Genomic DNA, 144,179 nt, shown 5'->3' on the forward strand with positions numbered 1-144,179 from the left:
TGTTTTTTGGGGGGTGGGTACCCCTTCTTATGTCCAAGATATTGAACTGTTTCTCAGACTCTACCTCTAGTGGGGAGCAAAGTTGTCCCCTAATATCTCAGCACAGAAAAATATATCAAAGAACACATGAAATCAATTCATTCTCCAATGTCATGGCAAAGAGGCATCACCAAAGGCAGAAATGAGTCTGTTGCTGAGGTCCAACTTGTACAATCAGGCAGAAATTCAGAACTAATGAAATTATATATAATTACAAGTTTTTAAATGCACACAGTGTCACAAAATAACAAGGCCTTGACAAATAGGCCAGTAAGACCTGATTGATTTATTTTAATTAGCTAAAAAAGCATCATTCATTCATTAAACAAATACCTAAGTGCCGCTTTGGGCTGTCTACTGTTTTGCTCTAGGATACAGCAGGAAAGAAATGGACAACATTATCTGATTTCATGAGATTTATATTGTAGTTAGGAGCCGTAGTGGCACTGTTGGGAACGCTGGGTTGCTAACTGCGAGGTTGGCAGTTCAAATCCACCAGCCGCTCCTTGGAAGGATGACACGGCTCACTTAGAGACTCTGTACTATGTTGCAGTAAGTCATCATCCACTCAGTGTTGGTGTTTTCTTTTAATTTATTGTTGTTATTCTAATTAATGGGAGCAGATTCGATGCATAATTTCAGGAGATAAGAAGTACTTTCAGGGGTGGGAATCTATTGTCTTTTTATATAACAGTGGCCTGGGGGTGGGGGAGAGCGTCTCACTCGGACACAGTGACATTTTTACCGGGAAGAGACAATTCTGGGCCAGAAGACCGGTCAGTGCAAAAGTCATTAGGTGGCGCCTACTTCCTGTGTTTAAGGAGGGGAAGGCTCACCGGGTTGGAGCAGATCGAGTGAGGTGGAGAGCAGCAGAAGTCAGACAGAGAAAGGAGGACCTGTCGGGCGGGAAAGAAGCTCTGGGGGGACAGCGGATTAAGCTTCGGGCTGCTAACTCCAAGGCCCAGCCATTCAAAGTCACCAACCATTCCGAGGAGGAAGATGAGCTTGTCTGTTCCAGGAAAGATGGATAGCCTCTGGAACGCTAAGGCGCAGTGCTACCCTGTCCTACAGGATTGCATGAGTTGGAATCAACTTAATGTTCGTGACACTTGGATCTGTGGGAACTCGAGGTTGTCGTGGGAACTTCAGCTTTTATTTCATGGGAGATGGGAAATGGTCAGAGGAGGCTGAGAAAAGGCGACCTGGGAGCCGCTTTAGCTTTGAGCACATTGTCACCTACCTCCATGTGTGTAAAACGTGCTTATTGATGATACAGAATCTGTCAGAGATGAAACAAAAATCCCATAGTCGCCACTAAATAGCTTTTGCATTTGTTTTCCATTGTTGCTGTAACACATTACCAGGAACTTGGTTGGCTGTAAACAACACGGATGCCCTAGCTCACATTTCTGTCATCAGAAACCGAACATAGGTCTCACTGCGCAGGGCTTTGTTCCCTTCTGGAGACGCTTAGGGTGAGCCAGCTTCCTTGTCTTTTCCAGTTTCTAGAGACCATCCTCTTTCCTTGGCTTGATGTCTCCTTCCCCCATCGTCACAGCCTGCAACACTACATCTTTCTGATCATTTTTTCACACCAGGTTGTCTGCTTCCACCTCTCCCTTCCACTTTAATGATCCTTGTGAAGGAACTCACCTGGCTAATCCAGGATAATCTTCCTATTTCAAGTTGCTGAATTTAGTCACATTTGCAACATCTCTTTTGCCACAGTGAGATATGTAAGGTAATTACTATCTGTCATTCACTGAAGACTGCTCCATAAAGCATAAATTCTCTGATTTTTAATGTTTTAAAAATTTTGCCTTCTGGCAAAAAGGAGCAGTGCTGGCCTAGGGAAGTTGGATCTCTGTTTACTGAAATGTTGGCATTGAAGGGCTATGGGAGGGATTCTGCTAGAATCTGCCTCTACTCCCTTTTTTGGGTGCACCACCACGTGTCTTATTAACTGACAGGGACTGAGAGTAGGGTGAGGCGAAGCAATTACAAAGCCCTGTTCACCACTATCTGTGTTTTATGTCCTACACACACTCTGCTAGCCTATCTTCTCACTCCCTGTCATGGAGTCAGTTCTGACTTACAGTGACCTATAGGACAGGATAGAACTTCCCCTGTAATTCTTTGCATAAGTAGGAAACCATGTCTTTCTACCTGACCTATCTTAGCACTGAACACACAAATGCTAGAATAACTCAATCCAACCAGAGTCTTCATTTGAAAATAGAGAGGGACTAGGACTAGACCTTAGGGCATCACCTTTACCCATTCTTGTCTCCGAAGCAGTCTAGCCCTAGTCCACCTTAGCTAAGATCCCTACCATAACGAAAGGCTCCAGCTGAAATTAATGGGAGCAAGAAAAAATAAAGGAGAGGAAATGAAGGAACAAGAATAATAGAATAAAAGTAGGCCAACTCAGTAGGGTGTATAATGACTTTTTGTCTCTGAATGCATTGTGACTTTGAGCACTGAGTAATTTCCTGATGCTGCAGGGTTACATAGAAGTTATACAGAAATATGGCATTGAGAGAACTATTTTTACTCACATGTCATGCGTCATGTCTAATAAGACTTGAAATGAATTGTTGTAAACATAAATTCTACATTTCCTATATGAGTAAATGGCAAATATTTATTAAAATAATGGCCAATAATCCAACTAAACTCTCTCTTAAAAACAGTGAACTATTTTCTCTGTCTGGTTCAGCCACAGGGGCTTCAAGTCAAGCAATAGTTGATTTCCAGCTTACTGTCCAAGTGCTCTGTCATATGTTCACTGGGGGGCAGCACTGGATCTGAGTCAAGGTCTGCTGACTCAAAAGTCATTCGTGATATGGGTCTTCTTCTTCCTCAGGGTTATTGATACCTATTGGCTGAAGGCTTTCACTTTCCCCAATTCCCATAGAAACTTCATCGTGAATCATGACATTGACTCAACTACGCTGGAATATGGAATTTACATCTGAAAGTTTGGGGTTCAAATCCAGCCTGTACTGCACGCAATTTAGGACCACTAGGCTTTTTTGTTCCTTAGACTTCCTGTGTGCAAAGCGGAAGTCCTAACATGCTGCCCCTCCCCTGGGAGTTGTGAGGATTAAATGAGAAAATCCACATACAATAAACGCCCTGTATGTGATAATGAATCTTACTTATTATTCACTCAAAAACACACATTTAGGTACTTTTATTTTGGTGATAAAAGGAAACACATTTAAAAAAATTGTTTTATTAGAGGCTCATACAACTCTTATCACAATCCATACATACACCAATTGTGTAAAGCACATTTGTACATTCATTGGCCTCATCATTCTCAAAACATGTGCTCTCTGCCTAAGCCCCTGGCATCAGCTCCTCATTTTCCCCCTCCCTCCCTGCTCCCCCCTCCCTCATGAACACTTGATAATTTATAAATTATTATTTTGTCATATCTTACACTGTTCGATGTCTCCCTTCACCCACTCTTCTGTTGTAGGTCCCCCAGGGAGGAGGTCACATGTGGATCCTTGTAATCGGTTCCCCGTTTCCACCCCACCCTCCCTCCACCCTCCTGGTATTGCCACTCACACCACTGGTCCTGAAGGGATCATCCACCCTGGATTTCCTGTGATTCCAGTTCCTATCTGTACCAATGTACATCCTCTGGTCTAGCCAGATTTGTAAAGTAGAATTGGGATTATGATAGTGGGGGAGGAGGAAGCATTTAGGAACTAGAGGAAAGTTGTATGTTTCATTGTTGCTACATCACACTCTGACTGGCTCGTCTCCTCCCCAAGACCCTTCTGTAAGGGGATGTCCATTGGCCTACAAATGGGCTTTGAGTCTCCACTCCACACTCCCTCCCTCATTCACTATAAGATTTTTTGTTCTGATGATGTCTGGTACCTGATCCCTTCAACACCTTGTGATCGCACAGGCTGGTGGGCTTTGTTGCTTCTGAGCTAGGTGGCCGCTTGTTTACCTTCAAGTCTTTAAGATCCCAGACACTATATCTTTTGATAGCTGGGCACCATCAGCTTTCTTCGCCACATTTGCTTATGCACCCATTTGTCTTCAGCGATCGTGTCAGGGAGGTGAGCACACAGTGATATGATTTTTTGTTCTTTGATGCTTGATAACTGATCCCTTTGGCACCTCATGATCATGCAGGCTGGTATGCTTCTTCCATGTGGGCTTTGTTGCTTCTGAGCTAGATGGCTGCTTGTTTACCTTCAAGCCTTTAAGATCCCAGGCACCATCAGCTTTCTTCACCACATTTGTTTATTCATCCACTTTGTCTTCAGAGGTTGTGTCGGGAAGGTGAGTGTCACAGAATGCCAATTTAATAGAAGAAAATATTCTTGCATTGAGGGAGTACTTGTGTGGAGGCCCAATGTCCTTTGCTACCTTAATATTAAACCTATAAATATATGCACATAGATTTATTTCCCCATCCTCACATATAAATATATTTCTATATGTACATGACTTTATTTGGACCTCTATAAATACCCTTTGCCTCCTAGCTCTTTCCTCTATTTACTTTGACTTTCCTCTTGTTCCACTATCATGCTCAATCTTCATTTGGGTTTCAGTAATTCCTCTTGGTTACATTACCCTTGGTCACTCCCTACCAGGCCTCCCACACCCTCCTCACCACTGATTGGGTCACTTGTTGTTCCCTTGTCCCTGGGCTTGTTACCACCACTATCTTTACCCCCATCTCCTCCTTTCCCATGTGCCCCTGGAGCTGTCGGTCCCGTTGTTTTCTCCTCCAGATTGTTCATCCAGCCTATCTTATTTAGACAGACCTGCAGAGATAATAACATGTACAAAAACAAGATAGAGCAACAATATACAACAATATACAACAAAACATCATCAACAACAAGCCAATGACAAAAAAACAAAACATAAGAAAGAAAAACTTGTCATTAGTTCCAGGACTCTTTGTTGGCCTTTAAGAGTGAAGAAACATATTTCTTATAGTTATGGTTTATGGTTTCCTGGGGAGTCACAAAAGTACAAGGCAATTATAATGCAACATTGAGAATCTACCCAACATGTGCAGGTCAAGGAAGATTTTCTGGAGGAAAAAATGTTCAAGGGAAGGCTAGGTAGGTTTTTGGAAAACAAAAAGTGCTTTAGAAATAATAAGTGCATATAGTTGTCCAGAGGTGGACTGCAGATATGGGGAAGTTCAGGATAATTGGAACAGAAAGTATAAAGAGAATTGCAGAGAGATGTGATCATTGGGCAGGGGTCAGATTCAGCAGGACCAGACAGCATTTCCTTCAGTGTTTTCCATCAGTGTTAATCAGAGCTAGTGGCCTGAATTCCATGACAGCACTTCTCTCCTAATGTGAATGGCCATCAAAAAGTTATTTTTAAAAATTATTTTATTGGGGATTCAGACAATTCTTATCGCAATCCCTGCATACATCCATTGTGTCAAGCACAGATGTACATTTGTTGCCATCATCATTCTCAAAACATTTGCCTTCAACTTGAGCCCTTAATATTGGCTACTCATTTTTCCCTCTCCCTCCCCACTCCCTCTCCCTCCCCACTCCCTCTCCCTCATGAACCTTTCATAATTCATCAATTATTATTATTTTGTCACATGTTACACTCTCTGATATTTCTCCCCGTCCTCTTCTCTGCTGTCCATCCCCCAGGGAGAAGGCTATACATAGATTCTTGTAGTCGGTTCCCCCTTTCTACCCCACGTTCCCTACACCCTCCAGGCATCACCACTCTCACCAAAGGTCCAGAAGAGGTCATCTGTCCTGGATTCCCTGTGTTTCTGGTTGCTATCTGTACCAGTGTACATCCTCTGGTCTAGCCAGATTTGTAAGGTAGAATTGGGATCATGATAGTGGCAGTGGGGAGGAAGCATTTAAGAACGAGAGGAAAGTTATATGTTTCATTGTTGCTACCCTGCACCCTGACTGGTTCATCTCCTCTACACAACCCTTCAGTAAGGGGGTGTCCAGTTGACTACCGATGGGCTTTGAATCTCCACTCTGCACTCACCCACATTTACAATGATATGATTTTTTATTTTTTATGCTTGATACCCTATCCCTTCGACAGCTTGTGGTCACACAGGCTGGTGTCATCTTCCCTGTGGGCTTTGTTACTTCTGAGCTAGATGGCCGCTTGTTTATCTTCAAGCCTTTAAGGCCCCAGATGCTATATCTTTTGATAGCAAGACACCATCAGTTTTCTTCACCACATTTGTTTATGCACATCTTTGTCTTCAATGATTCTATAAAGAAGGTAGGCACTCACTGAAATGATTTTTAGTTCTTTGATGTCTGATAACTGATCCTTTCTACACCTCGTGATCAGACAGGCTGGTGTGCTTCTTCTATGTGGGCCTTGATGGTTCTCAGCTAGATGGCCACTTATTTATCTTCAAGCCTTTAAGACCGCAGATGCTATATCTTTTGATAGCCGGACACCATCAGCTTTCTTCACCATATTTGCTTTTGCACACATTTTTCTTCAGCAATCGTGTCAGGAAGGTGTGCATCCTGGAATGCCAATTTAATAGAACAACATGTTCTTGCATTGAGTAACTGCTTGATTGGAAGCCCAATATTCATCTGCTGCCTTAATACTAAACTTATGAATATATGCACAAAGATCTGTTTCCTCACACTCTTATATAAATATATTTACATTTGTACATTTCCTGTCTTTAGACTTCTATAAATACCCTTTGTCACCTAGTTCTTTCCTCTATTTCCTTTTACTTTCCTCTTGTCCCACTATCATGCTCAGCCTTAATTTGGGTTTCAGTAATTTCTCTTGGTTACATTGCCCTTGCTGAATTCCTACCAGGCCTTTCACACCCTCCTTGCCACTGATTTTGGATCACTTGTTGCTCCCCTGTTCCTGGGTTGGTCAACACCACCTCCTTACCCTCACCTTCCTGTCTCCCATGTCCCCCGGAACCATTGGTCCCGTTGCTTTTCTCCTCCAAACTATTTGTCCAGTTTATCTTATCTAGATAGATCTGCAGGGAAAATAATATGCACCAAAATACAAGCCATAGCAAGATAGGCAATGAATGAGAACACGGTGATGAATGAGAACACAGTGATGACAACAAAAAAGAAAACCAATTACCCATAGAAGAATACATTAATTAAAAGAAAAAAATTTTTTAAGAAAGAAAAACCTGTAAATAGATCAAGGTCTGATTTTTTATCTCTAGGCGTGTCCTTTAGTCAGGTCCGATGGGGCACCAATGCTCTGGCCCCAGAGTCTGTCCTTTATACTCCCTCAGGGGCTCCCTGCTCTGCTCCCACAGTTGCTCTGCCGCATGCCCTTAGTGGTTTGCTTGGTGTCACAGGGTCAGTCTGGGCCACCTGACACTGAGTCTCCAGTGTTGTCCCCCTTAGGGCCCTGGGCCATCAAGGGATGGCATGTCTTGTAATGGAATCAGCCATATTGTCCACTCTGGGCATTGGCCGTTCAGAGCAGGGACATCGTCCTCCAGGTCTGGTGGGCCAGGATGTGCTCCACTCTCTTTTCCTCCCATTTATTTGTTCCTGTGTGCTCTGATCAGACATGCGCCTCACTGCTAGCTGCAACTTCAGGGCTGTCCTCTCAAGTAAATTATTCTGGGGGGATGGGAAGTTGTCCATGTAGCTGGTATGGGGGTCGAGCCCTCAGGCCCTTCCACTGGCTCCCCGAAAAGTTCTTAATGTTTGTTGTACATTGTAAAAAATGGTGATATCACATTGGTTTGAATTTTCCTAGAAGCCAGTCTCAAGAGAAGGGTTCACGGGCAGGTATTTTGTTTCCAGCACATACCAGCAGGGATAAGGAAGGGAGATAATGAATAAAAGGCAGATAATTAAAGATGTGCTATTAAGCATGTGTGAAAGAGTCCCAGTCACCCAGTGGGGTAAGTATTGGGCTGCTAACTACTAGGTCAGTAGTTCAAAACACCCACCACTGCATAGGAGCAAGATGAAGCTGTCTGTTCCCAAAAAGCTTTTTTGGGAAACCCATTTAAGCTCATTATGAGTAAGATTAACTGTCTGGATCATAACAAACTATGGATAGCCTTGAGGAGAATTTGAATTCCAGAATACTTAATTGTGCTCATGCCGAACCTATGCGAGGGTCAAGAAGCAGTTGTATGAGTAGAACAAGGGAATACTGCTTGGTCCAAAATCAGGAAAGGTATGCATTAGGATTGTCTTCTCTTTCCATCTTATTCAATCTGCATGCTGAGCAAATAATCATAGAAGCTGTGTTACATGAAAAATAATATGACATCAGGGCCAGAGGAAGGCTTATTTACGACTTGCTATATGCAGATGACCCAACCTTACTTGCTGAAAGTAAGACGAAGCCCTTGCTGGTAAAGATCTAGAATGTCAGTCTTCAGAATGGAATACAGTTTAATGCAAAGGAAACCAAAATCCTCACAACTGGACCAATAAGTAACATAATGATCAAAGGAAGAAAGGTTGAAGTTGTCAAGGATTTAGTCTTGCTTGGATCCACAATCAGTGCTCACAGAAGCAAGTAGTTAAGAGATCAAATGACACATTGCATTCTGCAAATCGCTACACAACACCTCTTTAGTATTGTAAAGCAAGGGTGTTTCTTAACAACTGCTAAGACGTGCCTTAGCACCCAAACCATGGTGTTTTCAATGACCTCATATGCGTGTGAAAGTTGGACATTGAACAAGGAAAACTGAAGAAGAAGGGTTACATTTGAGATATATATTGAGATACATTTGAGAACACTTAAAGCACCATGGACTCCCTCCCCCAGGCCCCAGGTATGTCTTGGAAGAAGTAGAGGCAAAGATGGTGAGACTTCATCTCATGTACTTTTTGGCCATCTTATCAGGAAAGACCAGTCCCTGGAGGAGGACATGATGCTTGGTAAAGCCAGGGTCAGTGAAAAGAGGAAGGCCCTGACAAGCTGACCTGACGCAGTGGTCACAACAATGGGCTCCAACATAAGAACAATTGTGATGATGGTGCAAGGGTGGACGGTGCTTGCTCTGTTACACTTAATCACAGCAGTGAGTGGGAAATGGCTGATGGCGTCACGCCTTTGTCTTATTTTGTATCGAGCATGTGAGAACTGGGGGCCACCACAGCCCAAACCCACTGGGGAACTCAGGGTTCAATGTTGGTGGACTTCAGAATTACATACCCTGAAGTGTGCGCAATGGAGCCTGTCTGATTGCAGTCTGTCTGGTGGTCATTGGTTAAGGACTGACTGCTTCCAAGGACATTGACACTCTGGCATGCTCAACCCTCCTGTGAGCAGGCCAAGATGCTCCGCAGGTCGGCCCTGGATGTTCTCAGTAAGCAGTGGGGCTTGGACAGGATGCACATGGATCATTTGATACACATATCTAAGGAAGCTTGTAAGAAACAGGAAAGTTTCGAAACCCACCCTTGTTGGCACTCTATGAGTGTCTTATGTTTCTCTACATCATGTGAGCAGAGACACTGGCTGCCTTTGTGCAGGACTATTTTTTTCACAGCTGTCTAGATAGTAATAGAGATAATGTCTCCACCTGGAACAAATGATGGGTTGTTTACCATCTAATATAATAAATCAAGATAATTTCTCCCTCTAAGACAACGGTGATCTAAATTCAGAATTCCATCAATGTGCTGCAAACCCATTGCATACAGATTACCCATCACAGGCTCTCTGTGTTGCCTTAAGATCTTGAAGAGCTAATGGAATTGATGAGAACCTGAAGTTAATGCTGCTTGCTATGGCCTGGGTACCAAAGTTCATCTCTCTGACCATGGAGCCTCGTGCCTTCTGCTAATACCCAGAACATTAGGGCAGGCTAACCTGTTAACTTGCAAGTAGGATAAAGGCTGCGACCTTTCACAGTTTTTAATGATTCTACCTATCCAACTCTGTCTTTTTTGCTGTTGTTGTTAAACACAGTCTTATTGACTCTTCATCCACATGTCATACAATTCAATGGTTCGATCATATCAAGAAGAGTTGTTCAATCATTACCACATCAATTTTAGAATTTTTCTTCATTGAATTCATTGCTGTTAGTGTAATTATTGTTTTATAAATTATGGCAAAAATATACACAACATTCTTCAATTCAACAATGTCTACGTGTATAATTCAGTGCCATTGATTATACTCTTCATGGTGTATAACCATTATTGATATCTTTTTCCAAATTATTCCACCACTGTTAACATAAACTCAATGCCATCTAAACAAAAACTCTTTCTCTGTCACCCATGGTTACGACAGGTCAAATTTGGTTTCTTTTATTTTAGTAGTTTTCTTGATATAAAATTCACATATCCTATGCCTCTCTAGTTAAGTTGCTTTTAAAAAGAGTTGTATACATATCATCACCGTTAGTTCTAGTGCTCCCTCTCCCCTCCCGTATTCATTATTTGCTCACCAATTCCCCTCACCCTCCCCACTCAGATGGTAAGTCTTTTCATCAGAAAAAAAAGGTGCTATAAGTGTTTATTGTATTTTTGTTTTGTAGCTTTAAAATGTGATAGAGGTTGGGAAGCCTTATGGAAATTCTTATGGAAAAATAAAACTTGTTGTTTTCCCCCAGATGTTGCAGCAGTTTTCCATTTCAACATTCAGAATGCCAGCCCTCTTCTGGAAAACGCGTCTGACCATACACAGGTGGCCATAATCACTGCATCTTTCTCACATCACGCTTCTCTGGTTGGAGATCCTGTTATCATTAATGCAAATCCTACAGTCCATCCATTTGTGCTATCTCCTAAAGCCACAAACCGGTGGGAAGTAAGTATACAGGCAAAGGATATCTTAACTTGGTATCACAAAACCAAACCAACCAACCAAATAGACCAAACTCAATGCCATTGAGTAATTTCTGACTCATGGCAACACTATAAGGCAGGGTAGAATTTCCACTGCAGTTTTCTGGGATTATAACTCTTTTTGGGAGTAGAAAGCCTCCTATTTCTCCCGAGGAGTGGCTGGTAGTTTCAAACTGTTGACCTTGAACTTAGCAGCCCAACACATAACAACTGCGTAGCTTGGGCTCCTTGGTACCACGAGGATTCTAAAATTAGACAATTGTCCTCTCCTTTCCTACCTTCTTCTGAATGTTATTAATTCACTGGGACACCACTAAGTGCTAACTGTTTGAAAAATCACTGGAGACAGCAATATTCATGTATCGTGCAGAAATCTATGAGGTCCTAAGAGCTCTGCAGTGCAGTGGTTGAGCGCACCAACTAACAGGCCAGAGGTCCAACCCGTTCAGCCACTCCGTGGGACAAAGATGTGACAATCTGTGGCTTTAAAGGTTGACAGCCTTGGAAAGCCCATGGGATGGTGCGAATCTGTCTGATAGGTAGCTCTGACTTGGAATTTGACTCAACCAGGTTTTGGGTAAAGACATCATTAGACAGAGGGATATCATGGTAGAACATGGCTCTTGCCTTCCTGGCATCTCCTGATTCAGAGAGAGGCATGTTAATCAAGTGGAAACAACACGTATCAAATTATACGTGCAGCAAGATCTACGGAAGATCATTTATAGATGAGGATACTTAACGGCACAATTGACTTTGTCCATGACCATGGGCAACAGTGTGCAGACCAAGTGGGAATTAAGTAGAGGAAGAGGGAGGAACAGGTCAGGTAGAAAGAACACCAGTGCAAAGGGGAGGATGAGCAGGGGAGAAGGCCCTGAGAAGAGGTCAGTTTGGTAGGAGCTGAAAGGTAAGCATGGAGAGAGATTTCAGAAGAGAAACTCAAACTGGGAAAACTAGGAGAGGCTTTGCCAGGAGCTAAGACTCCTTTAAGAGAACTCAAGGAAAGGACATCAGATCAGAGGAGATGACATCAGCAAAATCCTAGGCCCGTTTCCATAGAGTTCATTTCAAATTGCGGTGACCCTGTTTGCAAAGCTCTACATACTGACAGAGGCACATCTTTCTCTCACGGGTTCAAAATGTCAACTTTGGGGTTACCAGGGGAGGGAAGGACCCTTGTGCCCCCAGAGCTCTAGCCAAGGCCTCGAAGCTTCTGAACAGGGCATCTCATGAAGACCAAGAGTCCGTGTGGCTAGAAGAGAGCGCTTGCAGGGCCTGCAAGCTATGTTAGGAAGTGCTATTTGCTCTCCCGTACCATGAAGTGAATTTCTCCTCTAGGGCACAGTTCAGGCAGGTTTGCTGCTCATAATCAAAGATTTTGGTTCTCTAACTTCAGGGTGCCTCCAATGAGACATGCTCATTGGCTTCACAGCATGTACCTGGGCCTTTCTCTGTCGCCTTCATGGGACTTGAGGAACAAGGAGCACCGCCTGAGCACGAGGTTTTTGCTGCTTGCTGGGACATGAGAAACACGGTCTAAGAGCAGCGCGTGCTTTCTGCCAAAAAGTCTTACACAGAGAAAACTGAGTTTGTTTCTAACTTTGATCCCGACAGAGTCGACAGATGTCTAATTAATTGATCATCATCATGGGTTCTGAAAGGGGCTATGGAATAGTGGCTAAGAACACAGAATCTAGAGCCAATGAGTTTGGGTTCAAATACTGGTTTGATGTGTATTCTTTTGGGAAGTTTATTTCAGCTCTATGGTTTGATATTTGTTATCCATAAATGATAATAGCAATATGAGCTGCCTCATATGGTTGTTGTCTCAGTATTCAGTAAGTTAAAAGCTTAGGGCAGTGCCTAGTGTTCTCCCAGTACTATATTAGGGCGAATAGTGTTGTTTAATGATCGCTTGGCTATGTTAAAGGTCTTTGCAAAAAGCAGAGACAGCCAGAGGAGAAACCCAGACTGGGAACGTGCAGAAAGACTCTGCCCAGGAGGAGCTAAGACTCCTTAAAGGAGATGGAAGGAAAAGGGATTTAGATCCCAGGAAAGAGCTCAGCAAAAGTCAAGAGACTTAAAGACACAGTGTCTCAGGAATACTCAGTATGAATGCAACGGGAAGATGATGAGGGAGGAAGTGGGCAGAGGGGAGGATAAAACTCTATGGAGAAACGCAGAGATTAGTGGACAGATTTATTTATTGTGATTTAGGTGGTGGTTTTATATTTCAGACCACCAATTTTGTATTCACCCATATGAACTGCTTTCAACACCCCTATAGCTTACCCCACCCACCCTCCTTTCATGTCTCTTCTTCTTGTGGATGATACCCACTTTCGCCTTCACCCAAGTCACTGCCTGCCAATCCTGGAGCTTTCCCATCTTGCTGATCTCCAAAGTCTGCTGCCTTTGCTCTTCAAGCCTGTCTCTTTCCTGTTTTAACTTCAGTGCTCTCATGCAATATTTGTCATGAGTAGATTTCTGGCTCCAGTGTATCCACTCAGTAGTTATCACTGTCACTCCCTTTGATTTCCTATCTGCAAAACGAGAGAATTATATCAAATTCCTTGATGATTTTGTTGGGTTAATAAGAGGATCCAATTACATAAGATATTTTGTAAAGCATAACAGGATACTTTTCAAAACAAGTGGCAATAAGCTTATCCGTATTTATTACAGTTTATTCTTTAGTTTTAAAATCATTTTATTGGGAGCTCATACAACTCTTATCACAATCCACACATACATCAATTGCGTAAAGCACATTTGTACATTCGTTACCCTCATCATTCTCAAAATATTTGCTCTCCATTTAATCCCCTGGCATCAGCTCCTCATACGCCACCCCCCACTCTCCCCTTCCTCATGAACTCTTGATAATTAATAAATTATTTTTTGTCATATCTTACACTGTCCGATGTCTCCCTTCACCCACTTTTCTGTTGTCCATCCCCCAAGGAGGAGGTCACATGTAGGTCCTTGTACCTCTCTCCCTCAACCCTCCCGGTATCGCCACTCTCACCACTGGTCCTGAAAGGATCATCTGTCCTGGATCCCCTGTGTTTCCAGTTCCTATCTGTACCAGTGTACAGCCTCTGGTCTAGCCAGATTTGTAAGGTAGAATTGGGATGATGATAGTGGGTGGGGAGGAAGCATTTAGGAACTAGAGGAAAGTTGTATGTTTCATCGTTGCTACACTGCACCGACTGGCTCCTCTTTCCTCTCTCTCCCCGACCCTTCTGTAAGTGGATGTTCAGTTGCCTACAGATGGGCTTTATTTTTTTATGATCATTTTTGGGGCTCTTACAGTTCTAACAATCCATACATCAATTGTATCAAGCATATTTGCATATATGTTGTCATCATTATTTTCTAAACATTTACTTTCTATTTGAGCCCTTGGTATCAGCTCCTCTTGTTTCTCTCCCTCCTCACACCCCACCCTATAGTTTATTCATAGAAGTTTGAATTTCAATGCCCTAACCAATGTTTAATGTTGAAAGAAAAAAAGTTACAACAGTAGGAAGTTGCCGAGACTGAATGGATTAAAGACAGGAGAAATGACAGGAAAGGAATTCACATCAGGCTTTCTAAAACCCTTTGGGAAATAGCTAGGAATTTAGATGCATTCAAAGTAACCCAACCCAACTCACTGCCATCAAGCCAATTCTGACTCACAGTGAAGCAGAAAGCTTCACCTACCTCCGGAAGTACAGCTGGGGGGTTTGAACTGTTGACCTTGAAGTTAGCAACCCAACTCTTATCCCACTAGGGGTAGTATTGACCTTTAGCTGTAACAATGTATCTAACAAAACACTTCAAAGCTCAATGGCATACAGTAGTAAGCACGCATTTCTTGCTTGTGAATCTGTGGATTGGCTGGTGTCTGGCTGGTCTAGCTTGGTTTCACTCTAGGTTACAGGGTGGGTTCAGGGCTGTTTCTTGTGCCTCTCTCATCCTTTCCCACTGTTAGGAGAGGAAAGGTGACATCAACCCACAGACTCAGGTTTCATGCGTCACCTGCCTAGGCCAGGGGGTGGGGAAATATACCTCACTTTGTAGTGGAAAGAGCTCCAACGTCACATGACAAAGGACACAATCACAGGGAAGGGGACAGAATGTGGGCCATTAAATCCATCTCCCACATCGAGGAAACCGCTGGACAGTTTTACAGAAAATAGAAGCTGAGACGCTGACTTTTTCAGAGGACCACTCCAGCTGCTATGAGCCGAGCAGCTGCTCAGAGGCAAGGACGCAGACAGGGAGACTTGTCAGGTTGGGAGGTCCGAGTTACAACTGTCAGCTTCGGCTAGGTATACGATTGTACCTCAAGCTCGTTCTTGATGGGAGTTTTATTACTAGCCTAAGTAGCAGCAACATGACAGCAGAGACAGTTAAGCTCATTTGTGTTCCGTTCAGTGGCACGCTCCCTGTGCTTTGAAGAGGTCAGCGAGGCACAGTTGTTGTAAACACAGGCTTCGGGATCTGAGTCACAGCGCCTCTACTGAGCAGCAATGTGATCCCGGGTCAGTAACTTAACTTGCCGAGGCCTGGCTTCGCTCTTTTGCATGCTGGGATTAATAATAATAATAAATAATAATACCACCACTTCACTCAGGGATTAGTAAGCAGACCTAAGGAGATAATGCAAGGAAAGTGCCGTTTGGGCTTCACACAGAACCAGTAGCTAGCACATGGTAACCGCTCCCATAGTAAACACATACAAGACTTTACCTGTCAGCATATGGCAGCCAGGTTAAAGATTAAACAAACAAGCGTCTCTAAGAAAGATGGGCCAACTTGTCACCACTGTATCATGGACAAGCTCTGGATAGCCAGAGAAGCAGTTGAATCGGAAAGCAGTTTGCCAGTGTGGAGCACACCTGCAGACAAAGGCTAAATTAAACGAGTTCGTTTCGTCTCTACAGTATTACAGTGTAACAGGGCTTACACCGTTCTATTTGGGGTTCAGCATATCATTATCCCTGTTGAGCTCCCTCCCTTGCAAGATATGTGCTTGTTTGCTTAGCAAAAGACTGATTGAGCGAGAGGGGAGGGGGGTTCGTGCAGGCAAAACAACAACAACAAAACCCGGTTTCCTGGGGGGAACAATAGCAAAGCTTGAAGTGAGTTGATTATATAGATAACTCAGTGGAAATGAGACAAGGTATGCGCTCTGGTTATGTAACCCTCAAATTACTGCCTGTCATGGACAACATAAAGGAGGTTCCGTACCCAGGATGGGAGCATGAACCCAGTCACCCTTAGTGTGTGCACTTCCTGCTCCCTGCTGCATGGAATCCACCGGAATGGGGCTCAAAGCATCTGCCAATCGTCCTCTGCAAGTGTACAGAATAAGTATTTATGATTCTTTTGAAAATTCAATAAATGTATTTTTAAATGTTTATGGAGTGTGATGTTGTGCCAGGAGCAAGATGACACAGCTCGGTCCCCGTGGAGCTTCTGGGCCAGAGGGACCACAGAGGGCAAGGGCCAGCCTGGGCCCAGGGCCGCACTCGTAGGTTATGGAAGGTCCTTGAGGACAAGGCCGTGCTTCGTTGCGCTCGGTTGTTGGTGCGGATTGCGGCACAGCCCGTTCTGGCTCATAGCAGCCCATGCGACAGAGTCGAACTGCCCTGTAGGGTTTTTCTAGGCGGTACCATTTACAGAAACAGCCCCCATAGAATTGACAGGTAGGCTTGACCGGCCAGCCTTTCAGCCAGCTACAGAGCACTTTACCTGGATCCCCCAGGGCTCTCTGCACGTCTTTAAACCGGACTTAGGGCTCCATTAGGGATTCTAGATAATATCTGCATCAATTAAATGTATCTGGGAGCGTCAGAGCGTGAGGAAAAGGGCAGCCCGTTTTAGAATTAGGGACACGTTGCTTTGCCCCTCAGCTCTCCTTGACTAGCTGGGTTCACACAAAATCACTGACTTCTGAGCCTCAGTTTCCTCACTGGTACCAGGAGAATGATAGTAACAGTTATTTCATAGGATCGAATGAGACTCAGCAACAGTAATGTGTCCAGCACAAGAGAAGAGCTGCCACAGGTCAGGGAAGGCGAGAGAGCATGCAGCTAGCTGTGACTGTCAGAGGTGCAGGGAGTTTAGCACCCAGGATTGGGGTGGGGGGGTGGGGTCCTGAGGTCAGACTGCAGGGGTCAAGCCCGAGCTCTGCCTCTTCCTCCAGCAAGACCACCCTGGCTGGATTATATTGTCTGTAGGCGGCAATGTCCTCCTCTGTGCAGTGGGGGTAGTGACTGCACCTCCCGCCCAGGTTTGCTTTGATGAGGGAGCACAGAGAAAAGTGCCTCGCACATAGAACAAAGCCCCAATACTTACCTGGCAGGGGAGATACCATGATCACGAAGGTGGTTTTCCCAGGGCGAGGCTCACCCATTGCACTCCGGGTGTGCTGACCCCTGCGATTTCCCCAAATGTGGGAAACTCGACTGCATAATTTGTGGTAGTGGGGGACTGCATTCGCGCTATCCCCTAAGATAAAAAAAAAAAAAGAACAAAGCCCCAAACCCCACTCACTGCCACTGAGGCGATTTCGACGCAGAGTGACAGAGCAAAACGTCCCCTGTGGGTTTCTGAGGCTTTATGGGAGTGGAAAGCCTCATCTTTCTCCCGAAGAGTGGATGGTGTGTTCAAACAGCTGACCTTGCAGTTGGCAGCCCTATGTGTAAGCCCACGATGCTACCAGGGCTCCTAGCATGAGCGCTTGCCAGAATGAGGCAGACATGGTGAAATTATGATCTTTTCTGCTCAAAGTCAGCAGTGGTATGTCTGGGAAGGTATCCTGGGATGGTGTCCACTCACTTGTGCAGTGTAGCAGTGCTGCTGACCCTATGGATTTGGGTGTCCAGGCTTGGGGACACACATCTTGCCTCTGTTTCTTGCTGGATGCCCATACTAGGCCTCAGTGTCTTCATTTGTAAAATGGGGATAACCCTTCTTACCAATCAATTACATTACCCATTTTTTTCTTAGGGTTGTGATATAATTCCTATTGAGATTAAGACGTCATGATTTGACATAGACTGTCGAAAGAAAGATGCGATTATTTTTTCCCGTGGGTTTTGCTACTTGATAAAATCGGTTTTCTATTATTTTGATAGAAATAAGGCTTTAAAAACAGGCATCTTCTAACTACCCTGCCCCATGCTAGACTTGAGGATGCTAGCAACAGACCATTCAAAGCTTTGGCATAACAGAGGTAGAAATCCAGGCTGGACACCAAAGGGTCATGGCCAAAGGCACAGAGCACGAGGCTTGAGTCCAGCCCATCTGGTGCTCAGCTCCAGGTTCCCCTGAGCGCAGCAGTTCAAACATTAGAGTGCAAAGTACAAAGAAAACTTAGGAGATGTTGGGAGTTTCAATCTCAGATGTGGCTGTGTGATCAGAGAAGCGCTGATATGCCTTTTCAGGTGATAGGCTAAGTTCATGGAGGTCAGATTCACTGGATTGCTCTCCGTGAACTTGGACAAGTTGCTCAACTGTTGTAGTTGTATGTTGTAGTTGCTATTGAATAGATTGCAACTCAATGACCTGCCCCTTTCAATAGAGAGGAATGTCCTGTTGGGGTTTCCAGGCTGTGATACTACAAAAGCAGAACGTCAGGTTCTTTGTCCCACAAAGAGGCTGGTGGCTTAGAATGATCAACCTTGGGTTAATAACTGAACAGTTGGCAGGTGAGTCCTTAACCATTTGTACTACCAAGGACTCTTCTTAACCTTTACTTGTATATCTATCCTTGGACTGTCTCTGCCAAGTCGTGACCTGTTGGAGTGAATTGATGAGTTCTCGGCAATATGAACAGTTCCCATGAATTGAGCATTAAGGACTTACCAGCTGCAAGGGCTTTATATGAATTATATCTTTTAGCCCCCCAAACCAAGGCCTGCATCTGTAAAATGTACCCGAGACCCAGGTCAGGGGGCAGTTGCAAGGACAGAATGAGATGTTTGTAGTGTTCTCAAGCTAGTCTCTGACAATTGGGGTTGGAAAAGGAGCTCAATAAACTATTAGCTTGATTATTATGAAGACTACCCTGGAGATGTGAGGATGAGAAGAAAACGTCTTGTTACGACTTGAGGGAATGCTTTGTTCACTGAGGCCTTTGATAGATCGTTTGCTTCTACCTTTGTAAGTACAGGGTTTATATGTTCAGTTTTTTAAGGTGTTTCACATTGGATGTTATAGAGGTAAATTCGCCGACGTACCCCATTTAAAATAAGTCATTTGCTCCATTATCTTGTTTCTTTATTCTTTTTTTTCTTTAGTTATTCACCTCTGGGCTCCCCAAGCTGGATTTTGAGACTGTGGCCCTCTACTCCCTGGTGATCTATGCCAAAGACAACCAAGGTGCCACAGCCTCACAGACCATTGCAATCCAGATTGCAGATGTGAATGAGCCACCTGCCTTCACTGGCTCCCTCTCTCAGAGCGACCAAGGTACTGATCTCTCCTTTGGGAAAGGGGAGCCAATGGGAATGCATATGTAGACACTGTGCTCTGTGCTGTGATTAGACTAAGGATAAAGGGAATTATAAAACAGACCAAATCCCACTGCTGTCGAGTCAAGCCTTGTGGTATGAGTTGGGGGAGCATACCCCCCACCACTAATCATGGGTTGAGTAAGCACAAGCACAATTGTACGGTTGAGATATATAAGTATTATATTAAAGTCATTGAGAGCATGAGAGATAAAAGAGCTATTGCGATAATGGAGTCAGACACATTTCATGGTAGCATGCTCACCTCAGCCCCGCTTGATGGTCCATGTGGAGAGAGGGGGAAGGGAAGGAGGACAAAGGAACAAGGGAGTGAGGATGGGAGAGGAGAGGAGGAGCCAAGTGAGAGAGCGAGCTCTCTGTTGGGGGCATGCAAGCCCACTGATCCAGGTAAAGACATCCATCATAGGAAGGGGTTGCACTACAGGTTAGACAGCAATGAGAGTGATACACATGCAGTAGGAAGAGGAGGGATTGGGGGTATACATGTGACAAGATGGGCGGATCCTAGATTTAGGATGGCTGCTTAACTTTGACCTGTTTGCTGGATCTTCATAGGAACCATTATCAGTAGGGTGTAAACCCCACCTATAGGAACCATATAGATGACTGCAGGCCTGTCCATTGTCCTTAACAGCAGGGAGCAGGGCGACTGCAGTCTGGCAACCAATTGCCCTCAGGGAAGATGCCTGCCAGCGTCTGACCACCCCCCAGCCCCCACAAAGTCTGACTCATGGCTACCTTACAGTACAGGGTACATTGCTCCAATGAGTTTCTGAGGCTCTGAATCTTTTTGGAAGCAGATTGCCTCCCTTTCTCGTGCACACTGATTGGTGGGGTTGGACTACAGCTCAGTGTTTAGCAATCACCCTGATAGCATTGAACCTTGAAAGTGACTTGAATAGCAAATTTTCAATATGTGATCTCCACTGCTTTAAACATAGATGTACGTCTTAGGCTAGGTTCTGTAGAGAAGTAAACATATACATGTAAACAGTGACACACACACACACACAGGGATACACCCCCCAAAAACAGAATTTTTGTCAACCCTATGATTTAATTTTTTAAAAAACAAAACAACCTTCTCACCTTCAAAGCACTCTCCATTAGACAACACATTTGTCAAATCTGCAACTCCATTCTTGGAAACATTTTTCAAACTCAACTGTTTGCATGGCTGATAGCACCTCCCTCATTTTTTTTCTTAACCTGTTCTTACTTTTAAAAAATCATTTTATTGGGGGCTTGTACAACGCATAACAATCCATCCATCCATCCACTGTGTCAAGCACATCTGTACATTTGTTGCCATCATTTTCAAAACTTTTTTTCTATTTGAACCCTTGGTTTCAGCTCCCCCTTTTCCCCCTCCCTTCCTCCCTCCCTCCCTCATGAACCCTTGATAATTTATAATTCTTTTTCATGTCTTACACTGACTGATGTCTCCGTTCACCCACTTTTCTGTTGTCCATCTCCCTGGGAGGAGGTTATAGTAGATTGTTGTTCTCAGTTTCCCCTTTCTCTCCCACCTTTCCCTTATCCTCCTGGTATGGTTATTCTCAACATTGGTTCTGAGGGGTTTATCTGCCCTGGATTCCCTGTGTCTCCAGTTGCTATCTGTACCAGTGTATATTTTCTGGTCTAGCCAGATTTGTAAGGTAGAATTGGGGTCATGATAGTGGTTGCGGTAGGTGGGGTGGGGAAGATGGCACAGAAGCATTACAGAACTAGAGGAAAGTTGTATGTTTCATCGGTGCTATACTGCACCCTGGCTGGCTTGTCACAGATAGAATCTGGGTCTCCACTCTGAACTCACGCTCATTGACAATGATATGTTTTTTAGTTCTGGGTCTTCGATGCCTGATACCTGATCCTATGGACACCTCATGATCACACAGGCTGGTGTGCTTCTTCCATGTGGGCTCTGCTGCTTCTCAGCTAGATCGCTGCTTGTTTATCTTCAAGTTTTTAAGACCCCAAATTCTATAACTTTTTATTATTGGCACCATCAGCTTTCTTCACCACATTTGCTTATGCACCCGCTTTGTCTTCAGCAATCGTGTCGGGAAGGTGCACATCACAGAGTGCCAGATTAATAGAACAAAGTGTTCTTGTGTTGAGGGAGTACTTAAGTAGAGGCCCAATGTCCATCTGCTACCTTAATACTAAACCTATAAATATATGCACATAGATCTATTCCCCACCATCATATATAAATATATTTACATATGTACATGCCAGAATTTAGACCTCTATAAATGCCCTTTGCCTCCTAGTCCTTTCATCTATTTCCTTTTACTTTCCTCTTGGCCCAACTATCATTCTCAGCCTTCATTTGGGTTTCAGTAATTCCTCTTGGTTACATTGCCCTCAAACAAGCCCTATCAGGCCTCCTACATCCTCCTGGCCATCAATTTTAGATCACTTGTTGTTCTATTGTCCCCGGGTTTGTTAACACCCATGTCCTTTCCCTTGCCTCCCCCTCTTCCATGCCCTCCCCCAACTGTGGGTCTCATTGTTCCTCCAGATTGTTTATCCCACTTATCTAGACAGACATGCAAAGAGAATAATATGCACAAAAACAAGACAGAGCAAAACAAAGAAGCAAAAGGAAAGAAAAGAACAACAACAAAAACCAACGACCAAAAAAAAAAAAGCCTATAAATAGTTCAAGGTCTGTTTGTTGACCTTTAGGAGTGTTTTCAGGTCAAGTCTGATGGGGTGCCACGCCCTAGCCACAAAGTCTATTTTTGGTATTCCCTGGGGACTTCTTTGCTCTGCTCCCCTTGCTGTTCTGTTGTATGCCTTTCGTGTATCACCTCGGAGTGGGGGGTCAGATTGGGCAGAATGCCTACACTGTGTCTCCAGTGTTGTCCCTTGTAGTGCTATGGGTCAGTGAGGGATGTTCTGTCTCCGTCACCCACTTTGATGTTGTCGGAGCAGTCTTTCAAAGCATGGCATGTTTCCACTTTATGCTCTTTTTGTTGATCAGTCAGAACCAAAATTTGCAGTGATCCTGCTCATTCCCAAATCTTCCACTTAAATTCACTGAACCGAGCTCCGGGATAGTCCAGATAACTTCCCGGTCTCTTCACTGATCTGTCCTTGGTCTTTGAGCACAAGTGCACAGATTTTGTCAATATTCTTGTTAGTTTGGGAAGCTGACAGACATCCAGAACAAGATTTGTCATCAATTGACATTTCACCATTTTTGACATGAGAAAACCACTTAACGCTTGAGTTTTTTACATAGCGCTCTCCTTTTAACTGTATCTAGCATCATAACAGTTTCTGCAGTATTTTTCCCAAGCAGGAAGCAAAATTTCAGTCTCACACTGTTCTCTTAAACCAGCCATCACAAACGAGGTTCTTGTGAAATTGCTTGTATGAAAAAATTCACTGACCAGAGAGAATCTTCCCAGGTGACAGCCCTGGGTGCACTATTTCAGAGCGAATTGCTTGATGCTTGCCTTGTTGGGATCGGGTGGGATCGGGGGAGATGTGTACTATGAATGCTCTGCCCACTTTGTTGGTACCCCCTCATATGTATGTACGTGTACATATGTATATATGAGTGTATACACATGTGTGTATCAAGAATATGGCTTACACTGCTGTAGAAGTGGGCTAGTCTGAGTCCAGGCAGGAAGTTCATGGGTCAGATGTTAAGCTGATTGACTCACTTAACTTTGGGGGTTGATAAAACAAGGTCAGCAGGAAGAACCCAGGCTGGTGGCTACAGAGAAGGATGAATTTAGGGTCAATAGGTCAGGCTTGTGCCTAGAGAGGTTAATGAATACAAGGTCAGCAGGTCAAATGGAAGGTCATTGGCTTAAGTCTAAAGAATCAGAAGTTGATGAGCCAGATGTAGGATCCAGCAAGTTTTTCTACATTGTCGACTTATATGGGAAGTGGGACACACTCTCAAGGAAAGGTCTTCTCAATTGTATCAATGCTGTGTAAGCGAGTTGCATTCCACCCTAATCATCCTATAAACAATTGGCTACTTACAACAGTTTCCATAGTGAACTTGACTGCATTTTACTAGGTCCTCTCATGGGGGATTACCAGGTTTTAAGTGCCAAACCACTAAGAATCCTGGTCCGGCCACGTTGACACAAAATGTAACCATCACAGATAAGAAGATAGACATTAATAAAATAATCAGATAAAATTAGTAAATGAGTTGTAATTACCAATTACTCAATATTTTTAGACCTCAGTTTCCTCATCACTAAAATGAAAATGGTAATAAAGTTATCAAAGGTGTTATATACTTAGCAGTTAATGATCAATTTTATTCTTGTTTAAATTAATCGCTATCTTTGGTTTGTAATTAACAGAGGATAGATACCTGATAAATGGTATCTATCACGGTTATTATTATTGGCTTAATGGAGATTAATCTATGAAAATATTTGTGCCTAATAAACACACTATCACCAGTTTTCTCTAAAATCCAGTATTGGGTGAGGATTACCTCGGGTTGAGTGTGCTAACAGTCACTGAAGCACATCGATTGTCTATTTTCTGGCAGTTGCGGAGATTTATATCCTAGAAGACACTGCTCCGGGCACAGTCATTTACAGAGCAGCAGCCAAGGACCCAGAGGATGCTGTTTTGGAGGTAAGTTATGGTTTGGGGCAGAGAATAGCAATGCCTAGTGTTTTATGTGTGACTGTATCCACATAGAAAGCCACACGGACGATCGGGCCAATTATATGCGCAGTTCAGGTTCCAAACATACTTTCTGCCTCAATTATCAAGGCATTTCAGGTGCAGGAGAGGGAGAGCTGGGCTGTCTGGGTAACTGCGCCCCTTCTAGTGCATTCTCTCTTTGGCAGGCAGGCCCAGTCTAATTCTCAGGTAACTTTTGACAAAAGATGCCAAACCGTTTCATTTGTTCTTGGGGAATCTCAGTTGTACACACTGTAAAGGAACAAGGCAGCTAAGAGAATGAATTTGTATTTCAGGATTCGAGGCATTAGCCTCAGGTTTTATAATGTCCCAGGAATGTAATTATTTTCAGGATAGATCTCATCCACTTATAGACACCAGAGGGAAGGGAAGAAACTATGGAGGTGGGGCTGAGAGGTTAGGTTTACGTTTAAAGGTCAACACTGCATGTCACTTAACCATTCTGCTTTTTTGTTTTAATCTCAACATTGGGACGAGTATACTTTGTCTTCTCTCCTTTCAAACCCACAGTGTTTAAACCATAAAACATTCTACAATTGACAGTTTCATCGACGTTTTAATATTTGATACGTTACTGAGTGCTTGTGCCATGTTTTAGCTATCGTGGTGTTTTTGGCTAATGGATTGATGGACTAGATACCATGCCTATAATTTTTTATTTGTACTGCTTTTCTACACTGTCTAACAATCAGAGAAATGTGTATGTTGATGCTATACTCTCAAAATGTATAATTTACTGTGAATGCTATAGGGTCCTTGTCCAAAGCAACTTCAATTTGATCCAACTGATGTTCAACAACCACTGGTCACTAATATCTGAGGCAGTGTCCACACAGCTTTTCCAGGCATCGCATACACTCGAGTAATTACACCAATGAGCACCGCTGTTGTCAAGCTCCCTCCCACACAGTTGTCTTACCCTCCGCCCAGCAGTGCGGTCCCACATTAAGGATGGCACTCGAAAGGTCACAGCTTCCTCTACAATATGCAATTAAGCCCCCTAATCATGCATATTGCTCCAAACCAACAGGTTCGAGATTACAGTATTGAATCCAATCCTCAGCAATTCCTGCCACACAGGATTAAGCTGTCATATGGCAATTGTCTCCTTAGTGTTTTCCATGGCAGATCACCCACCATGGTGGCATTTCAGGGTGGAAAACACATCACAGTCCAATAGGGCCTAGCTGCAACTCTAAGATGCAATCAAAATGACTGGCCAATTATCACAAGTAATTTATTTGTAATGAAGGAGTCCTAAATGCTTGCTCATACACATTAAGTGCTTCTGGCCCTGGCCCTATACTTTGCTCAGAAGAGAATTGACTCTGTGGCCTGTGTGGAAGGCCCCTGCAATGTTTTCTGTGAATTTCACCAAACATGGACTGGCATTTCAGTAGTGACATAGACGATGGAAACTTGCATTTAGACGCCCACAAACATCCTTCTGACACAGTAGATCAGACCAGATGTGTTGTTTTAAGTTTTTAAGACTGAACAACCTTCTCCTCCTCCTCCTCCTCCTCCTCCTTCTCCTCCTCCTCCTCCTCCTCCTCCTCCTTATTCTTCTTCTTCTTTTCCCAATCTACAAGTCAAAGAAATATTGTCTCTCATAATAGGAAGATAGCTTCATTATTTGGGGGCCTGGCGGTAATAATACCATGAATCCATATTAATTATTTATTAGGTGACAGACAAATTGCTTATGGTACTCTCATGTTAGGCCCTGCATTGTTGCTGTTGCTGTCAGGCGTCCTTGAGCTGGTTGGGACTCACAGCGACCTTGTGCACAATAGAACGAAACGCCGTGTGTCCCCGTGTTATCCTCACAATTATTGACATGTTTGAGCCCATGTTGTGGCCATTGTGGCCATCTACTTTGTCTAGGGCCTTCCTCTTTTTGGGTCCCCCTCGACTGTACCAAGTATGATGTCCTTCTCCAGCAAATGATCTCTCCTGACAACATGTGCAAAGTACATGAGACGAAGTCTCACCATCCTGGCCTCTAAGGACATATCTGTTTGTTCTTTTGGCATTCCATGGTACTTCTAATATTCTTCGCCAACACTGCAGTTCAGATACATCGATTTTTCTTAGATCTTCCATATTCAATGTCCAACTTTCCCATGCATATGAAGTCACTGAAAACACCATGGCTTGGGTCTGGCATCCCATAGTTCTCAAAGTAATATCCTTGCATTTCAACACCTTAAAGAGGTCTCATGCAGCAGATTTGTCTAAAGCATTATGTCTTTTGATCTCTTGACTACTGCTTTCATGAGCATGATTATCATTCCAAGCAAGACAAAATCTTTGACAACGTCAAACTTTTCTCCATTAGGATTTGGTCTTACCTTGATCTTCACCAACAAGTGCTTTGAGTCCTTCTCACTTTGACCAAGCAAGTTTGTGTCATCTGCAAGTGGCTGAATAGTCCCTGAAATAGTCGTGCTGTTATTTACTGGACTGATAGACTTGAACTTTATCTTTTATTTTATTGCTTGATGAAGAAGATTAAGGTAATAGAAATAAAATAAGTTGCTTACGCAATAAGTAGTGGAGCTGGGATTTAGGCCTATGTCCATCTTGCTCTACAGTTTATGCCTTTTTAATAAAAACAACAATTCTCAAAATATACTCTACCTAGCACAAGTTCTATTAGCTGCCCCATTGGAAAAAAAAAGATGGCTTTTGGAAAGGTTTATGTATCTCCCCTGAATTCACAAAATGCAGCGTGCGATATGTTCCCAGGAGGGAGTTTTCTAGAAGCAGGCCTTCAAACTGGCTGCAACCAGTTCAGGTATGACAGACACGGTGAAATTGAAAAAGACCCAATATTGCAAAATACTGACCACAACAGATCGAAGCCCTGGAACGAAGACTTAAAAGAGGCATAATGAGTCTTTTCAGGAGCTTGGCGCAGGAGACGGAAAGATCGCAGGACTTTGGAGAGCGACACATATTCAAAGCAGCATGATCAGCTGCCATCGTGGAGGAGGAGCCATGCTAATCTTCTTTGTATCATTACAATTTCAGGAGATGTGCTGTGGAAGTAACCATGGCCACCATCTCTGAACCAGGCGCTATTGTTTCCAACTCAGTGTATCAAGAGATTTGGTTGCTGTAGGCATGCACACTGCTCTTGTTTTCTAAAGAGGAGATTAAATTTCTAGTAGGGCATCAACCTGTAATCTTTTCTGTTCCAGTTATTGTTCTGGCACATCAAGGAAATTCAGGCCCATCCCAGTTTTGCTTCATTAGCAATGACTCAACAGGAAGGAACTGATTTGGAGTCCTCTCTAGAAGAGTGGTATTTCTTTCATGTGCCTTGCTCTGCTTATTTGTCCATAGTCCTTGATGGGAGGGGGGCAGAAGGGGGGAGAAACACTTGCAATGTTTCAGGTAATTCAATGCCTACAGATGGGAAAGATTGCAAAGGACCATGTGGTAGGATTTATATGCAATGTCCTATTTTTAAGGTATATTATGAAAATGAAATTCTGGTTCAGAACTTAGCCCATGGTAATAGCAGAATAAACATAAATCTAACAGGAGTGGATTTCACCCTTGTCTACACCCACCTAGGTTCCAGGGTAGATAATTATGTATCACCTTTTCTTCTCCATATAGGAAGGAATCTCCATATTCCAGCTTAGGGGATGCTCTGAGCTGAGGAAACACGTGGGATCCTTACACAAAATAAGCTGAACAAATAAAAAGTCATGGACGATTAGACCCATTGGAGCTCTTCACAACTTGCAAGGTAAACCACAAGCTCCAAAGTTGCAGAGACAGGTGGATCCGTAGCTGAAATGGGTGGAGCCATAAGCTGATAGGAACAATTAAACAGTAATTTTCCAAAATGGTAGGATCTCTACAGCAGAAAGATAGATTGGCCTGAGCCTTCTGCCCTTTGGGAAAGGACAGTCCTCTCATTCTAATGGCCTGTATCGTTTTTGCCCCAAGAAAGGAAGAGAATGCTATACTATTGGAAAATTAAGGGTGGAGGTGACAACCCAGAGACAAGGGCTCAATTAAAGTCAGATTTCATCAGGCTACTATAGAATGCTTTTTCTCCCCTACACCTGACCACCCCACTACTAGGATTCCAGCAAAATAAGGATGGATTTTAACTGAAGTAGTGGCAAGACAAACTCCCTGAGAAGGACTAGTACGGGAAGTTCACAATTAAGAGGGGGAAACAAAATTAGGGATATTAGAGGACTTTGAAGCTCCTGCAGCCTATATTTACAGTCAACCATAAGCATAACTGACTTCCAGTCAGATTAATACAAATTCTCAATTCTTCTTATCTGATACAACATATTTGTTGTTTAACGAAAAATTATAAGGCACGAAAAAGGCAAGAAAACAATACAATCTGAAGAGACAAACCAAGCATCAGCACCAGATTCATAGAAGATTCAAAACCAGGTAGGGGATTTAAAATAACTGTAGTTTACATGCTAACAACTCTAATGCAAAAAAGTAGACAACATGCAAGAGCAGAGAAATTATTTTAAAAGCAGACAAATCATGTAATAGATGAAAGCTCTAGAAGCAATCAAAAGGAAATTCTAAAAATCAAAAACACTGCTACAGAAATGAAGACTCCCTGTGATGACTGGACATGGCCACGAAAAACCAGTGAGTGTGAAGATCGATCAATAGAAATGTGCCAACCTTAAATGCAAAGAGAGCAAAGAAAAGAGAAAGAGAAAAAACCCAGAACAGAACATCTAAGAAGTGTGGAATAATTAAGAAGACAGAGCATGTATGTAATTTGAGTACAAAAAGGAAAAGAAGGGCTAGAAGAAATAGTTGAAGTAATAACAGACCAGAAATGTCTAAAATTAACAGACTTTAGTTTTAAGAGGTGCAGAGAATACTAAGCAGGATAAATACTGAAGCAACCACACACACACACACACACACACACACACACACACACACACACACACACACACCCGTAAGCACATCTTAAAAAAATATTATATCGGGGCTCTTACAGCTCATCACAATCCATACATCCATCCATTGTGTCAAGCACATTTGTACATTTGTTGCCATCATCATTCTCAAAACATTTTCTTTCTGCTTGAGTCCTTGGTGTCAGCACCTCATTTTCCCTACCCTACCTCATGAATCCTTGACAATTTATAAGTTTTACCCCCTAACTCTTTCACCAACGCCTGTCTCCCTTCATCCAGTTTTCTGTTGTCCATCCCCCAAGGAAGGGGTTATATGTAGATCATTGTGATCGGTTCCCACTTTCTTCCCCCCACCCCCCTGGTATCCCTTACCGTCCTGGTATCACTACTCTCATTATTGGTCCTGAGGGGTTTATCTGTCCTGGAGTTCCTGTGTTTCCATCTCTCATCTGCAGCAGTTACATGCTGTGGTCTAGCCAGATTTGTAAGGTAGAATTGGGGTCATGATAGTAGCGGGGGAGGAAGCATTAAAGAACTAGAGGAAAGTTGTAAGTTTCATTGGTGCTATACTGAACCCTGACTGGCTCATCTCTTCCTTGTGACCCTTCTGCAAGGGGATGACCAATTGTGTAGAGATGGGCTTTGGGTCTCCACTCTGCACTCCTCCTCATTCACATTGATATGATTTTTTGTTCTGGGTCTTTGATGCCTGACACCTGATCCCATCAACACCTCATGATCACACAGGCTGGTGAAGCACAGCTTATTAAAACTTCAGAAAGCTAAAAACAAAGAGAAAGTTTTAAAAGAAAGCAGGTAACAACTTTACCTATAAGAAATAAGGACAAGATTTATATCAAAGTTCTCATTAGAAGTCATGCAAACCAGTAGATAGAAGAGTGAAATATTTAATGTGTTGAAAGGAAAAAAAAAACCTTTCACATGATCAAATTCTTTATCCAGTGAGACTATCTTTCCAAAATAAAGGAGAAATAAAGACAAACAAAAATAACATATATGAATATTGAAAGAACTCATCAGTAGCATACCTGTCCTGGAAAAACTGCTAAAAGAAGCCCATCAGGTGGAGGAAAATAATGTAGAACTATATAAAGAGAGGAAACACAGTAGAGAAGGAATAACTGAAGGTAAAAATAAATCTCATTTTTCTTATTTTTAGTTGATATAATAAAAATAACTTAATGATAATATATTTGATAATTATGGAATATGGATAAATAATCACCACTGTGGCATAAATAATGGATGAGAGGAATTGGGAATATTCTGCTCTAATGTATCTTCATTACTCATGAAGTTCACGTAGCACTATTTGAGAGTGGACTTAGATTGTTTAAGAATGTCTACTGGAAATTCTAAGACAATGATTGATAAACTAAGAAAGGACATAAATTGAAATCACATAAAATATTTAATTAAAACAGAGAAAGGTAAGAAAAGGAAAAAAGAAATATATAGAAAATATTTACATGACAGTTATGAATTCCAACTAATATAACTGTCTAAATGTATCAACTAAAGAAAGATTTTTATAGTGGATAAAGAAACACCAACAAGAAAATTTATAGTATGTTGTCTACCAAAAAACCCATTTTAAATGTGAGAGAGATTTCTATTAAATGGGCAGAGAAAGATTTACCATGCTCACATGAGTTAAAGGAAAGTTGGATTCGCTATATTCATTTCAGACTAAAAGAAATGTAGGTGGCAGCTAGAGAATGCCCCAAAACATAAAATGAGTGATGCTTTTCGTTCATCTGGCTGTTCTGTAAGATAATTTAACAATGGCTGGAAAGGGAAGAGCCGCCATCTGCCCTGAATCCGAGTATAAGGTCCTTGCGACCGGCAGGGGTGGTTTTGAGAATGACCCTGCTCCTCTTCAGAGAAGTCTTGCAAATACCTTTCTCCCCAACCAAACCACGCTCACTGCCACTCAGGCCATGTCTTCCGGGGTGCTCTCCCTTCTATACGTCAACCCTTGGAGCCTCTCCTCTTCAACCGTGGGCCTTTCTTAGCTTTTGAGGTTCAAGGGTCGTGGTGGTGGTGGTGGTGGTGGTAAGGGGGTAACACATGCATCATTTGGGGAAATCTAAATGCCTATTGCTCTGTTCAACTCTGCTTTAAAAGTCCTACTTCTTGAGGCAATATACATGCTGCTGACGGACTGAAAGGGAATAGGAGAGCATGAATTCGGTGAACATTTGTTTTGATTATTCCTTTCTAATTGTGAAGTATATCTTTCAAACTACTTGCTGTGCCTCAGTGTATCTGTCAAACCAGTCAATTAGAACCTTCTGAAAACTAACGTAGGTTTCCAGGACAAGCAGCATGATGGGGCAATTAGGGACAGTTTAGAGTGTGGTGGGAGCTATTTTCGTAATACTCTGAGGTAAAATATCTCCTTCAAGGAACTCCAAAATTAGTGAAAAGTCTTAGAATGTACATTGAATTCTACTGGTAATCTTTTATTTTCTTCTAGGAATTCTATAATAGACAATTGCTAAGTTGACATTCTAATAAATTGTTGGAGAGATTTAAAAATTTTCTAATACAGAGTAATTTCTGAAAGTTTTATGATAGCCATTGAAAAAGAAAAAGATGTACCATTTAATGACAAACAGAAAGTTCATTCCTTGGCTTCATGATTTTTCTCCCTTGTTAGCGTAACTGCAACGAATCAATCAATGTAGGCCGTGTAGGGCATGCAGATAGGAACAAGCAGTATTTTTCATGCAGTCAAGTGAATTGATTGAAGGCTGACAGTGATTAGATTTTTTATGGGAAAGTGATATTTGTTAATTCAAAGAGGGCATAATTAGTGATGGAGTTATCAAAGACTCAACAGTTACATGGCAGCAGAGCTTATAATTATGGGCCTGAGGCTTTTAATTACATACTCCTATTTTATAATTCAGCTAAAAAACAAACATTAAAGCGAGAAAACGAAGAGTCTATTGAGTTAGAAACCAGAAAATGTCAATTTTTTGCTTTACAATTTGGGGTGGTAATTTTCATTTGAATGGGATTGCTTTTAAGCATAATAATTTTAGGGAAAAGGCTTATGTTATAATTTGAGTAATGCCTACATTTTAATTTTTTACAAGTCTATGTGTAAGGAGAAAACACACCAAATAGGTAAAATGTATCTATCTGTTGTAAGATTTGGTCATGCCATTTCTGTATATATTTTTCAGGCAAAATTAATGAGAGATGATTTTTTTCCTTATTGTGAATGAGCCTGAACTACTCAGAGTATAAGAAGATTCCTGTGGTTTCATCTAAGAAAAGTTGATCCAAATGGAATTTTTGGTGCATCAATTGAAAAGTCTAGGGGGTGTAGATTGGGCGCAGGTAAATTCTGGTTTCACATGGTATAAACAGGATAAGGTTTAATCTTTAGACTTATGATCTTCAGCCTTCCCAATCTTCTATGGGCAGCAAGTTGATAGCAGGAATTGTGATTCTCTATGGTGACTGTGGTTAAGTAGTAGAATTCTCACCTTTCATGCAGGAGACCCATGTTCAATTTTTGGCTAATGCACTTCATACACAGCCATCTGTTAGTAGTGGTTTGCGTGTTGCTATGATGCTAAACAGGTTTCAGTGGAGTTTCTCCATTAAGAAGGATTAGGAAGAAAAGCCCAGTGATTTGTTTCTTAAAACAAAACAAAACAAAAAACAGTCAACAACCTTCCCAACACAACCGCCGAAGACAAAGCAGGTGCATAAGCAAATGTAGTGAAGAAAGCTGATGGTGCCTGGCTATAAAAAGATATAGCATCTGGGGTCTTAAAGGTTTGAAGGTATACAAGCAGCTATCTAGCTGAGAAGCAACAAAGCCCACATGGATGAAGCACACCAGCCTGTGTGATCACGAAGTGTTGAAGGGATGAGGTATCAGGCATCATCAGAACAACAAATCTTACCATATTGAATGAGTGGGGGAGTGTGGAGTGGAGACCCAAAGCCCATTTGTAGGCCACTGGATATTCCCTTGCAGAGGGGTCTCGGGGAGGAGGTGAGCCAGACAGGGTGCGATGTAGTAACAATGAAAAATACAACTTTCCTCTAGTTCCTAAATGCTTCCTCCCCCCCACTATCATGATCCCAATTCTACCTTGCCAGTCTGGCTAGACCAGAGGATGTACACTGGTACAGATAGGAATCAGAAACACAGGGAATCCAGGGAGGATGATCCCTTCTGGACCAGTGGTGTGAGTGGTGATACTGGGAACGTAGAGGGAGGGTGGATTGGAAAGCGGGACCTGATTATGAGGATCTACATGTGACCTCCTCCCTGGGGGATGGAGAAGAGAAAAATGGGTGGAGGGAGACATCGGACAGGGCAAGATATGACAAAATAATAATTTATAAATTATCAAGGGTTCATGAGGGAGGGGGCGGTGGGGAGGGAGGAGAAAAAATGAGGACCTGATGCCAGGGGCCTAAGTGGAGAGCAAATGTTTTGAAAATGATGAGGGAAATGAATGTACAAATGTGCTTTACACAATTGATGTGTGTGTGGATTGTGATAAGAGTTGTAAGAGCCCCTAATAAAATGAGAAAAAAAAACAGTCAACGAATCACAACAATAGATTTTCAACTAATCATGGGGATAAAGTCAGAGCAGGCAGAATATCGTTCTGTTGTATATAGGATCCCTGTGGGCCATGGGCTGACCCAGAGCAGCTGATAACAACGATAGGCTAAACAGTTTCAGGCCCATGAGAAGCTTTTTCCTCCAAACCTCAGTGTATTTCAATGGCTCTGATTTGTCCAAGGACTGTTTCTTAAGCAACAACTGAGTCACACTGGACTAGAATGCACTACTGATTGTTAAGGTTGGGTTACAAGACCTACCTCAGGAATGGTAGGTCTTAGAGAAGAGCACAAACACAGGCTTAGAGAATAAGGGGGGATTGGGTCATCGAGGAACGGCTGTAAGATGGAATCTCTATCATCCAGAGTCAAATGCTATTCACTAAGTGAAGCTGCTATATTTAATTAGCCTATCAAAACTTGTCAAATCTCATTAACTTTATTTTGTGTACACAGAATATGTTCATAATCTGAGATTTTAAAATGCTTTCTCATTTTGTCCATGTTCATCAGTGATAATATTATCTATATTTCTCTGAAAACATTTACAGAATAAGGAAAGTTTCAAGAAATTAACTTTTGTGAAAGTGTGCAGTAGTGTTTGGCATGAATTATGGTTGGCAAAGAATGCCAAATATACTATAAACTGCCAGAAGAATTTTGGAAGAAGTACATCCTGAATGCCTTTGAAAAAAAAAGATCATTTTCCCAGGGCTCATTCAGATCTTATCACAATCCATTAGTTCATCCATGTGTCAAGCACATTTGTATATCATCGTTTCCTGTTTTCATTTGAACTTGACCAAGTGATTTTATTTCCATGAACTTCATTTTCTCATCTATAAAATGAAGTTGAGACACTTTAGATAAAAACAAGGATAACAGTTTAAATACAGTCAGTTGTTAAGAGGGTTAAAGAAGTAGTGTCACTTCTTCCAAACTAAACTCACTGTCAAGTCAATTCTGACTCACAGCCACCCAATAAAGACAGGGTAGAACCACTCAAATGGGTTTCTGAGACTGTAGCTCCTTACAAGAGTAGAAAGCCTCATATTTCTCCTGTGGTTTTGAACTGCTTACTTTGTGGTTAGCAGCCCAATGTGTAGCCACCATGCCGCCAGGGCTCCTTATTAGCTACTTAGAGTGTCAGTCAATAACAATCTCCACCAGCCCTCTTTCACAAGCCCTGTTAGTGATGGCTTGCCTATTACTGTGATGCTGAAAGCTATGACACTGGTATTTCTTTTATTTAAAAAAAATCATTTATTGGGGGCTCATACAACTCATCACAATCCATCCATCCATTGCGTCAAGCACATGTATACATTTGTCACCATCATCATTTTCAGAACATTTTCTTTCTACTTGAGCTCTTGGTATCAGCTTTTCATTTTTCTCCCTCCCTCCTCTACCCTACCCCCCTCCCTCTCTCATGAACCCTTGATCATTTATAATTTTTTTTCCCATGTCTTACGCCGACGATTGTCTCCCTTTACCCACTTTTTGTTGTCCATCCCCCTAGGAAGGGGTAATATGTAGTTAATTGTGACCGGTTCCCTCTTTCTCCCCCGACCTTACCCTTACCCTCCTGGTATTGCTACTCTCATTATTGGTCCTGAGGGGTTTATCTGTCCTGAATTCCCTGTGTTTCAAACTCTTATCTGTAGCAGTGTACATGCTCTGGTCTAGCCAGACTTGTAAGGTAGAATTGGGGTTATGATAGTGCGGGGAGGAAGCATTAAAGAACTAGAGGAAAGTTGTTTGTTTCATTGGTGCTGTACTGCACCCTGACTGGTTCATCTCTTCCTTGTGATCCTCTGTATGAGGATGTCCAGCTGTGCACAGATGGGCTCTGGGTCTCTACTCCACACTCCTCCTCATTCACATTGATATGATTTTTTGTTTTGGGTCTTTGATGCCTAATACCTGATCCTATCAATACCTCGTGATCACAAGCATACCTCGTGGTATGCTTCTTCCATGTGGGCTTTGTTGCTTCTGAGCTAGATGGCTGCTTTTTTATCTTCAAGCCTTTAAGATCCCAGACACTATCTCTTTTGATAGCCGGGCACCATCAGCTTTCTTCACCACATATGCTTACCGTGAATACTCGTTAGAAGTGAGGATGGCAAGACTTCATCTCAAGTATTTTGGCATGTTATCAGGAGGATGGCACTCTCAGTAAAGTAGAGGATCAGCAAAGAAAAGGAAGACTCACAACTAGTTGGATGAACACACCAGTGCAACACTACACTCGGACACAGGAAAGATTGTCAGGATGGTGCATGTAAAGTCACTGTGAATTGGAACCAACTCGACGGTACTTTATCGTAATTTAAAAAATGCCCGACTCATGAAATTAAAGCTCCATAAAAGAGGGGACAAAGTCTGTCTTATTCACAAAGGTGTCTTGATATCTAAGAATCACCATGACTGAATCAATTCTGACTCATAGTGACTCTATAGGACAGGTAGACCTGCCCCTATGGGTTTCTGAGACTGTCACTCTCCCAGGAGTAGAAAGTCCCACCTTTCTTTCACGGAGGGGCTGGTGGTTTCAAACTGCTGATCTTGCTGTTGGCAGCCCAATGGGTACTCACTTTGCCACCAAGACTCCATTGATATCTATGAATTAATAAATAAGTGTTCAAACAAATGTGACATGTCCTAAAGTAAAATATATTTTTCCAGTGAAAGAGTGAAATATTTCCATTGACTAGAACTTGGAAATATTTTAAGGCATATTTACTGCAAAGCACAATTTAAAACCACCTGCCTGCATACCCCATTCTAAGAGCTTATTCAGTACAACGTTGAATAAGGGAGACATTAGCCTGCTCTCATGGAGTCGTTGATTGAGGAAAACATAACAATAGAAAATACAAATGGTACAGTGACTGAGTGTATGGAGAAGAAAAATAAAATGTGGCAAAGAGAAAGCATGTGATCAGGACGAGTGGCTATGGTATATGTTATTTTATATCGGTTGGCTAGTTAAATCCTGAGGAGGTGACCTTTGACTAGCGACCTGAATGAAGTGAAAGGAGACCACGCATACATCTTGGGGAAGAGCATTGCAGCTAGAGGCAATAGCAAGTGGAAAAAGTCCCTGTGGTTGAAACAGGCATATGATTTTCAAAGACATACTAACAATACAATGTGTGTGTGTGTGTGTGTGTGTGTATATATATAAAATCTAAGAAAGAATAGGAGAGCTATAAAAATTTAAATGATGTTGGAGATACAGCCAGCAACAATATCCCACTGCCATTGAGTTGATTCTGACTCCTAACAACCGTGTGGGACAGGGCAGAGCTGCTGCAGAGGGTCCCATGGGACCAACACGAGATTCTGTAATTAATATTTTGTTAAATCTGCTTTATTAAACAGCTTTCCATCTTTCTATCCATCCACCAATCCCTCCTGTTTTGATTATGCATATCCATATAACTTGTAGATTCCATTGCTTTTCACTCTGAAGCCCTTTGGTAACTTGCATGCATTTGGAAGGTAATATTGACAGATTTATAAACAAATTGAATATGGGGTATAAAGGAAAGAGAGGACTCAAAAGGCTTTTAGCTTGAGAAGGAGTAGGGTTGAGGAAAAAATTAAAGTGTTTTGTTTTGAACATGTTAAAATTGGAAAGCCAATTTGACAGTAGACAGGATTAAAAAGTCCGGAGCTCAACAAAGAGATGGGGGTGGGGCATCTGGAGTTATCAGCTTGTACTTGGTATTTAAAGTCTGGGGATAATAAGATTACTCATTACATGGAGTCATTTTTTGCATTCTTTATAAGGAATCCATGTGGACATGAGCGAAGAGCAAAGGTCCAAGGACGGAGCCTGGGGTGCCCCCACATTGGCAGGTTAGGTAAGAAAAGAGATTGAAAATGTGAAAACAGCCAGGTAAACACCAAAGCAGCAAAGGGATGGTCTACCTGAAGCAAAGAAATAACCCTTTAAGTAGGAGCATTTTCACAATTGTTCCGAGTTGCTGAGATAGAGTAGAGTCCTGGTGTCTGGCTGCTAACCCCAAGGAGTGCACCGCCCCTGGGAGAGAGTTGAGGCAGTCTGCTTCCATAAAGATTTACAATCTGGGAAACCCTGAGAAAATGCTCTCCTCTATCCTATAGGGTGGCTAGGAGTCAGAATGGCCTCAATGGCAGTTGGTTGTGTTGGTTTTTGGCAACTTGAGAGAGGTGAAGACAGATTGCTCATCGTGGAAAGTGGAAATAGGTTAATTACTAGAACTTGGAGGAAGAGCCTGGCACATAGTGACTGTTCAAAGGGTGAATGGGAAATTCCCAGTGGAGGGGTGAGAAGGAGGGTCTGATTGGAGAAGCTTCAAGTGAATGAGAGGTGAGGAAAGAAAGACACATTTCCCACAGGTTTCCTTAAAAGCAGGGCAGAGAAGCTGGCCGGCATTGGGAGGAGATGATGTGAGTTGTGAATAATCAGGAATATCACAGCATGTTTTATGCTGATGGGAATGATCAGTGGCGAGGAGAAAGATGATAACGCCGGAGGTAATGACAACCGCTGATTGAGTGATGACCTTGAGTGGGCAATGGATGCCTTCCAGGCCTTGAGTGGAGGATTTGCTCTTAGAAGCGCCATGTGCTCATCAGTAATGATAGGGAGGATGACAGGGAATAAAGGGACAGATGCAAATTGCTTAGTCGAGCTAGTGGTTGCATGGGCATTTTCTTACCCATTCAGCTATGAATTATGGAGCGCTTACAAGTGCCAAGCAATACACAAGGTGGCTGTGGTAGTAAAACAAAACAAGACAAAACAAAAGCCAGGCAAACATCTCTACCCTCATGAAGTCTATCCCTGTGCATGTGTGTGTACACAACATACAGCAAATACATCTCTTATTTTCCACAGTGGCTTTGGGTGGTGCAAATTAGCATCATGGTGCACTGCTAGTCAACATTTTTAAAGGACTGAACCCATTTAGAGGAGGCCTAAGAGAAAGACCATGTGATCGGTCAATGAAAACGCCATGGAGCACAGTTCTACTCTGACACACATGGGGTTTGCCGTGAGTTGAAACTGATTCCATAAACATGAGTTTTCTTTCGATGGACTTTTATATCATATATGTTGTTGATACATGGGAGGGTGAGGTAGCCACCTCTCTGACATTGTTTTCTGCCTTCTTTTGCTGGGTTAGTATCAATAGGGAGAAGGATAAGAGAGGGGAACTATAGCAGGGGCCAGCAGGCAGGAATCCAATTAGCAAAAGTAAAGAGTTGGCATTGTTAGCCAGTTTAGAGTTAAGAGTCATGCTAAAGGTCTAACAAGACAAAACAAAAATGCTCTGCTGTTCATTTTTGATAAATTAATGGGATATTAACGCTACTCGTCTTGGGTAGTGGCTACCTATATGTATTAATTTCTTAAAAAGAAAAAAGAAAACCTCATGTAGCTGTTAGGAAAACAGACTATTTTCTAATCAATGTCAACTAACATTTCAAGGGATTGATTTGCCTTTACCTAATTGGCTTGGCATTTTCAAACGTCTCATGCGCATGTGCTAGTTGGATGCTGAATAATGAAGACTGAAGAAAAATCAATGCATTTGAATTATGGTGCTGGCAAAGACTATTGAAAGTACCATGGACTGTCCAAAGAAAGAACAGATTTGTCTTGGGAGAAGTACAGCCAAAATGCTCCTTAGAGGCTCGGACGGTACCACTTTGTCTCACATACGCTGAACATTTTGTTAAGAGAGACCATTGATAAGGTCGAGGGACAGCAAGAAAAGAAGACCTTTGATAAGATGGACTGACACAGTGTCTGCAGCAATGGGCTCAAGCGGAGGAACAATTGTGAGGCTGGCGGATGACCGGGCAGTGTTTCCTTCTGTTGGACCTAGGCAGGCTATGCTTCGGAATAGACTTGAAGGCACCGTTCAATGGGTTTGGGATAATGTGAATAGATCAATGTTTTTAATAACATTATTATATCTGTGCACATGTCTTTCCTTTATATAAAGGAGGTGAATTTCATTCTTTTTGCTCCCTGCTACATCCTTAGTAAATATTTAGAGGATCTCTTGAGAAAATAATTGCTGAGTTGTCCCCAGTGACCTGGCCTTTCACCCTAACTGCATGTTGAAGTATCATTTCCTTATGGCTCCAAGGGAAAAGGGTGGGGTGTGCAGAAGAAGAATATGATATTCTTGGAAATTTCTGATGTGTGATGAAATATTATTCAATTGAGTCATATACCAGCCAAATGGATTTGAGAATTGAGGCAATTATCTGGGTTACCCAAGCTAAAAACCAATTTTGCTTGAAATAGCAATATAATTGTGGGGGAAATGATTTTAAGAAAACCTTTAATTATCTAGAAAAATGTTTAATAGTCCACATGAAAGACAGATGTTTGGGAAAAGCCACAATAAGATTTATAACACATATTTTGGGGGGGGTTATTTACTTCATAATCCACAAGATGGCATGCAAGTTTGCGACATATGTTAGTCAGTAGCCATGCCGTTGGTAAATCATCTTGCAAGAAGCAAGGAACCCAGGGAAACACACTATAATTATATACATGCACTTTTGCTTTTAACGTTTCCTAAAGTTAAGGCTATTGTCTCGCAAAGATATGTATATCCAAGTGTAGTTGCTAGAAGGCTGCCTGAAAAGAAATCAGTTCCCTAAGTCCGTTTCTACAGGGAAAAGTAATAATGATTGGGCTGCTCTGAGTCGAAGACAGGCACGTTTAAACGAGAGAAGACAAAACGAGAGAAGACAAAACGACCGTGGTTCTGCTGCCAATGTCTGCAGGGAAATTGTTACCATTCCGAGGAAGGCAGTATTATAAACAAACTATCTTTTAAGGTGTATTCATTTCTTGCCACAGGGGGGATATATCATGGCAACTCATGCTGAATAGTATAGTGGTTCTTTACATTGGTCATTTGGTTTTTAAAAAGTCAGCCGTTAGGACTCTGATTGAGCACCGACATTTTTACTTGATAGATATGACACACGAAGTTGCCACGAGTGGCCAAGTGGTTTGTTTCTGGTGTTTGGCTTCCCTGGTGACAGCAATAGGGTCTCTTATTAGATTGGTAGTGAAAACAGAGAGGCCAGGGTCTCCAAAGTTAAATCAGAACCACTGGCATGAGTGGCAGGAATCAATGTTTTTTAAAACCCCGCTAGGAGAAAAAAGCCCACTAGACATGCTAATGGATGCCAGAAGAAACTCTGAAACTTGTTGTTGAATGTAAAGCAGCTTCATGGGAAGTAAAAAATGGAGTAGACACTGAACAGAGACCTTCAGAGGAAAGCCTGAAAGACAACCTGAAGCTCTACTGTAAAGCGTTTTAAGACCTGGAGTTAGAAAACCCAAAGAGAAAACAAAGTCAGCATCTTCCCAGTTGACAAAACTGGGGAGATACTTCAAGTTGAATCCGTGGAGGATTCTATGGGCAAAATAGTCAACAAAACAGAAACCATCAAAAGAATATGGAATAAATACATGGAATCACTGTACCAAAAAGAATTGGTTGATGCTCAACCATTTCAAGAGGTAACACATGACTAGGAAGCAATGATGTTGAAGGAAGAAGTCCAAGCCGCACTGAAGGCATTGGTGAAAAACAGGACACCAGAAATGGACAAAATACCAATTGAAATGTTTCATAAACGTGTGCAGCTCTGAAGGTGCTTGCTAGTCTATGCCAAGAAAAATCTAAGATATATATATCGGGTCAACTGACTGGAAGAGATCCATATTCATATCCAGTTCAAAGAAAGTCAATCTAACAGAACACAAAACTTGTCAACAATATAATGAATATTACAAGCAAGTACAACTTTGCTTACAAAAAGTAAAATATGATTGCAGTAACGTATCAGCAGGGAGCTGCCAGTTCAGACCAGATTCAGAAGAGGATGCGTGAAACAAAGTAGATGTCAGAGGGATCTTGGCTGAAAGCAGCGAATACCAGAAAGACATTTACCTGTGTTTCATTGACTATGCAAAGGTATTCACTTGTGTGGATCATAACAAATTATGGATACCATGGCAAAGGATGAGAATTCCAGAACACTTAATAGATAATCAGAGAAATTGGATGAAAAGAAGAAGGTAGCTCATTGGAGGAAGACTCATTAGCAAACTGCAACATGTAGATAACTGTACTTTGCTGTAAGATAAGAGGACTTTCAGCACGTGCTGATGAACATCAAATACTACATATTATAGAAAGGATTGCAGTGTAATGTAAACAAAATAAAATTCTCACAACTGGATCCATAGACAGTGTCATGTTAAACGGAGAAACGATTGAAGTTTTCATTTTACTTGGCTCCACAATCAACGCTCCAGGAAGTAGCCATCAAGAATCAAACAATGTATTACATCAGGTGGATGTGCTGCACCCGATCTATTGAATGTGTTAAAGAACAAACATGTTACTTTGAGGTTTAAGATGTGCCTGACCCAAGCCATGGCATTTTCAATGGCTTCACATGCAGGTGAAAATGGACAATGAGTTGGAAAGACTGGAGAAGAGTTGATGCACGTGAATTATGGTGTCATTGAAGAATATTGAGAGTGCCAGGGACTGCCAGAAGACTGTCCCAATAATTGTGAGCATCCCAGAGGCCTCAGCAGTGATTCTATTCTGTTCTATAGAGAGTTGCTTTGAGTTATAGCTGACTTGATGGTACCTAACAACAACAACAACCCAGGATGTGGTCTGGACACTAGCATATTTAAAGCTTCCCATATTTAAGCTTCCCGGAACGAACCAACTTCAGATTATATATAAATCACGCCAGCCAGTCTGTTAAAAAGTCACATTCCTTGGCTCCCCCACCCCTCTAAGGATTTGGATGCAAGAATATCTGAATATTTAATAAATATTCATGAAAATGCTCATGTGTATGCAAAAGTAGAGTGAACAGGATAATCAATTCCCAGGGAATCGTTCCACTTCAACCATTATCAATTTGTGAATGAGAATGTTTTAATAAATAAGGTTGTCCGTGAGCCACAAGCTAAGAAATGTTGCATACACTCTTGTTAGGTGAGCTTTCTGGTGATGCTACTCAGGATTAACGCTATGCGATATCTTAAGCTAATTTATCTCTCAGTGTTATTGAGTTGATGTTGATTCATAGTTACCCTCAGGACCCCAACTTTCAGCTTAACCTGGTAATGTGTTCTTGGGTTATTTCCTTAATATTTAGAAGACTCAACTTTCACCCGTCAGTATTGGCAGAGGTTATGAATACCATAGCGTCAATTTAAGGGTTAAACGTGGGGAATTCAGAAAAACAAATATCGAGCACAAAATCTGGAGCAGACAAAGCTCTCATTATTCTCATTACCACCAATGCTACAGACACAGCAAAGTCCAGCCAGGGATTCTAGTCTAGCTGTTTTCAAAAGCGTGTGCGTTCAGGGAGAAGCATTCATTTTCCAGTCCTTACATTTGGTCTGGAGTTTGGGCTCTGCCATTTTCAGTCCCCAAGCCTCTCTAAAAGCAAATAGTCACGAGCCTGGCTTTCTGAGAAGCAACTAAACTGGGTTCTGAAGACAGGTCTATCCCCAAGGACCAGATTGTCACACCTTTCTCCTGTGCACTCTGTTCTCAAGTCCTGACATGCAGGCCTGGGCTGTGACTGTTCTTCTTAAGGAGGAGCGGTTTGTTTACAGTATTTCTTCATTACAGAGCATTGTGAAGTTGATTTCAATCATTAACAACCTCCTCACTATGCATCAGTACAGCGAAGGGTGGGGGTGGGTGGGAAGGGGTGGGGTGGGGAAGAAACAAAGCTGTTGCCTGGCACCCCAGAGGGTTAATTTCTTGTCCCTTGGCCTGCCTTTCCATTCAGTGGCTCCTGCATTTGGGTGGTATTCCTAGCAATGAACCTCGCTGCCTAGCAACCACCGTTTCCCAGCCTTCCTGGTACAGTGCAGGAGTTGTTCATATCAATGCTATCATTTGGTTTAAGAGTATCTAGTTTTATGAAATAGGCAATTTCATAAAAATATCATTTCCCAACTGACCTTGTTCTCAAACAATTGTTGACAAGTCTGTAGAGCTGAGCTGCAACCAGTGGAGTGGCTGAAACATAAAAGTGAGTGACTGGAGACATTGGTATATGTTTATCTATAACCAGACCGAGTGCCTGTGAGCACTCTCGCTCTCGGCTCATTTAGCCACCCATCTTCCTCCATCTTCTGGCATGAAGCAGGAATCCCTGCCTCTGCATCTCCCCAAAGTAAATGTGTGATGGATTGCCCTGTAGTCCCGGAATGCTAATCTTCTACAACACTGCTCTACAGGAAGGGAGAAAATCAATCCTGTCTTATTTATATGTGTAAAAATCAGTGCTGTGACTTAAAATTAATCAGAACATGATGATCCATCAGAACACTGATAAGTTAAAAGGTCACCCATTTTTCCAAGTGAATTTTAGGTTGCTCTGCAATCCTTTGGGGTTTAATCTTCTCTATTAAATTATCTCTGGGTCTACACAATTATTAAGCTACTAAACAGTTGGTATAATTAACTCTTGATATTAATTCTCTGATGGGTTTTTAGATCCTTTGTTTTCTAATCATTTTATACTCATCTTCTCCAGAAATCTTGACCCCATTGCCTTCTTCAGCCAATCTAAGCTTTAGCTTATCTTAAAGATTCAATGTGGTAGGTAGAGAAGCAGTCTGTAAAGTTTCTAAAAGCTCATTTCTCAGACTGAAAGAATACCGCTTGGATTTTTTAAGTCTCCACGTTCTTATCTATGAAATGGGAATTCTTTATACCTGTGATAAAGTCCCACCACTTGTCTGTCAGGGCAGTCATTTCAAAAGGTAGCAGGTGATCAAGAAAAGATGGGAATCGAAGAAGAGCAAGATGCCCTAAAGGCCTTAGCAAGAAAGGATCAAGAGTTGACAGAACATGAATGGAGATGCTTCAAAAATCTGAAGCGCATACTCATTATGCCAAGAAACGTGGAAGATACCTACCTGCTCACTGGAAGCGATTCCTATGTGTGCCCATTCCAAAGAAAGATGACCCAACAGAATGTGGAAATTATCAAACCATATCAAAGACATGTAAAATTATGCTAAGGTAATTAAAATATGATCACAGTAGCACCTCAACAGTGAGCTACTAGAAATTCAGAAGAGGACACTAGACAAGGGGAATTATTGCTGATAGCAACTGGCTCTTGGCTGAAAGAAGAGAACACTAGAGGTGTTTACTTGTGTTGTATTGACTATGAAAAGACAGTCAACTGTGTGGATCAGAAAGAATTGTGGATAACATCGCAAAGAGTAGGCATGCCAGAACACCTCATTGTGTTTATATGAAGAACTCGTTCATACACCAAGGTGGGGTACCAGTCTCCACAATTGAATGGGTCCAAGGGGTGGTTGTGTAATTGTGAGGTAAAAAGAAAGAGACATCAGACAAGATAAAGCATGCGAATGCTCACCTCCAGGACCATCATGACTTCAGGAGCCAGATCCGCACAGAGAGAGAGAATGTATTTCCAACCAAGGTTTATATATATATACTCTAGGGGCATGCCAGTCCCCTAATTACAGGTAGCCACATGCGTAACAGGAAGGGGGTGTGCAATAGGCATACACGTAATGATAGGCGAGCTCTAGAGTCCAGATGGCAGTCTAATGTTGGTCTCCTTGAGTTGGCTTGACCTTAGGTGTGTTTGGATGCTCCTTCAGGGGGACACCCATTATCCTTATCAGAAGGAAGTGGGCCCTCCTTAGAGGGGGACAGACAATAGGGTCTGACCTTCAGGCAGATAACCTGTAAGCAATTGACCTCCAAGTGTATAGTAAGCACCTCAGTTTGGCATATTTTATGGGGGACATCCTGGGGAATCGTTTTCCTGTTTCCCACACACTAAGAAATAACCACTGGAACAGAACAAAGGGACACTACTTAAAATCAGGAAAAGTGTACTTCAGGCCTGTAATCCTTTCACCACACTTATTCAATCTGTATGTTAGGCAAATAATTTGCGAGACTGGCTCTATGAAGAAGAGGGGGCATCAGATTGGAGGAAGGCTCATGAACAATCTATAATATGTAGATGCCACTATCTTGTTTGCTTAGGCAAAGAGGATTTGAGGCACTAGCTAATGAAGTTCAAAGGCTGTAGCCTTCATATGGATTAAAGCTCAATGTAAACAAGCTAATCCTTGCAACCGGACCAACAGACAACACAGGATAAATGGAGAAAGGCTCGAAGTTGCCAAGGACTTCATTCTACTTGGGTTCTCAATCCACACCCCTGGAAACAGCAGTCAACAAATTAAATGACACAACTGACTTTCTCAGCCAGAAAGCATTGTAAAGTCAATTGTGGTAGATGCAGATAGTTATGATGTAACACCTTATCATTTGATCTTCCTTTGACATTTGTTCCAGTTTTTAATATTTTCTGCTTTCTTTCTGACTGAGGTTCTTCTCTGTTTTATTTTGTCATTATCTTTGTTTCTCTCTTTCTTGATATTGTTTTTGTATTTTTCTATATATGAAATCCAGGATAGGCAAATTTATAGACAGAAAGCGGGTCAATAATTGCCTAGGGACATGGCAAGAGAGGTTGGGGGGAAATGTTAACAACCATAACTACAAGAAAGAAGAAAATGTTCTAAAATTGATTATAGTGATGATTGTACAACTATTCCTAATATGATTGAACTATTGAATTGCATTATATGTGAATGATATGCCAATAAAATAAAATGAATCCAATAATAGATGATGATCTTATTGCTGATATCAAATGGATCTTGGCTGAAAGCAGAGAATTTCAGAGAGATGGTTCCCTGTGTTTCACTGACTACACAAACACATCCAACTGGGTGGATCATAACACTACAGATAACATCTCAAAGAATGGGAGAGAATTCCAGAACCCTTAATTGTGCTCATAAAGAACATGTACATAGAGCAAGAGGCAGTCTGCGAGTGGAGCAAGGGAGCAGGGCATGATATCAAATCAGGAAACGTGCACACAAGGATGGTATCCTTTCTTTATGCTTGTTCACTCTGTATGCTGAGCATCTTCTCCAAGAATCTGGAACTCTATGAAAAAAATGAAGGTTTGCCATCCTCACAAGAAAGCAAGTGAACCTTTGTGTCATTCCAGTCAATTTGCTCCTGAATCTCCTACGAGCAAAAGTTTCCCTTGTGTATAGCTGAAGAGAGCCCTGGTGGTGGAAGGGTTACACATTGGGCTGCTGAAATGTTCGTGGCCACCTAACTCACCACCTAAGGTCAGCGTTAGACAAAGCTGCTGCAGGAGGCGTTTGTGGGTTAAAGAACAAAATGCCGCTTTGAGGTCTGACCCAAGCCGCAGTGCTTCCAATCACTTCATATGCTGCGAAAGCGGAAAACTGCCTAAGGAAGGTCAGAGGAAGATGGATGCCCTTGAACAATGGTGTTGGAAAAGAATATTGAATAATAACAATGTTGAGTCCCGGAGGAACTACCCCTCATTTCATTCCTTCTTCTGTATCTGGCCTGAATTTCTGGAAGTCCTAGTTGATGTGCTATATTTGTTTGTTTGCTTGTTATTTTAAACTTCTTATTGTGAACGAGTTGAAGGTTGCAGAGCAAAACATAGTTTTACATCCAACAGATCATACACATTCTGATTCAATGCATTCGTTGTGATCTCCACAATACACCATCACCATGCCACTTCCTCCCTGTTTCCTGTATCCACGCCTCCTCTTCCCTGACCCTCTGAACATTCCCTGCAGTAACTGCTGCCCTTTTGATGATCTTAAATGGTTGATTATTCTAAGGCAGAGATGAGTTCAGGTCCAGGCTTGAAGGGTAAGGGGGTCCCACTAGGTTCTATTTGACCAGTAAGCCTGTCCTCTTTTGTGATTTTGAGTTCGGTGCCACATATCTCTCCTACTCTAACCAGGATCTCCTAGTGGGATCCTTTTCAGAGTAGTTGGTAGCAGTAGCCAGGGACCTTCTAGTTCTCTGGGTTGTGGAGACAGATATTGCGGTAAATGTTTTTTAATCGTCTTTAGTAACATGTGACTTGTGTGTGACAGTAGTGCTACCGTTGCTAAATTTCTGTAGTCTCTTGGAACATCTTATTTTGGATTGGACATGAATGTAGATATTTTCCAGTTGGTTGACCAGGTAGATTGCTTACACATTTCTTGTCATAGGTGACCAAGCACCTGCATTTTTTTCTTTTTTTACATTTTATTAGGGACTCATACAACTCTTATCACAATCCATACATATTCATACATCAATTGTATAAAGCACATCCTTACATTCTTTGCCGTAATCATTCTCAAAGCATTTGCTCTCCACTTAAGCCCTTTGCATCAGGTCCTCTTTTTTTTCCCCCTCCCTCCCTGCTACCCCCTCCCTCATGTGCCCTTGGTAATTTTTTTTAATTAAAAAACATTTTATTAGGGGCTCATACAACTCTTATCACAATCCATACATATACATACATCAATTGTATAAAACACATCTGTACATTCTTTGCCCTAATCATTTTCTTTTTTTTAAATTTTTTAAAATTTTAACAATTTATTAGGGGCTCATACAATTCTTATGCCCTTGGTAATTTATACATCGTTATTTTGTCATATCTTGCCCTATCCGGAGTCTCCCTTCCCCCCCCTTCTCTGCCATCTCTCTGCACCTACATTTTTTTATCAGCATTTAACATCATCTTGCTGCAGTGTGTTTTTGAAACATTTCATTTAATATTCCATCAATATCTGGAGCCTTGATTTTTGTTACTGCCTCCAGTACAGCTTGGAGCTCTTTTTCAATACCATTGGCTCTTAGTCATATGCTACCTCTTGAAATGGTTGAATGTCCACCAATTATTTTTTTTAGCAGAATCACTCTTCCATCCTCATTAGAAACTTCCTGTATCATTCAGTATTTTAACCAAAGAATCTCTTGATATTGCAACACAAGGCTTGAATTTTGCCCTGGCTTGAGAAATGTCAAGTGTGTTAGAAAGGACCGAAGAGCCGACAATAGCACTAGACATGATGTCCCCTTGCTGGAGCATACCCCATCAGAGGACAATACTAGGGACACATGGCAGGGAGTGTGTGCAGTCTGACCACCCCCACAGTGGGGCGAACCAAGAAGGGAACATAACAGACCAGCAAAGGGAGCAAAGCAAAGCCACAAAACCCCCAAGGAGCTCCCAAATAGAATTCAGCCTAGGGGGAAGCAGTTCCTGGAACCCCCTCCCCACACCAGGACTGGTGGAGAGATAAAGGTCAGTGGATAGACCTGGAATTATGTATGCTTTTCCCTTTTTCCTAGTTTTTTTCCCCCCTCTTTTTATTCAGTCTCTTGTTTTCTTTTTGTTTTGTCTCAGTTATTGTTGGTTTTCCTACCAATATAAGATAGGCCTGGGAAGTAAGCCCGAGGAGAAAGCAACAGGACTGATCGTTCCAGAAGGGTGGATAAACAACGCCATAGACAGGGGAACAACTAGGGAATTACCATACATACTCTTGGTTAAGCTGAGTTTTTCAGCACATTTTAATGCTGTTTTTGTGGTAGAATGAGGTACCTTGGCTGATATTTGGTTGGCTTATACTCGAGTATATACAGTAAAAGCAACAACAAGGAGGACATATAGATCCTGGTGGTGTTGGAGCAACAGCAATTAGCTGAGAGGAATTACTAAGAGGCAGAAGAAGGGCAAGCGTGAGGGTGGGGCAGGAGGAAGGTAAAAGGATCTAGGAAGCAAAGGTACGGATACAGATATACACATAGGTGCACACTTATGTAAATGTATTAATCCATAAAAATAGAGGTGTTGGCATGGGTACCTATATTTATATGGCAATACATTGAGGAAGTGGATAGACTTGGCCTCTGTTCAAGCCCTCCCTCAAATCAAGAACACTTTGCTCTAACAGCCTGGCATTCTGTGATGCTCACAATCACTGAAGACATAATGGGTGCATAAGCAAATGTGGTGAAGAAAGCTGATGGTGCCCGACTATAAAAAGACATAGTGTCTGGGGTTTTAAAGTCTTGAAGTTAAACAAGCAGCCATCTAGTGGAGAAGCAACAAGCACACCAGCCTATGCAATCATGAGGTGTCCATGAAATCAGGTAACAGGCATCAGAAGACCCCAAACAAACAACAAAACATATTGTCGAGAATGAGACGGGGAGGGGTGGGGCGCAGAGAAGAGACCCAAAACCCATCTGTAGACAATAGGACATCCCTCAAAGAAGGGTCACAAGGAAGGAATGAGCCAACCAGGGTGCAGTATGGTTCCAATGAAACACACACTATTCCTCCGGTTCTCTGAGGCTTCCTCACCCCCCACTATCATGACCTCATCAGTGCTGCCTTTCAGTTCTGGCTAGGCCTGAGCATCTACACTGTTACATATAACAGCTCATGACACACAGAATCCAGGTCAGATAAACCCGTCAGGAACACAATTGGGAAGGGAGAAGGTAGTGGGAGGAGGGAAGAAAAGGGGAACCAATCACAGTGATCGACACATAATCTCCGCCCCCTTCCAAGTAGGGAGGAACAACAGAAATGTGGATGAAGGGAGACAGCAGTTGATGTGAGACATGGAAACAATAATAATTTATAATTTATCAAGGCATCACAAGGGTGGGAGGAGGGGAGGGAGGGGAAAAAGTGGAGCTGATACCAAGGGCTCAAGTAGAAAGTAAATGTTTAGAAAATGATGATGGCAACATATGTACAAATATGCTTGAAACAATTGATGTATGTTTTGTTATAAGAGCTGTAAGAGCCCCCAATACAATGATTAAAAAAGGAAGAAATATCAAGTGTGTTCTTTCCTTTTTAATATCCTAATTGATTTATTTGAATTTTTTTGAAGTTCCTCTCTGCTATTAAATTTTATTTTTTTAACAGTTTCAGATGTACAGAAAAAAGGAACAGAAAGCACACGTGCACACTCTGCCCCTAAATATAGCTTCTTCTTTTATTAACAACTTGCCCTAGTGTATGGTGCATTTGTTAAAAAATGATGAGCCAATATTGTTGCATTTCCCTTGAGGAGAGTCAGTAGTCTCCATTAGGAATCCCTGATTATGTTGCACCTGCCAATAGGTTTGGGTGACTGCATCATGCCACGCGTTCTCACTCCCTGTGGCTCCTGGGATCTTCTCACTTCCCTAGAAATTGCCTGCAGTCCACCTTGAGACGTTGCCTAACTTGTGCTAGGTGAGAAATGGTTAGGTAACTGTAAAGATTAAGAATATCCACTTTTAATATTTCATGTCTGGTGTGAAGTCATTCAAATGGAGTATAATTTCATCAGCATCTTTATGGGCCAACATTGAATGAACCCCAATTATGGGTGGGGCAGATGCCAGGTGGCAGGCACAGAGCACAAAGAGATGTCAAGCCTGGTTCTTGGAAGCTTGCATATCTGAGCAGGGAGCCAGCTGGAGGCTTTACAATACTTTGCTTTCTCTTTATTGTCCAATAAACAGTACTTCATTTCCCCGGAGGACTCTGGCTTCACAATCGACAGCATCGGAACCGTTTCTACAGCAGCAGTTTTTGATTTTGAAAGCACAGTGAAAAGGTAAATTCTGCCACTGGGTCTTCATTCACTTGAATGGAAGTTCCTATTTCCCTCTTCTGCAGCGTTTCTGCCATCTGGTCTTTGCATGCACACTCCACATGTAGATGTTTCTGGCATTACTGTAAAGAGTAAAATGGTCCCTTCTGCTACAAGTTCACAATTGCTGGTTTCGGTGCTGTACTTGACTATTTTGAGAGGGCTCAGCGCCACCCATTCCCCACCCCTCACCCCCAACCCCGCCACCCTCCTTCACCATGCATCAGCATGCGTTCAGTGGTTGGGTTGGTATCTTACCTGGGGCCACAGTGTTTCAGTGCTTGGCTCTCAACCAAAAAGTCCGTGGTCTGAATCCAGCACCTGGCATCTGCCTCCTCAAAGATCCAGCCTTGGAAACACCACGGGGCTATTCTACTCTGTCCTAGAGGGCCCAACTAGAGTGGACAGCAATGGGCTTTGACACTGCATGGAAAAATGATTATGCATATGATATTTATCAATCTTATGATCTTAACAAATGCTCATGTTAATGAGCATCTAAGAAGGTAACTTGAAAAAATAAAATAAGATTAAGGCTTTTCCTTTTCTCTTAATTTCTTTTTTGTCCGGAGGAGTCTGTTTGCATTGAACAAGTAGTTTCACACTGCATCCACACTGAAGTTCTATAGAGAGCACACCATTCCTCACTTTTTCTTAGCTCCAAGGAGCCTCGGTGCGGTGGCTACATGTTGGGCTGCTAACTGCAAGCTCAGCAGCTTGAAACCACCAGCCATTACGAGGGAGAAATAGGGGCTTTCTACTCCTGTGAACAGGTATAACCTTGGAAACTCACAAGGGCAGTTCTACCCTATCAACTGGCGTTGACTAAATGGTAGTGAGTTTGTTTTTTTTGTTGGGATAGTGTATCAGTAGCTGATGGCTGCTGTGGGTTACTCACTGAGGTGCTAACTGAAAGGTTCAATGATCAAAGCCGCCAGCTGCTCTGCAGGAGAAAGATGAGGTTTCCTGCACCTGTGGAGATTTCAGAGCTCAGAGACCCAAAGGGGCCGCTGCTCCTTGTTGGACCTGACTTGAGGGCAATGAGTTTGGTTTTGGAGAGTTTTAGAGTTACTGCGTAAGGAATCCTGAGAAGGCTGTGGGATGAGCATTAGACTGCTAGCTGCAAGGCCGGCAGTTCAAACCCACCACCTGCTCCCCGTGAGATGAGGCTGTCTGCTCTCCTAAAGTTTTACAGTCTTGTAAAGTCTACAGTGTGTCACTGAGTCAGAACCAACAGTTGTACATCTTTACTAGTGGGTGGGTAGGGTTATTGTGTAGACCTGTGAGATGAAAGGAACTTTCGGAATGCCTCATTGATTGTTAACAATTGCCTCCTTTCAAAGGGAATATGTCATAGAACAAAAAAAACCCCCAAACCTGAGTCAATTTCAACCTCAGTGACTAGAGAACAGCATAGCATGGCTCCCTCAAAGCCTATTACAAAGCTACAGTATTCAAACCAGCCTGGTACTGGTATTAATGATAGGTATATGGACCAAGGGAATAGATGAAATTATCACCTTCTACTGACAATGACAGCCCCCGGAAAACAAAACAAACAAAACAAAACCCAGAAAACAACAAATGCTAGAGAGGGTATGGAGAGATGAGAATTCTTATGCAGTATTGATAGGTCTGTAAATATGTACAATCACTGTGGAAAGTGATATGGAACTACCTCAAACAACAGGATAGAAATTCCACACAATACAGCTATATAATACAGCTGGCTATATGAGGGGGCACCCCTCCAAAACTGGAATTTAAGCGATGTATTTAAATTATTTTATATAACAACCTTATCACCTTCAAAGTTATCTCAATTACACTTAATACACTTGTCAAATCTGCGATTCCATTCTTGGAAACATTTTTCAAGCTCATATGTTTATATGGCTGTCAATACCTCTCTCGTTTTTTTCCCATCACCTCTTCCATGTTGTCAGATCACTGTCCTTTCATGCCCCTCTGCATTCTCAGAAACAAGTCACATGGAGCAACGTCAGGTGAGTAAGGTGTATATGCAAGAGAGGTGTGCTGTGTTTTCTGCCAAATACTGGGGCACTGAGATGGCTGCATAAGCGGGTGCATTGTTGTGGTGGCAAAACCAGTCCCTGTCTGCCATGAATCAGGTCTTTTGGTCACACACGGTTGTGCAATCTTTTCAGAACCTCTAAATGGAAAGCTTGATTAATAGTTTGACCTGGTGGAACAAACTCTAAGTGCACCACCAGTTGAAATGTTCATCTGTTAGGGAAGTTGACAGATGGTCCAGAATGAGGTTTGTCATCAATCGACATTTCACCTTTTTTGAAATGAGAAAACCACTTGGACACTTGAGTTTTTCCTACAGTGCTGTCCTAGTAAGGTGTGTTCAACATCACAACAGTTTCTGTGGCATTTTTCCTGGGCAGGAAACAAAATTTCACAGCTGCACACTGTTCTCTGATATTTGTCTCACAAAGGAGTGAAACTCCTTTTATGAAAAAATTCACTGTGACCAAATGAGAACATTCCCAGGTGACACCACTGGGTGCACTGACTCCGAGGGAGTTGCTCGATGTTCGCAGGAAAAATGCATGCTATGAAAGTTCTGCTTGACTCAGCACAATTCCAGTTTGGGGGGGAGTACCCCCTCATCTACCCTAAAAAAGTAAGAGCCATAACACATATTCACTCCCATGTTCATCACAACACTCTGTTCACAATAACAAGAAGTTGGAAATAACTCAAATTGTCCATCAGTAGAAGAAGAATAGAGAAACATTCATACTATCATTAGTGGAATACTATGCATCCCTGAAAAACTATAACGAAAATATGAAACACCTCATGACATGAATGGATTTTTAGGGAGCATTATGCTGAGTAAATTCAGTTAGTCACAAGAGGATACATATCATATGAGACCACTACTGTAAGGATAAAAACCAAGACAAAGATTTGCATGTAGAAGAGAACAGACATTGGGAATTCCCAAGGGAAGGAGACACAGGATTAGAATATCAAATTGTGTGAAAGGGAGAAATCAGTGGAGGGATAGACTATAGGAGGTGGGATGATGAGCGATTTGAACTGTTAATGGTCTGAAATGGAAACCACCCTCATCTAATTCACAATTAAAACTTCATTTAAAAAAATCTGGCCTCAAATCATAGTTCAACCACACACACACACACATGCACACACACAGACACACACACGCACACATACAGACGCACGCACACACGCACGCACACACGCACGCACACACGCACGCACACACGCACGCACATGCACACACACATAATAGAATGGCACCAAAAGGTTCCCAAGACTTAAAAACAATTTTAATTAATCAATTTATTGGGGTCTCTTACAGATAATTATAACTGTCTGTGGTTCAATTACTTCAAGCATAATTGTACAATTGTTATCACAATCAGTTTCCAAATGTTTTTTTCTTCTAGAACTCTTTGTTACCAGCTCCCCTTTATCCTCTTCCTCCCTACCTTACCCCCTCCAGGAGTCCTGATTATTTTAATTATATATTATTATTGTTTTGCTGTATCTTACCCCATCCAATATATCTATTCACCTTCAGTTCTGTTATTTGTCCTCTCGCGTAGGGCTATAGAGTCATCCTTGCTGTCAGCTCTACCTTCTCCCCTGTCCCCCCACTTCTCATTGCCTCAGGGAATCATTACTTCCGCTACTGTCTCTGAAGAGTTATCTATCTTGGTTTTATGCATCAAACAATCTTAATTATACAAACGAACATACAGAAGGCTAACAAGATTAATGAGGTAAACAAAGACCATAATATTAAGGGGAGGAAAAATTAAAGAACTAGATGATAGTTATGTGCTTCATCAGTGCTATACTGTACCCTGGATTTATCATCTCTTCCATGTGGCCCTTCTATGAGGGCCCAACCGAGACTGTCTTTATGGAAGCAGACTACCACTATCTTTCTCTTTCAAAGCAGCTGGTGGATTTGAACCACCAACCTTTGAGTTAGCAGCTGCGCACTGTCTTTGTGATGTCAGGGCTCCTTTCAACGGAGATTTAGGAATCTGTGAAATTGCTTTTTCAAACCCTATGAATGAATTAGAAAGGTGTCCCATTCACTGCTGTGGAATTGATTTGGACTTACAGGGACACAAGAGAACAGAATAGAACTGCTCCTGTGGGCTCCTAAGGCGGTTACTCTTCAGAGGAGTGGCAAGCCCATCTTTTTCTCTTGGCATGGTGGGTAGGCGAAACTACGGGTCTTGTGGTTACCAACCCAATATGCAATTCCTTTAATTACCAGCATACCTTAGAAAGGCTTACTGATGTAGTCAGCTAACACCAAATTATTGGCATGTATCTGAATCCAACTCATAGAGACCTTATATAGGTTTCCAAGAGTGCAAATCCTTAAGGGGGCAGAGAGTCTTGTCTTTCTTCTATGGAGCAACTGGTGGGTTTGAACCACTGACCTTGTAGTTAACAGTCTACACTTACCCAACAGCCTCACCAGAGCTCCTTGACCAAATTCAATTTGATATCATTAAGGCCTTTAGGTCTTGCCCAAACCCCATTTGTAGTAGCTAAGATTCCCCAGAGTTATTCATGTTTAAAAAGTGATTTTGACATGATTTAGCTCATAAAACATTTTCTTTTAGGAAAAAAATTATGAAATAAGAGTAAACTAGAGAAATGGTTTAAATTTTAGAGTACATGGACAGAAAACCATTACTTTTGTCCCAATTAACAGTGTATTGTAGATTTAAAAGATTGTTTTTTCCTGAAAGATAACAGGTGACCCACAGCCCAGGTTGGCCTCAGACTGAGCAGTGGCCCGAGAGGAGGCTATTGCAGGGGTAAAATCCAGGTGTGTGTTTAGTCGCTGTTGAATTCTGGTCATCTGTGTTCAAGAGGATGAAAGTTTGCCGGGGCCTGCACATTCATAAAGATCACTGGCATACACTATGTATTTTGAGTGCCTTCCAACCTAAGAGACTTATCTTTTAGCATTTTGTCAATGTCTTTTGTGATCCAAAGGATCTTAATTGGTTAATTTACTGAGGTAGATTACCAGGTCTTTCTTCCTCGTCTTTCTTAGACTTGAATCTCCACTGAAACCTATTCACCATGGGTATACCAGTGACATAGCTTCCAAAGTCACAGCAATATGCAAGCTAAAACGGTATAACAAACTGACAGACAGGTGGGGGAATACCATGACAGTTCTGGGCAAATCAATTAATACAAAGTTTGTCATTTTCTTTTTGTCAAGCACACTTGTAGTCTAAATCCATACACACCTCTGTTGAAATAAAAAGAAACATCACCAAACCAACAAACTAACAACCCCCCTGCCAGGTGCTTTTTATTTCAACTCATACTACTCTAATGGGCAGAGTAGAACTGCTTCATAGGGTCTCTAAGACTGTAGTCTTTTTTAAATTAATAAATCTTTTTATTGGGGCTCATACAACTCTCATCACAATCCATACATACATCAATTGAGCAAAGCACCCTTATACATTCGTTGCACTCGTCATTCTCAAAATTCACCTTCCATTTGGTTTCCTGGAATCAGCTTAGTTTCCCTTTTTTCCCCTTCCCCCTCTCTCCCCGCTCCCCCCTTCCCCCTGGTCCCTTAATAGTTTATAAATAATTATTATATCTTATCTTACACTCCCCGGCGTCTCCTCTCACCCACCTTCTCATTGCCCATCTCCCAGAGAGGAGGTTACACATAGATCTCCAGGATCGGTTCTCCCTTTCTACACCCCCTTCCCTCCTGGTGTCGCCACTCCTACCGCGGGTGTTGAGGGGTTCGTCCGTCCTAGATTCCCTGTGTTTCCAGAGTCTTTATGAAGCAGATTGCTACATCTTTCTCCTTCTGAGTGGCAGGTGAGTTCAAACTGCTGACATTACAGTTGGCAGCCAGCCACTTAACCACTGCTTCTACCAGTCTTCATGTGCTGAAGTACCCAGACTCTCCAAACTCACTGCCATTGAATTGATGCTGACCCTATAGGACAGAGTAGAACTGCCCCTGTGGGTTTCTGAGACTGCAACTCTTTATGGGAGTGGAAAACCTCGTCTTTCTTCCTCAGAGAAGTTGGTGGTTTCAAACTGCTGACCTGATGATTGGTAGCCCAGCGAGTAACCACTCTTCCATCAAGACACCTAAAACCTCCTTAATCAGCTAGCTATCCTAAAGTTTCCCACCATCTTTAATATTGACAAGTTAGAACTCATACTTACAAGCTTTGTTTGCTATATCATGTGAGGTAGTTAGTTTATTGTGCCAAGCTGGCCGATAAACACATGTGGGGTTAATTGAAGAGCAGAGGGATAAATGGCTTGGTGAGACTTGCCTTTCTAGTTCTCGGGTCTCTTGCTTTCTGATGGTCAGACCAGGGTGAGCTGCCTTAGCCAGTTCCCTGCTTCAGCTAGCAAGACTCACTTCCTGCAAGACATCCCTGAGGAGAAGCAACATGGACCTATCCGGATCCAGCCCTGGGTGCTGGAGCAGACGTGTGGAGACCCCTGCCAGTGCTGAGATGTTTACACATTCCCTGACTCGGCTTTCCTCCTGCAGTCGGCATCAACATGTGTGCTTTGCGAGATGGAGGAGGACTTTGTGGATTGGTGTTGGACATACGGGTTAATGGGTTAATATTGAACTTGTGGGCTTGGGCAGCACTGGGTTGGGATGTTTTCTTGATGCACACTTAGCCTTTATATAAAACTCTCTCTTATACATGAATTTCTACAGATTTGTTTCTCTAAAGTACCCAGACTGACACACCTCCTATTCCACTTGACGGGACACGGTTGAGGGTATTGACCATTCTTAGTTGAGTTCAGGCACACCTGTGTCATGATGTCATTGGTACCTAGTGTGTGCACCCAGGCTGACCTTCACCTGTGTCTAGGTGACATTGGTCTGTGTGTGCCCAGCTTTGGATCGTTCCCACAGGTGTCTAATGTGCGCCTGATTTCTTTCCAACCCCTTTATTGTGTCACGGCCATCTAATTTTTGTTTAGCGTAGGCATTTGGTGGAGACAACCCCCTTTATTCCTAATTTTCCTATCAGTTATGGGGATTAACAGATCTTTCTGTGTTCTTGCCTATGCTTTCAACTACTTGGATCAATGATGGCTAATTTGGCTCTTAAAGTGTCAGTCATTTCCCACTGTTAAAATAACCAGTTTGCCTGGCCTTTTAACTATGTAAATCAATTGTTTTGAGCCGACCAGTTAAATCCAAATCGATTCTACTTCTGAGAGAAACTGTTAGTTATTGGGAAATATTAGCTGTCTTTCCTGTGATTGTGCTTGCAGTTTTTCACTGGTCATGAAAGCGCTTGACCCTGGAGGACTTTTTGCTGTTGGAAATGTCAAGGTTTTCCTCATCAACGTCAACAGTAAGGACCCCATTCTCACCTGCAGGTAAGGACATAAAACATGAAGCATCCTGTGTTAACTTGACCTTGCAAATTCAATATGGAAATAATGTCTCTGACATTCATGAGCAAAATTTCCATTACAATGGATTTCCCCCTTCTTTTTCTGTGAAGCAGGGAAATAATAAGTAAAGTGTAAACAACTGCTGAAGATTCCAAATAAAAAAGTGTGCTTAAAAAAGTGAAAGAAAAATTATTTAAAAGTGTAAAATTTGTTGAAATCAGAATAAAATAAGGTGTTATACTATTGCTATATATATTATTCAATTTATTCTTAATATATGACATGTTTCATTGTCTCTCATTAACCTTAAAGAAAGTTGTGATTAAAATTATATACGTAAAAAACACCCCAAACAATATGGGATCTATATAAACTTTCTGAGGACCAGCAATTTTAAGGAGCTGGATTTTATAGGTAAGAACAAAGCTGTTAAGAATACAGTCTCTAGAGTCTGTTTAACTTGAGGTCAAATGATCTCTCAGCTGATTGTTACCTCTGCAACTTACTTAATTTTCTAAAACCTCAATTTCACAACTGTAAATGGGTACAAAATTGTGCCTATTCCTTACTCCCTAGTGATATGATGAGGAATACATGAGAGAGTACATAGAATGGTCTTAGTTTTGTGTTCAAACTGTGCTAAGTACTCAATAACTCACTGCCATGAGTTGATTCAGAATCACAGTGACCCTATAAGGAGAACTGCTCCTGTGGGTTTCTCAGGCTATAAATCTTGACGGTAGTGGAAAGCCTCCTTTTTCTCCTATGGTGTGGCTGTTGGATTTGAACTGCTGATCTTGAGGTCAGGAACCCAAAATGTAACCCACTACGTGAGTAGGGCTCCTCCATCACCAGGGAGGGCAGAAAAGACTATACATCTAACAAATGCCACTCTATCTTTTTTTATTTTAAACAAGTTTACTCAGTATGAACACTACTGCTTTGAGTTTTACCTTGGTAAGCTCAACTCTACACAATAAAGTTGACATTACCCTGGATGAAGAAATTCCAATTGGGAAAACAATCGGCCAATGCCAGGCAACGGATGAAGATAACTTGGGAGAACTAACCTTTGAATTAGATCCAGGAAGTGTTTATTTCACAGTTGATAAAGGTAGGTTGAGAATTGTTCTAAGCAAATTATATTTCTTAGCATACGCTATTGTCATCATCTGTTATTTGTATTTCCTTCGCAAGACTGAACTTCCTGAAGACGGTGCGTCTTCAGGCTAAAGCTATTGGGTAGCAAATGGTATCCTTGTATCTTTCCATCTGTCTCCCCTCAGATCTTATCATTTTAGTTTAGCTGGCAGGAATTCATTTCTTTGCTTGAGGATTTATTTGGCGTCTGATGCCTGCTCCATACTGTCTTCATTTCAATCATCTCTCCCTCAGAGCATGTTACAAATGTTGAAGAAATATTGCCTCCCAGAAACACCTATCCCCACTCAGGCTCCCAACTCTTGCCTGTAAGAAGTTGAATACTCTAGCTCTTTGCCCCTGGGACAATTTTGAAAGTGTGTTCTACTCTGGTTCTAGTGTTCCCCAGTGGGGTTCTTCTCCACTTTCCCACAGTGGCGATCTCCTTGATCTTAAACTTCTAATTGGCATCTTTTCCTTCCTTGCCTTACTTCTTGGGAGTCGCAGGAGCCGCATCCAGGACTTGCCCTGGTCACCACCCACACAGCCTACTTGCCCTGAGATCCTCATCAAACGTCTGCGTCTATGGCAGCTGGAAAGATCCCAGCTCAGAAAGGAAGCATTCTCTCCCATCTGCAGGATGGCACAGATCTCTCTACTGGGCATCTGCTCTCACACTTACCTTTCGCAGCTCCTGCACAGAACCGTTAGGTCACATTGGATCATAGCCCTTCCCTGGGTAGAACTCTCCAGTGATTTCCCTTTGCACTTGGAATGCAATCCAGACTTCTTACCTCACCCATGGATCTTGTTTTCTCTGGTCCTTGTCTCACTCCTTCCAATCGTATCCTGCCTTTATTAAACATCTAGGCCTCCTGCATCAGGATCTCTGCTTTTGCATTTTTCAGAGCGTAGCCATTGTATAGTACCAGTTATTTTTATCACCCAAATTAATTTTTGTTAATATCACATCTATTTGCAATTATTATTATTTATTTTAGTAAATCATTTATTTGGGGACTCTTATAGCTCTTATAACAATCCATACATCAATTGTATAAAGCACATTTGTACATATGTTGCCATCATCATTTTCAAAATACTTTCTTTCTACTTGAACCCTTGGTATCAGCTCCTCTTTTTTCCCTTCCTTCCCCCACCTTCCCACCCTTGTGAATCCTTGATAATTTACAAGTTTTTAAAATTTTCATATTTGACATCATCCACTGTCTCCCTTCACCCTTGTTTCTATTGTTGGTCTCCCCTGTGGGGAGGGTGTTGTACTTAAATCATTGTGATCTGTTCCCCCTTTCTTTTTCCTTCTCCCACCTTCCCCCACCCTCATGGTATCATTACTCTCATTATTGGTCCTGAGGGTTTATCTGTCCTGGATTCTGTGTGTTCAGAGCTCTTATCTGTACCAGTGTACATACTGTGATCTAGCCAGATTTGTAAGATAGAACTGGAGTCATGATAGTGGTGGGGTGGGGGGCAGGGAGGAAGCATTAAAGAACTAGAGGAATGTTGTGCGTTTCATTGGTGCTATACTGCACCCTGGTTGGCTCATCCCTGCCTTGTGACCCTTCTGTGAGCAGATATCCAATTGTTCTGAGCCCCCTTGTTCATATCAAAATGATTGTTTGTTTTGGGTCTTCTGATGCCTGATACCTGATCCCGTCTACACCTTGTGATCGCACGGGTGGTGTGCTTCTTTCATGTGGGCTTTATTACTTCCCTGCTAGATGGCTGCTTGTTTAACTTCAAGTCTTTATCTTTTTTTTTGGAAAAAAAATTCTGACCCTTTCTTAGTGTTTGTCTCTCAGCCCTTATTGTTGCATAGATAGAACTCAGCTCGTGACCCATGGCTGGCACTCAGAATGTATTTGTTGAATGAACGGGTAGGTAGATTGGTAAGGGGAAGCATAATGAGTCATAAGCTTATTGCGATTCTTTATAATGTTTTCCGTAATGGTAATCAACTCTTGTTCCGCATACTTCAATTTCTCTTGTCCCATTTGTCCTTCATGGCCTGAAATCAAGACTTCCTCTTCTGGAACATTTTATCTGTTCTCCTAACATAAATACATTTCAATTTTTGCTATCAGCTGATATAGCATAATGAATGATTATATTTTGGTTATATTTATATATTTATAAACAATCACCTATGCATAGCTATATTTTGAACCAGTTTATTAATTCTAATGCATGGGACATAATTTATATGTTATCTTTTCTATTGCCACCTGCATAAAAAGCCCACCTTGAAAATGCTTACCTGGACCCCAGTGCAGCGGACTGTGTTGTGTTGTTCCAGAGCATGGGACTGTGATCACCACTGCCCGCCTGGATGTGGAGAGAGCAGGCTTTGTGAGCATTCAGTCCTTTTCCATCAGGGCCTGTGACCAAGACCGGAGGTGTGCAGCCATTCCAGTGACTGCCTATATCCATGGTATCAATGACAATGCTCCATTCTGTGATCAATATCTGATCAGGTAAGCTGAGAAAAGGTGGGCAGAGGCAAGAATTCAGAGTGAGCAAGAGCAGAGGCATTGCTATACTTAGTGGATCATCAAAGTGACTCTCGTTTGTTCAGCCAGATGTCCTAGCTCTCCTTAGTGCAGGACTGCATTTTACTGGCCATTTTATGGTTGCATTTGAGATAGAGTTGGCAGATTCAGTAAGGGAAACTTTGACACCGCAGGGGAAAGTGCTGAGCTGTCTTGCTCAGAATGACCTGTTGGGCCTCTTTATGCCTGAAAGCTGGTCTTCTAGCTCTGACAGTAAGTGGTTCAGAAGTTGAGTTTTGGGGCCGCATATCTGGCTTAGAGTCCTGGTTCCATCATTTAGTAGCTTTGTGATCTTCACTAACCGACTTAAGTCCTTTGAGCTCAATTTCTTCATTCATAAAATGGTCTAACAATAGCACTTATCACAGTGTGGTTATGAGGAATAAGTGGGATACTTTATTTAATAGTCTGAGCACATGATCCAAACTTTGAAAATGTTAGTTATTACAGGTACATAACCCCTTATCTGAAATCCTTGGTACTTAATACTTTTCAGAGCAAAGACTATTTCGGTATTAGAAACACAGTATGGTTGTGTATGTGGGAGTCGCGGTGGTTCAGTGGTAGAATTCTGTTTCCATGTAGCAGTCTTGGGTTTGATTCCTAGCTAGTGCATCTTATATGTGGCTGCCATCCGTCTGGAAGTGGAGGCGTGTGTGTTGAACCGTCTTCCCTGGAGGCTGCAGACTGAAACAGACTAATGGGGTGGCACAAAGTATTAAATGTTTGACTATTAAAGGAACAGCTGGCAGTTCTGAAACCACCTCAGAAGATCTAGGGATGTGCTTTTGAAAAAACTCACAGCCTGGAAAACTGGTGACATTTCTCCTCTGTACACACAGGGCGACCAAAAGTGGGAATCAGATCAATAGCAACAGAGGAAAAAAAATACATGGGACTGTATTTTTGTTCATAACATATATTGTGTAATATTTCTAGTAGGGACTGGTAGTATTTCAATCATGGAAATTTTGAAGTAGGTCAAACCCATATGAATATTCACATTAAGAGGGACAAATGAAGATCTTATACTTTAGTTGAAGTTATGTTGCCCAAAACTTCAGTTTCAGACAGGATCTGATGTCAAAAAAGTTATGAGAAGAATTTGAGGTTCAGGAATTGGATACAGGATTGTGGGTTTTATTGTCTACATGGCTACATCTGAATCTAATATCTGAAGCTCAGTCTCCAACCCTATATTATGTCACTGTCTATGCCTTTTCTTACCCTGGTCTCTCAATTATAAACAGGAACTGCCCAGGGTCTCCCAAACTTTAGTCCCGGTTACAACAAATGAGATAAAGCAAAAATACATATGGATTGTTGAATGTAAAACTGATGATCTGCCCTATAAACATTCACCCCATTCACAATGAAAAGTGTTTGAAAAATCCATAAAACCTAGAGTCATTGCTACCAAGTCCTTTCTGACTCATAGCCTCACCATGGGATAGTGTAGAACTGCCCCACAGGGTTTCCATTTTTGTCATATTTATGGAAATAAACAGCCACATCTTTCTCTTGTAGAGAAGCTGGTGGGTTTGAACCTCCAAAGTTTTGGTTAGTGGCCAAGTGCTTAACCATTTCATCCCCAGAGCTCTTTCAAATGCTTAGAATTCGTTTAGTAAAGGGCCCTGTATGCATTCAGGGAGTGTTATCCATCACCACCATCATCATCAACATCCTCATCATCACCACCCCAAGTGTGTCATAGTTAACGAAATCCATATGCAGTAACCCTGTGCTATTTAGTCTGTGGAATATTTTATGTGCTCATTTTACTCTACGGAGATTGTATCTTGTTGAGGCAATAAGATGAATGCATATAAAACAGTAATAAAAGTGTAAAATGCAACTTTACCTTAAGTCCTATTTGCTGTGGTTTGTTTGTTGAGAGGAAGTACATCAGAAGTTGCAATAGTAAGATGAGCGTCCTGAGGAGCGAGTAGGAGTTAAATGTTGAGCAGGAAGAGGTATATAAATGGATTAATATAGAGAGGTATAAATAAGTCTCCCATGACTATTGGACAGAAGAACTGTCCATGTTGACCACCATACCTAGATACTCCATGTTGGAACAATTCCAGAAAAGTCTCTGTTCCCATTCAAGCCCTTCTTCAGTGAAATGATGCATCTGATAAATTTCTTCCTTTAAATAAATACCTAGCTGAATGCTCCCCATAAATGAGAAAAACCATTCCAATATCATAGCACCTTCCAGGAAATGGCTTCCCAGATGGTGCTACGAAGCGGATTTATCTGCCTCAGGAAAAATTAGGTTTCTATACACGTGTATTATCCCAGCTAGTGGATATTTATAGGGAAAGCATAGCATTCTAAAGGAATATTCTTCTAAAGTGCTTTTTCTTCTTAAAAATTAAAACAGATATAAAGGCAAAGAGGTGATTGCAAAAGATGTAGTAGTTGCAAGACTCTCGTGCCATGACGTCGATGAGCCTCCTGATATACTCCATTATGCTCCAAGCTCAGGGCCGATTGGGTCTGGACAACTTTTTGAGCAGGTGCCAAATGCTGCACATCTCATTCAGGTGAGCACCAGTTACTGTATTTTCTGGACTTTCCCCATTTTACGGCCACATTTGAGACAGTGTTGATGGATCTTGGAAGGGGAGCATTGACACAGCAGAGAAGAGTTTTGAGCTGTCTTGCTAGAAGGTATTTGAGCAAATCCTTCATTGCCTTATTGCCAACCTTCATTTCCTACTCTTTATAATGAGTGCATGATAATTTATTCCATATTTAGCGAGGGAAATAACTTAGTGGCTATAAAGCATTGTGAATTCCTTAGAGGAAAGTCTGCATGATGATAATACAGAAGAGGTTGATCAGCAACTCTTCTCTCCATCCTCTTTTAGAAATCCTGCCTGTTTACTAGTAGAGGATAGACACAATACATTTATTTATTTATTTCATCCCCACATGGGATTTTGCCTTGGAAGAAATCATCCTTCTAACTCCACATTTCAGTAGATCTTTGTTTAAAAACAATAATCTTCTGGCATGATTCTTCTTTTTTTTTTAATCAAAAACTTTTATTGGCAGCTCTTAGATCTCTTATCACAATCCATGCATTCATCCATTGTGTCAAGCACCTTTGTACATATGTTGCCACCATCATTTTCAAGGCATTTTCTTCTACTTGAGCCCTTGGTCTCAGCTCCTCATTCTTTCTCCCTCCCTCATGAACCCTTCATAAGTTATAGATTATTATTTTCATATCTCACATCATCCTCTGTCACCCGTCACCCACTTTTCTGTTGTTCATCCCTCTGGGAGGGGTTATATGTTGATCCTTGTGATCGAGTGCCCCTTTCTCTTCCACCTTACCCTTATCCTCCTGGTATCTCTTCTCATTGTTGGTCCTGGGGGGGTTATTTATCCTGGATTCCTGGTGTTAAGGGCTCTTATCTGTAGCAGTGTGCATGCTCTGGTCTAATCTGATTTGTAAGGTAGAATTGAGGTCATGATAGTGGGGGGGGGGAAGGTAGCATTAAAGTACTAGAGGAAAGTTGTATATTTCATTGGTTCTATACTGGGGGCTGACTGGCTCATCTCTTTCTTGAGACCCTTATGTGAAGAGATGTCCAATTGTCTACAGATGGGCTTTGGGTCTCCACTCCTCCCCCACCCCCATCCTCCATTCACATTGGTATGATTTTGTTCTAGGTCTTAGATGCCTGATCCCTGATCCCATTGACACCTCATGATCACACAGGCTGGTGTGCTTCTTTCATGTGAGCTTTACTGCTTCTCAGCTAAAAGGCCTCTTGTTTATCTTCAAGTCTTTAAGACTCCAGACACTCTATCTGGGCACCATCAACTTTCTTCACCACATTTTCTTGTGTACCCATTTTGGCTTCAACAATCATGTCGGGATCCACACAATGCTGAATTATTAGAACAAAGTGTTCTTCTTTTGAGGGAGTACTTGAGTTGAGGCCCAGTGACCATCTACTACCCTAATTCTTAACAAATAGATATGAGTACATAGATCTATTTCCCTCATGTTATATAAAAATATATTTACATATGTACATACCTGTATTTAGACATCTATAAATGTTTTTTTTACCTTCTGGTTCTTTCCTCTATTTCCTTTTACTTTCCTCTTATCCTACCATCATGCTCGGCCTTCATTTGGGTTTAGTAATTTCTCACTGTTAGATTGCCCTTGATTAAGCCCCTTGAGGCATTTTACGCCCTTCTCTCCATTGATTTTAGTTCACTTGTTATTCCCTTGTCCCTGGGTTGGTTCCCCACCACCTTCCTTTCTCCCACCCCCCCTTCTCCCATGTCCCCCTGGAACCCTCAGTTCCATTACTTTTGTCTCCAAATTGTTTATCCTGCCTATCATATCTAGATAGACATGCAGAAACATTAATAAGAACAAACACCAGGCAAAGCCAAACAAAATAACAAAGGAAGACAAAATCAACAAAACAACAAAAACAATAACAACAACAAAAAGAAAGCCTATGACAAAAAAAGGAAAACCTATAAACAGTTCCAGGTCTGTTTGTTGACCTTTAGGCGTGTTTTCTAGTCAAGTCTGCTGGGGTGCCATGCTCTATCTCCAAAGTCTACTTTTGGTATTCCCCAGGGACTTCATTGCTTTGCTCTCCTTGCTGCTCTGTTGCATACCCTTGGTGTACCCCAAGTGTGATGGGGTCAGATTGGGAACAATCTGTGGAGTGCCCCAGTGTGATGGGGTCAGATTGGGAACAATTCCCACACTGTGTCTCCAGTATTGTCCCCTGTAGTGCTATTGTTCAGTGAAGGACATTGTGTCTTGTGGAGTGGCCAGCCTTATGGTCCTCTCTGTGCATTGTCTGCTCTGAGCAGGACCTCTCTATTGGTTCCCTGCTCCAGGGCGGTATGTTGTATTCATGTCTTGGTGCAGTGGGTTGAAGCCTGATCTCTATCTCCCTCTCCTGTGGAGATATAAACAATACCCTCCCCTGGGATGGGTTAGTGCCCTGCTCCTCCCCACCACCCATATCTTTTTTTTTCCTCTTTCTTTCCCCCTCCTATTTAACTGGCTGCTGTTTGTATCCCTGGATTGGGTTTGGTCCCTGTCATGGTACCTGGATCTCATGCCAAGGATAAATGTATATAATAGCTTTTCCCCTATGCCCCATTTTTTAAGCTTACCTCAGTTGACTCATGTTGTACTTGTGCTTTTTTGCTTGGCTTACTTTGCTTAGTAACATTTCCTCCAGTTCTTTCCATGTGGCAATGTGCTTCACACATTCATTACTGCTTTTTAGGGATGTGTAGTACTCCATTGTATGTATGTGCCACAGTTTTTTGATCCATTCGTCCCTTGATGGAAATTTGGGTTATTTCTAACTCCTTGCAATTGTAAACTGTGCTGTGATGAACATTAGAGCACAGATTTCTGGCCATAGTTTGTTTCTTGCCTCTTCTGGGGATATGTCTAGGAGGCTGTAAGTAAGGTGACCAGATTTTAACATCGGTAAAGTGGGAAACCATTGATAAAACTCATATCCTGGCAAAATAGCCACATGGCAGCCGAAAACCGTATACCCTAGCTTGTCATGCATTCTTTCCAAAATCAGGACTCTTTAAAAATGCCGTGGGATGCAGGACACATTGTGAAAAATCGGGACTGTCCCGCCAAAAGCAGGATGTCTGGTCACCTAGACTATAGGTCATGTGGTAGCTTGATTTCCATGTGTTTTAGATATCGCCAAGTCAATTTCCATAATGGCTGTACATACCTACAAGTCCACCAACAGTGGATGACAGTTCCTATCTCACCACAGCCCCTCTAACACCTGTTGCTTTCTGATTTTTTGAATTGGGCTATCTTTGAGGGTGTTAGGTGATTTCTCATAGTTGTTTTAATTTGCATTTCTCTTATGGCTAATGATCGGGAACATTGTATTATATGTTTACTGGCCTCTGCCTTTTAATGACTGTAATGTTAGTACATCCATCTGTGTACTCTGTGATGTCATCTTGTACCTTTTGTTTTGTACCTATCTTATCAGGTTGTGTTGTTTGTGTGTATGTGGGTAATTCTTGCTTTCTTTCCACCATTGAGCTAATGCTACCTTGGGGTATGTTTCCTCTTTGTTGCCCTCTCGGTGGAGTCATTGTATGTGTTCGTCTCCTATTTGCGCTCAGTGAGTGTTGATCTTCTGCCCATATTGGGTTGGGAAGAATCTTTTGTAGGGTTGGGTTTCTTATAATGTATTCTTTGAGTTTTTCATTATCTGGGAAGACTCTTACTTCTCCATCTATCTTATTAGATAATTTGGCTGGATATAGTATTCTTGGGTTTGTGTTATTTTGCTTCAAATTTTGGAATATGTTACTCCTCCACTCCCTCCTCTTCTTCATCATGTCCACTGATAGGTCTGAACATATTCTTATTTGGGTACCTTGATAAGTAACTATTTGTTTTTCCTTTGCTTCTTTTATGATTTTCTCTTTTCCTCATAGTTGGATAATTTAACTATTATGTTCCTAGGGTGACTTCTTTTGCAATTCAGTCTGGTTGGTGTTCTTTTGGCCTCCTGAATGATAGCCTGATTTTCATTTATTAAGCTGGGGAAGTTTTTCTTTAAGAATTTCATCGTGATTTTTGCCGTTGACTTCTTTGTTGTGTCTTGTTCCAGTAGTCTAATTATTCTAATATTGTTCTTATTCATAGCATCAGACATGGCGCTCAGGTTTTCTTCAGCTGCTCTGCTCGTGTTTTTTGACTAGTTTCTGTTTGTTGAAGTCTTTCTGGTTATCCTCTAGGTCACAGGTGCGATTCTCTATCTCCTCAAGACTGTTGGTAAATTCTGTTAATTTGCTACTGAATTTTTTTGTTATTTCATCCCGTAGGCCTTGTATTTCCCTTTGGTGTGTGGCCTTTATCGTCTCTATCATTTTACCCTTTTTCTGTATTGCTTCCTTCATATCCTGTATGACTCCAAGCATCATTCTGAAGATTTTTCTGTGGCAGGTCAATGTCTTCTTTTTCTATGCATGCTGTTAGGTTAATGGCATTTCCTGGCATTGTCTTCAGTTTCTCCTGTTTTTTTCGCTAAGGCAGTTGAGGCTGGTTGCTGTTTACATGTTGTTTTAGAGGAGCCTGGTGCAATCTTCCAGAGAGTCGAAGAACACTTGGCTCTCTCTTTGGGAGTCTCCTATGAGTGCTTCTTCAAACTACCTGCAGCTAGCTGCACTGGGGGTCAGGCTACCACTTTATGTTCCTGCGGTTTCACCCTTACCCTAGCCAACCAGTATTCTGTTGTTTGGAATGTGAGTTGGATACTCCTCTCACAGTACACTGGTTGGGTGGTTGTGGGCCCATGAAGATGGCACTTCACTAGCTGATCTTCCAGGAAGCTGTGGTGGTGTGGCCCATGGGGCTTGGAGCTCCTTGGATGGCGTGTTGAGGGTTCCTGCTGCAACAGGAATGCGTGGAGGCTGGGTGGCATACTTTCTTTGGTGGAGAGGACCATGGATGGCAGGCAGATTTACCTTAGTCAGAGAGATTGCTGTGGAGGTTGGGCGGATGTTCCTGTAGTGGTGTAAAGCACCACAAACGGCAGGTAGGAGTTCCCCCTGTCACTTGTAGAGCCTTGGGGTATAGGTGGGAGTTACCCCAGCCATTTGAAGGGGAGATCCCCCAGCCATTTGGTGTACATGGGTGATTTCCCCAGATACTTGTAAAGCCAATGAGTAAAGGTGGGAGCTGCCCCAACTGGGAGTCGGAGTTTCCCTAGGTGGAGGGGAATGGCCTGAAGGCTGGTAGTGGTGTGTGAAAGGAAAGAGAGGGGGAAGAGGAGAAAAGTAAAGAAAGGAGAAAACAAAGACAAGAATAAAACTAAAACAAACTAACACACCTAAGATAAAGCATACACAAAAAAAGAGAGAAAGAAAACAGCAAAAAAGAAAAATTGAGCCTACTGAGCCTGTGGTGGGAAAGAGAAAAGAGACTGAAGAAGCAGAAAAAAGAAAAAGGGAAAGAAAAAGACAACAAAATAAGAAAAAATAAATAAATAAAGAGATAGCCGAACCCAGTGCTGTTCCATGTACAGCACTTCCTCATGTCATGTGTGGCACTGCCACAGGGGGCACGCTGGCACTCTTCTCACTCGCTGGGTGGAATTGCCGTAGGCAGAGGGTAGGGAGCTCAAAGGCAACAGTGGCATGTGGAAGGAAAGAGAAGGAGAGAAGGAGAAATAAATAACTAGAAAGAAAGAAAGAGAAAGAAGAAAAACAAAACAAAATACAACTGAGCCCTCTGAGACTGGCTGTGGTGGGAAAGAGAGAAGGGAGAGAGACGAAAGAGAAGAAAAAGAACAAAAGGAAGGAGTGAGCTGAGCCCTGATCGCCTGACCTTGGGAGTGGAGGGGTTCAAACCCTGCCTCAAGGTGTTGGGGTGGTGTGCCCACTTTGGTGTAGGGTCCCACAGATGCTGGGCGGAATCATCCTGGTAGGCCAGATCTCAGCGGAGACCAGGCATTGGTGACTGCAGTGGTGTGGAGCTCTGGAGATGACTGGCGTGGCTGCCTTGTGTAGTTCGCAGCACTGCAGCCGGCGGGAGGAAGGCAAGGGATCCCCCAGCCACCAGAAGGACTGTAAGGGACAGGCAGGATTTCCCCAGCTGTGTGTAGGACCACTGAGGGTGGACAGTGGCTCCCCACACTGAGTTTGCTGAGTTGCTCTAGTTTGTGTTGAGACTGTTGATGTCCCAGTAGCTCAGAGAAGTTTTTTTTTTTTTTTTCTGTCCTGGCCAACTGGAATTGGATTAAATCAGCCCCCTGGGTATATAGGCTGTCCTTTAGGCTTTGTGGAGCTGTTCTGAGACTGATGTTTGCCTCAGAGGCTCTTTGTTATGTAGAAAGCCTCTGAGCTATGCTCTGTATCTAACTTCTGGCATTCCTTAGCTCGGGCCACCTTGCTATGTTGATGCAAACTAAAGGAGGTGTTCTGCAGGTTATCTTGGAGTTAAACAATGTGCCTGGGATTTGAAACTTTTACCAAGAAAATATTTTTTTCTCCATTTCATATTGGGCTATGGGGTGCCCTGATTTCGGGGCTGTCACTCTGACCCCCAGGGGAGGAGATCTAGCTTACCAGAGAGGTTTTCTTCTCTTGGTCAACTGGAACTGAATTGGCCCCTACCCCACCCCTCTATCAGCTACCCATTTGTGCTCTGCCAAACTTTGATCTGACACAGGTGATTATCCACATGTCTTTTCAATTGCTGCAAATCTATGGCTACCGCGCCAACCCCCAGACTGTGAGTGCAAGGCAGCCAACAGCACCAGGGACGCTGGTGTTGGGTCCTGTGATCAGCTTTTAGAGGCTCCTCTCGAGTCTGGGATCACAACCAGGTTTAGAGAGCAGCCTGGGCAATCACCACTCTCTGTGGGACTAGGATACCTGGAGGGGCTGAGTCCGGAGGAGGAGCCTGCAAGCCCAGCACAATGAACCAAGAGCATCTCAGTGCATTCTCAGTTCGCTTTGTGAGTGAAAAACAAACAAACAAACAAACTGGTCAGGACCAGACCCTAGTACCCTGATTCTAATTTTAGTACTCAGCCTCCTAGTCTTATTCTCCTTACCCCTTAATTTTCTGCTCTGGCAGCCGGAGCTCCGGGCTGGCGGGTAAATCTACCTGGATGCCATCTTCCCTCTCTCCAAACAATTGGCATCCTTATTCTTTACTCCAAACATCAGTAAAGACTTCATTATAGTGAGATTATATGGCTGAGGAAGCTATTTAAAAAAATCATTTTATTGGGGTTATTACAGCTCTACTAACAATCCAGACACCCAATGTTACCATCATTCTTTTCAAAACACTTGCTCTCTACTTGAGACATTGGCATCAGCTCCTCATTTTTCACACCCCCACCCCCATGAACCCTTGATAAATCATTATTTTCCTGTCTTACACCATCCATTGTCTCCCTTCACCCACATTTCTGTTGTTCATCTCCCTTGGGGGAGGAAGGCAGTTATACGTTGATCCTTGTGATCAGTTCCCCCTTTCTCCTCCTACCTTCCCCCTACCTTCATGATATTGCTACTCCCATTATTGTTCCTGAGGGGTTTATCTGTCCTGGATTCCGTGTGTCCAGAGCTCTTATCTGTACCAGTGTACATGCTTTGGTCTAGCCGGATTTGCAAGATAGAATTGGGGTCATGACAGTGTGTGTGCATGGGGGCACTGAAGCACTAGAAGAATGTTGTCTGCATTGTCGGTGCTATATTGCACCTTGGCTGCTTCATCCCTGCCTTGTGACTCTTCTGTGAGGGGATGTCCTGTTGTCTATTTTTGAATCTTCTCTTTGTTCCTAATCTCAATACTTTTTGATAAATTCCAGACAGCAAGTTGAATTTTCATATGTGCTGTGGAATTTGGAAGCTTGAGTACTGAGCTGAGGTTTCCTGAGCATCCTCTTTCTTTCTTTCTTTCAATAAAACATTTTATTGGGGGCTTGTACACCTCTTATAACAATGCATACTAAACCAAAAAAAATTTTTAAGCAGAATTTGGAAAATGATGGCGATTTTGTAAACCTGTTGCTAACTAACTCTTGGGCCTTCAGATATGAATTACTCTCTCTGCTCATCACCCACCTGAAATTAGTTTCTTCATTTTCATTGCTGGCTCGTATAAACTTTCCATTACGATCACTAGTGGCTTAGCTCTCCCTGCAATGAATTCCTAAGAGGAATTCTAGTTTCCCTGTCAAAGTAGAAAACAAATTCTATGTTACCTGTGAAAGCATTAGATTCTCTTGTGGCTGTCTATATAAATGTTGGCCTTTCTCATTTGTTTGTCACCTTTACAAATAATTCTGTGTGGTTCACTATTGTACTATTGGTTCACTATTGTCAGACTTGGTGATTAGAAAGTGTTTAATATACTTTAATGAAAGGTTGGATGATTAAGCATTTAAAATATGCAATAGTTTTGGATATTTACATAATACCCAAACACCCGGGTAGTTGGTATTGCTCAACTCTAGTGACTAATAACTGGGATCTATTGAAATGTTAACCAATTAGCATTATGTTCAAGTCTATGCTATGAGATCTTGTTTACAGCCATAGCCCCAGTGACCAACAGTTCCTGGGGCCTGATTAGTACTGAATAAATATTTTTAAAGTGAAAACTGATTTGTCATAAGAAGCCACATGCACACACATACGCAGACACACACACTCAATCTCTGGTGTATTTTGATGCCGTCTTATGAATTAAAATATCCAGACACTTCTAGATGTTCTAGAATGCTTTATTACTTAAAGTATGTACATTTTTAAAGAAGTATGTATTCTTTCCTGAAATAATGTTTTATAAGGTGGCCAGAGATTTGGATTATGAAAATCCAGAGATGGTTTCAGCTGGGCATATCTATGTAATGATGGTTTCGGTATTTGATGACTTACATCCTTCCCATACAGGTAAGCTTGATACAATGTTTCCAGCATCACTGCGTGTCCTTTCTTTAGGCTGTTCACTTGAGCTTTCCTTTTCCTTTTTAATGTAAAGATTCTCTGTATCTGGGGGAATTTCACTGGCTGTCAAAGGAGGAAGAGGAGAATTAGATTGACACTGGAAGCTATCATCAGATCTGAGAGGAAGACAGGTCCATCTCCTTAGTCTTTTTCCTCAAGCCTTTTTATTAGTAGCTCATCCAGACGGCATACAATTCCATAGTTCAGTCATACCAAGCAGTGTTGTACAATTTCTATGAAAATGAGTTTCAAAATATTTTTTTTTCTTGAACTCCTTGATATCAGCCCCAAAATTCACTGGTGAGTTCATGCCTACTTAGCAACTTGGGGCAGAGTAGAACTGACCTATATGGCCCCAAGGCTGTAATCTCTATGGAAGCTGACTGCCTCACCTTTCTCCCATGGAATCATGGTGGGTTGGAACAGCTGAACTTTTTGGTTAGCATGTCCTCAAACATAACACAATTCATGAAAATAGCTTTGACTAGAGGCTCTTGGAGCTAGAAGTAGCAGCAGATGTGTTGATCCCAACCTGCATGCTTGACATTTGAGGTCTCTGTTTTATAATGCCAAGGATCTCTTATTTAGGAAGACCAAATAAGGTATTGCTCAATAAGCAGCCCAAATAAGTAATTGGATCACTTTAGTTTTTATTTTATTGGATTAGTTTACAAGACATTAGAGAACCATGATTTAAGGAAACTATAAGATGCTTGCCTAATTCTATATCTCACTCACTCCCTTCCTGAAGGTACAGAAAGAGGTTCTCCCTCTCTGCCATTTACTCTCCTCAAAAGATCCCACTATTTTGGGTCAGTCTGTGTAGTATGGGCTCTTGGCACCATGAGACTAAGTTAAGGCTGACTGCACAGTCAGAAGGCAGGTGGCATTTTTTGGGTCAACAGTTTTGGCTTTCTTATTATAACACCCCCCCCCCCCCGACATCAGAAGACCACAAACAAACAAACACTCTGTTGAGAATGAGGGGGCTCAGAGCAGACTCCAAACCCATCTGTAGACAATGGGACATCCCTCCCTGAAGTGTCACAAGGAAGGGATGAGTCAACCAGGGTGCAGCATAGCACCAATGAAACACACAATATATACCTCTGGTTCCTTAAAGCTTCCTCACCCCCCACTATCATGACCCCTATCCTATCTTTCACTGCAGGCTAGGCCTGAGCATGTGCACAGGTACAGATAAGAGATAAGAGGGAGGGGAAAAAATGAGGAGCTGATACCAAGGGCTCAAGTAGAAAGCAAATGTTTTGAGAATGATGAGGGAAACAAATGTACAAAAGTGTTTGACACAATGGATGTATGTGTGGATTGTGATAAGAGTTGTACAAGCCCCTAATAAAATTATTTAATTATTAAAAAAAGATAAGAAACTTGTATGATCAGCATACTTTCAGACACTAAGTACTTTTTACTTATAATTACCTTAAAATAATTTTCCAAATGTTTATAATAAGCTATTTTTGTGTAGTCAAAATTAAAAGCTCATGGAATACAGGAACAGGAATGGGTGTAATGGTACCAGGAGAGTAGGGAGAAGTAGAGAGGAGGGAAGTAAGGGGGAACAGATCACAATGATCGACACATAACAGCTGCCCCCCTACCAGGAGGATGAACAACAGAAACCAGGGGGGGAAGGGCGACAGCAGTTGGTGTAAGATATGAAAATAATAATTCATAATATATCAAGAGGTCACGAGGGTGGGAGGGGGGGAGGGAAAAAAGAGGAGCTGATACCAAGGGCTCAAGAGAAAGTCAATGTTTAGAAAATAACAATGGCAACATAGGTACAAATATGCTTGATACAACTGATGTATGAATTGTTATGAGAGCTGTAAGAGTCCGCAATAATATAATATAAAAACAAAAATAAAACCCTGACACTCATTTAAATTGTGTGGTGTGAAGCTGGAACAGAGCACTTAGCTAGTGAGTGAGCTTAGCCTGCCTGCTCCCCTCTGCTTAGTGTTATACATATGAACATACACTCTAAATGTCACTTACACATTTAGCCACCTAGGACCATATATGAGCTGTACAGTTACCAGCTATAGAAGTGTTTGTGAAAACAGAGGCTCACAGAGGTTTCTAGAAGCATCTGTTGTGGCATGCTGTGCTATAAGTTAGGCTACTGACCAGAAGGTCAGTGGTTGGAACCGCCAGCTGGTTGCCAGGAGAAAGATGAGGCTTCCTGATCTTGTAAAGATTTAAAGCATCAGAACCTCAAAGCATCAGTTGTACCCTGTCCTGTGGGGTCACTGTGAATCAGAATCTTCTCAATGGCCATGAGTTTTGGCTGGGTCTCTTTTATATATGGGAAGCATGCCAATAAATGACCCGATAGGTCACTGGGTTTGAAGACAGCCAAGAAAACACGAGCTTGTGGATGGAGAATCATGTTCAGTTGTAGGTTTTCACTGCTCAGTGAAGGAGAGCCTAGAGAAGGGGTAGGCTTACTGTTCATCTCTGATTTATTGGTGGTGGTTTCCTGGATTATTGGGGAAAGAAGGATTTTGAGATTGCATCTGAGCAGCATATAAAGAGTGCCGGAGATCTAGATGGTCTGAAGGTTGATGGTCAGAGCAAAACCTACGGCAGCTCAGTCGAGTCTGACTCAGAGTGGCTCTAGAGGACAGAGTCGAACTGCTCCCTCCAGCTTCTGAGACGATGCATCTTTATAGGATCAGGCAGCCTCACCTTTCTTCTGTGGAGAAGCTAGTGGGTTTGATCTGCTAGCTTTTCTGTTAGCAATCCAACGCTTAATCTACAGGGCTACTGCGGTAGCTTGGAATGATGATATTCATCATATTTGCAATGGATGGGAGCTTAATGCCAAGATTTAAGCCATAGATCTTGAACTCTTTTAATTCTCTTTGACTTCCTGGGGTGAAGTCTACAAATGGTAGACAAAGTGACCCGACTATTGTGGACAGGTGATGTGCAAGGGATGGTTGCCAAGCATGATAGTATGCACGGAAAAGTGCTCGCTGAATGTTTTATGCAAAGGCCTATTATAAGTAGGCTTCAAAATGTTCGTGGGAAATTCCTCATACATAGCCCAGAAGATCTTTCATAAAGAGTGCCTTTTTTTTTTTAACAGCTCTTATCTTGATGGGCTAAAAACAAAGCCAGTCTCATTCTCACTGACTCTATGTGGACTCATAGTGACTTTATAGGACAGGGTAGAATGGTCCCTGTGAATTTCCAAATTTGTAACTCTTTATGAGAGTAGAAACCTCTGATGGAGTCACTGGTGGTTTTGAAGTGATCTTGCAGTTAATAGCCTAACTCATTACCATGATGCCACCTGGGCTCCTATAGATGGCCTAACTCATCCCGAAAGATCTACCCTTCAGATTGTAGCTTTTTCATAAAAATACGCAGAAATCAAATTCCCACAGTAATAAATCCATGGGCTCTCTGGTCCTAACAGCCCAACACATTCATAGAAAGTACTCATAGAGGAGACTCGTAATATGATTCAGTCTATTTTACAGGCCAGGTAATTAGCACAATTTTGAGTCTGTATGAATGCAATGAAAATCATGGTGTGGCACAACCGTAAACAGCACCTGCTCTGGCACCACGTCAGTGGAATTTATTGAAGGGAGATGAAGGCTTTCTCTAGAATCCCCTGTCTCTATACAACGGAGCTTCTTCACCTTTCTGGGGGCAGGTGTGTGTGTGTGTGGGGGGGGGTGGATGCTTTGGAGATTCTAATGAAGGTTGTAGACTTCAGAACTTTGCATATGGCCACCACCCCCCCAAGATGAAGAGTGCTCCAGACCCCAGGCGGTAGAGACTGCGGGCCCCAGCTTATGGCTTCTGGTTGCACCCACACAGCTCCGTTTTCCAGGGAGGCCCTGTGCAAGCAACCTTCAGAACACACACTGCAGGATCGTCCGCGAAGAGGAATCCTGTGGTGGACACATGTTAAGGGCCCACTGCATTCCTGTGAGTTCAGAGTACATATGACATGTTAGAACCCCTAAGATGTCTTACCATAAATAGACCTTTTTAAAACACCAGTCTTTTTCTTAAGCTGAGTATTTTGAAGACACATTGACTTCTCGATAAGGATGTCTCAGGGATGTTGACCAATGTAGCTTCATCGTCAACCTCCTCGCTTCGTGGCCCTTGTCAAAGAATTGGATTCTGCGACCCCCAGTGTTTTCATTAGTAAAATGGAGACTATAACATGTGTGTCTGGTAGAAAGAAGGAGCTCTGGTGGTGCAGTACTTAAGCACTCAAAAGGTGCCTGAGAATCGCAGAGCCCTCCCTACCCAGTGGCTCTAAGGGAAAATGACCTGGCTGTTTACTTCTGTAAAGATGACTGCCGAGAAAACTGGGCAGTTTCCCTTGGTCACATGGACTTGTTATGAGCTAAAAATCAAGTTGATGGTCCCTAACAACCAATGGTGCAGACACTGTCTACAGGAGAGCAAGTCTGTGCTTTGCAGAGTAAACAATTATCTTACATATATATATAAATGTACTTGTTAGCAAGTTATTTGCTTGTATGTGTGGACATCATATTTCTCTTTGATAGCTCTCTTTCTGTTGTGCTCATTTGAGCGTGCTGTTTTTAAAATATGGAATTCTTTGTTCCAACAAACCTCTGGTTGAGAGGAGCATAGTGTAATAACTGCTTTTTTGATTTTAACTTTTGTAGTTTGAAAGAAAGCTTTCTTGGACAGGAGCTCATTTTATGCATTCAATCCACACTGCCATGTAGGAGATTGGACTTGATGATATTTCTCTTTCAGAGAGGAGAATACTGGCTCCCAGAGAAGTCAGGTAGCTTAAGGCCACAGCATCTATTACCTCCCACCAACAGCTGTATTGACAAGTAACTTACATATATTATTCAATAGTCCAATCACTCAATCGTATCACAGAGAATTGTACAATCAGCCCCACATCAATCTTTAGAGGACTCCCACCAATAGTTAAATCACCTTTAAGATGAGTTATGCAATCAATCATAATCCAGTCTAGTGCGCCTCCCACCGCCCGTCTTCATTAGTTACTCCCGAAATGCCCTTTCCCCCCCAGTACCGCCCCCACTGCCCCGCTGTGTTCCCTCGATCCCCTGCATCCGTTATTCTCATTATACATCCACTCCTCCTGTGCTTCACAGCTGGGAGACCCAACAGCAAACAATACAAAACCGAATCACGTTAAGTTAGTAAGGGCACAACCATAATAGTATACAGACAAAAATACTAGTAATATGTAAGAAGAAAAAAACCCCCAACAATATTTTAAAAACCAGGGAGGAAATTTCTGTCATGGAACCAGTAAGAAATACTTGCACCCTGAACAAATCCACTTCGCGTCTGTAGGGTGGCCAACTGGCCAAGGGCTGAGTTGGCGCCAGCATAAGCAGGTTGACAAGGGCCTCTGCCTGGTGGCAAGGCCGAAGGAGACTCGCCTATGGCTAGAGGGGATCTGCCAGCGGCTCAGCCGGATCAGATACTCTGCGGATGGGTATGGGGCTCTCCCTACCCCCCGTAGCCCTCCACAAATTGGGTGTTCCTAATCATTGCTCTGCTGCTTCTCTCCACCATATTCAAGTTCTGTAATTGTCATCTTTGGATCACACAAGTTGGTATGGACTTAGTTAGGTGAACTTCTTCTGGGTGGACTTGGTTGATTCCTCCCTTAGATGGCTGCTTGTTTGAATACAAACCTTTAAGACCCCAGACACGGTCCTGGTTGATAGCTGGTCACCTTCTGCTTTCTTCACCATGCTTCGCTATCTTCAGTGATCATCTTCTTCAGTGATCATCTCATGACGGTGAGTCTCGAGCAGGACCAGGATAGAGAAATGGATTGTTCTTAAGTTGGGGCTAGGATACAGTGTGATCCCCAAATCCATTCCTGGACCTATCCTTTATGTATGGGTGTAGTTATTTATTAATTTAAATTACTTTGGTGGGAGACAATTCATATATCATATCGTTTCATAGCTCAATCATGTCAAACCCAACTTCACAATTTCTTTCATACTCACAGGTTATCCAAAGCATACTTCTCCTTCCTGGACTTGTTGACACCATCGCCCTCTTGTCTCCCTCACCCCGCTGTAAGCCCCCTCCTTCAAACCTTTGTTACATTTTCTTTCCCTTCAGGCTCAACATCCTTGGGTTTCATTTTCCAAAAACCAATAGAACAAATAACATAGCTTCAAGAGGGAGAGCCCCAGTGGTGACCCAGTTCTGAGATACATTCTGATGTGAATGTGCATAAGTAGACTAGCTGAATGCGGTCACAGGGTTGTTGGGATAATGTGTGTCTTAATACAGCATACCAGGTGTGGTTGTACCAAGCCCTTGTTTGTTTGCCAACCAACAGTACACCACTCTTGGTACAGATGTTTTCTTCTACGTCAGACAGCATGTGTTTTCTGGCTTAAGTCCTCAGTTTATAAGTGTGTCTGGGGTGGAGTACAGTTCACCCAGGGGAGTTCCCCTTTGGGATCTCACCACTGTAGACTTTGGAGCATGGTGTGCACACCAAAGGTCAAGATTCAATGTCCCAGTGTTCTGCGGCTCCTGGCATGGGTTTCTGGGTTACCCCCAGACACCCTGGGTCAGTTTTGCTCTCCTACTGCACCACAGGGTACAGGGTAAAGCCAAGCTTTGACATTAGTTTGCCGTGTTTCTTTCCATTCCAATGTGGAGTCTTGGTACATAGTGGGCTACGCATTGGACTGCTAACTGCAGGGTTCACTGTTCCAATCCACCAGCTGCTCCTCAGCAGAAAGTCTGCTCACATAAGGATTTACAGCCTCGGAAATGCCAGCGAGCAGTTCGATAGTTCCCTATGGAATCACTGTGAGTTGGAATCAACTTGATGGCAGTGGATTTAACTTTGGAGTTTGTTTTCTTTTTTGGTAAATTTCCATTCCACCTCCCAAGTTAGATATTAAAAGCCGAATGTAGAATGCTATATGCTGGGTTGAGAGTGACAGACACCCAGCAAATTCTTGAATGGAAGAGATTGTACTCATGAAGAACATAATGAGTTCTTTACATACAATATATAATTGCATATTTATATATGTGTGGTATATATGAGGGGGCTTCAAAAAGCTTGTGGAAAAATTGAGAGAGAATGAAAAATGTCCTTGAACTTTTTGAAGCTCCCTCACATACCAGTATTATCTAACATACACAAAACACTCTAGAAAGTGCTGTCTACCTGTGACGACATGATTCTGGGTAGCACTACGATTCTTTTGAGTTCCTTTAGAGCAGCGAGCACACAGTTTGGGAAAAGGCACCATGGGGGCACAGAGGATCCAGCTGTCGTTTCCCAGTCTTCTGAGCATGTCTGCACTGGGCTGCTAACAGAAGGACCACCAGCTGGAAAGCCCTAGCGGCTCCACCTGAGAAAGCTGAGGCTTCCTGTCCCTGTGAAGAGTGAGTTTGGGCAGGGACCAACTACAGGGACCTCAGCGTGGTTATTCTCTGTTCAATCTTACAGCAACTGTGACGGTCATTGTGGAGATTACTTCTACCAATGATTTCAGCCCTGTATTTAAACCTGCACACTACACATTCTCTGTTCCAGAAACCTCAGGAGGTAAGAAATCCTTTGCTTCGACTGTCTTGAGGTATGTGTACCCAGGAAACACCTACGAAATAGGAAAAGAGTGGACAATGGGGAAAAGGAGTGTACATTTGCAAAACCAAGCCTGGGAGGGAGCATCATGTGGCAAGGGAGGCCTGGGGGGCCAGCGACCTTCCTAGGACAGGTGTTTGTTGGTGATGCCTTCAGTGGTAATGCCTTCGAATGGCTGCCCCGAAGGGTCCTTTTGGAAGTTGGGGTCAGCGACAGAGCTACGATTCTTGTAAGAGGTGACTACAAATGGAACTATTCCAGCCCCCACCCCCCAATTCTCTACCTCCATGCACCTTAAGCCAACTTCTGCACCTCTTTGTAAAATAAACACACAACAATTTAAGTCCTGGTTTTGGAACAAAATTGGAATTGTGATAAAAGAGCCCTGCTCTTTTCCTATTGGCCTATGTTATTGTTTCCTAAGAACCAAAGAAAGCATTTTGAATAATTTCTTATTGATTGAACCTCCCAACAGTGAGTTCTTTCTTTCCTTCATATTTCCCCCCTTATCAAAAGTGAGCAGTAGTGAAATCTTCTAGCTCTAGAGAATTAAAGAGCATTGTGATGCAATTTTGCTGGGTGGCACTAGTGGCCAGGTGCTCATCTATTAACCTAAAGGTTGATGGTTTGAATACACGCAGAGGTAGCCTAAAATCAAAGCTGGTGTTCTAGCTCACCACTGTTGAAAGCACTGTGGCGCACACAGGTCTCTACTCAGACAAACACGAGGTCGCCAGGAGTCAGAATCATCTTGATGGCAACTCTTTTATTTTTTTAATACAAAACTTAAATTTGGATCATAAGGCTTAAACATCAACTTTAAGGGTCCTTGGGGGACCCATACCCTCCATCAGATTATCAAAGCAACTCCACCATGTCCAAAAGTTAATAGCAATCTGTCTAGGTTTTTAAACAGATGCTGGCATTTTAAAATAAGACCTTTTATTGTACAGAATCCAGATATTTCACATCAGTGTATCTTTCTAGAAAGATAAGCTATCCTGATATGGGATATATATATATATCTCCTGATATGAGACACACACACATCCCTAAATGTATTAAGCACTCGTCTAGTTTGTTGTTTTCCTTACAACATGATTAATTTCCTTCTTAATGGGTAAGAAACTGATTTAAGGTTGCCAGCCACTGTACTATCAATTCAGACACGCTGAACATGTCAACCTCTTTATTTTGCTGTGAGAAAATTGGGGCAGCACAGAGAAGTGGGTTTCCCGACAATCACCTCGCTAGTGAGTGACCGAGATGAAGAGGAAATGGACATCTCCAAATGCCTCGTTCAGTTCCCTGTTCAGGATCCCAGCTCACACTTCTGGGGTAGTCCACCTGAAGTCTTCAGAATCTGAAAACGAGATCCGAGAATTCAGGTACAGAGATAAATGGGTCACTGCGATGCACAAGAGTTTAGAAGACCTCTAGATCTTCAGAGGATAGCAGAAAGTTGGAGCAGGAAGTCAAATAGAACTGGATTTAAAATCTAGCCAAATAACCTTGGCAGCCACGTTACCACTATGTGCCTTGGAGTTTACTGTGTGAAATGGAGGTTACAGTAACTACTTCATAAAGTTGATATGCAGATTAGATGATAATGGTACATATGCTAACTCCAATAATCATGCCTATGGCACTATATAGTCTGATATTAGTAACAGAACTTTTATTGAGTGTCCACCATGTGGCATCAAGGAGCCCTGGTGGCATAGTGGGTTATGTATTTGGTTGCTGACCACAAGGCCAGCAGTTTGAAACCCCCAGCTGCTCCGTAGAGATGAGGCTTTCTACTCTCATAAAAATGTTGACTCTCAGAAACCCATAGGGGCAATTCTACTCTGTCCTATCACATTATTATACACATTTTACAGCAATAAGCTTGTTTTGGTTTGAACAATGTGCCAAAAGTTTCCCCCTACTTTTTATCATCCCTGCCTTCAACAAGGTGAATTGACACAGTGCCTGCAGCCACGGGCTCAAACGTAGCAACAGTTGCAGGGCTCTGGTAGCAGAGGTGGCTCTGAGACAGCGCGGACTTGACAGCGCATGACAATAAGGTCTTTCCCACAGAGTAGGGGAGCTCAAGGAAATTAGGAAAAGATTTTTGTTGCTGTTTGCTTTGTTTTTTTTTTTAAAGAAATTTCCATTAGAGCAGACAAATTCTTTTCTCACCACGGAGCGGCAATTTACTTTAAAGGAAGAACACAAAGTTAGAGTCACTCTGGAGCAAACCAGTCCGAAGAGCAAGCGTTCAGGCATTTCACAAACCCGCTGCCCTGGAAGGCTCGTTCCATGCTATGCACATGCGCACAGTGGATTTGATGGCTGAACAAAATTATAACATAATCTATTTAAAATCTTTTTTTCTGTTGGTGTGTGATGAGTAACTCAATCTTCCATTGACATCAAGCCTCTGGTGAGGGGTATGCATAGGGCACACACAATAAAAGCCCTTTATGAGGAATGATTTAAAAGAAAAACACTTGAAAATTATATCACACTGCATTGCAGGTCATAGGGGAAAATGTGTTTCGTTTCTGATCGTTTTTGATGAGGAGGTTTGGCAAACTTACAAAGTTTTATAATTATTCTATTTTAGACTTCAGCTGAAGATGCTCAAGATGGCTTTTCGTTTTATTGGAAGGCTAATTTTACACCTTCAGAATAATATCAGCTTCCCATTATACTTAACCAGGTGTTAAATCTGAAGATGACCCTAGCTCAGTCCAAGCAGGTAGAGATGGCAACTTCACCCTTAATCGATTTATGTGGCGTTCCAGCAGCAGAGACATCTTCCTCCTTGATAATGATGCTCTCCCATAGGCTATTGGTGGGACTGTGGAGTCACAGTCATGGAACATTAGGTTCTTGCTCATTAAAGTAGTTTCTCTGTCCTGGGTGTTGCGAATTATATCCACTACCTGCTTAATAACTGATGAGCCTTGCTCAGGGGAGGCTGCAGATAGAGATCCTAGTGAGGCTGAAGATGGTGGAGACAGAACATGAAATGGCTTCGTTTTAATTGTTTATTCTTGATTTGTTAGTAATCAAGAGTCTTCCACGCATGCACACGTTGGTGTGTCTGGCCATTGTTTGTTAAGATTTTGTTACACAGAGGAGAGATGGTACCAGACCCTAGAGTCTGGTACATTCCAAGTAGAACATTATTTAGGAGTCCACCCACTGGACCAGTTATGTATTACCATAAACCTGCTGGGTCATAACACCTTGAAATAAATTAGAGTAATACAGCCATAGACCTGTATTTAATCCACGAGTTGGCTGGGCGATTGCTCTGATCTCGGCAGGGTTTGCACGGAATTGTGGGAGTTGAGCTGGCATTAGGCTGCTCTCACTTGACTTCGGCTGGAGACATCAGGGTGGTTTAAGTCTCCTCAGCCTCTGCTAGGGCAGGCTGAGTGTGCTTTCAGGGCAAAAGAAAAGGCATAAGATACAAGCCAAACCTCAGTGGTTTCCAGACTTCTGTATCCTTTGCTACCATCCGTTGACCCAACGAGTCAGGTGGGCAAGCTCAGAATTAGAGGAGAGGGCACTACTAGGTTACATGGTAAAGAGTAGGAACACAGAGAAGGGTAAAAAATTTGGGTTATTAGTGCAATCAATCTACCATAGTCATCTGTTTTATAGATGGATTTTGGAGGGTACTAGATTGGAATTATAGTCAAATGAATTTTAAAATATGGGCTGTAGATTCAGCAGACACAGATTTAAATTCCAAATCTTTCAAAACTAGCTCTTTGACCTTTAGCAAGTTACTGAATATTCGTTGACTGTGGTTTCCTTATATGTAAAACGGGGCCAGGGACAGAACATATATAAAAAGCTATTGTATACAAATGATAGTTTCTAGCACTTACTACATACCAGGTATTCTTCTAAGTGCTTTATATTTTTCAAAGTTTTGTGTATGTGTGTGTGTATTCCTCAAACTGCATTCTAAAAATTCTTTATTATGTTTTAGTGAATGTTTACACATAGTATGTCAGCATTCTCTTTTCTTGTATCTTGCTGTTCTATTTCCAGCATTCCAGCTTCCCTGCCCCTTTCTCTTCTTTGCTTTAGAGTAGTTGTTCCCAAAGAGTAGTTTCAGTTCCAGGTTTAGAGAGTCTCTCAGAGCAATCATCTCAGGCCGATCTCTAGGCTCAACGGCTCCAGTAAGTCTGGATTCATTTCTCCCCAAAAATTTGAACTCTGTTATCATTTTGCCCCATTCTGTCAGAGTTCATGTAGTGTGACCCTGATCGGCAGTCCAGCTGAACATCATCCAGTTCTTCTTGTGACATGTTAAGCTTTTATAAGAGTGGCCAAACACAAATGAGCGTTATAAAATGTTATTGGCAGCTTACTATAAAGTTGGCCGAGTGACAGCTATCGATGAAGATCATCCACCAAACTGTGTGACTTACCAGATAACCAATGGGGACGTCCAGGTTATACAACGGTTTTGGATTCACCCTTTCACTGGGATGATTGAACTCACCACACAGCCTGACTATGAGTCTGTAAAGCAATATAACCTGACCGTGGAAGCAGTGGATTGTGACCGGTTTCAGCCCCACACAGCGGTGACTGTGGTAAGTAGAGAGCCCACATTTATTTATATATGTACTAGGATTATTGTGGGCATTGAACTGGTTCTGATTCATAGCAACCTTATAGGACAAAGTATAACTATCCCATGGGTTTTCTTTCTGAGAGTGGATTGTCAAGCTTTGCCGAGTCTCTAGTGAGTTCGAACCAGGGCATGCTCTCTGTAACAAACTCAGAAATCTAGGTGCACCAAGGTGAACTCTTTTGGCACCGAAGTGGGAGAAAGTGTGGAACATTATTTTTAGAAACATCAAAGGACTCACGCAGGACATCAGTGAGTTAAACCTTGCTGTACTGACGATCTGGTGTGCTATTAATGAGTCAACATTTTCGTCCTTGGGGAAGAGACAGAAGCAGAGTTGGAGAATGTTCAGATTCCCATCTGGTCTGATGATTCAGCATGCATATCCTCCTATGGTACAGAGTCCCCTGGCTTGACACCGTGATTAGTTTCCTAAAGCGTGTGGCATTGCGCAGAAGACTGCAGGTCTATTCACATCAATAGCTCAACAGGCTCTCACAGGCAGTGAGTTATCGGTGTAAAGACAGGGGTAGGGCACTTGGCTGTCTCGGGAAGATAGCTGTGAAAGTGATCTTAAAACCTGTGCCAGACTTGCCTACAGACACCTACAAACTTCAGATTTTTCCAAGCTAACCCAGCCCCCCCAAAAACAAAAAAACAGAGGTAGCAGGATTAAGTTTAGCACCTTCTTGTTATCAGGTTTCCAATGCATCATCAAATCAATGAGTCTGGTTTTAAAATATATCCCGAATCCTTCCACTTCCTGCTCCTCCATGGCTCCCACCTGGATGCCAGGAGCATCTCATCCTTACCTGGTCTGGTGAAGCTACCTCCTACCTAGAATCCTGTTGCCTTTTTGTGCCACTTTCAGTCTACTCTTCCCATAATAGCCCAAGTGAACTTTTAAAAAGACAACTTGTTCTTTTCTTAAAGTTCTCCAGTGGCTTCCCATCACGCTTAACATAGCCCCTGGTGTCCTTTCCAAGGTCAATAGTGCCCCAAATGGCCTGGCCCTGGTGACCTCTTTGTCTTCAACTTCTGAGTCTCTCTTATGCCAATGCAGCCACGCCAGCCTCTTGCTGTTTGGACCACACATCAAGAGTGTTTACACCTCAGGATTTTTGCATCAGACTCTAAGAATGCTTGACTTCCAGACAGCCACATGGCTCGCGTTCTCACTTCTATCTTATCTCTGTCCAAATGAAATCTGTTCACAGCGATTTTTTTTCCCCATTCTGTGTGGTGGGGAAGACTTGAAGTAACCCATATGTTCATCAGAAGGAAAACGATGAAGTAGGTGCATGCTCTGAAATACTAGGAATCAGGAAGAAATGAGGGGATGAGCTATAAAAACAGCAACATGGAAAGTTCAGGGCAAAAGCTGCCTGTGAGAAGAGTGGGGGATGGGAAAATCTGTAACACACTATTGATCATACTGCAAATTAAAATCATGTGATTACACACTACACATTCCATGAGGATGCATAAATATGTGCTCTTAGAATACATATCAGGAGGACTGGTGGGAGGATCCTTATTTGCATTAGGATGTGATTCAGGATGACTGGAGGGGCAGGCACGTGGGTCAAAAACAGGAAGGTCTTGTCCGAACACCCTTCCCAATTAACATAATCTCATCACCCATTCGATACCCTTTTCACCTTCAGAGCGCCAACGTGACATTGCTCCATATAGTTATTTGCTAGTATGTTTATTGCTTTGTTTCTCTTGTTAGAATATAAATTACATTAGAGCAGGACTTTTGTTTGGGTCTAGAACAGTGCTTGACACTCAGTAAGTATTCAATAAATCTGCTCTTAGCAGACAATTTTGTCTTTCTAACAATCCTAGAAAAATCTGCATGAAGATTTCCTTCCTAAAGGCAAGGAAAGCAAAGTGAAGTCACGTGCACCAAATAGAAGTGCCGGGAAGTAGCAGGCCCAGGCTTTTAATAAATACTTCTGCTTCCGAGTCCAGTGATGTCTCCATTCTATTGCAGACATCCCTCTAAAACCCACTTGCTTATCAAATAAAAACATCTCCCGTATTAATGCACAGCTAAATTCAGTTCATGGAAACAACATTAAGGAAAGCAGTTAAATTCCACAAGAAGGTAGCTGAGTTGTGGAAACATCTCATGAAGCATGAAAAAAAATAAAAAGATAATCCCTCCAAGCACCAGCCCACCAGGGATTTTCCTGGGGAGGTTGTTGAGAAAGTCATTACTCATCTAAGAGGTGGGCAGATAACTTTTTGAGGCAGACTGGCACTACATCACTGACATTTTAAAATCCTTGATATTTTGGTCTCCTTCCGTGTAAATCACCAGAGTTTCCTGGTGGACGGCATTTTAATTATGGAAAGATTGCTATCAGCTCCTAATGAAGGTCAACGCACACTCTGAAGTAATCAGATTGTTATTCAAAAGTCTACTGTGTTTGGAAGACGACTGCAGGACAGGTTAAGAAAGAGGACACAAACTCAAGCTATGTTTGTCGGCATGCATTGCTATTGCGAGGCTTCAAGGGATTGCAATTGTTGGAGGCATTGCTCTACTGCTTGCTTTTCCTATCAGTCAGGTAACTTGTGAGCTTGCCACAGGCTCGTCCACTAAGCCTGGAACTCTCCCTAATGGCCACACCGAATGTCACAGTTGGACCAGGGATCAAAAGGCAGCCGACTAGGTGATTGACAGCCAGAACCCAAATATGCAGGCACAGTTCTTCAAATTCAGCCTTCTCGACTTTCTATGGAATAATTGCGCATGATCTGTCTTTGCCCAGATGCTTATTTCTGATTTTTGTGTATAAATAGTCACATGTCATTGATGTGAGGGTTCTGTCTCCCTCACTGCTGACAGGTCACCGTTGACATCGAAGATGAGAATGATGAAGCACCTGTCTGCACACCCCGTCTCCATAAGGCCGTCATTTCTGACAATGTTGTTGCGGGGACAAGCATCCATGGTTTCCAGCTACACTGCCACGACAGAGATTCAGAGGATTTTGAAATGCGCTTTGAGATTGTTTCTGGTGAGTGCATTTATTGTGATGTCTTTTGATCATGAACATGTGTCAAGGTGACATTAATTATCCCCTGTTAGATGTGCTTTCACCTTAGACATGACTATGTCCCCAAAGGTCAAGCTAATTCATATTAATAACATTAAGCTTCCCCAGTGTACCCGTCACCTCCACATGCCCAATCTAATTGCTTCTTGGTGGCACTGTGGGTTAGGCTTCAGGCAGCTAACTGCAAAGTTGGCAGCTCAAATGGAAAGATGGGTCTGTTTGCTCTGGTAAAGATTGCCAGCTTGGAGACCCATGCAGGGCCGCCATGAGTCAGAATTGACTTGTGGTCGTCGGCTTGACTTGGTTTGGAAGTGAAGACACCGAAGAGCTGCGTGGTCGAAAGGGCTCACTTACAAGGACCTGCGGCTACTGCCCCACTTTCCCTGCACCAGGAGTCCCCACATGGTACAAACATTTAAGCACTTGACTACGAGCTGACGGGTTGGCATTGGTGGGGAACACCGGGCCCACGGGCTGCATCAGGCTCGGGAAATCAACACCAGCTAATATCACGTGCACCACCAAGCGAAGCCATTTCAGCCATCAAATAAGGGGTGAGTTAATTAAATGTTTGATTGTATGAACCTGGAAGGATGGTAAAGGTATCCAAGTGCCCTTGGCAGAGAAAAGTTCTCCTGCTGGCATTTTGAGCCTCTCTAGTGGCACTGTGGAAGAGAGGTCTATGGTGATCTACTGCTGAACAATCAGCCCTTGAAAACTCTAGGGCAGGCGTGCTCAAACTGCGGCCCGCGGGCCACATGTGGCCCACCGAGGACATTTATCCGGCCCGCCGGGTGGTTTTGCCCCATTTGTTTTTTCACTTCAAAATAGGATAGGTGCAGTGTGCATAGGAATTTGTTCATAGTATTTTAAAAATTATAGTCCGGCCCTCCAACGGGTCTGAGGGACAGTGAACTGGCCCCCTGTTTAAAAAGTTTGAGGACTCTGCAGGGAATCCAGTTCTTCTCTGAGGAGTCGTCAGAGGTCGAGTGAACTCCAGGGAAAATGGCCCTGGCTCCTTCAAAGGATGCTTGTAGTGATTCACCAAGTTGGACATATGTCTTCACTGTATTGTTTCATTTACCCATATCCATATCAGCTTTACCTATAACCAAGGGAAACCATTACCAGAGACCAAGTGCATGTTAGATATAATACTAGACAGCAAGGATTCAGTGTGTACGAGATGCATGTGCTCTTAGATTCACTGACTCCTTGTCTTTTAAACCAGTAGTCACATGGGCCACTGTAAAGTGACAAGCTGGGGTGAGCTGTGGAAGGGAAGACGGCTGGGTATTGGGCGACACTGTGACAAAGAGACTTGTAAAAAATGGGAGTCAGGCCCGCGGCCATGCATCTGAAAGCACAACCAAACAACAGTTGCTCTTGTGTCAGTTCTGACACATGGTGACCCCACGTGCGTGGAACAGAACTGCATTCCATAGGCGAGTCGATGGCCATGACCTTTCGGAAGAGGCTGGCAGGCCTTTCTTCTGAAGTACCTCTGGGAAGTGTGAGGCACCAACTTTTCAGTTTGTAGTCAGGCACTGAACTGCTTGTGTCACCAGGGAGGCAGCCTGGAATAATGGGTGCTTGGAAATTAGTCAACTCATTGATTATTAGTAGACTGGCTCAATAGCCTATTTTAAAAGGAAAGATTAGGTAGGCAGCTTCACGAGGGTAGGAACAATGCATATTTTATTAACAACAGTATCTAGAGCTGTGAAAAGGACCTGGAACTTCCCAGGGGCTCAGCAGGTGTTTGGGGCTGACCAACCCACCCGAGACTGATGCAAAGCAGGATGGAGGTAAGAAGCAGGCTCTCCGGTGTGGAAGACAGCAACAAACCAAGCTCACTGCCGTCGAGTCAATGCTGACTCATAGTGATCCCTGGGGATTGACAAGGCTGTAACTGTTGACAGGTATAGAAAGCCATCTTTCTTCCTTGGAGCTGTTGGTGGTTTCAAACTGCTGACCATGTGGATCATAGCCCAGTGAGTAACCACTGCACCATGCACCACCAGAGCTTCTATGTGGAAGATAGAAGAACGGAAAACAAATGGGCAGACAACTTTGACAAGAGCAAAGCTTGCTGACGGCATACGGGGATCAAACCTCAAATATTTTTTTTCTTAAATTTTTTGTATAAATTATTTTATTGCGGTCTCTTAAAGCTCTTGTAACAATCCATACATCAATTGTACCAAATACATTTGGGCATATGTTAATATCATCATTTCCGAAACATTTTCTTTCTACTTGAGTCCTTGGTATCAGCTCCTCTTTTTTCCCCTACCCTTGATAAATTATAAGTTATTATTATTTTCATATCTTACATCATCTTCTGTCTCCCTTTACCCACATTCTGTTGGTCATTTTCTTTGGGGTGGAAGGAGTTATATGTGGATCATTGCGATTGGTTCCCTCTCTACCTTCCATCCTTCCTTCCCCCCACCCACCTACCATTATTGTTGCTGAGCAAACCCCAGATCTTAATATGAACATTTCTTTCTAACTGAATGAATTTGTTGTTTACTTGATTTCTGCTTTATGATACAGAATGCATAGATGTACAGTAATTCAGAGTACAATAGATATTTTATTGATTTAGCTACCTGCTGCACGCATATATCAATACCAACTTAGAGTATCTAGGGAAAGGTTTGTTATGTGTCTTAAAGTAATTTGAAATTTTTTTGAATTATCATTTTGAAAGGAAACAAGAATCATCATTTTGGATTTGACCCCACTCGAGGCTCGAATACTCCGAGGCTCATTGTGACTCATCCTTTTGCCTTCGAATCGGGGCTTGACTTACAGCGGCAGTACCATCTTGTGGTGCACATCATTGATGACAACCTGAAATCCGGCAAGGCCGCCAAGCCCAGGACAGGCACGGCAATGATAGATATTTATGTGGCGAGGGCCAGCACACCACCACCTCCAACCACCAGTTCTGAAGTAGGTTTGGAAGAATGAGTGTGGAATTTAATTGGAGTCTGTATGTGGAAAGCAGTCTGCTGGAGACTCGAGTTTCATCTCAAAGGGTTACACATGGCAGCACTTTTCACCCACATGCCTTCTGGTTGAGGATCACCCCGTCCTCTGCCAGGCGATGTGTGCGTGTGTGTCTAAATCCGCGTGGCTGATGGAGCACATCGATTTGTAAAAATTGCATATGAAACAGAGAGGAACGCAAAGCAACAGACTCCATCTGAATGACCACAGGATCACTACTCAATCAATTTAATAATTAAAACCCCCTACAAGCTGGTCTGTTTTGTTATCCTTTTTTAATCGCCATGCTATGCATAATGGGTACCCACAATGCACCAGGCACACTCCTAGGTAGCTGATGCTAACCATTTCATTTAACCTGCCTTGCAACACTGTGAAGTCCAGCAGAGGGTTTAGGCTTTGATCATTTAAAACTAAACCTGCGAAGCCCCTGCAAGGTTCCAGAAAGGCTGCTGAGCCACTCCAGGGAAGTCCACTTAGTAGACTTTCCGGTTAGCGTACCGTATCGTCTTCCATCTTTGGAAAACAGGAGTCTTTCTTGGAAACAGCAAGGAGGGTAAATCTCTCCACAGGAATATTTGATTTTCCAGAACGTTCCACTATTTCGGGGTCCATTGTGCGTGGAGTAGATAACAGGCATACAAGCCTCAAAGGACCCCAGATACCATCTAGTTCAACCCCTTGATTTCACAGATGAGAAAGGTGAGTGCAGAGAAGCGAGGGGGTTTGTGCGAGATCTCAGGGCAGTCATTGCTCAGGATTCCAGGCGTCAGACCCCTCTGCTGGCACCTTCTTCTCTATGCAAGGGTCCGCCTCAGTTCTATACTGCTGTTTTATTGTTGTTAGGGACTGTCTACTACGCTTAAGCGACACTTTCTGGAAGCATGAACTAATGCTTTTGTTTGCTTTGAAACGATTCCCCAGCAAAAGCAAGGTCTGACCATTGTGTACACCGCGATCAACACATACAAAGCCAGCGACTGGTACATCCCTTTCATCTTCACGCTCATGGCTGTTTTCTGCGCCGGCCTGGCGGCCTGGGTATCCTTCTTGTTGTGGAGATACAGCAACGTGAAGCAATGCTGTCCAAAGCTGGCCCGGAAAGCCTCCAGGTCCCAAGCCCAGTAAGTGTGTTACTCTAAGCTTCTGGCATGGAGAGTGGAGGCCGACAGGCTGGTCATGCACTGAGGGCTTCTGCCCAAGTATACTTTAGAGCCTTGGGAATCTAAGCTTAGTGGATCCTTTCACCATTGGTTCCACCCCGATGGTTATCTCCAAAACTTTGGAGACTTTTCTTAAAAAAATCAACATGGACTTAGTTGGTGGTTCCACTTTAGACCATCTAAGTGGTTTCTCTGTGAGAATGTTTTAGACGAATACACTGGCGAGGCAAATAAGCAAATGACTCTCTAGCTTATTTTGGTGTAAGCAGTCTGCTGGACAGGTGTTTGCCAAGCCTGTCAGGGACGGGGCTTGACCCCAGGCAGCATCTCCACCCGAAATCTATGTGCAGCTAGGCTGTGGAAACGGATGAAACATGCAGGCACTTTTATTACCATCCCAAATACTTCTCCAGGGTGAAAGACAGGGGCTTCAGAAATAGAGTCGGGTGTGGACTTTCATTAATTAAACAGAGTTTATTTATGGTGGAGAGAGGGAGGGATGCTTAATGAAGACATCATTATTCCTCTTAAAGTATTTCTGTTTCTTTTTGTGAGCGAGACGTGATGGTAGTCATATGTTGACACCCCCCCAAAAAAAAACCCTTGAAATGATTATAGATCTATATTTTTTGTCTTGTGTTAGCATCGTGAAGCTGATATTTTGTCAAATTTTCTTTTCCTACAGAGGACTGAAGTACATTGCAGGTAAGATGCGGCTTGTTAATTGCTGCACGATTATGTTTGGATTGGGTGCGTTTTTAAAAAGACACTCATCAGATACTTGGCTGTTTTCTTCTCTTTTTGAAACAGGAGATCGGCATCAAAAGGAAATGTTTGTCACAGGAAACGGAAAGAAAAAGTTAGAGGTGTTAACTGTAAGTATGCTTTGGTGATCCCTCTGCAACAGAAGAAAGAGGACTATTTCCCCTGGGCTCGCTCACCTGAGTTCCGGGTGTTTGCTTCTGTTGAGTGCCCCATGGTTTACAACACTGGAGCTTCAGCTCCAGCCTCAGAATGGGACGTCCCTTAAAATTTGCCTCAAAAACCATAAGTGTACGCAGCAGAAAGAATGTTGGCAAGCGGAAATCCAAAGTTATCTACCAGTAGTGAAAAATAAATCAAAACAAGCCAACAAAAAACTATACTCGGGAAGAGCCTGTGCATGTAATAGTTCACACCCAGGTCTCCAGCCCTGCAGTGTTTTAGCAGATGGTAAAATCTATACCGGAAAGTGTCTAAACCCTCCTGATGCATTGATTAAGTGATCCTCCAGGAAACATAAATGTGGGCACGATCAAGAAAGGATCCATCTTTTTAGGAAGGAAGACAAAGACAGCACTCAGAAGCTACTCACTCTATTTTTTTAACTGTCTTACATTTAATCAACATTACAAAGTGTTCACTCTGCATGCCACCTCGCAACACCTCGTGGCATGTCCAGCCTGTACCCACCAGCAGGTGGCCAACCCGAGGCACTGAGGCCCATGTGCTTGCCTGACTGGCCCGGTGACCTCTGGAGCTGCTGACCAGGATGCTCTCCGCCCAAGCACAGACCCCGGGCCCTTTCAGAGCCTCCCCTGGGCCCTTTCAGAGCTTTGCTGGAACATGCCTGAGTACAGGGAGGTGGCTGGGCCAGGGCCTCGGAGGCCTGGGCTTGGTGAAGGACATACATGGACAGCAGTCCTGGGCCCGGGTGGTACCACTGTTGCTGTGAGGGATGGGAGGGACAGGGAGGTGGAGGGAGAGAGGGGTGGAGGCCAAGGCTATCACTCTGCTGGGGACACAAAGCCAAGCAGAGCTGACCTTGCAGAAAGTCACTGCAAATGAAGTCCTCCTACTGTTGTCCGGCTGCCAGGCAGTGCTGGGGACCAGGGGCAGCCCCAGGATGACCTGGGGGGAGAGGACGGGAAGGGTGTTCATCTTTCATCACCTACTCCTTTCTAGGTCTGCTGTGTGACAGGACACATGAGACTGCAACCTCAAACATATAGGATGTTTCTATCTGGTTCCTGACTGATACAAGACGATGCTCTCATTCTCCCTGTCCCTCGCCCCCCCCCCCCCCCCACCTATCTGCTTCAGAGAGCCCACATGCTGAGGGGAGCAAGGCTGGACACAGAGATTCAAATATAATAGCACTTGCCTTACAAGATAAGAGAAAGATCTGAGTTTATGGTAGGCGTGGCTAGAGATGATGTGGAGTATGGTGTTGCCAAGAGACAAGAAGGGCAGGAGGTTGTTGGACCATAGAATGCTAGCCCTGCATAGACTAGAGAGAGGAGTAAGTTCTGTTGAGTCATCTGCAACAACCCTTCAGCACATGTCAAAGTTAATTTTATGCAACATCACTTTTTTACTTACATTCTCTACTTCTTCAAAGGAAACCATCGTGTATGAGACGGTGTTTGATGGAGAAGCCATTGATCCAGGTATGGGGCTTAAGTATCTTTTCCGCTAAGCCCACTTTGCCTATTTGGATGCTTAACACTATGAATGAATTTCGTATGTGTTATGCTTTACATAACAAGGCCCGAGCCTTAGGCAAATCTTCAAGGTTCAGGCGGGAAAATCAAACGAATAGAAGGGACCAGGTAAAATAGTAAATCCAATCATCGATGAAACCAGATGCTTGGGGTTCCCTAGGAAGTGGCAGAGACGGGAGTATGCTGTAGGGAGAGTACCTACTTTCGAGGGAATTCCGACTCCCAGCCATCCTATAGGAGAGGATAACTGCCCCTGGGGGTTTCCAAGACTGCGCCTCCTTACAGGAGTAGAAAGCCTGTTTCTTTCCTGCGGAGCAACGGGTGGCTTTGGACTGCTGACCTTTCTGTTAGCAGCCTAGCTGATGCACAATGAAAGGGATAGTTCTGACCTAGTTCCAGCAATCATTACTGCATGGCAGTAAGACCTGATCTTGCTACAATTGTGATGCCTCGAAGCGGGGGTCACAAGCATTGCATAAAATCTGCCCATTTTATGTGTAGACTTCTAATTACATGAAATCAAACTTTGCTGTAGACATCAAATACCACCCCCCCGCCCCGACCAGTTACCTGTTGTATAACCTAATGCCCAAGAAACATTGGCACAAGAAACATTTAATTGCAGGAATCTGTGCAGGTCTGACCGTGGAGATTCATTTGATTTCTGTGGTGTAATTATAGCATTCGAGTGGTAAGTGGACTCACCTGGTCAGCCCAGGTGCGTCATCACTCACACACCTGGCAGCTTGGTAAGGGCAGCTGCCATGGGTCATGCGCGGTCCCCCTTTCTCCCATGTAACCTCACGGCCTCTTCATGTAGTCTCTCCAACAGGCATAGTCAGACACTTTATATGGTAGTTCAAGGTTTCCAGAGAGGTCTCCAAGACATATGAATAGACTGTGGGTATCTCTTGAGCCCCCACCCCCTGGAAGGAGCATCACTTCTTCCACGTTCTGTGTTGGTCATTGCAGTTACAGTGTCGACCCAGGTTTAAAAAGCGCAGTACAGATCCCAGCTTTCAAAGGCAGAGAGTCAATTTGTGGTCATTTTCCACATTGTCATAGACTGGATGGTCATGGATTTTCAGTCCCAGGCCTAAAGCTTTGTATATTCTAAATCCGGAGTTGCATAACACAGTAGAACTCCATTTTATAAAACATTCCGCAAGCATTTCTTCTTCCCAAGCCTTTCTTCTCTAAAGGAAGCAGCAGGAACAGGAAGCTGTGAGAGGTGTTGTATCAAACCCTGATGTCGAGTTAGAAGACTTGAGTTTCAATGGTGAAACAAGTATTAGCTCTTTCTGTGAACTTGGACAAAGCTCCTAACATCCTCGAACCTCTTTTCCCCTCGCTGCAAAGCAGGCCCAGCATTGTGTGCTTTGTCTGTTTCTTGGGGTGGTTGTGAGGTTTACACCTGAATGTAGCAATGTTTTGTAAAGGGCTGTTTAATGTGGAGTACTGGGCACAAAAGACACACGGGCTCTATCATAGTTCATGGTGCTTCCCTGAGAGTTAATCCTGGACGAGTGTGAGTGACTTGGTAGGAATGTATTGATATTTTCTCTTTTTTTTTTAATTTTAACAATTTATTAGGGGCTCATACAATTCTTATCTCAGTTCATACATATACATACATCAATTGTATAAAGCACATTTGTACAGTCCCTGCCCTAATCATTTTTTTCTCCTCTTTTCTTTTTTTACATTTTATTAGGGACCCATACAACTCTTATCACCATCCATACATATACATACATCAATTGTATAAAGCACATCCATACATTCCCTGCCCCAATCATTCTCAAAGCATTTGCTCTCCACTTAAGCCCCTTGCATCAGGTCCTCTTTTTTTTCCCCTCCCTCCCCTTTCCCCCCTCCCTCATGTGCCCTTGGTAATTTATACCTCGTTATTTTGTCATATCTTGCCCTATCCGGAGTCTCCCTTCCCCCCTTCTCTGCTGTCCTTCTCCCAGGGAAGAGGTCACATGTGGATCCTTGTAATCAGTTCCCCCCTTCCAACCCACTCACCCTCCACTCTCCCAGCATCGCCCCTCACACCCTTGGTCCTGAAGGTATCATCCACCCTGGATTCCCTGTACCTCCAGCCCTCATATGTACCAGTGTACAGCCTCTGCCCTATCCAGTCCTGCAAGGTAGAATTCGGATCATGGTAGTTGGGGGGAGGAAGCATCCAGGATCTGGGGGAAAGCTGTGTTCTTCATTGGTACTACCTCGCACCCTAATTAACCCCTCTCCTCTCCTAAATGTATTGATATTTTCTTATTGACTACTAAGCCCTCCCCAAAGGAACTCTCTCAAAAATATTTCACTAGATTAAGATCATGCTACGTATACTGGATCGGATCAGCACTAACTAGCTAGTACCTCCCCAGGAGGCCCAGGAGTGGCCGGGTGGTGCAATCAGCCCACTTGGCTACTAAGTGAAAGGTTGGAGGGAAAGCCCACCCAGAGGCACCTCAGAAGAGAGTCCTGGCGATCTATTTATGACAAACTTCCATGGAAACCCCTAAGGCGCACAGTTCTGTTTTGACACATCTCTGGGGGGTCTTCACGTGTAGAACGGAATGCGAGGCAAAGAAAACTTAGGGCAAGTTCTCTGTTTGTTATCAGTTCAATGTCCAGAAACTGTTAAAAAATGAGGAGCCGATGCCAAGGGCTCAAGTAGAAAGTGTACAAATGCGCTTGACCTACAATGGATGTCTGTATGGATTGTGATCAGAGCTGTATGAGCCCCCAATAAAATGCTAAGAAAAACAAACTTAAGGAAACATTGGCCGAATGCTTAACCATGCCTAAAACCCTTTGCCCCATCGAATCCTCACAGCTACCCTAGGATGGAAGTGACCATTCACTGTCCCTGTTTGATGGACATCGAAACAGCTCAGAGGGCTGATGGCCTGCGTTTGGAGCCCCACGGCGTCTTTCTTTCCCCCCCAAGGGAAGGGAGGGAATCAGATGGCGGGGCTTTCAGAATATAGATGGAATGCTATACGTGGTAGCCCAGGAGGAAGTGTTTTGAGCATAAGCCTGGTGTGCACCTTGCCCGTGTCTGTACTGGGCAGGCTACTTTGTCCCGAATGTCTTCGTGAAAAACATCACCTCGTATCTTCTTCAACAGGCATCCAGGCTCTTCGCCTGGCTCACTTTTTCACTTTAGAATTATTATTGGAAATTGCAAATTCTTGCACACCACTTCTTATTTCCCTTAAACATGTTTTAAAATATGTCTCTAATGACTACTTACTTAAGGCTTAGCACGTGCCAGGCTTGTTCTAAACCCTTTATAGTTACTGACCAATACTTTGTGATAGCAGCACTCCATGAACAGTAGTATTCCTTGACGTGTTCCTGCTTGATTATGAAGCTGAAGACTTATGACAAGATGTTTGAGGGCATTTCTAACATCTAAGCGTAGTAAACATCTATTGAATTTTAAATCTAGTCAAAACACTCTCACATGGATGGTGAATTTTCACAAATATTTACGAGATAGGCTCTGTTATTATGACTCTCATTTTATAAATGAGGAAACAAGTGGCATAGAGAGACAAGTACCTGGGCCAGAATCAAAGGGTCATGGCAAGAGAGGGCCAGCGGTAGAGGCCAAAGAGCCTGGCACTGGACCCCGTGACCCCAAATCTGTTGAGGACTTCTTCCCTCAGTGATCTGGTTTAACCAACGCATCAACAAAGGCGGCTCCCTGGGTTCCTTTACACAAAGGGAAAAAAGTGTACACAGTGGAATAAAGGCAATCAGAATCCCAAACCACTTGCTACAAGTTGGTCGAGGTGCAGGGTGCCTCCCCGTGTGTTGGTCGAACTGTGGGCCTAGGGTCTACAGTGGCTCCCTTCCAGAATGAGAGCTCTAGCCCTTCCAAGGCACACAGTGGACCCGCGCCTCCTCCCTTCCCACCAGCAGCTCACCGTAACTGTTGCGCTCCCCCCCGCAGGAATTCCATCCAATAGTCCCAATGATCGTGTTCTGCTCATTCTGATGCTGCATTGCTGAACGCCGGCCACTTTTGGTCTCCTCCGGACTGAGGACCCAGTTGTCATGGACTGATGTGTGTTCAGTTCCCACATATTTTATCGATTGGTGGTATAGATTCTTTTTCCTCTCTCTTCTTTTTAATAAATCATTCTATTGGGGGCTTTTACAACAATCCATACATCAATTGGATCAAGCACATTTGTACATATGTTGCCATCATTTTCAAAACATTTGCTTTCTACTTGACCCCTTGGTCTCAGCTCCTCTTCTCCCCAACCCTCCACCATGCTCCCACCCTTGTGAGCCCTTGATGAATCATATCTTATACCATCTGCTGTCTTTTTTCACTCATGTTTCTATTGTTCATTTCCCTCTGGGAATACATTGATCATCATCATCTGTTCCCTCCTTCTCCTCCAACCTTTTCCTACCCTCATGGTATTGCTGCCCCCATTACTGTTCCTGAAGGGTTTATCTGTCCTGGATTCCGTGTGTCAAGAGCTTTTATCTATACTATCGTGCATGCTCTGGTCTAGCTGGATTTGTAAGGTAGAGCTGGGGTCATGATAGGGGGGGTGGTAGGAGGAGCATTAAAAATCTAGAGGAATGTTGTGTTTTGTCAGTGCTATACTGCACCCTGGCTGGCTCCTCCCTTCCTTATGAGCCTTCTGGGAGGGGAAGGCCAATTGTCTACAGATGGGCTTTTGGTCTCCACTTCTCTCCTCATTCACATTGATAAGATTGTTTGTTTTTGGTTTTCCGATGCCTGATACCTGATTCCATCGACACCTCGTCATCTGCATAGACTGGTGTGCTTCTCCCATGTGGGCTTTGTTACTTCCCTGCTACACGGCTGCTTGTTTAACTTCAAGTCTTTAAGATCCCGGATAAAATATCTTTTAAGAGCAGGGCACCATCAGCTTTCTTCATCACATTTGCTTATGCACCCATTTTTCTTCCAGCGATCATGTTGGGATGGTGGGCATCACAGATTGACAGGTTATTATAAGAAAGCATTCTTGCATTGAGGGAAGACTTGAGTAGAGGCTCAATATCCGTCTGCAGTGGTATAGATTGAGGCGGGGGGGTGGTTGGAGGGATGGAGAGTGGACCAACAGAGAGGTTCTTTGTCCACCTCAGCAAATTGACCCTGTCAGAAGAATTATTTTTCAATTAATGGATTTTTGAGAGCTGACTAAGCATATTGACATTTCATATTACACCTAAAGAAAAGAAATAATGTAAAATAAAAGAACTAAGTTTGGCTATATAGGTGTTGGGATCTACCATCATTATTCAAATGCTTTTGGAATCCAGAGGATGCTGCATATGGTAATCATGTATTCATGAAGGCTCATTACAGTAAAATTTTACTAATTACAGTCAAAGAGGACATGCTCCCCAATCTCAGCAATCTAGTTGATTCAGAGCTTTGGAACTTGCCTCCCAGAATTCAAACCTAGGCCTGGCACTTACAAACAGTGTGACCTCAGCAAGCTATTAGCACCTCTGGGCCTCAGTTTCCTCATTGGGAAGACGGGGCTAATAAATGTACCTGCCTCATTCGAGTGTTGAGTGGATTAAATGAATTAAGATAGGCAGAGTCTGGCATATAGGAAATACTAGAGGAATCAGCTATTATTATCATATTACTCCTCTTCATTATCAATTACATCTTAATCACCTAAGAAACAACAATGGGTTGACATCCTTTTATATTTCAAGTCCCATTTACCCTAAGTATATATCTTTTACTCTTGTGTAACTCTTTTGTTTCACTGTTTCCAAGGAGGGTGGGCTGATTTACCCTCAGACACCATGGAGGAAGAGGAGGCTTTCTGCTCCCAGAGGGAGTTGCTCCCTCAGAGCCAGGAGGCAGTTCGCCTCCGCCCTATAGGACTCCAACTCGATAGCAGTGAGGTGTTTTCTTAAATACAGATACATCATCACACGGTCACCTCTGTAGCCACCACTTCTCACCACCATCACAGACAAGACATCAACTGTTCCCTCACCATCAAATCATCCCTGATGCTAAAGGGGCAATGAAACACATTAAAATGTAACCCAATATCTTAACGTAGGATCATTTCAATATCTAACCGGTACAGAAAATGAATGAGGTAATTTTCAGCCTATCTTTGAAATCTGATGGCATTGTACAGAACAGCGTACCTTAGTTCAGATCAGCCACATGGCAAGTACTCAGACACCATGGCTGGCTTGTGGGCCCTGTGTTTGAACAGCACTGCTGTGCATTTGACCCTTTCCTCCCTGCATAACGAAAGCGAAATCGCATGCTGCTTCAGGGTTTGCCTCTCGTTTCCCCTTGGGTCACAGAGCAAGACAACAAGTAACTCGTCTGTGTACTAAGAATATAGCCGATGCTCAATAAATATTTGCGGGTCAAAGGCACGCTTGGCAAGTTCCTCGTGATTCACCTTCTCAGTGTTTCGTCTTCTCTTCCCCACAGTCTCTGGGAATGTGTATCAGTATAACAGCAGAACGGGAGCAAGGAAGTGGAAGAAGGCCCCCAGGCCCCAGGAGGAGGACTTGGAAAACATGTACTCCCTCCCAGTGACCCAGCACGCCGGGGAGTCCACCTCCTCCAACACCCCTGTGCAAGGATAGCATTGCAAGGTCTCCGGGACGTTGCTTTTCTGTGAATGCACCTGCCGCGGGTAATTCCCACCTGGCTCTCCAAAGTTAAATCTAGACCCCAGGTCAGCTGCTTTGACTGTGACTGACTTGTAATCTTCCAGCTCAGGGTATCTGGGTGGGGGCAACAGGGAGTGCTCAGATTTGATTCTCTGACCAAGTTTTGCTAAAAACAAGTGCTTAAAATTGATTGAATTAATTCATGATTGTTTAATTTTGCCCAATAGCGTTATTTGGCCCTTGAGGCTTACACACTGGTGGTGTCGTTGGGTTGCTTGCTAACTTCTAGATTGGTGGTTCAAACCTACCAGCAGCTCCAAGGGAGAAGGATGGGGTTGTCTACTCCTGTAATGTTCTTCAGCCTTGGAAAGTCCCATAGAGGGCTGCTATGAGCTGGTTTTGAGCATATAGCTCTACTAGATGCCTGGAAGAGAGTGAGGTCTCCATATGTATTTGTTGAATAAGTGACTGGAACAAATAAATTGCCTTTGATTCAAATTCTTACTGCCTCTTTACTCATAAAAGAAAAATGGGAATTATCTTTTGAAAAGAACTCCATTTGTTTGTTTGTCTCTGGTAGTCATAAAAAATGCAGGATTTCCACCCCCAGGATTTTTAAAAGCACAATCGATCTTTGCTTTTAATTTTCTTTTTATAGCCCTACAGAGAAGGGCCATCTAAAACCTTTACTTGTTACTGGCCTGCCAAGGGAATATTGGAATCAACCTTTGAGAGCTGTGTATGAGTTTTAGAACACACGGGCCTCTTGCATCATGTCCTTGTAGGGGACCAAAAGGGCTGTTGATGACAGAGGCTAAGCCTACCATTAACACAACATGGAGTTCAGCTTGGGGCTCATATTTTTTACTAAGGATATTTTGCAACCGAAGACAAACTGTGAGCAATGAACTAGCAATTGAATCTGAGGCCATTCCAGATTTGAATGATAGAAAAGCCTTGATATCCATCGGCTGCTGAATGTGTTCATGTAGAGAATTCCCTTTCAGCTCATGGACACTGGGTCTCTCCACAAGCCGGAGCACCTGATAGGAAAGAGGGTCATTTTCGATTTGTGGTCAGTGTGGCTGAGTTGGGAGACTTTATGGCCAGGAGGACATCGTTGGTTGGAGTCTGTGTTATTAGGATACTCCACTGTATTATATCTTATTACTATATTACCAATGCCTGCCCATTTTTATCTTATGCTTTTGTTGTGAGAAACAGCACAAAACACGTGACATGTGAAACCAGCATTAAGCACCGGCACATGTGAAAAGACATAAGTAATATAAAAATTTCCATTTAACCATTACGAAGTGTGCATGTCGGTGACATGAATTATATTTCCCATGCTGTACAACCACCACCAAGGTTAATTTCCAAAAGTGTTTTGGTCACACCCTTTAATTGAAATTCACTATAACGAATCTCTATCGCTCCGGCCTCACACACTCTCTGACCAGACTGGCTGCCATAGAGTTAATGAGAGGACAGTACGGAACTGCCTTGGTGGGTTTCTGCGACTGAATCTCTTTGTGGGAGCAGAAAGCCTCACCGGCAAACACTCGCCCCCTTGCATTTGTCTTCGCCGGATTATTTCCAATAAATGGCACCATACAGTAGTCCTTCCACCCCCTCCTTTTAAATCACTTTATTGGGGACTTGTACAACTCCTATCACAATCCATTCATCCATCCATTGTGTTAATCACATTTATACATTTGTTGCCATCATCATTCTCAAAATATTTTCTTTCTACTTGAGCCCTTGGTATCAGCTCCTCGTTTTTTCCCTCCCTCCCTCACGAACCCTTGATAATTTAAAAAGTATTATTGTACTAGTCTGGTACTTTGGAGAAACAAGTCCACAGAAACTCATGTATAAGGAGAGTTTTATATAAAGGTTATGTGCGCATCAAGAAAACATCCAAACCCAGTGCTTCCCAAGCCCACAAGTCCAACATTAACCCATTTGTCCAACAGCAATCCTCAAAGTCCTCCTCCATCTCACAAAACAGACACAATGATGCTGACTGCAGGAGGAAAGCCAAGTCAGTGAGTGTGAAAGCATCTCACCGCTTGCAGGGGTCTCCACATGGCTGCTCCAGCACCCAGGGCTGCTTTGAGGTAGGTCCATGTGACTTCTCCTCAGGGATGTCTTACAGGAAGTGAGCCTTGCCAGCTGAAACAGGGAACTGGCTAAGGCAGCTGCACCCTCGTCCAAGCGTCAGAAAGCAAGAGACCTGAGAACCCAAAAGGCGAGGCTCACTGAGCCATTTATCCCTCTGCCCTTCAATTAATCCCACATGTTTATCGGCCAGGTTGGCACGATAAACTAACTCAATTATTTTTTCACATCTTACAGTGTCTAATGTCTCCCTTCACCCACTTTTCTGTTGTCTATCCCCCGGGAGGGGGCTATGCTGATCACTGTGATCAGTTTCCCCTTCCCCTCCTGATATCGCTGCTCTCATTATTGGTCCTGAGGGGCTTACCTGTCCTGGATTCCCTGTGTTTCCAGCTCTGCTCTGTACATCTTTACAAAATCCTGCGCAGCAATTTACGGTTTGAAGTGCCACGATGCTGAAAATACACGTGGAAATTCGTGTCCTCTGGAGACTGGGTATTGAACCTTTTAACGTTCCACAGTGATGAGACGCCTGAAGGCAGACTCCGAAGGGAGAGACTTTGGTTGTCCTCTGTGTCTGATTTCTTTCCCTGCACATGCTGCTTTCAAGGTTGTAGCATGGATCAGGGCTGTATGTTATTATTATTATTTTTTTTTATGGTTGAACACTCCCCTGATAGTGCTTTTTAAATGGTAACCGCTGTCTGAACGTGAAAGACACCGGGTCATCTCTATATGTGGTCATCGTCAGGGGTGTGGGACGTGGGACACTGCGCAGGCCCATGCAGTGGGGGCTCTGTGGCTCAGTCGGAACTGGTCGGACTTCAGCATCACGACAGCTCTGAAAGGAGTGCGTATATCGCCTTCTTCCAGGTGGTACCTTGCTTCCTTCTCGGGGCTGAGAACAAACAAAAATGTCTGGATAATTTGCAGCAGGGGTCTCTAGAGATCAATCATGAGTGGGATTCTGCACCTGCTATTACTTGGGCTTTTAAGGGTGGTGGTGGAAATGATCAACTTTCTTTTAAAAGCCTGAGTTGGATTACTTGATACTTAATCTGCCTGCGTCAGAATCAAGAAAAAGTTGCCATTGTTGTTTGTCCTCTGGCTGCGTTGAGGTTGAGGTGGGATTCAATTTTGGACCCGGTGGAGAGAGCAAAGGCCTGAATGATAGAGATGTGGCGTGGGACGGCACTGCACCCCGACTCCATCATGTGGGCGCGGACTCTGCTGCAGCGCAGGGAGTCTGTGCTGTCGTCTTTGTGGCAGACAGGTGGCCAGGCCTTTCTTCTGAGGCACTGCTGGGGTTTGAACCACCCGCCTTCTGTTCATAGTGGAGCACAGGCTGTCCCCACCACCTGGGGACCTTGCTCTCAGGGGCAGGACTCTAGAATCTGACCACTTGTTTGGGGTCATAAAACAGTTTCTCTCTTCTGATTCTTCTTTCAAATAGAGAAACAAATGAAAACCAAGACTTCTGCCTCCTGGCTGCCCTGCCAGACAGAGACAAAGTGCGCCAGAGTTTCTGTGACTAAATCTTTGCGGAGCAGACAGCTCGTCTTTCTCCTGCTTTAACTCATGAGCTTTAATTCAACAACATGATTGTGTTGTTTCTCCTGAGACTGTCACAGACTGCCCCCAAATTGAAGGCTTAAAACAACGCCAATGCCAACGGGAATGAGTTTTCTCAGTTCTGGAGGCCGGAGGATGAATTTTGCCCCAGGGAGCTACCTCCAAGGACTCCCGACGTTGCTGGACTTGTGGCCACATCACTTCCCTCTGTTGTCACCCAGGCTTCTCCTCTGAGCGTTGGTGTCAACTCCCACTGCCTCACTCTCATCAGGGTATTTGACATTGAATTTGGGACCCACACATGTCTGCCAGATGTTCTCCTCAGCGGAATATGGAATTAACTTAATACCAGCTACGGAATCCCCCTTTCCAAATAAGGCCACATTCGACACGTTCTTGGGACTAGCCAAAACAAGACACAAACTCAAACTCACTGCCATCAAGTCGGTGCCGACTCCTATCCACCAGATAGGACAGGGTAGAACTCTCCACTTTGAATTTCTGAGACTGTCATTCTTTATGGGAGTAGAAAGCCCCATCTTTGTCCGGAGAAGCAGATGGTGGTTTTGAACTGCTGACCTTGTGGATCTGAGCCCAACCCATAACCACTATGTTACCAGGATGTGGATTTATCCCTGGGACCACCATTCAACACACTGCAATGACTTAAAAGACAGCTTTATGAGGTATAAATGGATACAATCTTTTGTGATGTGCAAAACAACCATTGGGTTGGTTTAAGAAATATTCATTTAGTACCTATTATGTCCTAGGAACTTGAAAGGGCTATGAGTTGCCTGCTAACCAGAGGCCAGCAGTTTGAACCCACCAGCCATTCCATGGGAGAAAGATGAGGCTTTCTGCTCCCATAGTAAAGATTTACAGTGTCAGAAAGCCAAAGAAGATAGTGTGCTCTGTCCTATAAGGCCACTATAAGTCAAAATAAATTTTATGGCAGTGGGTTTGATTTTGATTTCTGGGCATTTGCTCTGTAGGTTCCTGGTGGTACAATGGTTAAAGGGCTTTGCTGTTAACTGACTAGTTGACCAGTTAAACTCACCAATTAGCCTATAAGAGAAAGATATGACAGTCAGCCTCTGTAGAGATTAACAGCTTACACCCACTAGCTCTATGGGAGAAAGATGAGGCTGTCAGTTCTCATAAATACTTCAGTCTCAGAAACTCCATGAAGTCATTCTACTCTGGCTACAGGGTTGCCATGGGTTGGAATTGATTTGATGGCTGTTGTAGGTTTTTAAAGTCTGGAACAGGACAAAGATAAGGCCAAGGAACACCATCAAAATGAGGGAGGCCCCACTCAAGTAATCCCTCAATGCAAGGATACTTTCTTCTATTAAATTGGCATTCTATGATGCTCACCTTCCCAACACAACCGCTGAAGACAAAGTGGGTGAATAAGCAAATATGGTGAAGAAAGCTGATGGTGCCCGGCTATCAAAAGATACAGCATCTGGGGTCTTAAAGGCTTGAGGGTAAACAAGCGGCCATCTAGCTCAGAAGCAACAAAGCCCACATGGAAGAAGCACACCAGCCTGTGTGATCACGAGGTGCCAAAGGGATCAGTTATCAGGCATCAAAGAACAAAAAATCATACCATTGTGTGCTCACCTCCATGATAAGATTGCTGAAGACAAATGGGTGCATAAGCAAATGTGGTGAAGAAAGCTGATGGTTCCTGGCTATCAAAAGATATAGTTATGTCTGGGGTCTTTAAGGCTTGAAGGTAAACAAGCAGCCATGTAGCTCAGAAGCAACAAAACCCATATGGAAGAAGCACACCAGCCTGCGTGATCACAAGGTGTCAAAGGGATCAGGTATTAGGCATCATCAGAACAAAATATCTTCTCATAGTGAATGAGGGGGGAAATGCGGAGTTGAGACCCAAATCCATTTATAGGCCACTGGACATCCCCTTACAGAGGGGTCTCGGGGAGGAGATGAGCCAGTCAGGGTGCGATGTAGCAACAATGAAAAATACAACTTTCTTCTAGTTCCTAAATGCTTCTGCTCCTCGCCCCCCCTCCCCCCCCCCCGTACCTACCACCATCATGATCTGAATTCTACCTTGCAAGTCTGGCTAGACCAGAGGATGTACACTGGTACAGATAGGAACTGGAAACACAGGGAATCCAGGGCAGATAATCCCTTCAGGACTAGTGGTGAGAGTGGCGATACCGGGAGGGCGGAGGGAGGGTAGGTTGGAAAGGGGGAACCGATTACAAGGATCTACATGTGACCTCCTCCCTGGGTGACGGACAACAGCAAAGTGGGTGAATGGAGACGGTGGATAGGGCAAGATATGACAAAATAATAATTTATAAATTATCAAGGGTTCATGAGGGAGGGAGGAGAAAAAATGAGGACCTGATGGCAGGGTCTTGGGTGGAGAGCAAATGTTTTGAGAATGATGAGGGCAATGAATGTACAAATGTGCTTTACACAATTGATGTATGTATGTATGGATAAGAGTTGTATGAGTACCTAATAAAAGGATTTAAAAAAAATGAGCAAGACCATTAGCACGGGGCCATAATGTTTAAAGGATTCATGACCATGCAGATAATTTAGAAAACAAAATCACAATTTGTGGCCGATCAGTTCATTATTGTTATAGGTGGAAGTACAGAAACAGGGTAAGTGTTATGATTGGGATAGTTATTGTATATAGTTATTGTATATAAGCCATCCCAAATATCAGCCGAGGCTCCTAAGTTTACCACAAAATGGCATTAAAAACGAGCTGATTCCAGGAACCCAAGTGGAAGGCAAATTTTGAGAATGACGAGGGCAACGAATGTATACGGGTGCTTTACTCAATTGATGTATATATTTATTGTGATAAGAGTTGTATGAGCCCCAATAAAAGGATTTATTAAATTTAAAATAAAAAAATGTGCCGAGAAACTTGGCTTATACATGAGTATATATGGTACGTAAAATGCTGATCAGAAACTTTACAGGATTGGTACTGGGCCCTCTAACTACCAGGCTACTTGATAGTTGGCTGTGTATGACTCATGACTAGCCGGTGTTGGCATCCTAGTTCTGCAGTAGATCTTAAGACGACTTGTTTCTGGTTGTTGCCATTGCATCGCTGCATTTGCCAAGAGAAGAGGCTGCCTGCACTAATTCACTGGCTCTGGATAAGGATAAACAATACAAGCTACAAAAATGTCCCAGACGAGCTGGCTGTTCCATCCAACTCCAATCTAGAGCAAAACCCCCATCCAGCCTGCAGTTGCATGCGTCTGAAGATGAGTAGAAGGCTACTTGAGCCCCCTCTTGATCAACTGATCTCTAAGTGACTCACAGACACAGGAAGTAGAACAACAAATGATTATTGTTCCACGCCATTGGGTTTAGGGGCAGGTGTGCAGTAATCACTAAATCATTCCAGAAAGAAAGGTGAGATGTTACCTTCCTCTGTTTCTCTATATTTAATGCACACACCCACACCCACACACACATAAATATTGTTTAAAATATTAATCCCAAAGAGAAAACTTAAAGATGAAAAGAGATCTGATACAAATTTCACTAAGAAGAAAAATATAGACTCTTGAGTTAAAATGGGTTGCTGTTTTGTTATTTGTTATTTGCTGGACATTATAAAGTATGCAGGGCAAAATCAGTCCTTTTTGAACAATGACTTTGTGTATTATTTCCATCAGCTTCTGATGTTTCCTGTATTATTCAGTAATACTACATAACATTTTAAACCTTTCAACTTGAAGCATATATTTCAGAAACACCTTTGCCTCCTGATACACGTCTGGGTGGGCTTGAACCTCTAACCTTTCAGCTTAACTATTTGTACCACCCAGAGACATCTTAAAAGGGATTAGTAGAATGTTTATGTTGGAAGATATGAGATGTGACCTCTTCCATGTGCTATCCTTTAGTGTGGTTTGAGAAAAGGACCCCATAAGCATTTATTAAATAATTGACCTTTGAAATATATCTAGTCAAATTCTTACCTCAATTGTTGCTTTTTTAACATGTTTTGCTGTATATTAAACCCAGAATAGGCAAATCTGTAGAAACAGTAACTAGATTAATGATTCCTTGGGGGTATGGCAGGGGAGGTTGTGGGGGGTGGGTGGGGGAGAAATAGAGAGCTAATGACAATGAGTTCACGGACCAAGAAAATGTTCTAAACTTGATTGTAGTGATAATTATACAACTCATCTTGATGTGATTGACCTATTGAATTGTATGATATGTGAATTACAGGCCAATAAAACTGTTAAAAAGTCCTTAATCACAGAACTAATATAGAGAAGACTCTCTCTAACAAACTTGCCACTGTTGATCCTCCCATCCTCACTGCTGTTGAGTCAATGCTGACTGATAGTGACCCTGCAGGGTTGCGTAGAACTGCCCAGACGTCACTGTTTCTGGGAGCCGAAACCCTTGTGTTTCTTCTATGGAATGACTGGTAGGTTCCAATGGCAGCCTTTGTGGTTAGGGCCCAGCACGTAATCGCTGTACCTCCAGGGCTCCTGGTGTTGATCCGGGTCCTCTTAAGTATCTCTAGATGGGAAAACCATTGTGTACCAGGCAGCTCTTTCTGTTGTGAAGAAGAATGCTTGTTAGAATGCCCTTCTTCCTATTGAGGCAAAGAGGAAATCTAGTTGACAGTGCGTAATCTGTGCTAAATAATTTAAAAATACGGTGTTTTTCCTCATTGCGAACCCACCTTGGACCACACAGACACATTTTCACTCTCTGATAAAGACACTAACGATGGACCAGGACATCTGCATAATAGCTTCCATTCAGTATTGCTACCTTATATTTCATCTGGCTTCAAAATTATACTCCTTCATCTATAATAAATGATTTACTTTCAGTTGGAAAAAGCAGAATGATCCCTTTTGGGTCAAAATTACCCAGGAATGTAATTAATGGCATCTCATTTTGTTAGTTCATTATCTAAGCTCTCTGTGGATAGCTTTAAATAGGAAAAATTGGCAGTTTTATTGTGCTCTTGCTATCTTGCACACATTGCTGATAGTACATGACTATGGGGCTAGTCCAGGTACTCCACTGGACTCAAAACATTTAATTTATGTTTATTTCAGAGAACAATAACATTAGAATTAAAGAAGTCCTTGTATCATATTATTCAGCATCTTAAAAGACTCTACCCTCAGGTGTACACATATGTAGGCACAGATATTGTTAAGTTGTTAGGTCCTGTTGTGTTGGTTCCAATTATCTTACAGGTTCATTCTGGGTCTCCACTACATCCATGCCCCTTCACATAGATTTGGTTGCTTGTTTTGAACTTCTGATATCTCTTCCGTGCACACAGGCTGGTGTACTTCTTCCATATGGGCTTTGTTGCTTTCCTGCTAGATATCCACTTGTTTAACTACTAGCCTTTAAGATCCCAGATGTTCTTATCTTTTAATAGCTGGGCACCATCAGCTTTCTTCATTACATTTGCTTATGCACCCATTTTGTCTCCAGCAATTGTGTCAGAAAGATGAGTATCATCTTATTCGAATAAACCCTTCTTGTACTGAGGTAAGATTTAAGTAGAGGCCCAAAGTCCACACAATTTTTTTAAAGGGTCCCAGTCGACCTGACTGTGGATAAGGCTAGAGGACAGTCTTTGTCACTCTCATCCTTTTAACTTTAAGGAGTCAGTATCGAAGCTTCTAGTCACTTTAGCTAAGTGATTATCAAAATGCCTGCCAAACAGTAAATGCTTGAGGAAAGTCATCAGCATGAGGGACTTCCAAAACTTTGAGGAAAAATTCCTTTACCTTTAATTCCATTTCCCCTGAAAATGTTGAGGTCCCCAGGCCTGTTTTATTATATCATGCTACTATAATGGCTACTGCTGGCACCACGAGCATCGGTTATTGTCTGAGGCCTCTGGCTTCAAACTCTTCCCTCCCAGTGCGCTGACATTATTGTTCCAGGCTGAAGAGGGTGCTTTAACAGAGTCTACAGTGATCGTGCAACTGCGGTAACGCACCTTCTTTTGACCTGACTTCCAAAATCAGAGCGAGAAGAGAGGATTGGCTGGCGTCCCAAAGGCTCCCTTGCTATAGTATTTGGTCCACCCAGTGGAGTTGTTGAAGCCTACTGGCTAATTGTACAAACATGATTAATTGCTAAGATAAATTCAAATGCATCACCCAAAAAGTGAAGACTGAAGTCTTTAGTGCTAAAATCATCCATTATGTTCGGCCTTCTCTTTTCCATTACATCCCAGTACCAAGCTTCATACTGGGCACAAAGTGAATCTGGAAGCCAAAAGGAAAGATGAGCAATTTCTTTTTTTAATGACTTTATTATTTTGATTTGGGTGAAAGTTTACAGAGCAACTTAATTTTCCAATTTCTGATTCGTTTAGCTTCAGCTTATCCAATGCACTGACCTCACTTCCTCCCTGCGTTTCTTATTCCTATTCATCTTTCCTTTCCCCTTCCTTCCCGTCAGTCTGCTGAACTTAGACTCTGGCCAAATGCGGCCTTCTACAGTTGGCTGTTCCGAGAAGTCACTGTTTACCTAACTGCTCTATCTACTGTTTGGCTGAAAGTTGACCCATACGGGCAGCTTCAGGTGCAGGTTTGAGGGGTGACTCAGGGCCAGAGTGAGCCTAGTCTTTTAAAAATAAGTTTTTGAGTTTTGTTCTGCACTTTCCCCCTACACTATCCAGAATCATCTATTACAGATTCTTTCAGAGCAGCCAGTAAGGGTAACTGGACACCATCCAATTCTTCTGGTTTCCAGATCACAGATGCCGAGGCCTGCATGATCCATTAGTTCTTTGTATGGATTGTTTCCATGCGTCTTTGATTTTTGGCAGAGTTCTTGGCTCTGGACAGAGGAGACCAATAGCTTCACCGTATATGGTTGTGCAGAAGCTCAAAAATACCTCAGTCACGACTCAACCAATTCAAAATGTAAAAACTGCTTGGAACCAAGGATGCAGACATTTTCTTCATGACCTAGATTGTGCCAATTGACCTTGATATGGCTAACACTGGTCCTGAGTTCTCTGGCTCAGTGCTTCATCCCCTCAAAGAACGAACAATTTCTTATCAAAAATAACATCCCTATGCCCAATTCAGCCCAATATAGTTCACTAGTCAGCAGTTTGTTTCCACTCATTTGACTCACTTGCTTAGTTGTTTTTTCCCTGGGTTCAATCGACTCGCAGGTGTCGCAATGCTATTCCCGATGGGTTGTTCAACAACCGTGCCTCACAGCTTCCTAAGAAAAGGAAAATCGAAACCTTGACTCCTCCGTCAGCCACGATCTCAGGGATCGGAGCTCTCCTAACCATCACCCGAACAGAAGAATATGCTGAGTTGTCCTTTCAATACCTTCTTAAGGACTCACCAAGACACCCTGGTGGCACACTTGTTTAAGCGTTGGGGTCCATGGGAGAAAGACGAGGCTGTTGGCTCCAGCGACGGCCGTCAAGGTTGAACAGTGCTGCTCTGTTCTATAGAACGCTGCTGTGACTAGAAATTGCCTTGTTTGTTGGCAGTGGGTTTGGTTTGGGCTTGGAGTAAAGATCAACTAGTTCCTGTTGGACCAGGTTGAATTCCTAACAAGGCCACCCAAGCGGTTCTTAAACTCCGTCCTCCTGGCCAGGGCTGCTACCCACCAGGCAGCTCACAGGGCGTGGTGTTTTCTGCCTACATCTGGGAGGTGCATGCCGAGGCTGTCCTGCATTGCCCCGAGGGCTGGTTTCTGTTCCTGGGATGATGTTATGCTTCAGCAGATAAAAGTTCCTCACTGACAAAGCTAAGAAATGAGTTTCCTGGGAAACCCCATAAATGTATTGGCAGCTAACATTGTTGAAACACTTGGGATCATGGATGAATACACAGACCTACGTGTGCACCTTAAAATTTCACTTGTGACTTTTCATATACAGTAACATAGATCCAAATAATTCCACATACAAACCACTCATAGTTTTACCACATAGTGGTATCTGCCAGATCTCTTTTTCATGCCAACCTATGAAATATGCCTTTCATAACAAAGATAGGATTCTATTCTGATAGTTTTATGCAACTCTTAGTTATAAATATATATATATATATATATTCTCTCTTCTTCTCTGGTGATTAATGTCCCTTCATTTCCAATGATAGCATCTAGGGAGGAGAAAGGAATTTTTCTCTGGACAAAACAAAGTCTAATTTTTGGAGGGAGGGAAGAAAGACTAGACTTGTGATTTATGTGGATGGCCGTCTCCTTGCTGTCTCACACCCACCCACTGATGCCCTTACCCCGCATCACAACCCACCAGCCTGGGCATGGAGTGCTAACTCTGACTCACTTTACAGCTTCCTTTAGAGAAATTGAAGGCTGATCTTAAAGGCAATGCCCACTGAAAGAACAACAGCCGTAGAGAGAGCTACAAAATAACACCCACTGCAGTTGGCACATAGCATGCTAACGCCACTTACACAATACCTATCAATCTATGGGATTTACAAGCTCCAGAAGGGAAACTTTTCTCACAAAACAGAAGCTTCCCTGAGCAGAACTTGAGGCACCAGGACTACACAGCTCACGTTGGGCATTATCAGCTGGAGGTTAGTAGAGGTTTATGAAGGAGCCCAGGTGGTCCAGTGGTTAAGTGTTCAGTGATAACCTAAAGGCTGGAAGTTTAAACCCACCCAGTGACTCTGTGTGAGAAAGATCTGGCAATCAAGGTACAGATGACAGCCTAGGAAGTTCTATGGGACTGTTAAAACCCATTTGATGGTACTTAACAGTAGCAACAACAACAACAACCACCATCATGGTTAACCATTAACTAGCTGGGTGATTGTGTGAGTCTAGATCGACTAGAGAAACAAAATCATAGACACTCATGTGTGTATAAGAAAGAGCTTTACCAAATGTGGCGAAGAAAGCTGATGGTGCCCGGCTATCAAAAGAGATAGTGTCTGGGGTCTTAAAGGCTTGAAGATAAACAAGTGGCCATCTAGCTCAGAAGCAAAAAAGCCCACATGGAAGAAGCACACCAGCCAGTGTGATCACGAGGTGCCAAAGGGACCAGGTATAAGGCATCATGCAAAAAAAAAAAAAGAATATGTGTGTGCGTATATATATATGTGTATGTGTATATATATATGTGTATGTGTATATATATATATATATATATATATATATATACCATATTGAATGAAGGGGGAAGTGCAGAGTGGAGACCCAAGGCCCAAGTGTCGGCCACTGGAGATCCCCTCATAGAGGGGTTTAGGAGAGGAGATGGGTCAGTCAGGGTGCGAGGTAGTACCGATGAAGAGCACAGCTTTCCCCCAGATTCTGGATGCTTCCTCCCCCCAACTACCATGATCCGAATTCTACCTTGCAGGGCTGGATAGGGCAGAGGTTGTACACTAGTACGTATGAGGGATGGAGGCACAGGGAATCCAGGGTGGATGATACCTTCAGGACCAAGGGTGTAAGGGGCGATGCTGGGAGAGTGTAGGGTGAGTGGGTTGGAAAGGGGGAACTGATTACAGGGGTCCACATGTGACCTCCTCCCTGGGAGAGGGACGGCAGAGAAGGGTGGGAAGGAAGACTCCGGATAGAGCAAGATATGACAAAATAACGATGTAGAAATTACAAAGGGCACATGAGGGAGGGGGGAGCGGGGAGGGAGGGGAAAAAAAAAGAGGACCTGATGCAAAGGGCTTAAGTGGAGAGCAAATGCTTTGAGAATGATTGGGGCGGGGAATGTATGGATGTGCTTTATACAATTGATGTATGTATATGTATGGATTGTGATGAGAGTTGTATGAGGCCCTAATAAAATGTAAAAAAAGAAAAGAAAAAAAAATGATTAGGGCAAAGAATGTACAGATGTGCTTTATACAATTGATGTATGTATATGTATGGACCGTGATAAGAGTTGTATGAGCCCCTAATAAAACATTTAAAACAACAAAAAAAAACCCAAAAAAGAAAGAGCTTTACATAAAAGAGCAGCTGAATGTTGAGAAAACATCCCCGCTCAGTCCAGATCAAGTCCATAAGAACAATATTAGCCCATATGTCTGATACCAATCTATGAAGCCCTCTTCAGACTCATGAAACACATGCAATGATGCCTAATGCAGGAAGATCACAGGCCAGTGGGTGGGAAGTCTTGTGGATCCAGTGGTGTGATAAGCATCTCAGTGCTGGCAAGGCTCTCCATGCATCTTCTTCACAGGGATGTCTTGCAGGGAGTGAGCTGAGAAAGAATGTGTCTCCTGTCTCCAAGGAGGAAAATACAGGAGTTCCCAGAATCCTCAGGAGAAGGCCATGCCCACACAGAGACCTCATAGGCTATATCCTGATTGACAGGTTAAACTCTACCCCTTCACTCTTAATCCACAAATTGACACCAGATTATGTAACTACCACAGTGATCTTTGGTAAATGATTTGTTTTTCTGGACTTCTATTGTTTCCTCTGTACACATCATATTTAAAAAAACAGAGATATTTATTTGGCTTTTACTTTGTGCTAAGGAGAAAATGGTGCTGAGGATACAGCAATAGGACAGGTTGTCTTGTATGCCAAGGGAGTTTACGGTGTACAGCTGCACTGGCTGCCATGGTTCCTCCAGCCACAAGGAGGCTACTGAGCACTTGAAATGTGGCTGGTCTCTATTGAGATATGGTGCACATGGAGAATCCATACCGGCCTTTAAAGACCAAATAGGAAAAACAACAAAAAGAATAGAAAGCATGTTGTTGTTAGATGCTGTTGTTAGGACAAATATAATGTTCTAGACGTTGGGTTAAATAAAATCTCTTATTAAAATGAAGTCACCTGCTTCTTTTCATGTACCTACTAGAACTACATACATACGTTAAAAACTACACGGACACCTGATTCATAGCTCTATCGATCATTACTGCTCTAAAGGAGAGATAGACAATAAATGAAACCAGACAAGAAATCACGCAGTTCCAGTGGCGCTAAACGCTATGAAGAAGTAGAGGCTGCTCTGGATGCACTGCAGGGGCATCTAGCCTTGTCAGCAGGTTCCCTGAAGGATGAGGAGGTGTGAGGTAGGGACTGAGTGGAGTGCGGAGCAGTTCGGGAGAATCTTGCTGGAAAAACTCCCAGCAAATGTGAAGTGTAAATTTAGAGGGAGGTAAGGAGACCTGGGGCGACTCTTGGAGAATAGGGGGTGAGGGCTGGGGAGATAGAGAGGTGGGTGGTGTCTGTGGAGAATTTTGAGACTTTCTCCAGAGGACTGTTAGGAGAACTGATCCAAGGAGTTATAGGACCCATTCATTTAAAAAAGGAAACTTGTGAACTAGGCCTGATCCTTAGGGAAGTGGAGAAACCCAGCTGTCCTGCAGGAGAGGCGGCTTGCATTAGAGCTGTGGAAGGAGAGATGGAGAGAAGGAAGCAAAATAGGAAAACTCCCATGGAGGGCCAGGAGCCAGCACTGGGGCACTAGAATGCCATGAGGTTGGGAGAAAAGGGGCGTCCACGGGGCAGGTGTCTGTCCTGGGATGCTGATAGGGGAACAGTAGTATTTTCAGGTAGGATCTTGTTAAAATACCAACGTGAAGCAATCACCACTCCTCATCCCAGTAGTTCACTGTGTTATGGTGTCTGCCTTCCCCGCTATATAATATGCTCAGAAACAACGGCCATCAAGCCCATTTTGACTCGTAGCGACCCTATGCATGTCAGAGTAGAAATGTACTCCACAGGTCAGTGGCTAAATTTTGAGAAGTAGATCACTTGGCCTCTCTCCCAAAGACCTCTGGGTTAGCCGCGGAGTGCATTAACTGTTTGTACCACCCAAGCGAGATAGGTGTCTAAGAGGGAGCCTAGGAGAAATCTTGTCAGAAGAGGATTTAAGCAGAGCCTGGGAGAAGGAACAAAATTTTATGAGCAGAGAAGGCAGAATAGGATAGGCTAGGTCATTAAAAAATATCAGGAGGCAGTACGCCATTATCATGTTCCATATCCTCTCTAGGTGCTATGCAGACAAAATCTCAACTAATGTTTAAAAATCCCTGTAAGGTAGATGGTATTTTCTTCATTTCACTGAAGTCATTGGAGTTTGGGGGCTAAGTAACAAGTCTAATTTTTGCAAAAAATATTCATTAAATCCAGCTAGTCAATGGTAGACGGGCAACTAGAGTCTGTTGGTGTGGCTCCAGATGTCTTGCTCTTCTTACACATTATTGATCTAATAGTATGCTTTAATCTTTTGGCTTTCTTTAAATCTTAGAGAGGTGTAAAAACGGACCAGCCTGTATTAATGTGCCAGCCTGACTGTGTCCTGGGTCTTTCTTGAAGCAACAGCACGTTAAGGGGCTATGAGCATAAATGCCGGAGCCTGGCTGCCTGAATTTGAATCTAGACTTTGCTGTTGAATGTCCCTGTGTCTCTGTCTTACCATGTGCAAGACAGGGATGACAATGGTAGTCCTTCAGGGCTGTGGTGAAGATTTAAAGAGCTTGTGAGAGCTAGTAATAAAAATTGTCGTTGAGCAAAGGTAATCTAATTTAATCTTATTTGCCAACCGCTACTTTATTTTATTAGCAATTGTGAGAATGGCATAGGAGCAGACTAACTATAGCCTTAGTTCATTCATTTCCCCAGATGAGTTGTTTGTTGATTATAGAGTCACATGGAAATTTGGAGGTAGAAATATCAGGATTTGAATAATGTGATTTTTTTTCTAACTCCAGTTCCCATAATGCTTTGTTTATTTGTGTTGGAAAAGCAAGAATCTAGCTCTGGTGGTATAGTGGTTTCACACTGGGCTGCTAACTGCAAGGTCAGAAGTTCAAAACCACCAGCTAGCTGTTCTGTGGGAGAAAGAATGGGCTTTCTACTCCTATAGTTACACTCTTGTCTACCAGGGCAATTCTATCCTGCCCTCGATGGTTGCTATGAGTCAGAATCAGCTGGATGACAGAGAGTCTGGTGTGGGTTTTGATGAGTAGCCACATTCCAGGTCTTTTCTCAGTGATCTGCCTTTCCTGACGTTACGTCCATGATGTAAATTGACAGACTCACCACTGCGATGGATGAGCTCAAGCCTAACAGCAGGCACGAAGACGGCACTGGGGGACACTGATCTGTGCTCCGTAGGTTGCTATGAGTTGGACCTCAAACAGCAACATCAGAATATTTGTAAATAAGCCCCAAGTGCCCCTTGTCATCTTTTCTCTGGCTGCCATGTCCACCTTTCCTTTCCTCGATGGTGGGTGATGCTTTTGAAGGTCCCGATAGTCCAGGCCAAGCCACTCTTTTTCTTCTTCTGCACGGACATCTGAGCAGTGCGGTTGTTAGGGAAAGTCCCCCAGGAAGCAAACCGAGGGAAAGATGTGGTGTCGATTGAAGACTTCGAATGCCCATTGCTCAGTTCAAGTCCGTGTCACATGAGGTGTAGTAGAGACCAGGACAAAGAAGGTAATTGGGACCAGTTAGGAACAGTAAAGCCTCTTTCTAGAGCCAGTTATATCCTTGATCTCTACCCAGAAAAACGAGACAAGCTCATATGGTGAGTTTCAAGGGTAGTGAATTATAAAGACATTCATTTATTTGTAAAATTTTATTAAACATCTACTTTTCCTAAAAGTGGTCAGATGGTGAACACTTTAGGCTTTTTAGGTTAGCAGGCCTCTGAGCTAGTTATTCCAATCTTTGTAGTTGAAAATAGCTACACATTATGCAGAAACAAATGAAAGTGTGCGTGATTTTAAGAAAGTATATACAGATGCTGAAATTTGAATTTCCTATGATTTCTGTGTGCTATATAATAACATTCTTTTTCTGATTTTTTTACCCTGTTTAAAAATGTAAAATCCATTCATAATTTTCCAACCCTGGGTTTATTTCATTAACAATTGTGAGGCTGGCACAGGGTCAGGCAATGCTTTATTCTGTTGTGCATGGGGTCATTATGGGTTGGAACATATGTCTGCTTCTTTGATCAGACAATGGCAATAACAAAGCGAGGGGTCTGTTGTGTTATTTCCTAAAGCACACCGCGTTGCTTCTCAGTTGGATATGTAAACCCCTGGTCTAATTGCTTGGTTGTGTGTGGTTTTCAATCATTACAGCTCCCATGATCCCTCTGGAACTCTGAAATTCATTTTCTATTCTACTCTGCTCAGTTTTATAATTGCTGTTTTAATAATTAAACTTCAAAGCCCATATGACCCTAAGCTCTTTGGGGGCCAGGGAGCACAATGCTGAAAGCAGTCAGAACGTGCTCCTGTGCATTAACCCGAGGTGTGAGTTGTTTAAAAGCAAACACGAATTCCAGAGTTCAGAAGGACGATTTTTGATTAGAATCAGAGAGCCTTTCAAAGAACTCATGTACTATGAATGATGCTCGAGTCTGGGGGTTCTAAAGGCCTTCGGAGAAGAGTTTCAGCTTCTGTGGGAGCGGGTGTTTAAACTCAGCACACCAGGGAGAAATTGTATAGAGTCCAAATGACTCACAAAAGCCCTCTAAATGATCACTGACGTGCCCAGGCATTCGGCTTGGTGAATACTCTGTAGTCCAAAAAGCCTTCAAGAGGTTCCTCTTGCCCCTTCTGTGTGGGCGTGAATGAAGCTGGTGTGCCGAGATGCATTGCTTGGCTGCTGATGGACAGGGTGACGATTCAGACCCACTAGCCGTGCCGTGGGAGGAAACTGTGGCTGTTCCCTGCCCTAAAGAATGGACGATTGTGTGGATTGTGATGAGAGAGGTTAACAGCCCCTAATCAAAGTATTTAATTTAAAAAGATATGAATTCATGAGCAGTTTCAGCGGCTTTCGTGGAAGTATGGTTAAAGGACTGAGCTGCAGAACCAAAAGCCCGCGAGTCGAACCCAACAGTTAATCTATAGCAGAAATGACCTGCTAATCAGCACGCGCAGAGATTTCACGTAGGGATCCTCATGGGATAGTGCTATTCGGTCTCACTGGGCTTCAATAAATAAAAATGGACTTCAAGAGTCCAGGCTCAGCAACGACAGAGCAGCTTGCTCTGTTCTATAGGGAACCAGGTGCTTGTTCTCTGGGATGGGAGCAGAGACAAAGCATGGGGTTTACTTACAATGAAAGTTTTCCTCGTCAGAAGCTACCCCTCTTCCTTGGTGGTTGAACTTCCCGAAAGAAACCAACCTGGGCCGACATGGCCTGCTTGCCCTGCAATGTCTTCTCATGAATGACTCCAGCTAAATCACACCGGAAAAGGTGGCGGTGCTTTCGATGTGTTCTCTTTAGCGGGTCCCAGGTTTCTTTTGAATGTAAGTTCATTTGTCACTATCACAATGACCTTGGCATTGTGTGACACTAGGCTCTTAGAGCCTCGTGCTTCATGCTCTATACCAGGGGTCCTCAAACTATGGCCCGCGGGCCACACACGGCCCTCCGAGGACATTTATCCAGCCCACCAGGTGTTTTTGCCGTCACTGCCTGTCCTGCTCAGCAGCCGACTTGTCCAGTGTGCATAGGAATTTGTTCATAATTAAAAAAAAAAACTATAGTCCTGCCCTCCAACAGTCTGAGCGACAGTGAACTGGCCCCCTGTTTAAAAAGTCTGAAGACCCCTGCTTATATACAACCATCTAACAAAGCTCCCGAGAAGTCTATGGGTAAAATATAGACGTAAAGAAGATTTGAAGGGCAAGGAGGTTAGTTGATGGAGTAAAACGAATGAAGAGTAGTGCATATTTTAATATTCAAATTTGTCCTTATTTCCCTTCCGCAATGCAAACCCACAGTTTGGAGCAGAGAATTGCCATGTTCTTTGAAGGTAAAGCTGTTCTTGGGGGATTCTGTCTTATTTCAGAGTTCATGCTGGGATCCAGATGCCATCACATGTATGCTTTCTGCTCTTGCTTGGAGTCACCAAAGGAGCCACTTGGATGCGACTGGGAATATGTTCAAGGATGCAGCCGAGTGCTCTAGCACTGGCTGGCTGCAACGTCTTGTAGATGGAGTGGTCTCAGACATGGTCTTGTGGATGAGGCGGTGTTTGAACAGCCTTTTTAGAGTAGGTTTTATTTCACTTACTCTCACTCTCACTGCTACCCTGACCCTATAGGACACAACAGAACTGCCTCTGTGGGTGTCTGACGCTGTAACTATGAGAGTAGAAAGCCCCATCTTTCTTCTGAGGAGCAGCTGGTGGCTTCAAACTTTTGACCATGTGGATCATAGTCCACCATGTAACCATTATGCTACCAGGGCACTTAGTAAATTTAAAGTGGACTGAGAGGGAAACTTCAAAATGATACTTCTGGAATAGGAAACGTCTGGAACAAAGGCCTAGAGAAGAAAGTCTTCTAGCCGAAGCCTTCCTCTAGTTAACCTCTCTATCCCCAGACTTGACTTCTACCTTGATGCGTGGAAGGTTCTCTCGTTTTCTTTGTTAGAATGAATGTGAATGGCTTGTGTGGGAGACAGTGGTCATGACTGGGATGTTAGAACACCGGAATATAAAGACAATTCAAGGGAAAGGTTTAAAAATCGATGGGGGCCAGTTAACAGAGGACCTTGAATGCTGCCTGTGAGAGAATAATGACTGCCCAAAGGTTTCCACATCCCAGGAATTTGGTTACATGGTGTGGTAGTTACAAATCTGCGGTCAATTTGAGACTTAGAAGGGGTGGACTTTAGCCTGTCAATCAGGTCGCAGCTTGATGACCTCATTTAGGTGCTACGGAGATAAATAGCTTGTTGGAGGCAGGACACAGGCTCACTCCCTGGGAGACATCCCAGCTGACAAGGCACATGGAGCCAGAGGAGCCACGTGGAGACCCCTGCCAATGCTGAGATGCTTACACTACCACTGGATCCACAAGACTTTGCACCCACTGGCCTGTGATCTTCCTGTATTTGGCGTCATTGCGTGTATTTCGTTAGTCTGAAGAGGACTTTATAGAATGGTATTGGACATATGGACTAATATCAGATTTATGGACTTGATCTGGACTGGGCTTGGATGTTTTCTCAATATTAAATTGCTCTTGTATATAAAGTTCTTTCTTATACACATATGAGTACCTATAAATTTGTTTCTCTAGTCCTCCCAGTCTAATGCAAGTGGGAAAGGGGACGTAAGATTGCAACTAGAATTAAAGTTGCTAATCAGGTGATCCTGAGATGGAGAGACTATGCCAGATTACCCAGGTGGGCACAAGAGTCCTTATAAGTGAAAGGGAGAGCGAAAGAGGATGAGAGTTGGCCTGGGTTTGACTCAGTCTGCGTGGCTGACCTCAAAGATGGAAAAAGGCCCACAAACCACAAGGAATGCAAGCAGCTTCTAGAAACTGGAAAAGTCAAGAAAATGACTCTCCCCTGAACAACCCCAAGGCCATTCCATAGTGCCATGAGGTTTCCAAGGCCGAAATCTTATGGAAGCAGACAGTTAACATCTTTCTTCCACAGAGTGGCTGATGCGTTCAACAACAGACTTTGGGGGTTATGAACGGAGTGCTTTAACCACTGCAACACCAAGACGAGTCCCCATAAAGTGGCAGTTCTCAACCTGTGGGTTGTGACTCCTTTGAGGGAGGAGTTGAACCACCCTTTCACAGGGGGCACCTAAGAACATCAGAAAACACATTTCTGATGGTCTTAGGAACTGAGGCACCGCTCCTCTATCCATCTCCAGGTGGGTCCAGTCACAGGCAGATACGCCCACATACGAGCACCCCGCGTGAAGACTGGTACCCATGCTACAAGACAAAATTTCATTTATTTGTAATTAGAAATAAATATTTCATACTATATAATTACATACTGTTTTTGTGATTAATCACTATACTTTAATTATGTTCAATTTGTAACAATGAAAATGCATCCTGTACATCAGATATTTAGATTATGATTCATAACACCAGAAAAATTACAGTTATGAAGTAGCAACAAAAGTAATTTTATGGTTGGGGGTCACCACAACCCGAGGAACTGTACGAAAGGGTCACAGCAGTAGGAAGGTGGAGAACCACTGCTATAAAGGAATGAACCCTACCAACACCTTGAATTCAGCCTCATGACAATCATCTGACTTGTAAGATAATAAATGCGTGCTTTAAGCTGTTATTTTTTGGTAATTTGTTACAGCAGCAGTGGGGCACTAGGACACTCTCCCTTTGAGGTCGACTCTGGGCTGTAAGTTTAGGCCCTTGTTAGTCATAGGAATTTGGTAAGTTACTTAATCTCTGAGAGCACCATGGCCCTCAGAATTTTCTGCCGTGATGAAAATATCCTAAACGTGTTTTTTTTCCAATATAATGGCAATTAGTCATGTATGGCTACCGGGCATTTAAAATATAGCTAATTTCATTTTAAATTTAATTTTAACGAATGGAAACGGAAATATTCACATGTGGCTGGTAGCTACCATATGAGCAACATAGCTTCAGAGGCTTGGCTTCCTTAGCTAAGAAGAGTAGATAAATAGCATCCCCTATGTTATGGGGATTCTATTTATTGATCAACCTTTGTTGGATAATATAAACAATGATTGGTTCTATTTTCAGGAGAAACGAAAGCATTTGCATCCAGGTGCTTAAAGACATTTGCTGTTTTGGAGAGCTCGAGTTACTTGCTATGTAACTGGGAAATGAACAATTTGTCAGAATCTTGTATGAACTTTCTCTCTGCAGTCCGAGCAACGTTGTGACTGTGCTGTCGTTTTCTTCATGTAATACCTTTCTAACGTTTCAAGTAACAGGAGCTCTTTTTGCAGCCATGCACAGAAGGTCCAACTTTCTCTACAATCCCCAGAGTTCAATTACGATCATTATCCCCACTTCACAGAGGAGATAGCAAATGGCAAAGCAATATACTGAAACCAGGATTCAGAAGCCACATGGGAACCATGAGGAACCATCCTCGAAGGAGATGGGGCACAATGTCTGAATTTCCTAGCCAATCTCACCCCCTCCCATCTTAGTAAGTCACACTGTGTTCCTTTCACTGAGTTCACACAGTTCACCGTGTTCCTTTCAGTCACACCGTGTTCCAAACAACCTGGGTGTCAACTATGACACCTCCATTTAATTTTGCTCTCACAATCTATTCTCATGACCTGTTGGTTCTACCTCCTAAATTCATCAAATATTCTCTCCTTCTTATCTCCAAAGCAGTCATCCAACCCAGTCCACCATATTCTTTCTCCTAGATACCAGGAACAACTTCTCAGTGGTGTGTGCTCCTTCATTTCCATCCCTATGACCCACGCTCTATCCCTCATCCCAAACTTGAGGGATCTTATTCAAAGGAAAATCTTTCTATCCTACCCTCTTGTTAAAACTCTCAAATAATTTCTACCTAGTTTATAGCACTAGGTGCCTGGACCAACACCCGTGTCTGTCAGTTTGTTGCACTGTGGTGGCTTCCATGGAGGTGCTGTGATGCCGGAGCCAATGTCATATGTATTTTTTATACCAGCAGTCACTAGTCGTGGGTAGATTTCACCAGTACTTCTTAGACCAAATCAGACTAGGAATAAAGCCCTCTATGTATTTTCCCAAACTGGTCAACAAATGCTTTATGGGTCAGAACAGAATACTTTCTTTGGACATGTTATCAATAATTGGAGGAGAGCATCATGCTTGGTGAAGTAGAAAGTCAGTGTAGGGGAGGGAAGCCCTCAGTGAGACAGACTGGTACACTGGTTTCAACAATGCACTTGAGCATGCTGCTGGTCATGAGGGTGATACAGTACCAGGCAACATTCACTTCTGCTCTTCAGAAGGTGGTCTGAGTCAGAGTTGACTCAATAATCTATTAGTCTATTTATTATCTATCATCTATCTATCTATCTATCTATCTATCTATCTATCTATCTATCTATCTATCTATCTATCTATCTATCTCTAGGTACCAGGAATTCCTTTAGGATTTTGCACGTAGAAATTCTCTTAATTCTATAATATAGGGGCTGCTATTATACATAGGGTTGACTTATCCCCCAATATAGGGAAAACTCCCAAATTTCTAGGATTTAACATAAAAGGGCTAGAAACAAAAAAAAACCTTGCATAGGGGACTAGATTGGTTCTCTAGTCTAATATGAATATAAATTGAGAGAGCAGTCATTTTTAAGCAGGTATTTCTCTCTTCATATGTGTGTGCATTCTTTCTCTATGCATATGTTTCATATATATGTACACACACACACACATATATATCTATATGTACATTTTAAGGAAACTTTGTGGCACTGCGGATTTGGCATTGGTCTGTGAACTCAAGGAGAGAGGTTCAAACCCAACATCTGACAAGGGAGAAAAATAAAGCTAGGTGCCCCTAAAAAAGATTTACAGTCTTGGAAACCCCAAATAAGACCACTGTGAGTGGGAATCAGCTCAATAGCAGTGGGTCTGAGTAAGTATCTCTTAAGTATCCTGGTGGTGTGATGGGTTAAGCACTGAGCTGCTAACCACAAGGTCAGTGGTTCAAACTCACCAGCTGTTCCATGGAAGAAAGATGAAGCTCTCCACTCCTGTGAAGATTTACAGCATCTGAAACACGATGGGGCAGTTAACTATGTCTTATATATTCACTATGAGTCAGAATAGACTCACTGGGTGGATATACATACATACATGCATACACACATATTTATATGCAGGACAGACACACATATTATACACCCATCTTGATCTTCCAACACGTCTCAGTTTCTTTTTTTATTAGTAGTTTCTTCAACTTATTAAAATTTTATGATTTTTATTGTATATTACTTACAACTTCCTGGATATTTCTTTCCACATATCCTTTTCAGATATATTAATCTTACCAAGATCAATAGCCTCAGCGTTTGGGGACCGAATCAAACCATCAGTCTATAGCTCACACTTAAGCTTAAAAGACTCACCTTCCAAGCAAGGTGGAAGTTAACTTCATTTGGCTAGGGTTGCATGTTGGAAGACTGCTGGAAATATTTTGGAAATTAGTTTTTGCTGATTTTCTGGGGAAAGAATATGTATTCTCTTGGGCTGCGTTGCTGGCAAGACGCAATGCTTTTTGAAATGAAGACAAACAGAGCCATTCTTCCTGGGCAAATCACAGGCAATCATGAAGCTCCCAACACTGCATCAGATTTGTCACAAATTGGGTCTGGCAGGAGACAATTTTGTTATCACCTCCCAAAGCTCTCAAACTATGGTGGATTGTTAAGTGCTGAGTGCCGTTCTAAGCAACTTTGTGTCCCATACTGGAGACAACCTAACATGTCAGTGAAGTCCTGCGGTTACACAGACGAGCTCCAGACCCAGAGTGCTCAAGTCCCAATCTTGCTTATACCAGGTGGCAGTGTGACCATGTGTAAGTAGCTTGTTGCCCTTGGGTGCTATGGAGCTCATTCTGAGCCATCATGCTTGTTGGAGCTAGATGACTTTATGTCAACTTGAAGATGCATGAAAGTATAGGAGTGTTATCCAACCTGTCAATCAGGTCACAGTCTGACGATGCCTCTTCATCAGGAAGGCCCTGGGAGCCTCCTTTGCTCTGCCCACCCCTTCACCTTCCTCCTTGCTTGACTATCTTGAGCCCTGCCACGTTCCCACTGACCTTGGATCCATATGATTCTGCACCCAACAGCCTGTGATCTTCCTACATTCTTCTGACATTCATTACATGTGGTGATGTGAATCTGAAGAGGGACTTATGGACTAGGTTTGAACTTAGAAACGAGGTAGACTGGGCTGGGAACTTTCTTGATACCTAGTTATATCTTGATATAAAGCTCTTTCTTCTACATAGATGAGTATCATTAGATTTCTCTAGTCACCTTGGCCTAATACAGTGATCCCATGTGACAAAGTAGAACTGTCCCATAGACTTTCCAAGGTTGTCATCTTCATGGGAATATAGTGCCAAGGTTTTTTCTCCCAAGGAGCTACTGATGGGTTCCAGCAACTGTTACTTTGGTTAATGAGCTTAACCAGGGCTCCTTGAAAGTAGTGGCACAGTGGTTATGCATTGGGCTACTAATTGAAAGGTCAGTAGTTCAAAGCCACCAGCTGCTCCATGGGAGAAAGATGAGACTTCCTACTTCTGTAGAAAGTTATACTCTTGGAAACCCAGAAGGTCAATTCTACCCTGTCCTATAAGGTTGCAATCAATTGGAATTGCCTCTAAAGCAGTGAGGGTTTTTTTTTTTTGCCCTGGGTTATATAACAAGAATGAAAAAAGGACAAACTACATAGAGTTTGACAATATTGCATGAGATATATCTGAAATAGAAGCTGGTCTATGGTAAATGCTTGACAAATGATTTATTATTCCCAGTGATTACGCTCTGTGTGCCATCTTATTCTGTTAAGAACTTACTTTTTCTAATACCTGCTCCCAGTCTACTCCAAGATATGGCAATACCTATTGAGGAAGCGAATAAATGAGTTAGGCAGGGAAATTAAAAGCCCCCCAACAACAGCAGTAATAATAACAGCAATTGAGTACTTTTTGTGAGACAGGGTGAAAACATTTCTTTATGCCCTAATTTATTAATTCCTCAGGATAGTCCTAAGGGGGGGTACTATTATTATCTCCATTTTACATACGAGGAAACTGTGGATCAGAGCAGTTAAATCAGTCATCCCAGTCCACTCAGATCATCCATCCTGGAGCTATGCATTTGTTGAACTCAAGTCTTTCTGATTTCAGGAGCCCTGGTAGGGTAGTGGTTATCAGTGGGCTCTCTGCAAGGTGAGTAGTTTGAAACCAGCAGGTGCTCTGGGGGATACAGATGGGATTTTACAGTCTCTGAAACTCACAAGGGGAGTTCTACCCTGTCCTCTGGTCACTATGAGTTGGGATCAACTCAATGACAATGAGTTGGGTTTGGTGTTGATTATCTCTTATTTCAGGACTGGACTCTCTTTCCAAGGCAATTGACAAACTGTAATTGAGTTTCCGGTATGGTCGAGGCCAACCTGGTTTTCAGGGTCTCTCGATTCCGTGTTTGAGGCAGTCCCTTCTTTGGGCCAGTCCCAGTGTAGAACGCCAGATTCGGAGTCCATTACTTTCATTGTTGCATCAGCATTGAGCTGCAGAGAAAAAAGAACCAAAATATTGGTGATGGCTTCAGAATGGGCAGCACCTGCTTCATGATTGCACGAAAACAAACCCCTTGCATTGTGATGGTGCATTGAACACACCTGCAATGCGCATGTTCACTTTCACTCAGGGAGGGACAGACGGCGCACAGCCGCTCAGGTGAGCCAGGCATAGAGCTGGGGCTTTACAAACCACATAGCGCTTCCCCCCCCCACCCCCTATAGGGCAACAACAGTGAAAGCAAAAAGTAAAAAGAAAAACAAACAAAAGAAACCTTGCCAGCAACAAGCCTCATCGCATGAATCAAGTTACCTGACAAATGTCTATGGAACCCGCTCTGAATGCCAAGCACGGTTCCCTGGCGCACCCACGTGCCGAGAGCTGGGAGTCCTGATGAGCAAGCATCTTCCCAGGGCACTGGTAGGCAAGGACTTGGTGGATGGGGCCGTGTGAGGAAAGCCCACCTTCCTCGCTTCCAGTGGAGACAAACTCAGGGGTAATTTATCTTCCAGGACTTTCCACCGGATCAGGTTGCGGCCACAACTTTGCTTGACGTGATTACATCCCCCTTTTGGCCTCCCGCACCTCTCTCCCACCCTGCCGTGGCTCCCTGGCCTCTCCACCATCCTCTCCTGAGAGCAGGGCCTTAAGAAATCATTTGCAAATGAGCCCTGCTCTCAGGGTTGGCTCCTGGAATATGCCCACCTTTGGAAGTTCTGTGATTTACTGGCTAATTCATCGAGGTTTTAATGGCTACAGAATTTTCTCCGCCCTCCATTCTGGGAACTTGGATCTAAGACAATCTTTGCGTCACCTTTATACTGTATGTCAGGAATGAGCTTTTAAAAATATGATTTAAAAATGGCTGCCTCTATCGATGATAGAGTCAGGAAGACAGTGCGGCAGTACGGGTCCCTGGGTTCCAAGTCATCTATGTTTTTAAAAATCATTTTATTGGGGTCTTATACAACTCTTATTACAATCCACACATATATCAATTGTATAAAGCACACTTGTGCATTCATTACCCTCATCATTCTCAAAACATCTGCTCTCCACCCAAGCCCCTGGCATCAGGTCCTCATTTTGCCCCCTCCCTCCCCATGTCCCCCTCCCTCATGAACCCTTGATAATTTATAAATTATTATTTTGTCATATCATACACTATCCGACATCTCCCTTCACCCACCTTTCTGTTGTCCATCCCCCAGGGAGGAGGCTATATGTAGATCCCTGTAGTCAGTTCCCCCGCCCTCCCTCCAACCTCCCAGTATCGCCACTCTCACCACTGGTCCTGAAGGGATCATCCTTCCTGGATTCCCGGTGTTTCCAGTTCCTATCTGTACCTGTGTCCGTCCTCTGGTCTAGCCAGATTTGTAAGGTAGAATTGGGATCATGATAGTGGGGGTGGGGGTGGGGGGGTGGAAGCATTTAGGAACTAGAGGAAAGTTGTAGTTTCATATGTTTCATCGTTGCTACACTGCACCCTGACTGGCTCGTCTCCTCCCCGCGACCTTTCGGCTGCCTATGTTTTATGTGCATATGCTTACTTGGTTAACTCTTGTTCTGCTTTTGATGAAAAGAGATAAGCCTCTTTGTTTATCTGTAAAAATGGGTGTATGCACCCTGGCCCATCAAGCTCTGAGGATGACATTCCGGCTCAGAGCAGCCAATGCACAGAAAGGACCATAGGGCCACCCCCACCGTGAGATACGATGTCCCTCACTGACCCATAGCATTATAGAGAACAAAACTGGAGACATAGTGAGCAAATTGGTTATCTGTAGACAATTGAACATCCCTCACAGAAGGGTCACGAGGAAGAGACGAGCCAGTCAGGGTGCAGTACAGCATCAATGAAACATACAGCTTTCCTCCAGTTGTTTAATGCTCCTCCCCTCCATTATCATGACCCCAATTCTACCCTACAAATCCAGCTAGACCAGAGCATGTACAGTGGTACAGAGAAGAGCTAGCAACACTGGGCAATCCAGGACAGATAAATCTCTCAGGACCAATAATGAGAGTAGTGATAACAGGAGGGTAAGGGGAAAGTGGGGGCAGAAAGGGGGAACCCATCACAATGGTCTACATGTAACCCCTTCCCAGGGGGATCAACAACAGAAAAGTGGGTGAAAGGAGACAGTGGTTGGTTTAAGGCATGACAAGAATAATTTATACATTATCCAGGGTGCAGGAGGGAGGGAGGTAGAGGAGGTGAAAAATGAGCTGTTATCAAGGGCTCAAGTAGAAAGAAGATGTTCTGAAAAAATGGGTGTAGGAAAAATTTTATATGGTGGCTATAACTCAGAGCCATCTAATTGATGCTGACGCAGAGCGACCCCCTGTGGGTTCCGAGAATGTAAGTGTTTATGGGAGTAGAAAGTCCAGTCTTTCTCCCGCAGAGCAGCTGGTGGTTTCAAACTGCAGACTATGTGGATCAGAGCCCAACTGTGGGGTCTCTGAAGTGGGTTGTATCAGGGCTCTTTGCTTCAGATGCTGAAATATTTCACACCGAAGCACGGTTTGGAATCCAAGTGAGTTTTTATGAAGGACAGGAAAAGTTCTGGGTTTACAGTCTTCAAAGGGGACACGCTATTTCTGGAAGGCGTGTTAAACTTCACAGAAACCATGCAGGGTTCACAACAGGGCACAAAAAAACCACAGGGGAAAGAACACCCACACGTGTGGAAGTGGGGGATCCATGGGGCCCAGGAGCCAAGATCCCCAAGAACATGTGGGCCCAGAGCCTCGGAACCCAAACAGGCTTAGGCCCAGAGTGGGCCCAGGGTGGGCACACCGCGTGGCACATGTGCACCCCTCCCGCTGACCTGCCACAAGGCCAGACCAAAAGGGAAATATGCTTTCTTAAAGGCAGCTTTTAACACCTCTGACTGACAGGGTAGTGGAAAGTATTGATCGACCTCATTGGCTGAGTCCAGGCCGACCTGTGATGTACCTAAAGTGGGTATGCCTAAGCATTGGTTTTACCTGGGCCTAGGGCGTCCGAGTCTGTGCATGCTCAGTTTGGGTCTTCCCGTAGATGTCCAAAGGTTGCCTGATTTCTTTCCAACCCCCTCTACTGGGGCCTTTGCAAGTATTGCTGGGTAGCAGGATAGGGCCAGGGGTGGTCCCTCTTCATGCCTGTAGGACCCCGACTGGAGGTTGATGTGGGGGAACCAGGCGAGTCTCAGTAAGCCAGACAGGCTACGGGGCATGCGCCAATTCAAGCCCTCACCTGGGTGGTCCAAACTAGGCCCAGGTGGGCTTAATTCAGTCAATGGGGGTCAATCAATACCTCGGACCACGCCTCTGAGCCAAAGGCCCCAAGTACCTGAACCTTGGAGTCTCCCCGGTTTTTGGTCACCTTTCCACTCAGCTGTGCTTCCTTCTCTGCGTTCTCAGGCTTCCACCTGTGGGTGCGCAGTCCCATGAGGTTTCTCATGTTTGTGACTGTAAAACCTGAAACGTCTTCTGTCCTTTATAAAAACTCACTTGGATCACAAACCAGGCTTTGGTTTGAATTCTTCCTCTTGTGAAGTCAAGAACAGAGGTATTTCCCACCCAAGAAACCGAACAGCATGGGAGGGACAACCCCCCAGTCCCTACATCTAGCTGCTAAACATTACTACTCCACCACTGGGGCACCCTTGGGAGGTGGCTATGGAAATAATACAAAAGAATCTGTACAGCTTCTAGCAGAAATCCAGACACATGATAGCCCATCCCTCAATGATAGTTAAGGGTTTAGTCTTTCCCACTGGGGGCAAACGAATTCCAGTTCCCAGGGAAGCTGGCTGGGAGTCACAGCCCTGACTTTGCCACTTCTCAAAGCTAAGAAACTGCGCAGACACAGAACTTGGGGAGGAGTAAGCAAACTCCACTAGGGTCTCTTCCTGTTGACATGGCAACCTGACTACCAGCTGGCGGGCAGTGCTGGCAAGCTGAGCATTTAGGGGAAGGTACACCTCAGACCTGGCCAACAGTCCTCACTGGGTGTAGGGATGCGGAGGACTTGCTCCAGGGACTCCTTTAACCACCCCCTGCTTATCAGCCAAACCAAATGACCCCTCTTTGAAGCTTGTTTTAGGGTGAGCTCTCTATTATTCTCCTTCACCCCCAGCACCTGCTGAGCTCAGAGTAGCAAACAATATCTGCTGGAAGACCTTTTATCTTCTAGTTTCCGCCTGGCTGGCTCTCAAAAGCTTTCCCAACTCATGCTTCAGCCTATTGGTTTGCAGGCACATCTGCAAACAGAGCTGTCAGGAAGACACAATGGCAAGAAACAGCCAGTTGTCAAAACCACAAGTGATGGGGAGGCAGAAATCACTTCCTGGAGGAGCAACCTCTTGCCCTGAAGTCAGAGAAAAGGAGTCTGGATCCCAGACTCTCAACCCAGGGCACCATATGGCCTGAGCTGTCTAATGCAATTTAAGTCACCCTTTCCTTTATTGCTCCCAACTCAAAGGGTCTGATTTCTTTCCCGAAGAGCAGGACAAGTGTCTCAGGAAGGCTCTGTTTGATGGTACAGCGGTGCACTGCACAACGCCATCTGGAGGAGGGGCCAAAAGGGACTGAGACACTCTTGGGTGTCAGTCATAATTTGGGGGTGGAGTCTTGTCTTCCTAGTGGAGAGGTTTTAAAAAATGTAATAAAGGTTCTGAATAAGCTTACAAGGACTCAAGTGTGATTGTATTATTTAATCAGACTCTACCATGGAGAAAACGGGGCAAAGAGGGAAAAGGAGAGCTCTAGGCCTTACATTTCCAAAAGGCTTCAAAGTTAGAATTTTTTCCTCATGAATTCCAGTCGAACTTATTATAAATATAATCACAGAATTGGACCAACAAGACTATGAATAACCCATATGTTTCATAGTGTAATTTTTGGATGTCTTCATTTTGTAATACAATGTGAGTTTCTAAATGTAAAAGTGGTTTGGACCAATCTGTAAATACTGTGTCTTGTTCTGTGCCTAGATGCTCAGGCCCGGTTCTATCTTCGGGTGAGCTGGCATTGTTTATGTGCTGTATTTAAGTGTTGGCATATTGGCATATGTTTCTGTGGATCTTTTTACGTGTTAATTCAGTCACCCTGCTGTGAGTTACTCTTCTTACTCTGCATTTGACTCTTGGGGTCAAATACTATTTCACTGTGTCTCCAAACTGTTAAAGAAGTAAAACTCTCTCTATTTATAGATGATCTTATAGAAAATCCAAGAGACACAAGACAATTCTGGACCTAATAAAAGGATTCAAGGAGCCCTGGGGCTTATTGGTTAGAGTTGGGCTGTGATCCACAAAGCCAGCAGTTGGAAACATCAGCCTCTCTTGGGAGAAAGGTGAGGCTTTCTGCTCTGGTAAAGAGTTACAGTCTTGGAAACCCTGTTGATGGACACATAGGTTGTTTCCATCTCTTTGCCATTGTAAATAATGCTGCAATGAACATGGGTGTACATATATCTATTTGTGTCCTGGTTCTCAGTTTTTTTCCAAGGATATACACCTAGTAGTAGGATTACTGATTCCAATAGTTTATCTATTCCCAACAGTAAAGGAAGCATGATGCCATTTCCCACAGTGGTTGTACCATGTAACGTTTCCACTAGTCGCGTAGGAGAGTCCTAATCTCTCCACACCCTCCCCAGCATTTGTTTTCTGTGTTATTCATCCTGATTATTGAGATATGTCGTTGTTGCTCTTATTTTCATTTCTCTAATGGCAAATAATTTTGAACATTCCTTTGTGTTCGTTGCCGCCAGAATGTCCTCTTCTATAAGGAAACGAGTCTTAGAGCCATAGCTCTGGCAAGGTTGGGGGTGGGGTCTCCAAGGTCGATTAGCATAACCCAGTCCACAAAGACAATGTTCGACTTCTCACCTTGGGAATAGCTAATGGACTCTGAAAGGCTATGGTGCTACTATTGGTCTCTCCCTGGCCAAAGTGAAAATATCAAAAACAATTAGTCCAAAAGACTAATGGTCCATACTAACATTGATCTTCACAACCCTAAACAGGCAATGGTGCGCAGCTGCTACTGTTGACCACTCTGAAGGGCTGACAATAGAGAGTCCTGAATTGATTGGGAGAAAAATGTGGAACAAAACTCAAAATCATGTAAAAGATTAGGCTTACCAGTGGATTTGAGGCTAGCAGAACCTCCAAGGCCACCGTCCTTGTCTACCCTTCCAGTCGCTCTGTGGTTCTGCTTTCAGCCCCAAAATAGAAAAAGCAATCACCCAAGAACCAAGTGTTTGTCCAGGGACTGTGCTCGGACTAATTGAAATTCAAAACACAGAACGGAGGGAGGAAGAAGTCTATTACATTTTGAAGATTGCAACCAATATCCTGAAACAAAACATATGTGAATTCTTGATTAGAAAACCAATTAGCTTTATAAATGTTCAATTAAATAAAAATACATTTTAAAAAAAGATAAAGACTTCAGGATTTTATTTAATTTACTCCTATAGTGTCATGTCCAGCCCCTAATAATTTGAGGCATCAACTGTCCCAGTTTGCCAGGGACTCTGCTAGCTTCAGTCCAGAAAATCCCAAAATTTAGGAAACTCCTTAGTCATTGGCAAGCTGGGATGGTGGGTCACCCTACACGGATTTGTTAAACAAGCAAATGAATAAACTTCCCAAGTCGGCACTCTTTGGAGAGAGTATAAGTTCCTTTGAAGACAAAAAGAGACAAGAGCTCAGAGTGACAAGCTAGGGCTGCATGCCAAATCTGGCCTACTGGCTGCCACCTATTTAAAAAAACAAAAGAGACTTTTGTTACACCTGGAAATGACATGAAAGTCAAGTTTTAGGGTTCAACCTTAAAGTGTTACAGGCGGAAATGAGCAATGGTGTCAGGAGTTTGGTCCAAAAGTGGCTTGGACAGTATTATAAAGTAATTGCAGGTGATTAAATCAGCTGACCTCAAGTAAAGCAGTGAGTCCTCCATAATGTGACTGGGATATAGCAGTCCAGGCTAGGGTGGCCTTAAAAGAGTAACGAAATTAAAAAACAGAGTGTTATTTGGAGCATATCCACCTTCATTCATTCAGTTCACTCATTTGCATACTATCAGTGGTTATTTCTCATTACAGTTGCTGAGGAGTTGTAATAGAAGCTGGGTGGCCTGAAAAGCCTAAAATAATTAATATTTGCCCTTTATAGAAAAAAATGTGTCAGCCCTGGGATAGCAGGGTCTGTTGCCTGAATTAAGGAAGAGGTCAGAGTTGGAAGGTGTGAGCAGATGGTGGGGATCTTCACATTTCATGGTGGCAGTACCTCCCAGAGTAGGAAGACATCAGAGGTGTGACAGGACCTGAGTCCCTGAGGTCTCTGCTCAGGAAGGCTCCTGTACCCACTGAGGCCGTGTGTGTTAGTCTGGGTAGACAAGAGAAACAAATCCATGGACACACACACATATGTGTATAAGAAAGAGATTTATATACAAGAGCAATTGAACATTGAGAAGACAATCCAGATCAAGTTCAAAAGTCTGATATTAGCCCCTATGCCCGATAGCCCCGACAGCAATCTATAAAGTCCTCTTCAGACTCACAAACATATGGAGTAATGCTGACTATAGAGATCCCAGGCCAGTGGGTAGAAAGTCTTTGGATCCAGTGGCATTGGAAACATCTCAGTGCTCAGTAGTGACAAAAACAATTTATATTCTGTCTGGTGAGAATGACGCTTAGAAACCGATGTAGATTGAGCTTAATGAAAACAAAAGTGATTTTTCATACATCTAAGTGTTGTTGTTAAGACTTTTAACTATGAGTTGCTGCCTTTCATGTCCCTCTTCATTTGCAGACACACAAAAAAGTCACACAGAGTGAGGTCAGGTGAGTAGGGTGTGTGGGGCAAGAGAAACGTGTTGTTTTTTTGTCCAAAACTGGTGCACTGAGATGGCTTTATGAGCAGGTACATTGTTGTGGTGGCAAAAGCAGTCCCCCGTCTGCCACAAATCAGGCCTTTTTTGGTCACACACTGTTATGCAATCTTTTCAGAACCTCTAAATAGAATGCTTGATGAACAGTCTGACCTGGTGGAACAAACTCCAAATGCACTATCCCCCTCACATCAAAAACCAACTGAGCATCGTCTTGATCTGTAATTTCACTTGATGGGCTCTTTTGGTGAGGTGACAATAGCTTGCTTTTGGATGACTCTTCCACTGGCTTGACTGATGTTTGTTTTGGGGGGCATAAGAAATAACACCATTTCTCGGCACCAGTGATGATGTTGGGAAGAAGTCTTGGTTCCTTCAGAGCTGTTCTTTCAAAACCTGGCATGTTCCCATTGGACACTCTTTTTGTTTCTCAGTCAGAACCCAAGGCACACATTTAGCAGCAACCCTCCTCATTCCCAAATCTTCCATTAAAATTCACTGAACCGAGCTCCAAAATAGTCCAGATAACTTCCCCATCTCTTCAATGGTTCATCATCAGTCTGCAAGCACAAGTGCACAGATTTTGTTGACATTTTCATCCTTTTGGGAAGTTGACGGATGTCCAGAATGAGGATTGTCATCAATCGATATTTCACCTTTTTTGAAATGAGAAAACCACTTGTATACTTGACTTGTCCCCATAGCGCTCTTTGTAAGCTCTGTTCAATATCACAAACATTTCTGTGGCATTTTTTTTTTCAGAGCAGGAAACAAAATTTCACAGCCACACGCTGTTCTTGGCCATCACAAAAATAAGCTTCAAGTGAAACAGATTTTACTGAAAAATTCATTGTGACCAGAGAAAACCTTCCCAGGTGACGACACTGGGTGCGCTAATTCAGATCGAGTTGTGTGATGCTCACCTAGAAGGAAAAATGCATAGTACAAAAGCTCTGCCCAGCGGAGTTTTTTTTGGGGGGGATGTTGGGGTGGGTGTATCCCTCCCCCTTGGATATGTGTAAGAGAGAGCTTTATATCAATAAGTAATTATATATCGATAAAACACCCCAGCCCAGTCCAGATCAAGTCCATAAATTCCTCTTCAAACTCATAAAGCCACATGCAGCGATGCAGAATGCAGGAAGATCACAGGCTGGCGTGGTGGGTGCAAAGTCATGTGGATCCAATGGCAGTGGCCACATCACAGGGCTCTGGCAGATCTCAGAGTGGTCCCTCAGCAGGATGGTAAAGGCAGAGAGAGAGAGGATTTTCCCAGAACCCTTCTTGTGAGACCATGTCAGCAAGGAGTCAGTGGGCTAGATTGACGGGCTAGACTCTACCCCTACAGCTTTATATATCTTCAAGTTGACATGAAATTACGTACAATTGGTATCCCATCAATTTCTAGACCCTTGATATTGGCTAATGCTTTCAGTGCAGCGTGGCCTTCTTCCTTCAGCACCTTTGGGTCTTGCTCATATGCTACCTCCTGAAACGGTGGACTGCTGACGATTTCTTCTTGGCACAGGAATTCTGCATTCTTTCCGTCTTCTTTTAGCGATTCCTGCTTCATTCAGTATTGCAACTTCAGGTTGGAACACTTTTTTTCAGTGCTTTCTGTTTAAGATGTGCTGCATGTGTTCTTCCTTTGTTTTTCTAACTCTAGGTATTTGCACATTTCATAATATTCTTCGGATATAGCAAGATTTCATTATAATATTTTCTGAATAAAATATGGAACAAAACTCAAAATCATAAGAGATCAGGCTTGCTGGTCTCATAGAGACTGGTGGTACCCCAATCCTATGGTCCGTAGTCAGCCTTCATGTCTGGAACTGAACTTACTCCCTCGGCCCAATTTTAGTCAAGCAATAATCAGGTCCATAAGGAGAACAATGAACCCTGGGTGGTGTAGTGGGTTATGAGTTGGGCTGATAACAACAAGGCCAGCAGTTTGAAACCACCAGCCACTCCATGAAGCTTTCCAATCATAAAAATTTGTAGTCTCTGAAAATCACAGAGGCAGTTCTACCCTGTTCTCTAGGGTTGCTCTGAGTCAGAATTGACTCTAAGACAATGGGTTTGGTTTGATAAGGAGAACAATAGGACTAGTGAGGTACATAGACCTTAGAATAATCATCCATTTGAGATCAAGAGGGCAGTGTTTACCAAAGGACAAAGTTCAGAAGGGCTAGTAAAGGGAGCATTATAGAAATAGGCAACACAGAGAGGAAATGGGATAAGTGATTGAAAGGATTCCAATGAATGAGATGAAACAAAATATGTATGAAACATTGAATGTTAAACTGATTATCAGCTTGGTGAACTTCCCTCAATCCACAATAATATTTTTTAAAAGTCCACAGGTTAATCTTCCTTCCCCAAACCTTGCTCATTTTCCTCTCTTCTCCCAAGAACTGCTGCAAACCCGGGACCTCATTTGATGCTAAATAAATGTTTACTGAGTGAGAAGGCCAGTGTTTGCTTTTGACCTTCTAGCCCTTCAGAATTTGCTATGATCTGATACAGATTGTGTGTAGCTTAGTGTAAATTTAAGTAAATTATTATCTCTCCTGGGTATTTGCAGTTAAGTCCTATCTATAACAATGGAATAAAAGAGCATTCTCTAATTAAAGGAATTCAAAACACGATCAAATTAGAAGGGGGTGCAGGTGACCCAGAGCCCTTGAAATCAGCACCCGAATACGAATATTAAGAGCCCCGGGACACCCATGAACATCAGGTTCTAAACCAAGCACTTAATGGGAATTATCTCAAGATATTATCATGATCTCAGAATGATCAAAGGTGGGCATACTTACTAGGCAAGCGGGAGAAGTGAAGTTCAGAAGATCCAAGACAGGAACTCAATGTCATACCCCTACGGCTTAGCTTCGTAGCTTTCTAAGTTCCCAATGGAAGGCAAGTGCTCGAAGGAAATGTTGCACCGTCTCCCAGAAGTATTACACTGGCCAACACACATCTTGGTGGCTCAAATGTCAGGCTGGTTTATGGGTTTATTTGACCTGCTGATTTCAACAATGGCACCCGTTCCCCCCTTATTAGCTCTGGTTTTTGAGATACAGAACATATTCCATCTACCACTCTTTGTTCTACTAGCCAACAAATAATCAGGATATTTTAATGTAATGTTTAAATTAATAGCTTTTAAGCAGGAAGGAAATATATTAAAAATGAAAAGTATACTCGGTGAAAAATCTACTTATTTCATAACAAAAGCATAGATTTTTGATATAAACTCTTCAGTCATCTGACACACAAAACACTCCTTCTCTGTGTCTTCTGAGAGTGGAATCTGCCACGACAATCCGTCTCAGAGTCCCCCGCGGGTCCGCCATCAGGGGTGTATCCTGCGCTCCTTGGGATCAAGATTCCATTGATTTTATGTCTGGGTGCCTTTTATTTCTTGCTCTTCTCTTAAGTCACCCAGGTTCTCTGGAAAGTGATCCAAGGGATTGCTGGTAACGGACGCTAACCTTCCTGTTACAGCTAAGCCTGTTGAGTGAAAGAGCATGCTCTCTACTAATTATATGAAGCTCTGCCTTCTTGTGGCCAAGAAAATTTTTCACCACAAGAACAAATGAAGACCAGGCACATGACTCAATTTCGTTCTGTGATGTGATGTGGGTCGTTTCTCACTTGTCTAATCTGTAGGCCATCAGTTTGTTGTGGTAAGTCCAGGTAGCCGATGCGCTCTGTATTCCACGCATGGACTATCTGTATTCCAAGCTTTTACAAGTTGCTCTGAGAGGTCTAGCTTTACAGGTAGTGGTGGCAGTGTGATTCCATCTCCTGGTACCAGAAGTTCCTTGATTATTACATTTTGTACCCCAATCACCATAAATTCCTTCACAGGCTATTGTTTTCTTGCCCAGTGTTCATGTTGACTCTACTTTCCCAAAGGGATAAAAGGCCAGGACACTTGGTGCAGCCATTTTATTGACCAAGAAGAAAATGAACCCTGTCCAAGCCTACACAAACCACCCACTGGGTGTTCTTGGTAATCTACCTTTTCCAAGACAAAAGAGATGGGTTTGTGCTCTTCCTTGGGAAACAGAACAGGGAAGAGAGTGTGTGTGGACAAATTCTTTATGCTCATACGTTAGGGAGTCTGGGAGGTGGGGGCTTCTGTGGAAGGACACCTTCATGTTCATAGGCTGGAGATGCGTTCCAGCCACACTCTCCTAAGAGGAACTTATTCCGCACAATGTCCCCCTGTGATCGTGCCAATTTTAAGGTGCTACTTGCAAGCATGTGGTTGCTTCTACATCCACTTGAAGGTTAATTTATTGAAGGCTATTTGCCTAAAGGGTATCTGCCATCAAGAGCAGTCAGACTCTCTAACCCGACTCCCTTCTGATAAGAACCATAGATTGTTCCCCTGTGGAAGAACTCAGGGGCGCTTAAGGTCAAGCCAGCTCAGAGAAGACCAAGGTTAGGCCACCATCTTAACTCTAGAAGTTACCCATCTTGTTACACATGTTCCTTCCTGTCGCGTGTATTCCCCTACCTTGTCCCTCTTCTGTTATGTGTATGTCTCTAATACAACTCCTTCCTGTTACATACGTGCGTACCGTGGCTTGCATGCAGAAGATTGTGTAAGTCTGTGAGAGAATACATTACTCCCATGTTCTGGTTCTGGTCTCCCTAGGAAGCGGTGAGCCCTTGCCTGCTTTGTCTTGTCAGAGATCTCTTTAATTTGCCCTTAATTACACGCCCGGCCCCCTGTGGAGGCTGTCCCGACACTCTTCTTTCATTCTGGTGGAGTGATCACTTGGAATAGAACCATATTTATTGCCGCTATTTAAAAGACCACATTTCTAACTGTTGATGAAACGATGTCACCCATCTGGGGTATGTTCTGAAATACCAATTTTCTTCAGAAGGTTTCCAGCATCACTGCAGAATACTAAGTGGTTGTCTTTGGTAAAGAATGGCAGCAAATCATTTTCTCTCCTTCTATAAAATGTGATTTTTGTTCCAGGTTGATGTACATTCTTTCCTTTTACTCTGGAGACAAGCAATTCAGAAGCTTCTTGGAAAGATTTAGGCCCCTGAGCAGATCACTCCATTCATTCTGGTTAGAAAGTTCACTGTGTACAGTTGTTTGGGACTCGTTGTCTCTGCCCCTGCTGTCTTCACCTTGGGCCATATCAAATAGACAGGCTCACCCTCTGAGAGCTGCAGCAGTTTATGGGACGAGGGGCTGGGTATAAGGTGTGATGTGAGTGTGGGGAAGTGTGCATTACAGGAAAGGAAGTAGATGAATAGTCATGAAGCAAAGACCATTAGACACAAAAGTGTGGGTAATTTAAATACATACATTTCCCATTAAAATAAAAAAGCTAGTGAGGACATTCCGATTCCGCAGAGCAGCTCTTTGCAAATGGAGGACTGAAATTTCATAGAAGCACCATCTCTAAGAAACGACAGCTAACATGGTCCATTCAGTGCACTTTTCTGAATCTGTCTCCTGAATAACACCAAGAGCAGGCCTGCAAGCCAAGACACCAAGGCAAACGTTAGTGTTGTTGGGCTGTGTTATCGCCCCAAGGACTTGTTTCTTTCCCTTTATCTCCTCATGCTGAATTTCTGAACATTAACAACTGCATGACCGTGACAAGCTCTGGGCTGTAGGAAACATATTAAGCTTTTCCCCCAGTTGTTTCCCAGGTTACTTGCAGCTGAGTTTCCCCCCATCAATCATCTCAGAAGAAACACAGATAAATCTCTGCTTCATTGGCTTTATCTGAAGCCTGGGGAAGGTTGGCAAGGGAGCTATATTATTTTGAGTAATCAGCTTTGTACCTCAACATTTCTTGGTGTGTTCAAGCATAGTCAGATCAGAGTCCTTGTTTAGATCCATGAAATTCAGCCTCGTGTGGCGTCTGGTTCAGTGACATTCTAGGCAATATAACTAACGAGCTGCGGGGTGAGGATTAATTCCCAATCCTCTTACTAGACCTATTACTGAGCAGATTTTAAGATCCAATGATAAATTCTAACATATTCCCAATTCTCTCAGTACCTCAAAGACTTAGAGATGATTTACATGGGAGCTATTTACCTTGATTGGTTCTTGTTTTTGTGAAATCAAATGCTTCTCTCTTGTTATTTAGATTTTCTATTTTTTACTGAATTCTTACCCGGATGCTCCCTGTGTTATCAGCTTATGGAAATGAGGAGCTTGCTTTCTGGGAGCGAGGTGGAGGGGCTCTCCCAGGGAAAAGCATATCTCATAAGGGAGCTTGTAAAGCGCTTGCTTTTGGCTTTACAATAGCTTGGTATTCGTAAAATGCGAAGACTCAGATTTTTATAAAGTTCAAATTTTCCCTGAGCATAAATCAAAAGCAAAAGCTCCCAAAGTGTAGACTATTTTAAGAGACCATCTGAATGGAAAAAAATTAAGATACGTGTAATTACACCATTTAGTTGTAACACTTGTTAATGCACATGGCATGTTAATGTGTTAAATGTGTATTCTTTCTCAAAGTGGCAAGCGCTATATTATGGGTTTTGTGTGGATTAGCTTATTGCCTCCTTTTAATTGCCTCAGGTGATAAGTAATGCTTTCCCCACGTTTCTCAGATGAGAGACTAGGCACAGGGAGGCTGCCATTTGAACTGGCCTGCCCTGCAGGTATAATAAGGTGGCAGATCTGGTCAAACACATCGACTTTGTCCGATGCTTCTCTGCAACTGTACAACATATATCATAGCTGTGGTCGTTTCATAATTTCATGTGGAATTGATACATAGTGTAGGAGGGGGGCGGAGTCTAGCCTGTCAATCAGGTCACAGCCTGATGGTGCCTCCTTGTGGGTGTGGCCTT

The 144,179-nt window shown here is 43.1% G+C and overlaps 1 protein-coding gene, 1 non-coding gene and 1 pseudogene across 2 annotated transcripts; 2 read left to right on the forward strand and 1 right to left on the reverse strand.

The window, feature by feature from the left end:
- Nucleotides 1-8,817: 8,817 nt before the first annotated feature.
- Nucleotides 8,818-102,659, forward strand: LOC142449269 (cadherin-related family member 3-like). The gene is made up of 20 exons (XM_075550884.1): nt 8,818-8,842; nt 10,637-10,833; nt 19,196-19,343; nt 23,943-24,031; nt 51,177-51,271; nt 58,634-58,741; nt 59,722-59,873; nt 62,217-62,394; nt 64,856-65,018; nt 71,696-71,758; nt 73,833-73,935; nt 81,500-81,598; nt 86,012-86,244; nt 89,143-89,314; nt 92,070-92,314; nt 93,296-93,495; nt 94,220-94,239; nt 94,345-94,409; nt 95,915-95,963; nt 102,502-102,659. Exons 1-20 carry the CDS (start codon nt 8,818-8,820, stop codon nt 102,657-102,659), a joined length of 2,562 nt encoding a protein of 853 aa, XP_075406999.1.
- On the forward strand, nt 17,218-17,381 carry LOC142449463 (U1 spliceosomal RNA). Its single transcript, XR_012784624.1, has one exon. It is a non-coding gene; the product is annotated as a U1 spliceosomal RNA (small nuclear RNA).
- LOC142449537 (U6 spliceosomal RNA) lies at nt 27,059-27,159 on the reverse strand (annotated as a pseudogene).
- Nucleotides 102,660-144,179: the final 41,520 nt, after the last annotated feature.

The sequence above is a fragment of the Tenrec ecaudatus genome, chromosome 5, assembly GCF_050624435.1.
Source record: "Tenrec ecaudatus isolate mTenEca1 chromosome 5, mTenEca1.hap1, whole genome shotgun sequence".
Lineage (NCBI taxonomy): Eukaryota > Metazoa > Chordata > Mammalia > Afrosoricida > Tenrecidae > Tenrec > Tenrec ecaudatus.

Coding starts and splice junctions, on each gene's coding strand:
- LOC142449269 (XM_075550884.1), top strand. CDS start 8,818: ATGGACTCCCTCCCCCAGGCCCCAG. Junction 10,834..19,195: donor AAGCCACAAACCGGTGGGAA/GTAAGTATACAG, acceptor GGGCTCCCCAAG/CTGGATTTTGAGACTGTGGC. Junction 71,759..73,832: donor ACCGCGCCAACCCCCAGACT/GTGAGTGCAAGG, acceptor ATGTTTTATAAG/GTGGCCAGAGATTTGGATTA.